This window comes from Psittacula echo (genome assembly GCF_963264785.1).
Source record: "Psittacula echo genome assembly, chromosome: 1".
Taxonomy (NCBI): domain Eukaryota; kingdom Metazoa; phylum Chordata; class Aves; order Psittaciformes; family Psittacidae; genus Psittacula; species Psittacula echo.
The window spans coordinates 96,492,709-96,636,887 of NC_137735.1; the positions used below are offsets into that span (position 1 = coordinate 96,492,709).

Sequence of the window (144,179 nt, forward strand, 5' to 3'; positions counted from 1 at the left end):
GAGTTCTTGCTGCATCCTTGCCAGGAGTGAAGGGCACGCACCTAAAACATCACACTGGGATGGGGATTACTTTTCTGATTTCTTCATGGGTTTCTGCATCATCCAAGGAAAGCTGTTGCAGTTAAAATAGGAGATGCACAGCTTTCTTCGCAAGACTTCCTTTTACTCTGAAATTGAGCTTGTGCATGATTGATTATGTAGAGAGATTTTTGATTTATTATACTATCGTGTTATTTTTACATACAGCATTTAACTCTGTAAAGGTGCTCTTAAAGGATGCCTGTAGCATGGCTTAGTCTTACCTACATTGTATGAGTGGCATGTCCTTGGAAACTATGGCCACTCTTCAGGCCCTTGCTGCATGCATACGCATACACACGCACACGTTACCATGCTGTATCAAAACCCTTTTTTTGATGGCGCCTTCTCTGTTTCCACACTAAGCACAGAGCCTACTCATATTTTCAGACCAGCTAACAGAGGAAAATGTTGAAATGAAGAACAGAGGTTTGCCCAGGACTTGCATGTACGTTGTGTGAAGGAAACAAACATATTCCCAGCCATAGCAGCATCCAATCCAACATGAGTACCAAGTACTATCATGGCATAGGCCTTGCCATTTGGTTTGTGATGGTGTGCTCTTTTCATCTCCAGAGGGAACACAGTCAGAGGACATATGTTGAAACTGCAAACAAATTTATTTTTTTTAAATGACATAACCTTCAATTTAATCCCATGCAAAACACTTTGATGATATCACTCTAAAGAGGACGTATAAAAGGAATAATTGCTGAAAAGTAACGAGCCACATATAATAGCATTTTCACTATGATATTTTAAAAATGAAGAGGATTTGCACAATTGATTCTGGGTTTGGGATTGTCCTAGAAAATCACAGTATTGAAACTGCAGTTGAGGGAGTCTAAAGGCAAGGACAAAGGCAGCTGTCAGCACCACAGTCTGCAAACCCCTGGCTCATTTAGAGCAAAATAATTTAGCCTGGAAAAACATGAAAGCATAGTCCACATTAATTGGTCTGGTGTTTCAAGGACAGACATCAAATTTAAGTCTAAAATGTGATCAACATGCTACAAAGACTAATTAAAAACAAGTATGCGCCTCTCAGAGGTCCATGAATAAGAAACGAATTTAAACAACATATTACACCAGAGAAAAAGGGGAGAAGGAAGAGGAAAGGACACACAAGCACCGAATACACCTGGGCAGACAGAAATAAGGAAACAGGGACTTAATTATTTTTCAGCTAAATAAAGATGATGGGACAAAGAAAAACGTATTAAAAAAACCAAGAATAAAATAAATCAAATCAAATAAAATAAAACGAAATAAAATTAAATTAAATAAACCAAAATAAAATATAAACTAAAATAACATAAAATTAAATCAAATAAAACTAAATTAAATTAAAATCATTATAAAAGTGAGGAGGGTGGGAAACCACAATAAAGGAAAAGGAAAATTCCTCATTTCAAATGATCTGACTAATCCAAGAGAAGAAAACCTCCTCCAGAGGGAATGAGGACTGCAGAAAATAACCACTCCCTTCACGGCTACAAATATCACACAGTTAGGCATGACTACTCCTTAGAGGTACATTAGAAGCAAAAGCTTTTTCCACCCCTAAGCCACAGACAGAAACAAATCTTGGTGGAGCACAGCAGAAGCAATAATGAGAAAAGAGGTGGCAGGGGTATTGGTATGAGGTGTGCTTCTGGAAGGGGGTTGGAATGGCATTGGCACAACCAGAGCAGCTGCCATCACAAGGTTATTATTCCAACACCACTAAATATACTGAGGGTCTGAGCGAATGGGATCCTAAAGCTTGTGTTGATGTTGTGGAGCTTTATGTTGGTTCACCATTGGCAGGAGGTCCCCTCTGGCAGATCACCCCTCTGAAATAAAAGCGGAAGTACAGGAGACATGAGTAAGGAACAACTGGCAAAAATGTAACTAAATTAACTAGCTTATTGCAAACGGGGAAGATGCTAACAAGATGCAGCATCCCAAAGATTGCAAAGAAGTAATCTGATGCAATTGCTGTATCTTTTGTGCTTCTAAGTTGATGTAAGCTGTCTCTGTTTCAACAGGCTGTGCCTGTCTTGGTCTCACATCTAGCATATGTCAAGACCTCACTCCATTCGTTTTCTTCCAGTTCTCCTTTGGGATGGTCATATTTCAGAGCCATAATAACTGTAGCTGAAAGTTAATATGACTTGTCCTTTTCATATTTGCTGTCATCTCATTTGGACATCATTACCTGAAGGATCTTCATTTAATCCTCTGGATTGCTGATAGAAAAGGAAACAACACAGTAAGTGACAAATGTATAACCATTAAACACCATTAAACAGTATGGAAGACTTTCTAAAGCAATTTTCTGATTTCTTATTTCTATTTTTGTATTGTCTGACAGTCTTTTATTTTTTATAAATTAAATCATCTAAGGTGTACATTAATAGTGTACTAAAAAGCCTTTAAAATTCAAGCTCATTAAAAATAATTTGTGTTAGTGAGCTATGTTTTGATATAGGAAAAAAGAACTCTACTTCACTAACTCCATCTTATATCAATAAAACTGTATTGTCTCAGTTCAAAAGAGACCTGTGTGCACACATCCACTGAGATAATTCTTTGCAAGAACGAAATACAGCTGTGTTAATGTAGATTCAACATTGTAACACCATTTATGTCCAGTGATATATATATTCAAACTTTGATTTTCTGCAGCAACTCTATTTGACTTCTTGAAATGGAACATCACTTCCTTGTTGGAAAAGAAAGTCCTTGAATTAAATGCATTTCCATGGTTTTATATTGAGTGCCACTTTGTTCAGAAGTTCTCATGGTTTCTGGCTCACAGACCACCATGTATCCTGTGCTGCTAGTGAGAATTTTGCAGCTGCAGGAAATTAAGAATTCAGAAGAGTGCAAGATGTGACACTGCCTGCCTTGCACTACTTGTGTGGTATCAAAGTTCTCGGGCAAATGCACATACGAGTCTTCTTATCTTGTAATGGCATACATGTCATGCTGGGTATTTTATATCCAACCCTGTTTTCATCTAGCCAGTCTCAATAAAAGTATTAAATATGCCCTTACTCACCAAAAAAGTGTTATTCATAACTTAGATTCGGTGGTGAATAAGGAAACACTTGTAATCGCCTACATTAGTGCTACCAGCACTGACCATCCGCTTCTAAACTAGGCATTTACCTGAATCCACAGCAAGTAATAACTTTCCATCACCACTGCTTTCAGTAACACTTAAATGTGCTATAGAATAGCAATTTCAGCTGTGTGAAAGTGGTGTATGGGAGAGCATTACCAGGCCCTTTACAAGATAATGTCTATTTTTTTGGTTTCTAACGTGCAACAACTAGATATCCTCCTCTTGTTAGTATTATTTGGATAGTGAATATTTTTTCCTCATTCTGTGCAGTATTTTTCTGTTCTCCCCCTTGTATTATCACTTTCACACATTACTTCTAAGAATGACAAAGATTTTAACAATGTTTATAAAGTACTTGCTACTGTCTTGAAGGTAGCTGCCCCTGCTAAGGTATTTAGACTGTAAGACAGGCAAGCATGTAGACCCTGGATTTCTAGGGAGACATACACATGCCTTTAGCAGAGCATGACCTGTTCAGAAAGAGTATATGTCTCCACAAAGGGGGAGGATCTGCCACAGTCAGTAGGTGGATAACAGGTAGGTATCCACCTATCCTATCCCAAAGTAGGTAGATAGGAAGGCAGAGCCCATTTTGCGATGAAGGAGGGCAGGATGGGCCTGTTGAAGCTCCATCTAAAGGCTATGTGCTGACATCTCCCACCTGCTGAAAGAGATGAAGGACAGATTGTGCGCACGACCTTTCATCACAATCTTCTTCCCCTTCAGAGTGGGAGCAGCCACTTCTACTATCTATATCCACATGGTAAGTGTCCTTCTCCTGGCACTCACCCCCTGGCATTCACCCCACCTCCAGTGATGCAAAAAAGCTGGCAATGCAGAAGAGAGCCCATCCTGAAAGGGTGAAGAGTGTGCAATTCCTCCCCAGCAAAGGGAAAGTACAAGGTTTTTAGGAAGATGTCCTCAGGAAGGGGACAAAGGAACCATGACACATGGAATTTAACCATACCTAATATCACCTATATTTCTGTCTCGGACAGGCCAAATGACCTTTGCTATATTCTTTGCTCGGATCAGTTTCAGACACTCAAGGCAGGGTTCACGTGTAGTGATGAGTTCAGCGTTACACAGGTCTCTCTCAGAACTGAAAAAAACCCAATAGTGTCACAATTACAAACAAGGTGTGCTTGCAGAGGGAATTATTTCTCTTGGAATCTAAAGTGGGTTCTTCTCTTATTTTCTCTTCAATCATTGGCCAAGAGAAGTGAGTAAGGGATCTCCAGCCCATGACAAGCAAATACTTGCAGTTCGTACCATGAGCTTGCCAACTGAGGAAGTGGATTTACCTACTCTTTGTGTACTCACAGCACCATAAAGACAGATACTGTGTTTATGAAATGCATATCCAGGAATCATTTCACCACCAAACCACAATCACCTGTATAATTGAGCAGGTGACAACAGGGCACAAGCTTTTGCAATGTCACTGTCAGTCTGCAGAGAAATTTCCCGCAGGCAGGAAACTTCATAAAACTCAGTCTGCATGTGTCAATGGACACAGTTCAAGTTGATCACCCAGCTGTGATGATCTGCATTTCCAACAGCTAAGTAATATGACAGCCCACACAGAAGCAATAGCTCTGCAACTGGCTACTGCCATCCTCAGCACGTGTGAAGACCCCTGCCCATGACTGCCCATAGGAATTGGGCTTACATAGGGTCAAAGACATGGGACTAGCAGAAACCTCTGAGGCTCTGTCAGATAAGTTGAATGCCTGTATTAGAATATAAGATCACATGGACCAAGATCTCTGTAAAAAACAATTGTATTCAGTGGCTTATAAGACTATATTCCTTTCCATGCTATGTAACATTACTTCTCCTTTCTGCGCTTCAAAATTCCCATGCTAGATTAGTCAGAGAACTTTTTCTTCATTAAGCACCCAACACCAAGCCTTCTTTCATTTAATTCCTTCAAAATATTTGATGAGTTCCTACCTCATAATAATTGCATTAGCTTCTGCACATACAATTGCATGCTGGTAAAAATCAACATCTGCCTTCTTGCAAAATAAACTATTCATTGCCCCTTTTGGATATCCACTGTAGCCCACGGCAACCTAGAAAGATACAACATACAAAGAAATAAAAGGTAATGTTGTTCTGGGACCTTTAGTTATTTACAGCCTAATCCAACTCCTAAAAGTTGTTAATAACTTCAGGGAGAGTTCTAATATGATGCTGTTTGGTAAGTTTATGCAGATCTCCATTTCAAAGTGGTTGATTATAGGTCTCAATCATATATTTGTATGAAATGTGAAGTTTCAGAAAATCATGAATTCTTTTTTCCCCCAAAGGAAAAATTGTCTTTGTTTCCAGAAATACATTTTCCTATAAACAGTTCAGACATTTTTAGAAGAAAAGCACAATTTCCTAAACCACATAATCCTTTACTTACAATGTTGTCTTCCTTGAAAATCACCGTCCCCACTCCATTATTATTGTCTGAGAATAAACAGTCAAATAATCACAATTATAAATTCACACAACACTATGATATTACAACAAACCTGCTGATCAAAGAGTATGACATTCTTACTCATGTCTGCTGGGCCAGAGTTTCGTTAATTCTAATGTTTCGTTAATTACTTAACAGAATGCAGTGTAATCAATTAAAGATGGGGGGAGGGGTGTGGCTCAGTAATATTACATCTCCAGGAATATGACTAACAATTGTGTAGAATTTTTCCACACTGAGTAAATTAATGAATTAATTAAGTAATATTAATTTACTTACCGCTTCTGGATGCTAATAAATCACAGAGCTGTAATGCATGAGTGTACTTAGGATTATTCTTTACAGTGGATTCCTTCTCTTCTAAAATTTTTATTTTTTCATCTTTGCAACTTGCAAGAGATTGAAAACAGTCCTTTGCTGTAGTAAGATTTTTTGTGTATTTTTTCAGTTGGTCATCTTTGAGGTGTTCCAAGTTAAATTCTTTTAAAATATCCACACCAATTTTCTCATCAAATATAGATGAAACTGGAACCAAATCATCATTAGAAGATGCTTTTTCATTTGAATTAAGTATTTTCATTTTTCTTTGGTTGGCTATTGTTGGTACGTATACCGCAGCAACAACATTGCTTTCTGTAAAGATGGCGTTAGCATGTTTTACCAGATCATGCTTTGAGTTTGCCATTTTAATTTCAAAATTTGGCCAGTAATATACGTGTGAGACTTGTGCTGAATAAAGAAAACAGATATGCAAGGTTAATATTAAATATGAAATGTACTAGCAGTTGTGTTTTCCACTAACAAACATAAAGTGATCTAGAATATACTTAAGCAAGCTGCAGCTTTTCCTCACATTAGTAAAATAATATTAAAATATTTTTTATTATCACATTATTTTCAGAGTCAAAAGGGAAACTTAATATACAATTGATTACTTTATATTTTTTTCCAGGTGATTAAACTTTAATCTCTACTTATGTTTACCAAATTGTAAAGATTTCCAAAGCAAGGAGATTGTTTTGAAAAGATACAGAGGAAAAAAAAAATACATATCATATATAACATATATTTATGTATATCATCTATGACATATATAACATATATATAAAACATATATTTTGTATCCTTTATTTTTTTTTTCTCATTTAACAAGCTCTGATGGCTCTTTTGTTCATTAATGACTTGCACTATTCCTTCACGATCCATGTGTTAGCAAATACCAACAATTTGTACAAGGACATTATGAATCACATCTTAATGTTCTCTAATAATCACAGCTACCTATTGTATAAGATATTTAGCTACATCAACTTCTGACAGGGACCTGTATGATTCATATAAGAACCAACTGAGGAAAAATGCAGAGAGCAAACCGGAAGCAAATAAAGAGGAAGACAAATGACTGGCGTGACTAGTTTACCAGCCTGTACGTATGACACACGTGCAGTCTTAGTCTAGGAGATATTTCAGTTTTGATACTGACCTTGAACCAGCAATTTTGCACAATAATTGCAAGGTTTCCGAGACATGTAAACTTCACAGCCTTTCAGCGCATTAGGAAACCTTAACAGCACTTTTGTCACAGCATGAGGTGCCCCTGTTGAGCAGCCCAGAGCAGTAATCCTTTTGGGCTTGATTGGTTCACAGATGACAATTCCAGTTTTGTAATGCTGCAGAAATAAATGTACAGGTATATAAATGAAAGTATAACCATCCAGTGAATGACAGTCCACATTATGTGTACTTAAAGATAAAGCAATCAAAGGATCTCACGGAAAAAGAATGGCATTTGTTGCAAATGAGTAGGGATGAAGCAGTCTAGAAAATTCTTGTGGATTTTCGGACAGTTTTGGTGTGTCAACTCAATTGTTGTGTTCTAGATCAACAGGGCAAATACTTTTACTGGAGTCCAGAAAGGGTTAAGAGGTAGACAGACCTTTGGAAAGTCTGTAAGTGTGTGTAACTTCATGAAAAAAGTAGGTGGATGGATATTCCAATAACTGGTCTACTGCAGACTACCAAAACAGGAGAAAGGAGTGACAAGGTGTAGTATCAAACAAATGACAACACTATTCAGAGGATACTCATGGTGGGAACCACCAGACATCTATATAACTTCAAAGCCTCAAACAGCTTTGATTTACCAAAAATCCAGAGTCTAAGCATATAATAGGTTAAAATCCTAACTGCAGGTTTTGTGGCCCACAAGCAACCCACACTGGGGAACAGACATTCCTGAGGAGCCACAGCCAGCTGACAGCCTACGCCAAGGCAGAGCCAGTAGGAAGCATAGAAGAGCAGAGAAAACTAGGAAAAAGTACAGAAGAGCTGCAGACAAACTATCACATACACAGCCCCAACCTCCTGCACCACCCATCACCTCAGTGTCTGAGAGTAACATAAGGTAAAAACAGTCGAGACTAGGAAAGTACGAGTGTAGGTGTTTGGCTCAAGCTGAGAAAAATGTTTACTTTGGTATTTAACTCTTTCTGTTCTCTTTTTTTCTTCAATACCCAATTCAGTAAACAGAAGTTTGTATTTATCGGCAATAAATTGGATTAAGTAAAAATTCTCCAAATTAAGATCACTTTGCTCACAACACCAAGTCAATAATTTTTAAATCAAGATTCTATTTGACAATGTGGCTTTTTTTTAGTCTTGGTAACAATGAATATGCTTGAGTTGAAGTAACTCACAGATTCCTGTGATTCACTTGGTAAATTTTCCATATGTAGCGCTAAAAAGATGCACAGGTCTTCTTTCTTCAGATGAGGAATGGGAGGACCTAGAAAGAAACAGTGGACAGAAAAGCTAATCAAAACAGTCCTGCAGAAAAAATAGGTAATGTCGCACAATTAGTAAATAATTACTGGTAATGAGATAGAAAGGATAATTATTTAGCTCTCTGGTCCTAGGTGGACAGTTAGGGAAAAGGGTTATAATTTCCATGTACGTTGAACTAAAGAACTGTTTCTTAATAATACATCAGAGCTCGATGAGCCAGTTACCCTGTAAAGAGCCTTATCTTTGCATTTTACTCATCAGCACATATATTTATGCCTGCCAGCCCTCTGAGGAAAATGGAAATTATCTTCTTAGGAGCCTCTGCTTGACAGAGTGCAGAGCTATCCTGGATTTCCCTTTTCTCTGTTTTGTTTCTTTGTTTTCGTTCTTTTTTTTTTTTGGGGGGGGGGGGTTGTTATTCTTTTTTAATGCTATCTACTTTTCTGTCATAGGCAATGATTTCTACTGACTTCAAGAGGAAAGAAACAGCATGTGAATATCCAATGTGCAATCTTAGTCTAGGAGATATAGTCTAGGAGATCTAGCCAATCTGGAAAGACCAATTCTATTGCCTTATGTCATACTCTTCTTCAAAATATTTCAACTGTCACAGTTGAAAAACCCCCGCTTTTTATGCTTTTTATTTTTTTTTTTTTTAAGATTTCAATAACGTTTGGTAAGACTGGTAGCAAAATGGATACATGTAATGGATACATGTAATGGATATGTATTACATATCCATGTAATGGATAAAGTAAAATTAAAATTAAGACAAACATGTTGCCAGAGAGATATGTCAGAAGTTTGCACATCAGCTCTCTGTGCTGTGCAATATCTAGCTCACTACTTTCAGGACAATTACGTTTATTCAACTCTGTTTAATTAAATTAAATTAGGGAAACCAAAACCTATGATGATTAGTGAGGAGTTTACTGAATTTATTTCACTTTGCCTTCATCACTCATTCCTTCTGCTCCTTCACTGTCTTCTGAATCACTGGGGACTGGAAGACACAAAAGAAAAAGGTTGGATTTGAAATAGCACATAAAAAGAGATTACATGAAGTTTTGAAGTTTATCAGCCCTTCCTCTTTTATTATCAACACTGACACACTATCCATTGTGAGCTGGACATCTCAGAAGTCACAATTGGTTCAGGACAATATTTGACAGTCAGGCCAGACTCTGATACTTTATTCAGAAACAATCTATATTAAGATGAATGGGAATTGCCCAGATATAAAACAGTTAACTGAATTTCATGTAGAAATAAACACGACTGCCCAGTGGTGGTGGTGACAATGGGATGGGTTGGGTTTTTGTTGTTAGATATCTTTTTAAAGTTTGAATTTCATCTTTCTACCCTCCAAATGCATAATGTTTTCCTCACATACAGAATGGCCAGTACTTACACTGCCTTCTCTTTCCCTTTGCTTTCACACTTAAGACTGCCTCTTCTTGTCTTTGATACTGAGTCTCTGCTTGTTCATTTCTGCCATCCTGTCATCTTCCTGGTTCTTGCTCTTCCCATCAGTTTGATTTCATCCTACTGCAAATACACACTTTTCTCTTCAATTTTAAAATAATCTACCCCTTACTCCTCTTCAATTACATAGTTCTCCCCAGATCACTCGTCCATTGGATCTTCACACTCCATGAAGATGTGGTCAGCAACATTTTTGGAGATTCTATCTTCTAATTTAGTTTTGTTTCAAATTTTTATTTCAAATCTTTCTCCCTTAGTAAGAGCAATGGTGCTTCAGTTTATATATGACTAAGATTTCAAATTTCTACCTCAGTTATAACTTTGTTTTTCCTGAAACCAAGCAAGAAGTATAAAGGATTTTGTGTATTCTCAAAATGTGTGGTGTTCTTAAAAACTTCTGTTACTTTTTACAGGTTGTCTACTCTAAATAAAATTGTAAGTTACTTAAGAAAATTTCAATATTGATAACATTATTCTGTGGTAGGTGACCTGACTCTCCAACTGGCATAAAGCCAGTGGCATGTGGAGAAGAGTCAAGCCCAATACCTCCACAGATTTGGATATATCCATGTAAGGCTGGAAGAAATTCACAGAAAAGGCGTGAAATAAGAAAACTATCATGAAGGATGCCAATTAGTCATTTTGGGGAAAAAAATATGACTTAGCAAAAGAACAGAAACCCAAGAAACTTGCTATGTTATTCCTCTGACTTTTCAACTGTGACCAGTTATGGGGTTTGGCCACTTATAAACCAAAAGGGCGACATTTCTGTATAATTCTGTCTTCTGCATATTCAGAAGTACTGGGGCAGAAATGGAATCTGCAGGGTACAGATACTTATAATGTATAGTTCCAAATGAAGGTTGGAACAAGCAAAACTAATTTAAGAGTAACTCAATTCAATTTACAGTAATTATATGCCATTTATAAACAGATCTGTTGTATTTATTGCATCCTTCAAAAAGGGCTTTAAAGAAAAATACTTAGTAATATACCATACTTCTAAATTTAAACATTCAAGTAATACCAAAAGAAGCCAAATGGAATGGTAAAAAGGAGGAGGAAATTAATCTTAACCATACCTGCCATAAGTTGAGTTTCACACTGTTTCCACTGGAATAAAAAGAAAACAAAGAAACAAACAAGGTATATAAAGCATATGTAAACATTTACTTCATACATTCCACAATTTATCTGCTTATATCTACCATTATATTCGTAATACCTATTAATCAATCTAACATGAAGATTTCTTGGACCACTGGACATACATGGGTCCTTGAATTCGTTCTCCTCTGTTCCATTTCTAATGCTTTTGTTCTCTACAGGGAGATAAAAGTCAACTACATAGCCTATTCTCCTCTAAGCATTTATCCAGTTCATCAGTAGTTTTGTGTGTCCCAGTTCCCTCTTTTCCCAACTCAGACTGCTTTACCTCCATCAGATGTATCTTGAAAGTGAAGCAATATTTTTCTACATTATCTGCTTCCACTTCTGACATGCCTTCTATCTGCTTAACTATTTTTATTTATCTCTTAGTAATACAACCCTGAGTCTAATCTTCAAGATTCAAACCTACCTCACGATAGTCAAAGTTTTTCTTTAAACCATCTAGATGATCCTAAAACAAAAAAGAAAAGCAAACAAATAAACCAGGCACTCACAGAATCACTGATGTTGGAAGCCGCCTCTGGAGGTCTCCTGTCCAGAGACCTCAAGGCAGGGTGAACTACAGCAGATCTGTTGGGGTCATGTCCACTCAGGTTTTGAGTATCTCAGAGGATGGGGGCTCCACAACCTGTCTGGGCAATGTGTTCCAGGGCTCATCACCCTCACAGCAAAAAGGCTTTTTCTTACATTTCAGTGAAATTCCCTGTATTTCATATAGTGCCCAGCCTCCTGTCCAACCGCTGAGAAGGCTCTGGCTCTGTCTTCTTTACTCCTTCTCATCAGGTATACACATGGATAAGATCCCACCTGAACTTTCTTTTCTCCTGCCTGGTCAGTCTCAGCTCTCTCAGCCTCTTCTCATACAAGAAATGGTCTCATTACTTAGTTGTCCTCATGGCCTTTAGCAGGACTTGCGGTCATATGTCCTTATCTTTCTTGTACTGGAAAGGCCAGAACTGGACACAGCATCTCAATCATCACCTCACCTCAGGGAGCTGTCAATCCACCTCAGTGTCCACTTATCTAGTTCATTTTTCACCAGTTTGTCTATTAGGATGCTGTGGGACATGCTGTCGCAATTGTTAAATTCAAGATGAAAACCATCTACTGCTCTATACTCATCCAGTTGGTCATCTCATCACAAAAGGATGTCAGATTAGTCAGGCATATTTTCTGCTTCATAAAACCATGCTAACTACTTACAGTCACCTTATTGACAGGTCCCATGGTCTTGCGCACATTCAACTTGTTTAAATATTCCATAACCAGGTTCTACTCTACTACCTTCATTGTTCCACATCTTCCCACCAGTCTCAGGGACATGGGATTCCCAAGGGCAAATCTTGCCAGCAAAAAACAAGGCAAAGAAGATTTTTAATACCTTGGCCATGGTTGTCTCTATAGGGGTAGAATTTAATCTAGAATATGGGAATTAACTGGATACTTGGACCTGAACCAACACTGACACATTGTCTTTCAGATAGATTTCTCCAAAGGCGTTCACAAATTATTTGATTTAAATTACATCTGATTAAATCCTACTAAGCAATTGTTGGACTTTCCTGAAAGGAATAATACTCGTTTGCAAACCCAGAAAATACTTCTTCCTTCCACTTCAGATTCATCACAAGGGTGATGTCTTGTGATGAATCTGACTATATGCTGTCTAGCACAGACATGTGAACAGTAAAGCTGAACTCATCAGATGCTTCAAATATGTGAATGTGAGACTTACTTAGAAAAAAGAATGTTGCATTTACCCTGAGGGATAAAAAGTGTGTGCAATGCAGGACAGAGGTACTCCTTCATATTGGAGGTCTTAATGAAGAATACCACAGCTCCATTCGGTATCTATGTTCCAAATTCTTCAATCAAGACACATATCAAGGTCTTATCACCATAAGAGTTCAGATACAGCCAGATGCAAAATCAGGGAACATTCCAGAGCTCTGACATAAAGTTTGAACAGGAAGATAGACTTCCCCAGTTCGAGATCTTAAAATATGTAACTTGTCCCTTTCCTGACTTTAGAAGTATCAGAGTGTAAAGGTCTCCAATGCAGAAAGCAAGCCATAAAATTCCAGCTGTATACGAGTATAAAGAATGAAACATTTTGTAGGTGATGACCTGGTATAATTCCTCTCCTATACAGAAGGGTAAGAACTGATGTATTTTTCCTGTAAGTCAACTATTAATAAACTGACCACCCTTTCCTCAAACATGTAATTACACTATGACAATAAATAAATAAAACTACATAAGCATACATCTTCACTTTGTTTGGATGATTCTTTTACACAATGAATTGTCTTGATTTTCATATCCTTCAAAAGGTTCTGACAGTCACGACAGGGAGGTTTGATGCAGTAAAGTATATCGCTCTCTTCTATTTTGGACTTTGATCTGAAAAACATACGTATTTGCAAAATTAATTCATTTTCTGCAAAGCTAAAAATAATCTTTAAATTGGATTAATGGGTGAAGAACAGATGGAAACGACAAAGAGAAAATCCATGATTAGTCACTGACTTACTCACACTGCACACTATTTACATCTATTGTAATAAAGAATGCCTGTGAAGTCATTCATTACTAGATTTGTAACAATAACCTGTACAGGAGAGCATTTGCTTCCGCATGGAGAACAACTTCCGATTTTGCAAGTTCAGTCCTTCGATTTTTTCTCCCTTTAGAGGGCAAGTTTGCATATAATATGCCAATGGGATATCCATTATAGCCTGCCCCAAACTGCCAAAAAAAAAAAAAAAAAGAAATAAATAATAAAAATCTAACAGATCCTTCCAAACATTTTAATCACCTACTAATACAGCTTCAAAATCTAAATATATGTTTTCTATATATTCCTAGGTACATCTAACTTCTAAGTTTTTACAGCTATTTATATAAGATTTTAATCAGATTTAACACTTTGCCACAAGCATCTCACCACCCCATTATGTTATCCCTTTCAACACAGTCAGAATCTAGTTTTGCTTTTGCACAGTGAGGTCATTGCTCTCCATCAATTTCATCACCATCTTTTTGTCTCTCTACCTGTGCAAGAAACTTAGGATCTTCCTTTTTAATGGGCTTTACGGATTATTATTTTTTTTTAAGTTAGATGATAAAATATTATCATTACATAAGCATATTTATTATGGGAGAAAGTGTTCATGAAGGTAATTCATCTCACTTAACTTCTTTACATGTCTACACCTGAACTAGTCAGTCTAGATTCCCTTTGTATTCAATAAAGTCTAACCACGTCTACCTGGCCTATTCCAGCCTCCAGATTAGGATGAATGGCACTCTAGACCTCTACCAGCTATGAAAGGGAGCCAGGGCAAATAAGTCAGAAGTAGGCATCCACACTGCAGATATCTACACTGAGTCAAATAAACTGCACCCTTTTGAGCACAGAATAGAAATTTTACAAGTGTTGGAGAATTCAATGTACTTACAAAATATCCATCCTGACTATAGAGTGTACACCCCACACCTCGGTTTGGATCATCTTTTAGAGCAGAGAAAGATTTTTATGTCACTTAAAAACCTACTTTTTTCATACTTTAAACATATATTTACAGATTAACATGTAGAACCTTAATGCATGGTCATTAAGCAACTGCTTATATGTTGAAAGAATCCCTCCATGCAGACACATTATCCAATTCTAGACAGATAACCTTACACAGTAACACAAGGCATAACTACTATCAAGTACAACAAATGTCAGATTTCAGAAGAACACTACAACTTAAAATCTGACTCAAGGTACACTTATTCTTTGATTAGTAATTGTAAAGTATTAGCTTGATACAAAATCTTAATAACACAATATAAAAGGTTATAAAATTCCATGTATGAGATTCGTTGTAAGTTCACCTAGTTACATTAACAATATACTAAGAATGTTTAAATCTATCAATAAATAATATTCTTTCCCCCCTCCAAAATGAATTAAGTGACAAAACATTATTCTCTATGTTTCCATAACATGTGTTTCCATCTTCTACTCTATATTTAAGCTCAGTATTGCAACAAACATAAACAATAACATCAAACTTTAGTGTAACAAATATTTGAGCAGTTATGTTAGGAAAGCGTGCCAGTTCCTCTGATATCCACATATGTTGTGAAAAACTTACTCTTTGGAGTAGCTGAACGAATCAATGTCAATAATAAAAACCAGATAGACAGTAATTCATTCTTTATATTTAGTTACTATTCTTTATATACTTTCACCATAACTTACCAGATCTTGCTGCTAAAAAATAACAAAGCTGCAATGCATGCCGATGAACATTTTCCTTTGGTTCTTTTTTCTCAAGTTGGGAACATTCCAATAAAAAATCATAGCAACGTAAAGCATTTTCCATCCGTTTGACATACATATCTTTATCTATGTTAAACATGGAATGATATTTTTCAAAGTCTTCAGTTTGATAACTAGACAACTTAAAATTGCTGTTCGGCTGTCCTTTGCATCGTGTTTTTTTTGCAATCATTTTCACAGTTTCAAAGCTTGTCATGGGTAAGAGCACACCGCTACTTATATGACTTCCGAGAAGCGTACAGTCAGCTTGCTGAGAATCTTCTTTAACCACTGAATCATCTCCCTTTTTTTCAGGAGCTATTGGCCAGTAATAGACTGAAGAAACTGAACCTAGAGACAAGCACTGAAAGTCACGCAAGCTGCCATACAGTTGGGTGGGACTTCTAATTCACATGGTTTTTGATTGAAACAGTGGGCCAATTTTCTATTGCATTGCAATTCTGTGTATGCATTAGAGTCCAAAGCCTATCTTGTTACCCACAGGCTTAAACCGCTCCGCTGTAATAGTTCTATATTCAATTCAAATCTGAATTTGAACATAGACAATCAGTACCTTACTTTCATTAACGACCCCCCACAGTTTGCGAGTCCTTTCCCATGGAAGCAGTCTCACTTATTTTTAAGAGACTATCTACATAAAAAAAGGATTACATCACTGCTGGACTGAGCCATGTAGCACGTTTTCCTAGACATGATGTTTAGCGGGGTCACTTATGAACTTTTTACTCAGGTAAAACTGCAGTTAACACAGACAGATTGATTAAGAATGTATTTTATACCTTGAATGAGGAATGTCATACAAGTTGAGCATGGTTTCCTTGACAAATATACAGTGTGGTCACGCAGAGAAAAGGGAAGACACAGAACGATATGTTGTACAGCATGCAGCCCAGGTTTGGAGAAACTCATAGCTACCATTTTGTGAACTTTGTCTGATTCACATATTACAATCCCAGTCTTATTGAACTGAAGGGGAAAAAAAAAAAAAAAAAAAAAATGGCAGCTGATTTTTCACAGCAGATTTTATTTTACAAGCATGCAGATTCAAAACTACTCTCTAGGTTTTGAAACATTGTACTACATTTAACTGCACTTTAGACTTTAGTCCCACCATCATTAGGTGACAACTTCCCTTTATGAAAAGTTAATGTAAATCTAGTATGAATTGATTTTTTATTTGCACTTTTTCTCAAGAAAATTCCATTTAACAGACACATCAAACCAAAACTGGAATCAATCAGGAAGATCAAGCTTTAGATTTCTAAAACACTCTCAGAAGTATTTGTTTCTTTTAGCCAAATTTGTCCAAGCATACACACACACACATATATAAAGGTAGGTTCTTCATAAACCTGTATTAGCTGTGGTAGGAAAAAAGAGAAAAACACATTGGTATTAAAGTTAATAATGTCTCTAGATACACCCCCCCCCCCAAGTCTGGTAGATCCACTACAGAGTATAATTTACTTTGTGCACTATTGTAGCAACAGTGGGCAGTAGAATACCTGTATTACACCGATGTACAAGAGATTTAAAGAGCATGGACACTTATATAATAATCACTACAGAGTAACTTAGATTTTAATCGGAATCCTGGAGGTTATCTAATCCACTTCTTCAATCAAAGCAGGGCCAACTTCAAAATTAGTCCAGATTATTCAGTTCTTAGATAACAGTTTTTGCCTCCTCTGTCACAGAAGCAGTTGGAATAACCTACTCCAGGTAGATTCAGCAGTGCTGAAGTTCAGTAACACGTGCAGGGAGCCTCTCACCACATGAAGGTCTGCTCCACCTGCCCTGACAGATGTCTGCAGAGAACTGAATACCTTGTGATATTTTTCAGAAAATAATAGCAGCTTTGGGATTCACTAACATCTTTCAAGAAGAGTGTGAACATGCATTTCTGTAATTTTCTCAAATAAATAACAGCATTAACCAAAGCAAGAATGAAGAAAATAGAGATATCTGCAGAGATTTATTACTGACCACCTGACCAAAAGGTAAAAGGCTGAAGTGCCTTTTTTTGTTTGTTTATTTTAATCCATAAAGCAATTTTCTGATGCATTTAAGGACCTTTTGATAATGATAGACTGAATTCTGGAGATAGCAGCTAGAAAAGTAATATGTTCAGGACATACCTGCAGCTATGGAAGCATACTGCAGCCTATTTTTATTACAGCAATGAGTGAGAAAGCAGATACTTTACATTTTATTATAACACAGAAGAAATCACCATAAATCTGAAAATGAAAAGTAATTCCAATAAAAATTATGATGATGTTATACATAAGAAAGGATGTTGTAAAAATAGAATTATGATAATGATTTCAGAGAAATATATATCAGCAAATTTAACCAACTTCTAGGAAATCTCTTGGAACAATATTCCATGGACTATGAGAGTCTGACTTAGTAGAAGACAATCAGCAGTAAAAGATCCTGATGTAAGTGAAAAGTCAGTAACACCATGAGACCACTTTGGTTATAACAACAGATCTTTACCAAAAGTAGAATCAGAAAATAAGAAAGGAAGTAAAGGCAATGTGAAGAATAAGGATAAAGGAATAGTATAGCAGATACAGGTAAAAATAGAAAGACTAAATTATTGAAAAAATATAGATGCTTTCACTAGCAAGGGATACAAAAGGCAAAAAGAAAAGGGTATATATATAAAATCACAGGAAGAAAGTCAAAGGAGGCAGTTACATTACACAACAGGAAAGGAGAGCAAATAAGAATACAGAAAAGGTTGCACAGCAAGAAGTTGAAACTAAAACCAAACCAAACAAGATCCTGCTTTGGAAACATAAACTAAACAAGCAAACACGATATAGAAAACATTTGATAGCCACAAGAGTCAGGAGACTATTGTGAACTACAGTTCAACAGACCAGCAACACACAATGTTACTATTGACCTACTTGCACAATAGACATTTAGAAGAATCGCACAACTGTAGTTACTCGAAGCACAAACCCAAAAACCAAAATACAACAAAAATCTAAGAGGAAGACTGAAGCTTCACCTAAGAAGGTTGAGCAATTGCTCCTAGAAAAGTTTGAAGATCAGGTTAGACAAGAATCTGATGTGGGTGGTGTAATTGGACTTAAATCTGCTTCACAGCAAGGAAATGGATTAGATTACTTCAGCCCATTTTTATGATTCCATTGCTTTACATTCAAAGCTGGTTGTTATTATTAGGTCGTCTATCAGATCAACTGCTTATAAATTCAGTAATATTTAAGAAGTAGTTCTTAAAATTTGCAGAAGTGTAGCCATCACTGTTACTGTTACCTGATAATTCGATCCCTGTGTAGTATTTTATTGATAGTTTTATAAACCATTCTCAGATGACCTGGAGTAGGAAAAACTTTCTACATAAGCCAATCAGCATATGGAGTTGAAGATACAATATTTAATATTTTCATATTCACAACTAAAATTAAGCTAGGGTGCATTTTAATTGTGGAAATAAGAAAATTATTAAATGATAAAATGGAGTTTGTTGTTTCTTTTAGAAAAGCACAATGGCTCTTAGAGTGTCTAGGACCAATATGGCTATCACCATCCAAGCCTGATCTGCAAAGTCTGTCACTCTCGTCCTGTGAGGAAAGGGCTAAAAGAGCTCTGCTTAACAAGCTACTGCTACTACAGCTGCGCTTAGCACTGAGAGAGGTTTCTGTTTTCTCTCACCTAACAAATGCTATCCCTAAACTGATCCTTATGTGAATGAGTTCACAGCCTACAGCTCTGCTGAGTCTGAGGAAGACTCACAACAATGGAAAATGTCTGGCACGCAAAAGGCATGCTGGTCTTGCTACGATGTGTGATAGGTTCTATTCTCATAATATAAATGGACAAAGTACTAAAATGTCTTCAGATACAGCCACACAAAGAATTGTACTCCCTGAGTTAGCAACATCTCCAAAGAGGAAACACATTACCACTGCTCATGCTGTCTAGTACCATTCCAGCTATTGACAAGACTGTCAATTAGAACATGAGTCTTCTTTTAGCTGGGTGTTTCACCTGCTTTGTGCCATTCCCAAAAGCAATGGCAGCTCTGGCTAAACGACCGAAACTGGGTGAATCCCCAGGATCATCAGGAACAGAAACTGAACTGGTTCAGTACTCCCAGGAAGGACAGAGGGAGGCCAACAACTGCCTCATAAGACGATTTACTACTTTAAGTCAGAGGTAAACACAAACACTCTTCATAATGTCCCTACATGTAGAAAACTGAACATCATTTATCCCCATCTTCCAAGCAGGAAAAGCAACCACATGACAGTGCCACTTTTCCCTGGCAACCCCCTTCCGTTTCTATGATTCTGTGTTTCTATGATTCTATGATTTCATTATGGTATTCATGAACAATTAGGACATGACAGTATGCTTCAGCAGTATGACACAGGGAAATGAAAAAATTGGTATTAATCAATTCTTAGGAATCCAGTATCTTTATGTAACTTTATCAGCTTTCCATGAAAACTTTAACAGTATGGCTTACTAGCAGTAACTTTCAAAACACAAGACTAGAATGGATAACCTCATCAGATTCACTCCACCATAAAAGTGGCGATCACACAACAGATGTTTATGAATGTTTTGTTTGATGAATGCCATTAGATGTTTTAAAGGCTAATTCTCAGTAAAATAAGCAGCAAAAATACTTCCTAGCAATGATACCCTGTTACATACCTCATCAGATGGGGCATGACACTCTGGAGACTCCTCCATAAGGCGAGCTAGAAACATGCACAAATCTTTCTTTTCTAAGCGTATGCATGGATGACTCTCTGAACAGGTCCAAATAAAGAGGTCGTAATTAGTAGGCAAATTCAAACATGGTCAGGCTACAGAAAAAACCACTGTTGATTACAGCACTTTCAGTAATATAAGGAACGAAGGCAGAGTATTTCAATAAAGAATACAGAATTATTTCTTTTAATGTACTGCACATACAGATTACCTGTCAGAAAATGAAAGTGACACAGACAAAAGCTTGTGGTGGTGCTGCCTAAGGAGCACACCATTTATTGCTAAGGAACACTCTGCTGATTAACAGCCATAAAGCAATACATACCATGACGCAAATAACAAAAAACTAATAAATCCCACAGAAATTAGTACTGAAAGAAGAGCTCTGGGCTGTGATTAAACTCCTGCTGCTGCTCATTCTATGTACAAAGAAGTAGTCAAACTTCAGTTGTGATGTCCTGTTTTTGTATTATTTCTGAAGCTGAAGAGATGTGCCTGTTTCAGTTGGCTGTATCAAGATGATTAACTGGAGCAAAGAGATACAAACCATCCTCCATGTCCTCAGCTCCAGAAGCTCTCATTTTCCAAGGTAAACAAAAAGTCTTCTTTTTAACTTACATTTGAAGCAAAAGCACTGTAGTGAAGAGGATATACATGTATGTGTGTGTATATGAATATGTAAGTTATTTGTCTTTATTCACATTTAAAAACTAATAAACACCCCTCACCCCACATAAAAGCAGACAAAACATAAAGGAAACTCTGTTATCTTGCATTGCCAATCCCCTTTCTTTTTGCCAGCACAATAAATCTTCAGAAAAACAAAAAAAATTCGTACCATCCCTGTGAAGCATACAACTACCAGTCCAATGACAGTATTTCACAGCACCCACACCCATTCTTACAGAACACCACTAGCACAACCATTATTCCCCACTGACGGATACCTCACCATTTCAGGATTTAGCTCACTGATACTTATTGGACTTTTCTGGGGGTTTTTTTGCTTCTTCTGTTATTTTCCACCAAACCCTCATTTTCTTCCATCATGTTTATCCCCAGTGTGGTATAACAGAATGATTCCATACTTCACTTACCTGCACGCTTGTCAGCAGTTAAGTCTTTGATACCAATAACTTTCAAGCGGTGAAACTAGTACTTTTATATCTTCCTTCTCTCCTGTGACTCATAGTCCTCTACACTCTCTGTTTCGTTTTTGACATTGCCTTTGACCCACCCTGTCAATATTTTTATGGCATGAGAATATACAGTTTGCCAATACTTTCCCATGTAATCAATACACAAAGCCGGGCTGTCCAAGATTGGAAGGACTTGTTACAGTAACAAGTGAGTTTCCCTAAACAATATTATTTTCCATTATCAATCATGCTGGTTACACCATTTTAACTACTCATGACTTTCTCCTACCACAGTGCTTTAGGGAAGCATCAAAGCGTACCAAGCATAAAAATTTTTCAGTATCTTTTACTACTGTCACTAAATAGAAGTAGACTCACTGTTTGGGTAAACTGAACCAGGAAGTTGCTCAAAAGGAGGAGTGAACGGTTCTGTAAAACGCTAGCAAAGCAGCACCGCAAACACTGTTTTCCTTGAGCTGGCAGCTCCTGGAAGCGGCAGGTAAGTGGTGCAAGCCCTCTTACGTGCTGCCATGCCAGAAGAGATTTACTTCAACTAAAAGACAACTGGGAAGAACGAGGAAGTTTATGGGCAGGTAAAACACCTTGTGAAGACAGTGAACCCAATTTCCTATTAAATCCCACCAAGACAACATTTTAAACACTCGGGTTTTAAAAGTGTATGAATTCTGGATTTTGTGAGGGCTGAAGCCACGCTGCTACCAATTTAAGTGTTTGGTATCCATTCTGCTGGACTCCTCACTCGAAGCCAAAAGCCTGATTTCCAGCACGTGTTTTAGTCTGAAAACAGCTTAAAATCCCGTTATTTCGGGTTGACGGGTTGAAAAACAAAACATGAAAGAAGAACCAAACCATGCCGTTTCCGTTTACAACTTTAATATCCCGAAGGACAACCACCAGCACCACACAGTACGACACCACCCTCAGCGACGACCCTTAAGGCCTTCCTCTGACCGGCTATTCATCCGCACACCCAAGGGCCCGCCTCCCCGGGGCGGTGCAAGAACCTCTTCCCCTCAAGCAAGCCGGGTCCGGCCCTCCCATCGCCTCCGCTCCGCCCACTCCCAGCGGTCCCGGGGCAAGATGGCGGCGCCCACGGTGCTACGGCAGCGGTGGGGCCGGGCGGTGGGGCTGTGGGGCGGACTGCGCCAGCTCCCGCAGCCGCTCTCGCTCCGTCTCCGGCGGCGAGCCCACCAGCAGCCGCGGCGGGCGCGGGGTCCCGGCGGGCTGCTGGCGGCGCAGTGCGAGCGCGGGCTGTTCCAGGAGGTGTTCCCGGCGCAGAGCGCGGAGGAGCAGCTGCTGGAGCTGTTGCAGCCGGGCCGCCCGCCCCTCACTGCTTACTGCGGCTTCGACCCTACGGCCGACTCGCTGCACGTCGGGCACCTGCTGGCCGTCATGGGGCTGCTCCACTTCCAGCGCGCCGGGCACACCGTCATCGCCTTGGTGGGTGGGGCCACGGCGCGCCTCGGGGACCCCAGCGGCAGGGAGCGGGCGCGGGAGCCGCTGGCGGCGGAGCGGGTGCGTGCACACGCGCGGTCTCTGCGCGCTGGGCTGGAGCGGCTGTTCGAGAACCACCGGGAGCTGTTCTGGGCGGCGGCGGCGGGCGGGAGGTCGCTGGGCCGCGCCGTGCTGCTGGACAACTCCTGCTGGCTCGACCGGGAACCGCTGCTCGACTTCCTCGGCGGCGCCGGCGGTCGGCTCCGCATGGGCACGCTGCTGAGCCGGCAGAGCTGCCAGGCGCGGCTGCGCAGCCCCGACGGTATGAGCCTCGCCGAGTTCCTGTACCCCGCGCTGCAGGCGTACGACTTCCTGCACCTCCACCTGCACCACGGCTGCCGCGTCCAGCTGGGCGGCGCCGACCAGATGGGCAACATCATGTCCGGCTACGAGCTCGTCACCAAGTACGGCGGGGCCGGAGGGGCGGCGGGTGGGCAGCGCACGCGAGGCGCCGGCATCCCTTCTTACCTGAGGAGCGGTGGCGGCAGGGACGGGGCACCGGGAGCCCCAGCTCCGTGCAGGGACAGGGCGTCCGTCAGGTGTGTCACTGCAGGGTGAGGGCATCAGGTGTCCTAGCTCAGAAGCGGGGTCAGGGCATCCAGCAGGTGTCCTAGCTCTGTGCAGAGTCATTTGCATCCTAACTGTGCAGCGATGGCATATCCATCAGGCACCCTAAACTGCACAGCTTCTTGTTGAAAATTCCTACAGCACGAGTAGCACAAGTTGCTGCTCCAGGAGTTGGCATTGCATAAAATGTGGGATATAAGAAGAATAATGAATGGCACATATGGATGTTTTGGCCACGGCTTTAAGACTTCTTCATGAAATGTTAATGATTTTTTAACCAAAAGGATGGGTTCTTTTATTAATTAATCAGAGAACCAAAATGAAGTATCCTAAAGCACGGGACAATATTGAGACAAGTCTGCTTGCAGACACATTCTAGTGCAGTCACGCCAAGATAAAGCAGTAGTGGATTGGTAAAGACAGTTGCATTTCTTCTCAACAAAACCTGATGATGCTGAGCTTTTGCTCATCCACCAAATTTGGTGTAAGTCTCAAAAAAATTGGCAGAAGCACACAAGCAGATCAGTGAGTATGGGTGACAATCAGAGACAATGCTTCTACTTCACAACATGCTGGACTATTACAAGACAGAGAATCAACACAAGAAAAGCCTTACAAGTGTCCCAGCCATGCAGGCAGCCTCAATTAGTGCTTAGAGCAGAAAACGGAAGGTACAGCATATCTTAATTTGCTAGTGCTGTTGTTCATGAAACTACTTAAGTATATAAACTTCTTTGTGACACACAAAAGAATGTGTATTTTTAAATTCAAGGATTTGTTTGTTTATTCTTCCTAAAGCACTTGTCACCATATTCTGGCATCATTTGCCCCTCACACTTCATCTTATTTAACTGTTTTGTATCAAGGATAGAATCTTACAGAATGCTTGTATTTTAGTAATCTTTACCAAGAGGAGATTTTATTTTTGTAACAGTGTTTTTACAACATGCGGTTACTCTTCTCTTTCTCAGGATGACAGGGACAGATGTGTTTGGAATTACTGTACCTCTTATTACCAATACTACTGGAGATAAACTGGGAAAGACTGCCGGCAATGCAGTTTGGCTAAACAGAGATAAGACTTCTCCATTTGAGCTGTACCAGTTTTTTGTCAGACAACAAGATAATATAGTTGAAAAGTAAGTAGGGTTTTTTTGGTCATTGTTCCTAAAAGCTGATCCTAACTGTTCCTTGTAACTGTTTCATTTGGATATGTGAAACACAAGGTCCTTGTAGAAGTAAATGTTAATTGTAACTGTACATTCATTAAATAAACAGGCATGACTGGTTCTTAAGTATATAGGATAGTGGAACCTGTCTCTATATGCTAGCATATGCATCATAAAATGAGAATGTGGATGAACAAGCAAGCACTTTGTTTTGCCAGTGGGGTGACTTTTATCTTACAAGTTATGTTCATTTCAGTCCTGTAACATCACAGTATCTAGTGAAATCTCTCCTGCTGATTAATAAGCAGCTTCAGCTTAATAGGTATTAATTACCACAAGTTTTTACTTAGTACAAGGTATCCAGAAACACTACATTCAAATAGCAAGAAGCTACTTAACAGGTTATAAACAAGCATGTAAAGTTCAGCTTCTAGAACCACATCACATGAAAAAGTGCATATCCCTAATCAAATTTAAATAGTGTCTTAAAGAAAAGCCAATAAATTCATATTTATGATTATATTAGCTCTCTAGATCAGTGATCTCTAGACTTTTTTTTGATCACGTGCCCCTATCAGTAAAATAATTTTGACCATTCACTCTCAGTACATGTATGTTTGTTTATTTATAGCTTACATAAATCTACTGCTGAAGCTGTACTATTTTATTCCAGCACCCTATTGGATCATCTTGCATACCTTCTGGGGTGCTAGCACCCTGGCTTGAAGACCACTGATCTAGATAAAAACACGCCTGGGAGACAGACTGTGGTTGTAGTTAGGTAAAAAGGGGAAAACATACCATTCTGAGCTCACAGCAAGGAGTATACAGGGTAGTGTACAAGGAATTCATGAGGTAGAGGTTTTCAGGGATCAGTTTAAAGACATTGAAAGTACAAAATAAGGGAGAGGAGAAGAACAGCATGGACAGCTAGTAATAGTCAGCATCCTAGGCTACAGTTTAGTAGGATCATAGAATGGTAGAATGGTTTGCATTGGAAAGCATCTTAAGATCATGTACTTTCAGCCCCCCTGCCATGGGCAGGGATGCCTCACCCTAGACTGTGTCACCCAAGGCTCTGTCCAGCCTGGTCTTGAACACTGCCAGGGATAGAGCATTCACCACTTTGGGCAACCTGTTCCAGTGTCTCACCACTCTCACAGCAAAGAACTTCTTCCTTAAACAGGGGAAGTTCAGGTTAGATACAAGTTTAAACCCATTACCCCTTGTCCCATCGCTGCAGTCCCTGATGAAGAGTCCTAGTAGCGTGACTGTGGTAAAAATGTCACGCAGTTTTGCCAGCTTGTGGAGAAACGTTACATCTTTCTCTGTCCATGTACCATAACTCACACAAGCATTAATTAAAAACATTTAGATGGTGGGAAGAGTGCTTGTTACATAAATGACCAGTAGTACTAACATGGTGGAACCCTAAGGCTGTTTGATAGTTTGCATGGAAATTCTAGTGGATCTTTTTAAAAATTGCAGATAAGAACAATTTGCATCATCCTCACTTAATGTTTGACGGTTTCATTGAAGTTAACTGTTCAGCTTTCCCATTTCAGAATGTGGAAGCAAAGGTTTCTGCTTACAATTATAATGGCAAGTGGATTGATCTGTAAAGACGATGAGACTAATACACCAAAACTTTGGCAGAACATCCAACTACTGCTTAAAGCAGTAGAATGTAAAAAGACAAAATTCTGAACTGTCATTACTTAAGGCAGAGCAACTCCAGTGAGTTGTTTCTGAATCCAAGTCAACCACACGTAACTTGTATTCTTACTGCCAAAGAACGTGTAAAAATATTTAAATTGTTAAGAACACAAAAGGGTAGGGAAAATGTGACAAATACCATTTTACCATTTGAGTTTCCTTCACTGATGACTGGCCTCCATGCTGGTGTGCCAGGGACATGGCTGAAAATAAAAAGCCAATACCTTTATTCAGGGCATTACATAAATTTTAGTAAGTTGCTATATGCTCTGTTTTAAATCTGCTTTTAACTTCAGTATCACTGTCAAATCTGTGTCTTCATAAACCTCAAACAGGTTTCACACTGTGACATGTCTCATAACTCAGTTACCTTTCCTAAAGGTTTATTGGCTGGTATTTCTGACTTTGGTTCTGCATCAACAGCACTTTTCAGACTGAAAAGAAGGATATGTGGGTATTTAATGTTACAATATTTCATGGGTTCAGACTCTGTATCAGTAAAGGTACCTTTTTTAATACACGGCATTTCATGGTACTGCAAGCCCATTAAAATGAACTTTGTAGTGAAGAGTATGGTTAGATACACACCTTTAAATTCTTGATTGCCCTAAATAATCTTCCTGCAGAGATACTTGCAATACATCACATACTTCTGTCCCACAGGCTGGGTGTGGTATTTTGCATTAGTGTATTGTGCAACTACTAAGAATATTAATCTAAAGCCTTGTTAGTCGACACACAATTGCAGTAAGTCCTATAAACATTTCAAGAGAAAACCAAGTTGTTGATTGCATTATAAGCTTCATAAAAGCATCTCACACTGTCTTATGTTTGAAGACATAACCTTGGGCAGAATATTAAACTAAACGTGAGCTATGCTGGTAAGCGGAAGCATGTGAGCAAAATCAGAGTTGTTTGAAAAGACAGAACATCTGTAATACAGTTTTCTTAAACTGACTAAGAATCATTTTAGTCTAATTAATTAAGCTTAAATGGCAAAGGCAGGAAATGTTTTAATTATGGCTATATAGACAAAATATTTTTTTTCCCTGCTCACAGATACCTGAAACTCTTCACCTTTATTCCTCTTGAGGAGATTGACCACATTATGGAAATGCATGCTAAAGAACCTGAAAAATGGGGCCCTCAGAAACGACTTGCTGCAGAAGTTACAAAGCTGGTTCATGGTAGAGAAGGGCTAGAATCTGCTAAGAGGTGAAGTTTGATTTGTCAAGCAGTTTTCTTTCAGATTTATTCAATGGTAATTATCCATAGCTTTTCAAGGACTATTTTCATGTAGCTAGTTGTTGCTCAGGTGTTAGAAGAAAAAAATGTAATAATTCTGTAGACTTAAAAATACAGTAACATTATTTAAAAAAATCGCAGAGCAGCAGATTATGACCAAAAAAAAAAAAAAGGGGGTGTACTTTTAGTACCTCTGCTGCTGTGTGGACTCTCAGAACAAGTTGGGGAAAGGAATCTGATGAGCTGAGTAGCTCTATGTGTGAAGATAAGGCTAGCCCTGTATTTTGAGTGATCTTTGTTCTCACAGGTGCACTAAGGCCCTATATCACAGCAGTGTGGAGGCATTGGAAGCTATGTCTGACCTAGAGTTACAGGAACTTTTTAAACAAGCTCCTTCAGCTGAATTGGTGCTTGAACCTGGAATGAATGTTCTTGACCTGTGTCGCAAAGCAAACGCCATTGCAGATGGACCTAGTGGGTAAGTTACCACCCGTGCTCTCTGGCAATACCTCACTTGAGCAGGTTAATAGTGGTATGCTTTCAGCAGTTGAACAAAAGATGAGGACAGCCAAGTCAAGTAGAAACAGGGTAGCAATCTACATACCAGCATTAAAAAGAGGGGAGCAGGTAGCCTTATTCCATTTTGAAGTAAAAGTAGGATAATGCAGCCTCATGTATCTTAGCTGTAAAATCTACACCTGATGAAGGGACAGTCTAAGGTAACAGCCTATTTCCTTATACCTCTCAGTAAGAATGGGAGTCGTAAAGACTAAGGTTAATTTCAGTCACTCTTAACCTGAACTGAAAGTGCAAGATAATTAATACTTAGTTACGGATCAAATGAAAAAGCCCTTAGCTGAACTTTCAGTACTTAACAATAATTTACGATTTGCTTGTTACAGTTGATCTTGCCATTACCAGTTTCCCTGTTTGGATTTTTTTAGGTACCAGAAAATTACACACGGTGGAGTTTCAATAAATGGGATTCGCGTAACTGATCCTGAGACCGTTCTTGTTCTTGGACAGCATATTCTCAAGAATGGAGTATCGTTGCTTAGGATTGGAAAGAAAAATTACTACATTATAAGATGGCTGAAGTTGTGACAACAGAATATCTCCCTAAAATGACAGATCATTTCGACTCTGTTGCTTGAAGATGTTTCTATACTGTGCATTAGTACACAGCTCACAAATTGCCTGATACCATAGCTTCATTTTCAGAATGCATCAACAGAGTTCCAATAAAGGCAGCTAAGTTAAACCACTGAAGATGTTTTTAGATACTCTGCCTTACTCAAAGTACTGTTTGTAAGAGGATAGGCATGAGGTGAAAAGATTAATCTCAAACTCCAAAGATGAAGATGCCCTTCCCCTCCTTTAACAACTGTTTGTGTTGTAGAACAGTGGCTGGAGACTACAGTATAATCCCCAGCAAGATGAGCAAAAGTATATTCTCAAAACCAGTACTTCTTATGGAGGATGTATGCTGCTGTCCGAGTTTGTCTTCACCATAGCAGAGAAATCCACATAAGTGGGTAAGGACAACCAATCTACAAGCAATGTTCTTTTCTGAACAAGTTTGGTTTGCAGGAAGCTGCAAGATATTCACAATAAATGAGCAGACTGATTTAAGACCCCCATTGTGTAATCTCCTTATTGGTTATGTTTGGGGGCACATTGTGTAAAAGCTTTTTAACCCTAATGTGGTAATGCAGAGCAAATTCACTTTTTGAAATGTAAGAGAGTATAAAGCCTTTCAAAATTTAAATCAACCTGATGAATCCCTCTGTGTGTTCTGTGTGCTTAGTGTGACTTTACAACGTGGGTAACACTCATTCTGCTTCTTCAGTCCTGTGAATTACCAGGATGCATCTGTGCTATCTAGAATCTTTGTCGAAGGTATGCCTGGATACTGGTTTGGTGGGCTCTACAGTTGGTTGCAAGATAGTATATTATACTAGAAGATTTGAAGCATGTATATGAAAGCTGTTCAATTTTAGCTGCCTAGGAGTTGTGGGTGAACAGGAGCACAAGGGTATCTGGACTAGGAAACGTGAGGGAAGTGATAGTGCTTTTGCAATTAAAATAAGTCAGACCTTTAGATAGGGCAGCGTGCAAAAGCTGCACTTTTTGGCTCATGAAAGAGCCAAAAGCAATCCTACTGCTTATGGCCTAGTCAACATTTAGAATTGTAGCTTCCTCATTTTCTTGTGAAGACAGCATGAAAGTGAGACTCTACTTCCAAGAGTTCATAGAATAGCAACATCTACACTTCAAGGTAGAATTGCTCCAAAACACCTTGCAACACACTCCCCTGTTTCTGTTACCTGCCACTACAGGTGCTTACACACCTGGAATAAAATAAGAATGGAGTACCATGTCTTGCTAAATTCCCTTCCACTGGTGGGGGTTTGGTATTGGTTTGTTCAGGCAATACAGGTGCCATAATAGTTGGAGCCAGGTCACCTGAGCAACACAGCCCAGATGTAGTTACCCAAGATTATTTGGTAACTACAAGCCCATACTTGAATTGTATAGAACTAGTTAATTGACTGCTAGAATACAGTAATGTAGCCAGCTGGCTTAGAGCGTTTTTATTAAGGGACCCTCCCTGCCCCAGCACAAACCCTCCGTCTGATTTATGAAGTGACTGATGGCTTTGGGTCTTGACCGCAGTGTTGTTTTCAAGGTTTAAGGTAATCCTTGCTCTTGGGCCAAGGAGAATCATTTCCTTGTCCATGAACTCCTAGACAATGCTGTTTTGCAGTCACAAGAGGAGAGGCCTTAATCTTGCACACCTGAATGTCATCACTCAAGAGCTGGTGATGAATAAGTCGTAGTATTTCAGCTGGTTTAAAAAGCACCCCAACCTACAAGAAGAATGGGGAAATTAGAATACAGACATTCTATAGTTGGGTGGGAAGTTTCTGTTGGTTTTTTAGGTAAGGCTTGATTTTGTGTGTTGTCTGTTGGGGTTTTTTTGTTTGTTTTTTTTTTTTACTTGATCAACTTGATGTTGACTTTATTTGCATTGTTACTCAAGATTTCAATAGTAATAAATTATATAGTGGCTTCCTGCTTATATATCAGTTTCTTCAGATTATTAAACTGTAATATGGTAGTACTTTCAGTAGCTGACCACATGGAGTTATTAGTATTAATGTCAGTTTCTAGATCCCACTTACCTGCTTGATAATGAGGTACCTTCTATCTAATCTCTGTTATATAAAGAAAAATGAAAAATAGTTGAGTTATTCCTACCTTAAAAAAAGGTAGCTCATGGAACCAGTTTGTGTTGCTTGTGACTGTGTCTTAAGCTGCAGTAATAATCAGAACTATTCTAGAAAAAACATGGAGGAAAAAAAATCACAACAAAGGGTAGAAGAGGGGAAGGGACAGTTAAGGTCATCCCCTTCATAGAGCAGCCTTGTTCCTTAAATGGCAGAAGCATTATAGTAATACAGAAATATGCACCTGGGAACGAAATATACTGGTACACACCCACATTAGCCTCCAGAGAAATACAAATCAGATTTTACAGCTACTTTCTGCATGCAGGAAATAAATTCCTAGTAAACGTGTTTTGTGTCTGATATCTCTCCTTCCTGCCTTTCTTCTTTCATCTCTAAATGGTGCAGATACATGTATGTCACCAAATTTCAGCTTTTTCTAAAAAGCAATAGTGTCCACTTTGATGAAGCATTAAAAGGATTTTATTTATTTTTACAAATACAAAATAAAAAAGGGAATTAAATTCTTCTCATACAAGATTTTTAACAAGATCCACAAACTCCAAGCAATTTAGCCCGTGCTTCCTCTTGACCAACTTCTAGCAATCCAAACCCTTCCCTGACTTTCCAAAGAAACAGCTTGATACAGCCACTACTCTTTATGACTGTGCAGGGTGATCAGAACAGAACACTTAAGCCAAGAATCAAGGATGACCGAAAAATCTGAGTATTCTTTCTTAGCCTGGTCTCATTTCACGTATACTCCAAAGCAGGCCTGTTCAGGTAATCGGAGACACAGCTTGTTCAAATATAAACCAGTAGTAAGGTATTTAATATGTCTACACATATGTGATTTGGAAGTAGAAGAAGAAAAGTCATTATTTAGGCCAGATACTAAAAATAAAAACCAAACAAAATATTTGTGCAGTACGTGGGGATAACAAAACCTGGAGGACTTGAATTTAACATTCTTGTGGCAGCTAACTATGAAGAGGTAAGCATTGAGAGGGCGTGCAGCAAAGGAGCTATCAGAGCATGAAAGCACCTTCACCAGTTTAAGTGTTAACAGGGCATAAACCCATATCCAGGTGGTCTGTCCTGTTGTAAACTTCGAAGAATCATCCAGCTCTCACCTCAAAGCAGAGTTCTTGGCAACAAGATAAAAAGCACATGCTTTTGAGATCTTTAGTATCTACAGAAAGCACTAGCTAGCAGTTGCTCTCATAGCTGAACAATTTAACTGTAACAAAAAAGCAAAATCCCAACAAAACCAAAGCCCAAAACCTCAAGATAATTCAATTCAGGTTACCAACAGGGGCAAAGCAGGCTGACAAGTTGTTTACCCTGCTTGTATTCCATAAAACAGGGACCTGAGTTTACAACATCCAGTCTGGCATCTTTCAAAGTCAATCCTCCGTAGAGTAAAGGCAAGTTTTATGTAAGTTTTGTTAAGCAAGTCTGAAGCAGCACACAGCCACTCCCTCTTACCCATCTATTCCACTAAGTGAAATTTGAACTGACTACTAAAAACCGCCATGTAATTTATTGTCAAACTCTGTTCATAGAGAGATACTAAATTTTAGTTACAGTAATACCGCACACAGGTCAGGTATTAATGTCAAACATTTACTTATCTAAACTTAGCCACAGTGGCTTTTCTCCCCCATGATTGTGTGTTTCACTGGACAGCAAGTTATTTTAAGTTAGCTAAAATGTGTGCATTGATGACAAAAATATTTCAAGCTTAAACTAAGTAAGGTGGCCTGGCAGACATTTGTAAACCATCAGTCTAATCTGGGATTTTTTCAATTGCTGCCTTCATTAGGGTTGGTTGGTTGTTTTTTTTTTCCCCTGGTTTTCCCATAATTTCTTTAAAAGGTGGCAGTAACAGAAGCATTTTAAGTATTTTCAGTCAATTAGAAGCCTGTCTACACTATTAGTTCTGCAACTATACAAGAACTAACAGTGTAGAATTGCACAGGGCAAATGCAAACATATATAAGGCTGTACAAACATAGCTAGTTATGCCATTAATTTGTAAGACCATGTACATCCTGCCACCTGAACTACAAGTCAGTTCAAAACTTTATTTCTGGGATAATTATTTTTGTGTATTATCTCTTTATTTAATATCAGGATTGTTACAGCATGGATTTTTAAAGACTTGCATTACGGATTTCAAATCAAGTTCATTTCTTGGCACTCAGACATTACCGAATTGATAGTGTCTGTGAAACAAAAAAGTCATAGTGTTTCAAAACAAATTAACACTGGAAGTTTCACATGACATTACAGATCCAGTTACCAGTTACAGGGTGTTTTTAAATAAATGGAATTAATTTGCTTTATGCAGCAGCATTTCAAAACACAACATCCAAGAGACTCTTGACTGAACTTTGGGAGTTAAAGCTTAGGTAGCAGTTCACTTGTGAACGGCTCTACCTTGTTGCAAACATACTTCTTCCATGTCAAAAGTAAAAGGAGGAGAGGCGGCATGTGAATTCCAAACAGAAATGTACTGCTTTTGACAACACTATTAAGAGCTTTTGCTGTTCACCAGAACTGATCTGAAAAGTGGCTTGCACTTCATTACAGCCACATTTTTCTTAAATTTGAGAACGACCATCCCAGGATACAATGCAAGAGGTTTAAATTACTTCCTTTGTATTCATTACTTGTAATGCATACATCATGGCTTTTTAGGCTGTTTAAAAATACAGAATATATTTTTGTGGTCTGCACGGATTGCTCTGGATCATGCATAAAGTATCCAAAAGTTGCATCTGTCAGACTTAAATCCTTTTGCTTATATTGATGCCTAACTGAAGATTACCATCAGAAAAATACATTTTTATACAGACCTTGTAAACTGAGGTCTTAGCAGGGTTTTTTTAAATTTTCAATCTTTAGCAGCTTACAGAAGGAATTCCATTTCTTTTAACTGATGAAATGAGGAAGGAACTAAATATGGTATTAAAAAAATCTCACTATACTGGCCTACTATCATAAAAGCAAGCCATGGGTGTTAACAGCAGCGCCCTATTTTTCATGCAAGTTGTGTTAAAATATCGGCAACACCATAGTAAACATTTCTATTTTATACAAAAGTGAATCTACTTGAAAAGTACATGCAAGTGTGCCGGCTGGATTTTAAATAAATTTTTATTCATAAAAATTAAAAATGTTTACTTTGTAAAGGCTAGTGTGATCAATATTTATCTGTATAAATTATAATCAGAAGAAAATAACTCATCAACTTAATTTCCAACATAAAATTCCCTCATTTTAGGATTGTCCTCAAAAAAGGGGAAAAAAAAGCGCGCTACTTACAGCACAGTAGTATTTCCTCAAAAGTAAATATGATCTCTGTCATAAATACTCCAATACAACAGACTTCTGTCATACTGTCATACATTCCAAAATTTGGAAGAAGTTGTGGGGCTCCCCTTCTCCTTGGCCAACTTAAATCTGTTTTTTAAAGAAACACTTATTATCCTGTTATAGTTTTGAAATTCGCTTTTATTTTTCAACTTTGCCAGAACAAATTTACTATTGGATAGTCCATGGGCTTGGTCCCAGGGGGGAGAAAGGGGAAGGTGTTCTTGTACCAGATTATAATCCCCAACATTCATACACAAGATCCAGCGCACATGAAGTAACTTTGCACCTACATTTTAGTAGGCTGCTGTTGTTCGCAAGCTCCAGGCTAATTCTTCCTACACAATACTCCATTAATGAAGTTCCAAGTTTTGTCTGCAGTTTCAACATTTGAGGAAAAAAAAAAAAATGGGGACACACATACATATTAATACGGTAGACATCTCTACTGTGCTATAAAATTGATACCTCCATCTGTCATAGTGCATGCAATATAGTCATGAAAGAATAACTTGGTGCTTTCTTCTCTTCACAGTATTTAAACTTCTATTGTAAAAGCAGCTTAAAACTATGCCACAAGACTACACCATCCATCTTAACCACAGGCAACCTGTTTAGCAAGTCAGGCACTGGAACTTCAATGTTTTTTCCCCAAGTTCAGATGAGACTGTCACTGAAACAGTAGACTTGGTCTGCTTCAATTTGCTCCAGAAAGCTGGTAAGGAAACATTTAGAGCCATTTATTATGTAGATTAAATACAACTTATCTTGCAAGATACAGCATATTTTTCTGTTTGCAAATCAAACCAGCTGTCTTTACATGAGCAGATTTACACAGTTGCAGTACACAGATGAAGAGTTCATAAATAAAAATTCTACTCCGTATACCATGCCTAGCAATTTTCAAGTCAATATAACCTCCAATGCATATAAATAGTGTGGCTGATACAGTCTTCACCACAGATGTGTCTCACGAATCTCTGCAATGATTTGACTGGCTCGCTGCAGGGCCTGCACAGGAAGACAGAAAAGCCAAAGTTAGTTTTTGTGAAGAGATTTCTCAGAGAGGTAACAGCAGCAGTCTTGGGAGTGTAATCAAATTAAAGCAAATCATTTTCATTATGAAATGAGTGGTACCTGCAACAACACTGATTAACAGCTAACTCTGAAGCCTTCTATCTGTAAAAGATTATGCATTTAAAAAACACTACAAAGCAAAAGATAGTAACAAACTTAGCACAGGTCTCATTAAAAAATTTCCTTAGGTTAGAATTAAAAATTGAGAACTGATCTTCCACTTAGAAAGAACTCGTTGTCATCATTTTGAGCAACTTCTACATACTCGGTGTTCCATTAACACCTCTGTTTTGTCTTAACATTCTGTATTTACAGATAAATCCAGAAGGGTAGACTTTTTCACCACACAGAGGTTTAAAGCTTTAAACCTTTCTCAAGAGAAACTGCATGTATTTTGTATCATGTTCAGCATTCTGATGTATTCATTACAGTCTAGCCTGCTAAACTTTGTGAATTGAAAAAGCTTAGAATACCAACTAATACTAGTATTATTTAAAGTATCACTCCAAGTTGGATAAATCTGGGCTGAGTTTGGTCCTGTGAAGTTCACGGTTTAAAACACTACTAACAGAGAGCTGTCTTCACTCAAATATTGATCTTATATAGCAAAACTTCCTGCAGGTGGTCCTGGGGAAACAGTTCTCAGGATACCCAAATCCCTCAAACACGCACATTCTGACCACAGTGCATGTGAGAGAGAAGCACCTCTTAGCACCTCTTGCTTCTTCAGTGAGCTGAACTGGCAGAAGGACTATTTCCTATGCAGTTCAGTGCAAACCAGCTTATTTCTCATGCAGATGATGCAGAAACTGATACACCACATAAATGAACAATGAAGAAACGAGTTCTGTAACATGGACATGTTACAAATGCACTGTCTTACAGAGGTACACAGGGTCATCAAAAGTGAGTCCCAACATTCCACTGTTCATATTACGGGATGCTGTCTAGATACACCAGCCATTGGCCAGCAGGCTCTGTGTGAAGCACAGACATGAACAGCACTTAAAATACTGTAAGCTTAATCCCCCAAAAGAGAACTGCTGAAAACTATAAAATTAAATAAAAGCAAATTATTAAAACCAAATGTATAATTGATAATAACAGCAGATTAGAGCTTCTGCTTTCTGCCCAAAACATAGTTTAAGTCACCTCTTCTGAAGTACTCAATCTACATGACACTTTCTGGTCATGTATTGCTTTTAATTCTAAGAGAGAAGTAACACAGTGGCATACATTAAGAACAGCAAAGAAAAAAGGAAAGCAAGTCTTCAAATAAATCTCATATTTATGTGGATTCAAATTAATTAAGTATTCCCATAAGTTACCGATCTTTTTAATACCTTTAGCATGTCAGCTGCCTCTTTCCTGCGCTGTGCCATGTCCTCAGATTCCGTCAGAAGGTCATCCAGCAACAAGGATTTATATAGCTGGCCTACCAGCTCACTCTGAAGAGTATCTTTCACGTGGTTCACCAGAAAATGCATCACTGCTTTTGGCACACTACAAGCACAAAAAGATAGTTTCTCCAGAAAGGATTATTCAAAACCAGCTCTGCCCTAGACTGAAGAATGCACAGTGTGAGCAAGTAGCTACACACAACCTTGGCTCAAACTATCTCAGGAATTTACCACCATCATAAATAAAAACTTCTCTCTCAAGTAAACATAGTATCCTGTACAATTTAAGAACTGTTGAATGTCTTCCAAATAGTATAGCTGCATTGTAAAGACCATGGATATATATATTGTGTAAAAAATCAGAATAAATTTACTTTGCTCACTAGAGACGAACCTGAGTCTCCACTGTGCTAGGCATGACAAAAAGCTAAGTATTTCAACCCTAAAATCAGTTTTAACATATGAATGACAAAGGAAAGAGGCAAAGAAGAATTAATGGATTTGATCTTACTTAGCAGATCAACTGGAAACATGATCACTCAAGTTCAAACACTGGGCCACATTATCTCTGATATCTGAGAGCATGACATGACAGCAATTTAAAACTGCAGCTGGAGACTGAGTGTGAAAAACATATTTGTCTAGAATGGACGAAGGCAGCAATAAGCCCTCAGAAAAATACTACAGAATCTGTAGAGCAACACTTTAGCTCTATGTCAGGCTAAGACACCTGAAAGAAGCCACTGTCTCAGCTTTGATTTCCACACCACTAAGCTTCCTTAAAAGAATTCTAAGTATTGCATGTAGCAGAACCTGATTTTCTTCGGGAGTTCAGATATGTGTAGCGGTATTTTTCTGAAGGAGTAGGGGGAAATATTTACATAAATATTGGCAAAAATCAAATCATCATACTAATGCAGTACCAAAATCTCAGGGTATTTAACAAAGGATCAAAAAATGAGTTAGCGCAGCTCAGATGTCTTAGGTTCTGCTGCAACAGTTATTTTTCTCCTTCTTAGGGGCACAAGAAGCCAGGAGGAAGCAGAGACAGGGCACCTGACCCAAACTAGCCAAATGGGTATTCCATACCACAGCACATCATGCCCAATGTATAAATTGGGAGGAGTCACCCGGAAGGGACAGATCACTGCTCGGGTCAGGCTGGGTATCAGTCAGCAGGTGGTGAGCAATTGTGCATCACTTGTGTTTATTATTTTTTTCCTTTCCCTTTTTAGTTTTATATTCTTTCCCCTCACTATTTCCCTTGCCATTATCAGTAGTGGTTGTAATTTTATATTTTAGCTACTGGACTGTTCTTATCTCAACCCTTGGGGTTTACATTCTTTCGATTCTCCTCCCCATTCTGCCTGGAGGAAGAGGAAAAGAGGGTCAGTGAGTGAGCAGCTGCGTGGTTCTGAGTCACTGGCTGGGCTTAAACAACAACATCAGGTTATTTCATCAGGCTGACAGTAACTGACAATAAAGTTGTTCCCCACAGAAAAATAAAACGTGCTAGTTTATACAACCTTGTTGTTGTAATTCTTAGCAGCAGTATTTTGCAAGTAGAGTGGACCTGGAGTTGACATATAACCAGTACTGACTCATTAAGTGTAGTGACCACATCGCTCTTCTCAAGTGTCCATAGCCCCAGATCTATATCAAAGTAATTTTCATGCCCAGATCAAGAGTTTTTGCTCAGAGTGCTGCAGCTGTCACTGTACAATTAACTTGACAAGGATCATGTGTGTCAAAATGAATTCCCTGCCATGCAATACTCAAAATTACATTGAGGAGAATATTAGCTTGCTGGATAGAATAAGACTTCTATAGCCTCACAAATCTGCTCTAAACCTGGTTTACAGATTCCTGTATTTCCCCCCCAGATTTTCCTATTTTTACACACACACACACAGACACACACACACACACAAAGACTTAAGCTAAGTGAAGTTTTCATTCTTCAATGAAGAAGTATGACAATTGTTAAACAAAACTTTAAAAGCATTTTCCATAGTTGCACACAGCAAAAACATTACTTTTACGCTATTTCCATCCTTATGGTTAAGTACTAGGAGGCTTAGCCACAATAGTTCCTATCTGACCTTCACTTTTGAAATACCAGGATGGCAAAGCTAAGTTCTGTCATGGCTACAGAGCACGTAGAGCTTATTCTGTTCTTTTGCTGCAAATCATCCATGTGAATTGCAGTATCCTCCAGAGAAACAGGTATCTGCTAAATAATTAACTAAACCTTTTACTTAATATAACACACAGCAAAACATTTGAGAAAGTAAGTGCTGCTTCAGGCTTAATTCTGAGAATGGTCAAGTCCTACTACTGCTGCCCTTTCTAAAAAAACAAATTCATATTTTTTCTCTGCTTATAGACATAAGAACATGATAAAATAACTAGATTATATACATGACTCTCGAGATATCACAACATTTATATGGCTTAAACATTTCTAGGAAGTTTTGTTTTACCTGTCCTGAATGTTCTTCCTGACAATAAGGAAGTAAGATTTAATAAGTCGTTCAATCACTTCACAATCTCGTTGCTCCCGGGCAGAAAGCTTGCGTGCAACAGGTACAGGCTATATAAAAAGTTAAAAACCTCAGTTTACCAATTCTGTTCATTTGCATAAGTAAATAAAACTCAAACTGTGGTCTAAAATAAGCTCTTTCAGTCTGATAGATGTAACCTGTCTTGCAACAAACCTCTAATTCTTCAGCAATAAAATTAGAGGCATTTCAAAATCCAGGTCTGTGAAACAAAGTCCAGAAGGCACCACTACTATTTTTTAAAAGCTCACTAAAGCAACTAAGCTCTCCAAACACTTAGAAGATCAACATCTATTTTAAACTTAAGTGGTTTTTGTCTTTAATGATTCTTTTCCTCTAACATAAAAATGCCAACTTCAGAAAAAACAGAGCAGGACTTTGAATTGAGACATGACCTGAGATTTGTCCCTGTACAAAGAGCAATTTAGAGAAGTTTACTTGCACAGAAATTTGTGAAAGGAAGCCAGTTATCCCAAATCGTAAGCTGAAACTGGAGTCGGGGGGAAAGATAAAGGATTGGCCAAGGAGGAAAGCAGAGAGACTGCCTGGAGCTCCCTGTCCCTAGAGTGGTAATTATTTACAAAGATATACGTGTTAGTAGCAAAGTTATAAGATCTGGATTTCAGGTGTTTTCTTTCCTGAGGGTGAACTACAAAGAGTAGTCTTTCATGACTCACCACATCTAATAGGTTTACAGCGTGTCCTTTTTGAGGACTAGCAGGTAGGGCTGCAGTTGGCTTGGATTTTTCCTCTGCCGGTGCCTCTTCTGCTTTTGATTTCAGCATTCCTCTCCAGTTGCCTGTTCCAGGCTCCTGAGACGTATCTCCTGCTCCAGAAGCAGCCTGCACAAACAGCACAATGAAGAAACATTGGAGAGTTAGGACTTGGAAACTACAAAGCAATGTCTAATCAAATCTATTATTACTAAGCTATAGATAAGACTCACTAAAAATGAGATTTTCACATGTATATTCACTTAATTCTATTCTTCACATCCTTCACCTTTATTTTCCCTTTGCTGCTTAAAGCTGACACGAAGTACCAGTGAGAAGGCAGCTTTTAAAACTCGTATTCTTTGTAATAATGGTATGAAAAACCTTCACGTAGAGAAGCTCCCCAGCATTTTAAGGGTCTATAAATCAATTCTGAAATATGGAATGGTCTTCCTAAATCTTTCATCTTTTACTCCTTGGAGTAATAGAACCTACACTATCAGGATCATTCTGAAAGTAATTTTTGAAGATTACCACAGTGATTTGGTATTTTATTTAAACTGAAGCTTCTTGCAGGAACAGCTAAAAACAAATAGAAATGTTACGCACATTTATGCTTCTAGGCACTACAGTTACGAACGTATTTGTGCTCCCAGACCTCAACTTCCAGAAGGTTTTTGTTTTGTACCAAACCAAACTAAATTAAAAAAAAAAAAAAAAAAAAAAAATCCCCATCCTCTGGAAGATGAGAGTTTCTGGAATATACCAGGCAAAGAATGACTCACTGATCTCCTGATAAAAGGATGTAACACCCAACTCTTCACTATCAGGAATCACTGGATCAAAGAATCATTAGCAGATGGTATCCACCACAGGATAAATCAGTATTATTACAAAAAAAAAAAAAAAAAGAAAAAAAAGAAAAAGCAAACAAAAAACCAAACCAACCAACCAACCAACCAAAAAACCCACAAAAAAACCAACCCAAAACTTCACAAAGAAAAACAAACAAAAAAAAATTAAAAAAATCTCCAAACACACAAAACAACAACTACTAAAACCCCCAGTTTATTTTGATATGGAATAGTGGTAATTTGTATTCTGCACCTTTCCATAAGCTTCATATATGTTCTATTTACTACTACGCTTTATTGTACATTCAAGGTCATTCAAGGCTCTGAACTACTGCTACTACTACTACTCATGCCTTGTTTCAGAGCATCAACAGCTGCATACTGGGAGGAAATCCTGCTAAACTGTGCCTATCAAAATTTAATTAGAATTGGGCAGCTGTTCAGAGGCAGTGTAAAAAATACACTGTAAGAATTCAAAGCAACCTCTGCTAGTAAGAGGGAACCACTAGAAGAAAAGCTCCATTACACTATTTCTGATTGCGAGACAGCTACTCAAAATGGCAAAATTCCCTATGCCACTCTCATTCAGTATTACTGTGGAGCCTCCTCTGTCTCCAAAGTAGTTTCAGAAACAAAGCTACAGTCTTTTTAGCAAGACAGAGTGGTGAGTACATACTACCTAGTAAAGGACACTTATTGTGGGAAACATAAATTTAACTAAATTTGTCAGCTTCCTGGAACTTAAGTCACAACAGTATCCTCACAGTAGCTCTTGATTTCTTCTTAATGTTTGCAGTATATCAGAACTCCTAAACTAGGACAAAAGTAACAGTTAAAATTTTATTACTCACAGGATTTTGACTTTAACTACTTTGTTCTGGACAGAAATGGCAGCTTTGCGCTAGAAGCTGAATGTGTTTACGCAACAAGGCAGAAAGCCCCAGACCTCTTCGAACTTCTAATACCCAAACTTGTGACTACCCATCTTTTCTGACTCCTAGTGAAAGCAATTAGCAAAAAAATCTTTACAGTAATGACCTGTTATTTTAACATGAGACAGCACATCTAAAGTGTAAAAAACCACTACAAAACACATTTCAGAAACGTAAGTAAACCAGGGACTGCCCAACAACAAAAAGGAGATTCAATTTGAACAAAGCCTATAAAGATCCCCTGCAGGAAGCAGGAAACTCACATTTTTAGCTTATCTTCTGTTCTCCTTCTTTAACTGTCAACACATTAAAAACATGCAGTTTAACAATCATGCTGAACACTTCTGATTACAATACTGTTGCACCAAACAATTCATTGACTACAGTTTGAGGCAAATTATGCCATGTACTTACACCACAATATATTGTAACCAAGAGTTCAAACAGAAAGCAGTGATTTTGCCACCTAATGGCACATCTTTACCTGCCACTGCACATACTAAAATCAGTAATGCCAAGTAGTCGATACTCTGTAGGGCATACTGTATCACTGACAGAGCACTAAATACAAACTGCTGTCCATACTGTATGTGGCGCACAACAGAAATGTGCATGCAGTGCTTATAGGAAAAAAAATTGAGACAGACCTTGCCATCAGCCTCAGCAGAAGCAGCAGTAACAGTCTCCTGGGAAGCAGGTGTCAATGCACCTGGAGCCTTAGTAGACTAAGGGAGGTAAAAAAAATGCAGGAAGGGGAGAAAAGAAAATAAAATTCAACTAACCACCAAATCTACCTAGCAAATTTCATACACTTTTACCTACTAGCATCTTTAAAAATCCGGAAAAGGTAGTTAAGTTGAATTTGAAAGCAAAACATTAATACAAGCAGAAAAAAGAAAACCTAGTGAAAGAAAAGCATCTCCAAGACAAAAGAGTTATGAGACTTCTGATTTACCTAGCCTTCAATTTCAACTCCTACACTGATGATATAAATATGAAGTCCATACAAAGAAAGATAAAAGAGCACTGAAAACAATCTCTAGGTAGCTACCTTGAATTCCTAGTTTATCCATCAGCTGGCTTCTGCTGATTAAAGGCAGTAATACTAGATTTATCCTGTGACTTTGCCTCACTTTTTAAGCTAACAAATTTAATAAACCAGTTTCTGTCAGCTGTAGTAACTCCTTTTACAAGCTGTAAGGATCTTAAAGTATATTCTGTGTATTTAGATTCTAAACATGTCACATAATATTAAATACCTGTCTAAAATTCCAGCTGATTGTCAGACCATTCAGGTCTACAGCTAAGCAATCTTTTCCATGACACTTGGTTCTTCCACCCACATACTTACTTGTCAATGAAATAACCCCAAAACCTGGTAAAACTAAGCAAGCTCCGGATATAAAATAAATGACTTGTTTATGATGATCAACTGAAAATGCCATCTCCACCATCTTCTTCTAAAGCAAGCAAGACTGCAATAAATTGCAGTTTTAAGAGCAACTTAAAAAAACCCCAACAAACCAACCACCAAGTCACTATGTGGCACACTGAATATTGTAAATAATTTATCTTTTGAAATCAGTGTTTTGGCCATAAATATAAGCATGCAAGCTCTCACTCCCTCTTTAACATCTGCTGGCATCTTAAACCTTACCTCAGACGACATTCAAGCAAGTGTAATATCAATGCAAATTTAGATGCAAGTCTTCAGAAATCCTAGATTTAAAACCTGCCCAAAACTGCATCTTTGGAAGAAGAAAAAATAACATCCCACTTCTACCTTATGAAACGGAAAGAAGAAAGGCAATACCTGGAAACCTGCCAAGACTGCTACCAGGGCAGCGTATCAAAGTTTCCAATACTTCGACTGGATCAAAGGGGAATCCATTAAAATCTAAATTAATAAATAAACCCAACATCTACTTACCTTGTCTCGTGGCACGGCAGAAGGCAATTCCCGGGCTAATCTGTTACGCCTTTGTTCCTTTAAAAACAATCCAGCAAGACCTCAATTATGCATTGCTCTGTATCAACACATACACAAGATTCATATTTTACAGATGACTTACATTTTAGAGACAACACTAGTAATTTCATCTCATCCAGTGTCATGTAGTCATACTATGATCTTATGAAAAACTCTGTTATTTGGATAAAAATCCTCTGATTGCCTGGTCAAAATTAAATTCTTAATATAAAAATTCTTGCAAAAGTTTTTGCAACATGCCGCTGCAAGAGTGGAACATGCAACAGTGTGCGCTCGCAGCCCAGAAAGCCAACTGTATCCTGAGCTGCATCAAGAGGAGCGTGACCAGCAGGTCAAAGAAGGTGATCCTGCCCCTCTGCTCTGCTCTCATGAGACCTCACTTAGAGTATTGTGTGCAGTTCTGGTGTCCTCAACATAAGGACATGGAACTGTTGGAACAAGTCCAGAGGAGGGCCACGAGGATGATCGGGGACTGGAGCACCTCCCGTATGAAGATAGGCTGAGAAAGTTGGGGCTGTTCAGCCTGGAGAAGAGAAGGCTGCGTGGAGACCTCAGAGCAGCCTTCCAGTATCTGAAGGGGGCCTACAAGGATGCTGGGGATGGACTATTCATGAGGGACTGTAGTGATAGGACAAGGGGTAATGGATTCAAACTTAAACAGGGGAAGTTTAGACTGGATATAAGGGGGAAGTTCTTTACTGTAAGGGTGGTGAGGCACTGGAATGGGTTGCCCAAGGAAGTTGTGAATGCTCCATCCCTGGTGGTGTTTAAGGCCAGGTTGGATGAGGCCTTGAGTGACATGGTTTAGTGTGAGATGTCCCTGCCCATGGCAGGGGGGTTGGAACTAGATGATCTTAAGGTCCTTTCCAACCCTAACTATTCTATGATTCTATGCTCAGTAATCAAGACTAGAGCCTTTAAAAAACAAGATCAAAGCTACACAGTTTGGCTCACTATAGACCCTTCAGCCCTCATTAAGATTTAAATCTCCACAGTATTTTAAAAGGATATTATTCTGTGGTCATCAGGGTTAACTATGATTAACCCAAAAGGAAGAAGGAGAAGGCAGAATTCACTTTATGGCAAAACAGAATGTGACGCAATCAGGACAAAGATCTGATTTTTCTTGAAATTAAGAATTAACTGCCCACTGAATAAGATGCTTTATGTGCTTTGTTTCTTCAAAAATTTCTATGTCCAGTTCAGGAAAATGTTAGGAAGGAAGCAGTTTAAATAACACATGATAATGCAATAATCTCATATGGTCCAACTTCACAATGTCCTGATTTTTGAACTCATGGCAGTTTGCATACATGTTGTTTCTGAATTCAATTCAAGAACAGTCTATCAAAGCTAATTCAATTTCATACCCAGTCAATACAAAATTTACGTATAGAAAAAAGTTAAATGTTAAAACTAAAGAGCAGAAATGATAACATAAGCATTTAAAAAAAGGAACACTACTATGAAAGAACGCGTTGGGTAAACGGGGGAACTGTAAAGCATTAGTGAGCTCTTAGCCAGATCAAGTACTGCAAGAAAGAATTGAGCAGATCAGTTGCAGAACAACTGCTTCTCTAGGATGATAACAGCAACAAGTATTCTCAAAACTGAGCATAGAAAAAAAGAAATAGCGCTAAACTTGTAAACAGCTTATGGGAGATTAATGGAGAGAATTGTCTTAGGGAGACTGAAGCGTGTCAAGACAGATTCAAGAACCTGAATAGAGGAAAAAATATTTGCAGTATCATTTCACAAATGAGAGGAACATTATAACTATTAATGCATTCTGTCAGAAACAAAATGCACTTATTTCAACATTAAAGAGTATTTCACAGCTGTCTATTTAAGGTTTCTCTTCCCAAAATTTCATTTAATAGCCAATACGCAATTAAAGTGCCCATCTTGTTTTCCAGACAGAAATACAGACAGAATTCTTTTCAGTGAAATATCAACCACTGTTATTGAATGTAATACGTAACAGAAATCTAACAAATCAAAAGGTCACAAGAGTATACACCATATTTGTAATACATCACATTTTTATACTTAAAAATGTAGAACCATGTTTCACTGAAATAAATTGAGGCATTTGTTCTTTTACCAATTATTTAGGCCCTCACTTAAAGGAGTCTAAAGACTTCTTAAAAGAACGTATTTTCTTACCTCTATGTTGTTATTCATTAACCCACAGGCATCAGCAAAGTCTGGATGTTTGGTATTGATATAGGCTAACTCAATGGCCACTAGATTATGAACCTGCAATGCAATGTGATTCAGAAGAAAGAGTTCAAAAATTCTGTGAGTAAATCTAATGCTAGTGAAGAGCAATGACCTACAATCTTAGAAAGTGTAGTTAAACTGTCTGTAGCAAAAGACCTTTCTTGCTGCCCCAAAGACATTAAAATTCTGATACAAAAGGCAAGAAAGGAATTCATTCATTTATCACAATGCATTCAGACCTTCAGCTGTTTTGGATGTTACATCAGTTTAACTTGTTTGCTTCGTCAAGCTAACCTCTCTCCAGCAATAAACAGAACAATTTATAGCAATTTAATAAGCTTTATAGTAATGAAGTGAGCTAACTATTCAACCTTCAGCCACAAGCCACATAACATTTGACCCAGTGAAAGATGGCTCAGTATAGTGGATAATGAGCATAGAAAAAATTTTCTGCTTTTCACATCAAACACAGACAATAACTGAAACACTTTGCTTCATCCCCAACAAGCAGCCTAAAGCAGACTTCTATATTAAAACATTTATTTAAACTCAGAAGTTGAAGCTTTAGTTTTCACTAGCTAAAAGGCATTATAAGGAGAAAAAAAAAAAAAAAATCAATGTTTTGTGTTGATTTATCTCCTAAGCACACAGAGTAAGGACTATATTTTTCATCATTGCATCCTGAACTCTATAGTAAATGTGTAGCTTCTGTTACAAGGGAGGGAAATACACCTACATCATAAAGACTAGGAGATGTTAAATCCAAGTTTTAATAGCATTCTTCTTGGCAAATTGAAACATAGCGGACAATAAAATGAAGAGGCTTCCCTCCATCCCTTAGTTTTTTTATGTATCTAACTTTAAATATAGAGGAAATTTCAAACCATGTAGATACTAAATACCTAGCTATTCAACAAATATAAGTTTTCTTTAATGATCTGGGCTCCTGACATTACAGAGCAAACAGAAGCATGAAGAAAGATTCCAGAAAACACACACTTTTTCCAGCAAAGTTATAGTAGATGGCAAATTACCATTTCATTTGTGACAGGGAGCCTTCTACGCAGAAGACAGGTCACTACTTCAACTATGGCATCGTGCAACTTAGGAAACCTCAGTAATTCCTAAAAAAAAACCAAAAACTTAGCGATGAAACTTCCAGAATTTTTTAGGGAAGTGGGGAGAAAAAAAGCCCAATACGTACAACATAATTCTATCCACGTATTTTTACCTGTGTACTGTAATTACTACAATGCTGGATAATCCTCTGCATTTCTTCATGAACTAGCTCCACACACCGCAAGCTAGGTTCTTCTAAACGTTTGATTTGCCTTTTTACCAGCAATTCAAATGAGACTTCAGGAACAAACAAGGCAGGACGGGGACCCTAGTTCATAAGGAGGGAAAAAGCTGTGAAACCCTGTATTAAACTAAAATGTATTTCTAAGTAGTAATAACTGACGAAGCCCAGAATAAATCACATCACGGTGCTTGCACCCAAAAGAACAATCAAAAAAGGTCTTAAATGTAAAATACGTTACAAGAATAATTAAATATAAAACCTATAAGACAATTAAATAATGATTAGCCAGCATCCTTATAGAATCTTCAAGCTTTCTACCAGCTAATGTCATCCTAGCCTTAAAACTATGATGATTCTTTCCACATTCACGGATCCAGGTTTAAATGAACTTATTAATCATAAAGGCAAAGACATCCTCTTCCTAAGTTTGACAGTCCTGGGCATATAATTCTTACTGCAAAATAGCTGGGTTTTCTGTTAAGTATAATCATAATACTGTGTCAATGATTTACAGTGTTTGGGATAATTTAATTTATGACCATACAGACCAATGCTTACCTATAGGTAAAACATTTTTTACCTGAAATTTCCTTTTTTTTTTTTTTATTTAATGAGCTTTAGAAACACAAAGATATGTCACGTAAAAAAAGACATTTATCATGTTACTAAATGCTGGTTTACATTTTACATTTACAGAAAGATAAAAGCATGCACACAGATCACTGCTGCAGAGTACTAAACGTACTCTAAATTTAGAGTAATTACTGACCATGCAGAAACCTGTCTGTCCACACCTAAAAGGACACAGTACAAAAGCAGGAGTGTCTGACATCCTAAGTCAAGGTTTAAGGTGTGAACATTCTATATACTACAGAATTTAAAAGTGGACTTACTCTGTTAATTCTTAGCAACATCAATTCCCATATTCACAAGACATCAAATCTGTCACATAAACACTCAACCATTGAAGAGCTGTGTCCTTACATAGAATTAAAAGATCTGAACTTGTCCTAGCCCATACATCTCAACCTGAATCTTCATAATTAACAGAATTATTTAATGCAAAATAATTGAGGCAGTCTTCTATCACCATTTCTGTAACATATAATAGCTTCAGTATCAGGTTGCCAAAGCTGGCCATGAGCTTTCAGCCTGTAAGAGTAAGCATTTGCCTTAAACTTATTGCACATAGGATAATGGCTGCAAATTTGGATATGGTAATTTTTCCACTTAAAATCATAGAATCATAGAATAGTTAGGGTTGGAAAGGACCTTAAGATCATCTAATTCCAACCCCCCTGCCACGGGCAGGGACACCTCACACTAAACCATGCCACCCAAGGCTTCGTCCGACCTGGCCTTGAACACCACCAGGGATAGAGCATTCACAACTTCCCTGGGCAACGCATTCCAGTGCCTCACCACCCTTACAATAAAGAATTTCTTCCTTACATCCAATCTAAATTTCCCCTGTTTAAGTTTTAACCTGTTACCCCTTGTCCTGTCACTACAGTCCTTGATGAACCGTCCATCCCCAGCATCCCTATCGCCCCCCTTCAGATACTGGAAGGCTGCTATGAGGTCTCCGCGCAGCCTTCTCCTCATTCAGCTGAGATCATTAATTCATAGGACTGAAGAAGCATGAACTTGTTGAAACCTTATCTTCAAAGCCAAGGTACAGCAACAACACTTAGAAATACAGAACACTCACAGTGGCATTTCTAATGGCAGTCAGAATATCAATTGTGTTAAGGCCACCCAGTGGGTCAACAGATTCTAAAGTTCTTCCAAAAGTCTCATGAAAAATGTAACAGATTCTTGCTCCACCACATCTGAAATAATAAAATAACAACTTAAGTAGCAAACAAGAAAAAAAGTTCTCATTGCAAACAGTTTGGAATCAAACTTTTTTGAGTATGTTATGCTTTAGTATAGTAATATTGCCAATGAAAGCCATCAACAGCCACTGCATCCATCTAATTGCTCAGTCAATATTCCAGAAAACCACTTAGTACTTACAGCTCTGAAGTCTCTATGTATTTTGCTGTTCCTTCAATAGTGTTACAATATTCTGTGGCAAATTTGGTAATAAGCTGCAATAAAGTGGCACTTTTGTCTTCAACAGGTTCCCCATAGCTGTTTAGTAGAGACTGGTACTGAGCAGCTAAAACATTGATTCTGGTTTTCAGTTCTGGCAAGCAATCTCTGATATGATGCATCAGCAGCCTAAAAATGGAAAACAGTCCCTCATTAAAAGGGAGGAAAAATTTCAGCTTTATAATCTCCATTAAAACAGAGAAAAGGCAGAATATAATCACCAAAGGAAAACATTTACTTCAGAAAATTACAGTAAATTCAGAAATCAAGTTTTCCTTAACGTATCACTGTACAGTACCAAAAGAGAAAGGAAACGTATTTCTAACATGCCAATATATTAGAGTATCTTTGAAAGCACATTTATTTTACTTTATGTAATACATAATACCTGTTCAGTGTTCTAGCAAGATACTTGGTTCCATTTCGATTGGCTAGGGAAGGATACTTCTTTTGAAGAAAACCATACTCATCACGAATGGAATCAGCTACACTCTTCTTATTGTTAATATCCAACTGACTCCTTAAGTTAAAAGGGAGAGTTACACACTAGTTAATAGATGCAAAGTAAAAATAATTTACACTTCTGCTTGTCTAAGCAGGACATCTAATAACTGCTTTTTGCTCTCCACACATAACTCACCTTCCTGAGATAACAAAGAGGTTTTATTTATTGTTCCATGCAGCACAGTCGACAAATCAGTATGGGTAGCAGCTGTATATAGACTAAGCAAGGCTTTTATTAAAACTGCATGAGATTCAACCTAGCTAATGCAAAAAAATTTAGTGAACAGTATGATAGCTATACATATAGTGGGCTGCATCAAAAGAAACGTGACCAGCAGGTCAAAGGAAGTGATCCTACCCCTCTACTCTGCTCTCATGAGAAGCTGGGGCTGTTCAGCTTGCAGGAGAGAAGGCTGTGTGGAGACCCCATATCTGAAGGGGTCCTACAAGGATGCTGGAGAGGGACTCTTCATTAGGGACTGCCGTGATAGGACAAGGGGGAATGGCTTTAAACTTAAAACAGGAGAAGTTCAGGTTAGATATAAAGAAGAAGTTCTTTACTGTGAGGGTGGTGAAACACTGAACAGTTTGCCTAAAGAAGCGGTAAGTGCTCCATCCCTAGCAGTGTTCAAGGCCAGGTTGGACGGAGTCTTGGGTGACATGGTTTAATGTGAGGTGTCCCTGCCCATGGCAGGGGAGATGGAACTAGATGATCTTAAGGTCCTTCCCAACCCTAACTATTCTATGATTTTTATGCAGTTAGCACTAATATACACAAGATCTGTAGTGGATCACTGGCTAATGTGAACAGCAGATCACAAGGATCCCTCAAGCTAAAAAAACAAGAGTGGAAAGAAGCGGTGACACTACAGTTCTTTTAGAAGCAGCATCCCTACTCCTTTCTAAATTAGCTGCTGGTTGAACAGAATACAGACAGACAGGATTTTGATAAGTGGGCAACAAACTTCTTGCTTGCCTGTTCTTAAGTGTATTTCAATATCAAGTCCTTTTATTCTTAAAATCATATTCATGGTTAAAAAAGGCTGAAAGCATCACTTCATATTAACACGATCTAAAAAATAACATCAATGTGCCAGACCAACCTGTTCACTACTCCAATGATACCAAGTTTGACAGGAATCACCCTTCCCATGAGTACATCCATAGCATCAGTGCCAGCATCCATGAGATCCAACTTTGTAATGACAGCAAGGGTTCTTCGACCTACAAAAAGGAAAACACCGTTGTTTTTCTTGATCAGGGTAGCTAAAATTCATCATTCAAAAAGTTCTTTTGCTGCATAAAGTTTAATACTGCAAACCAGCAGAGACTGGTTTGAACATGTGGCATTTGTCTCTGGAGCCCCTTATTAACAGGTGTATAAGAAAGTATTTATCCGGTACTACTCCCCTCACACACCTGGTAAAGAAAAAGGTTTAGGCACCATGCAGTTTGAAATTACAGTCATTACTGACTACAACATTTTTGCATACTACATGAGGTTAGAGGTGTTACAAAGAATTTGTGGAGAAGACTAAGGCAAGCAGGGGAGTCACGTGTGAGTGGACTGAACATATTTCTAGCATTGTACGTAGGACCAGACATAATGGCAATCTGTTTGGAACTGTATTTGAAATACAGCTACTCACTGGAGAAGCTGCCAAAGGAGAAAACAGGCTCACTTCCAGCACAGTGCATCATATACATAGGCTCAAAGCTCCAAGAGACCGAACGGGAATCTCCAAGAGATCAAATCTCCAGGAGACCGAATGGATTCTATTCCTTGGAATCCATTCAGTGAAGAAGCTTTAGGGGATTTAATTTTGCTAATGAAACATATTTTATTGAATATGTGACTAAATGTTTTCTGAATTAAAACTAAGCTTCATATTGGACACTATGGAGGAAAATGTGACCTGAATACACTAAACAGGTAAATATTGCACATCTAGATGGAGGTTAACATGGACAGAGGATTTGTCTGGGACCTTGATATTTCCTAGGCTTTTGGGTCTGAAAAAAATATGGCAAGAACTTTTTCTTTAAAATATAACACACTTTTAGGGTGTAAAAATAAACCGTTACCTTAAGAAAATCAGTAGGCTCTTGGGTCCTGAAACTTTCAGATATTCTGAATACAAGTCAGAAAGTCTACCTACTTTAGTAGTTCAGGTTCTCACTACATACCATTATTCCAACAGAACCTGCAACATGAGCTGCCACTCCAGACCTTTACAGTTTAGAATTTTGGGAAGTGATCCAGAAGTCACAGCTGATCATTTTTACAGGGGTAAATTAATTCTTAGTAAAAGTCACTAGACTAACAGCTAGAAAGTAAAGTACTAGTTGCGGGATGGCAGATTCTCTCTACTAAAAAAAAAAACCTTGGACTCTAAAGCATGAATTCATCCTAACAGACCACTGTAAACTACTAAAACAAAAAATAACCAACCAACCAACCAAAATATCTCAAACCTCCCAACATTCTGTAATGCCATTTTGCTGCTCTGGAAACAGAAGTGGCTCCTATGACTACTAAAATAGTTATCTGGCCTGTGACTACTAAAATAGTTGTTTGTAAGCCAGAAATCCATTCGATATTAATTCACAGTGTTCTCCAAGTTGCAGAGAATTCAGAACGAAGTCCCTAGGCAAACAAAATAATTGCATTTTCTAGGAAAGTTAATGACATTTGTTCTGCTTACTACTTTTTGCTCAAACAACTTCAGTTTTAGGACTTAATTGAAAAAAGAAGTTGAATTACAGGATCCAGTTTTTCTTACTACTTACCATCTGGATCTACCTCCCGTGCAATTTTAAGTGCTTCTGAAGTGGCCATGTCTGTGTTAGCAGCTGTGACTGCCAGAATAATTGAATTTGGGTTGCTGATGAATTGAAGGATTAGCTCTCGTATTTGAAGTTCAATATCCTTAGGCTGATCACCAACAGGTACCTAGATGAGAAAAAAAACCAAACAAACCAACCCAAAACCAATGCAGAACTGTTCAAAATTGTGTATTTATGCTGTGAGAGACCACTCATTGAAAATTCATATCCTGTACCATGAGTTTTCTAGCCCTTCCCTTCCCCCTTCACAAACAAACACAAAAGAAAAGAAAGATCTTGAAAGGTATACAAATCAAAACCGCCCTTAAAGAAATAAAAATAAATTCAAATTATTTGATACTGTTGTTAAGAATTTATTAACTAACTTATTATTTAGAACCACCAAGAACCACCTGCACAACTGGCAGAGTAGGGTGTATACGTGCACATGCAAGGCAAGAAGTCATCTTGTCATCTTCATGCCACACAAGATTACTTAGTCTAAAACCTGAATAAACATGACCTGAACATTTCTTCTAGTTATCCTTACTTTACACAACTTCTTACGCAAATATACATAGCAAGTTATGGAAAAGCAATAGGGAAAACATTTTCAAACTTGTCAGCTACCCATCTATATCTGCAGGTGCAACTTTGAAACTTCCAATGCTACCTCTTCTACTAAAACAACATGCAGTTTGCACAATGCTCCCACTCCCTCAACTGTATATAGGAAGAGGAAGAACTTAAGCAAATCTACCTTTTACAACAGCAAAGAGCACCAGAAACCCAAATCTTACACTAGAAGATGGTGACATCTCAAATTTATATAACCAACTACTTAACCGGAGGAAAACTTCAATAATATAAAATAATGCCAAAGTACGAACATAGAATAGAATCATAGAATAGTTAGGGCTGGAAAGGACCTTAAGATCATCTAATTCCAACACCCCTGCCACGGGCAGGGACACCTCACACTAAACCATGCCACCCAAGGCCTCATCCAACCTGGCCTTGAACACTGCCAAGGATGGAGCATTCACAACCTCCCTGGGCAACCCATTCCAGTGCCTCACCACCCTCACAGTAAAGAATTTCTTCCTTATATTTGACCTAAACTTCCCCTGTTTAAGTTTTAACCCGTTATCCCTTGTCCTGTCACTACAGTCCCTAATGAATAGTCCCTCCCCAGCATCCTTGTAGGCCCCCTTCAGATACTGGAAGGCTGCTATGAGGTCTCCATGCAGCCTTCTCTTCTCTAGGCTGAACAGCCCCAACTTTCTCAGCCTATCTTCAGACGGGAGGTGCTCCAGTCCCCTGATCATCCTCATGGCCCTCCTCTGGACTTGTTCCAACAGTTCCAAGTCCTTCTTATGTTGAGGACACCAGAACTGCACACAATACTCCAAGTGAGGTCTCAAAAGAGCAGAGTAGAGGGGCAGGATCACCTCCTTCGACCTGCTGGTCACGCTCCTCTTGATGCAGCTCAGGATACGGTTGGCTTTCTGGGTTGCGAGCGCACACTGAAGCCGGCTCATGTTCATTTTCTCATTGGCCAACACCCCCCAAGTCCTTCTGTGCAGGGCTGCTCTGAATCTCTTCTCTGCCCAACCTGTAGCTGTGCCTGGGATTGCTCCAACTCAGGTGTAGGACCTTGCACTTGGCATGGTTAAACTTCATAAGGTTGGCATCAGCCCACCTCACAATCATGTCAAGGTCCCTCTGGATGGCATCCCTTCCCTCCGGCGTATCAACCGAACCACACAGCTTGGTGTCATCAGCAGACTTGCTGAGGGTGCGCTCAATCCCACTGTCCATGTCACCGACAAAGATGTTGAACAAGACCAGTCCCAACACCGATCCCTGAGGGACACCACTCGTTACCAGTCTCCACCCAGACATTGAGCCATTGACCACAACTCTTTGCATGCGGCCATCCAGCCAGTTCTTTATCCACCGAGTGGTCCACCCATCAAATTGATGTCTCTCCAATTTAGAGACAAGGATGTCGTGTGGGACAGTGTCAAACGCTTTGCACAAGTCCAGGTAGATGACGTCAACTGCTCTGCCCCTGTCCATCTCTCAAAGAGTGTCCATACACTCTTTGTTTCAAAATACACTGTTCACAGTGAATCAAAAGAGAAGCATTCTGCATCTTACCTTTGTCATTCCAGGTAAATCCACAAGAGTCAGATTTACAACATTAGATGAAAAAATCTTAAGATGAATGGGTTCAGGACTGATCCCCTAGAAATATAGTAAGTAAAATTTGATCACTGTACTGGATTATGTAAATGCACCATTCAGAAAGCCCAAAACTGTTGTTTCATAGTAGAATTCTTCCATCATACACATTACAACTATATGGTGAGGAAAAAGACAGCTACATCTGCACAATTCCTTCATCTCTGGAAGCAGCCCTATTTTCCTCCTCACTATAATGCATAAATGCTTATCACATTTTCAGTGATTATACAGATATGCAAGAATAGAATACTCAATTTTCTAATTACATATAAAGCCATGTATGTGGAAAATGAAAGAAAGTTTAACTCAAAGCTTCGTTTTTGCACTATTTTTAAGGAAGCTCTGAAAGTAAAGCAACAGCAATTCTTTGCATTTTCTTTTAGTTGAAGTCATTTACCTCTCAAACCCAGTGGAAAAAAAAAAATCTCAAGCACCAATACTGTGGCCTTCATTAGAATAGTTCAATGATTTTCACTTCCAGCTGCCAAAACTGTTGAATAAAGGTTTAAGCAGCAAGAGAATCTATGGCAAGACAACGACAGACAGTGCAACATTTACCTTATTATTTCCTGAAATCCTCTCTGTTTCATTTTCTATTTCCTGACGAATTTCATCAAAATCTGTATAGATCTGAAGTATGGAAGAAAAAGATTTTTTAAGAATCAAAGACAGCATCCACTTACCCAATTGCAAAATAATGCTCCTTTCTCCAAGAGACACTCTGTAACTCAGTACACAAGAGGTGAGAAAAAATGACTATTAGACCCTAAACTAATGCTAACAGCACTACAGTGCTAATAATTACAGAATTTGTAATCTTGGTATTTAATCTGTTGATTAATACTGTGAGATGCAGTTAATAAGCCACTGATGTCAGACAATGTATAAAATAGTGTTCACTTAAAGAGAATTTCAAACACTTAATTCCACATCAAATCTAGTTGCAATCCTCTGAAGTTAATGAACAACATAGAGATAAGAAGAGGTTCAGGATACAAGAGCAGGAAGAACAAGGGCAGTTTCATTTCAAATTTTTTCCACTCTTGCCAAAACTATTCTCCTTGCACCAAACCAAAATGTGTTATCGTAGATCTACCCTTGCACAGGTTCCTTCTGCATTCCTCTCTAGATTTCCTTCAATTACTAGTACTCTCTAGAAGGTAAGGAAACCATTTGAAAGTAATAAACAAATCCATCTGCCAACAAAAAGACGAATTTCTTGGAATAAAGATTTAAGCTTTGACTCTTACTAAAGTCCTAGGTCATCTCATCTGTTTCTCCCCCCTGATGCTCATTAGGCTCTTCTTTCCCTGTAATAGCTTTCTGATAAATCTCTGAAGTAGCCAATTCTTCAAAAGACTGAAATGACTTGTGATTATATACTTCCTTGTCTTTACAACGTCCTTTCTACATTTGTCAACACAAAAAAAAGAAAAAAACCTAACAAAATAGCACAAAAAGGATTAAGATAAATAACTTGGCAGAATCAACGACCCTCACTACAGACAACCATTAATAAACTTTCCATCTTGAATTTAAAAGTATGTTTTCAGAAGTCTTCTACTCATAAAAAGCAAAACAGAAAACCTTCAATATTCTGGCACATAGTATAACAGGCAAAAGAACCTCCTTTTTGGGAAAGTAAAGGGAAAAGGTATGTAATTAAGCATATATATGATAGCATATTTATGACACCGCTACTCCATCATCGGAGTAAACGTACCTTATTTTTGGTGTGAAGAAATTTACCCCACTCTGCAGCATCTATCTCTGAAAACAAGAATTGATACATGAGGAAGAGGAAGTAGATCTTTCAATTTCATTTTTCCAAGACCCTGTTTGTTGAAAACTACAATATGATTTTTTTTCCCCAAGCAGCAAATGAAAAATTAGCCTGCTTTTTACATTTAGATGTTAAATAGCTCATACATTTATGATTCTGCTTATTACTGTATGATTCTGCTGTATGATTGCATACATTTATGATTCTCTTTATGTAAACATTGCATCTCATTACTCTTCAATTTGCCTCTCTTGCACAAGTCCATCTTCCCAATTGTGACTGAGCCAGTCATAAGCTATCCTACCATTTTTCAGAAATGGTCTAGTCCATTAAATATCAGCTCACAACAGAAAACAAAAGAATTATTAGCAGTAGTTAAAAAACCTGAAATAAACACTAGCTTTTAGCATCTCTTCCTTTACCATGCAAGGGAGATCAAATTACAGCTGAAAGAAAAAGTTAGAAACACCTGTAGAATGAAAACCAAGCAAACAGAAAATACGTAAGAACTCTGCATAGCAATGTAGTCTTAGGAGAACATGTCTCTTCCCAAATCTGTCAAGGACCAAAATCTTAACTCTTGCCAGTCACCACTGATGTCCAGAATGACTTGGGGCTATTCAAGAGAAGTCCCAGAAACAGCAAAGTTTCGCCAGTTCCTGCTTGGTAGCACAGGCAGCAGTCTGAGTCACAACGTGAGATACTGACGCTTTCACAATTAGGTTTCCAAATAGTAGTGATAAATTCCATTTAAAATTTTCAGTTTGTGGTTATTTCTCTTCTGTTCCCCAATACAGCAATCTGCTCTAGAAGAATAACCTACAAGAAATGTGGCCATTTGGCAAACACACAGTTTACCTACAATCAAGTAATCTTGCAATGCATTTTTCCACTCAAGTTGAATTTCAAGATGCTGATCAATAGATTTTTTTTTTAAGGATTTGGGAATTAAAAGTGCAGGAAATTCTATGAAGCAGCAACGGCACAGAAGAAAAGCAAAAATCATCTCATTCTAATGCAACGTCAGAAAACTAAAAATCAACCAGATCACAAGACTCAGCAAAATAATCAATCAACGCAGTAGCCAAAGTGTAAACGTAAAAGTGTAAACAACAATAAAGTGCCATGAAATGTACGTGATTAGTGTATATAAGCATGCACTTTATGCATAGGGAGAAAAAGCAAGTGGATAAAGGCAACCTTTAGAAAGGTGTCTTGGATTTTTCCATGTAGCAGGGTCTGCAGTTAAAGAGAAACAGCATTGAATGATGTTTAAAAATTTTAATCAGATTTAATATAGCATTTTATTAACTTACAGTACCAGACTGTATTACAAAGATCACAAATGCATGCAGACAGATGTGCATGCTACTCTACTATTGATGAGAATGTGTAGCATATTAACAATATGCACAGAAATAAGATCTTAACTAAAACACTGATAAATTATGCATATTATTCAGATATTCTATACAACAAAGCTTACTTGATGATAACGTTATTATTGCTGTTAATCTAATTCCAACAGCTCACAATATTTTTATCAGAGCACAAGAAACAGTACCATTAGTTTCTGCAAAGCTGAACTTCTTTCGTGAAGTATGTTTCTCATCATTTACTCATGGCAAGAACAATAAAAATGTTTCCTTATTCTTTCTTGTCACTGGAAGTAACAGTACTGTACAGGAAAGAAACCTAAGGTTTTGCATTGATCTTTCTAATGCTCAGCTAAAAAAGCCAAATATTATGGCAGTTCTGAGACAGATTTGAGAAGAGACAACATTAGCTATCACCCTTCTCAACTTCTAATTTTCTTAAATTATTTATGGAAATCCCAGTACCAAAAAAAAATTCCAAACTTTTTATTGAAAGGTTCATGGGTTTACAACTCTTTTTATGTTATGGCAGTACAGAACCATGGAAGCGCAAGAATCAAAACAAATGGGTGAAGACATTTTTGGCACGTGCCTGTATGGCACAAAATGCAAGTAACACAGCAACAATCAGTTCATCAGTTTGGAAAACCTAGGGCTTCTGGGTAGTTACTTTAATATCCTGTTCAGGTCAGTAAGTTAAAAGTTTATCATCAATGGAGAATTGCTGATTTAGATGGACTGAGTCCATTAAGGAAAAAAAATTTAAAAAACATACTACTTTTATCCTTTCTGTTCTACAGGCACCTGAGCTATGAAGAAACCATTGTCAGGAATCAGCTTTTGCTTGTCTTTGTTGGCAAACAGGCAAAATTATATACCAGCCTCCAAAGTAAGTGCAAAATGAAAGGGCTCATTAATTCCAGGTTATTAAACAAGTTTATTTATAGTTCAGAGAAAATAAAGCAAAATGCACATACGGGAATAAACTACAGTATCTTCAAGATGGCATTGCTCATCCTCTTTTAAAAATTAAATATAATAAAGACAGGCATAAAGCCAGGAAGAAAGAGATACAGAAAAATATTGTCACCATTACATTTGAAAGATAAGGACCAAGCACTCTGCTGTTATGTCCCTCAGAGGGAGATGTATCCTCCAACAACACACTGGTTTAGTCTTAAATTACTGCCCTAGAGGGCAGGGGGGTCCAAGACTGTTGGATAATATTCAGTGATCACCTACTACAAGCTCAGGAGTGTTGCATCCCAACTAGAAGGAAATGCAGCAGGAAGGCAAGGAGACCTCCTTGGATGGATAAGGAGCTGCTGAGGAAACTTAAGAGGGAAAAAAGGGGCTTATACATGGTGGAAGCAAGGACAGGTGGCCTGGGAAGAATACAGGGATGTTGTCCAGGAAGCTAGGGACCAGGTTAAAGGAAGTATGGAGGAAAGCTAAGGCCCAGTTAGAATTAAACTTGGCTAGGGATGTGAAAGATAGCAGGAAGGGATTCTATAGGTACATTGTGAACAAAAGACAGACTAGGGACACAATGTGGGCCCTCTCTGGAAGCTATCAGGAGAACTGGCTACCCTGGATTTGGAGAAGGCTGAGGTTCTTAATGACTTCTTTCCCTCAGTCTTCACTGGCAAATGCTCTGACCACACCACCCAAGTCTTGGAAGGCAGACGCAGGGACTGTGAGAATGAAGACCCTAGGCCCACTGTAGGAGAGGATCTGGTTTGAGACCATCTTAAAAACCTAAACGTACACAAGTGCATGGGACCTGATGAAATCCATCCGCGGGTCCTGAAGGAGCTGGCAAATGAAGCTGCTAAGCCACTGTCCATCATATTTGAAAAATCATGGCAGTCAGGTGAAGTTCCCAACAACTGGAAAAAGGGAAATAAACCCCCATTTTCAAGAAGGGGAAAATGGATGACCCGGGGAATTACAGACCAGTCAGTCTCACCTCTGTGCCTGGCAAAATCTTGGAGCAGATTCTCCTGGAAGGCATGCTAAGGCACATGAAAAACAAGGAGGTGCTTGGTGACAGCCAGCATGGCTTCACTAAGGGGAAATCCTGCCTGACCAATTTGGTGGCCTTCTATGATGGAGCTACGAAACTGATGGACAGGGGCAGAGCAGTTGACGTCATCTATCTGGATTTGTGCAAAGCGTTCGACACTGTCCCACACGACATCCTTGTCTCTAAATTGGAGAGACATCAATTTGATGGGTGGACCACTCGGTGGATAAAGAACTGGCTGGATGGCCGCATGCAAAGAGTTGTGGTCAATGGCTCGATGTCCAGCTGGAGACCAGTAACGAGTGGTGTCCCTCAGGGATATTTGAAAAAAATTACCCACTAGCTTGAATTTAATGCAAAAGAGTTCTTAGGAAAGGAGAAAGGATTTGCATTACTCCAACTGCAAGAACGCACAAGGCAAGGAGAAAATATTTTAAATAAGCTACAATGAAAAACCCAATGTTCTGGTTTACACGTAGAACTTTTTTTTTTTTAATCACTGGAGTTTCACTGGTATTATCAATCTTCCCCATATTATGTTACTTTCTTTAAGGTAAAACTTCAGTTGAATTAATCACCTGTTACATTCAAGAGTCAATGCCAGATAAAAGTGTACAGAAATGACATTTTGGTCATTAAAATTAAGTATTACAGATTATAAGAAGCTATTAAAACAGTGGCTGTTCAAAACAAACAGATACTGCCTTTCAAAAAACCATCTCCTGAATAAAGCAACAGTCCCTTTGCCTTTCTGGCTTTTTATATCTCTGAGTGAGACCTAAAAACTTTATAGAAGCAAGGAATGGTTCAGGTTGGAAGGGATCTTAAAGATCATCTAGGTCCAACCCCCCTGCCATGTGTAGGAACACCTTCCACTAGACCAGGTTGCTCAAGGCCATGTGCAACCTGGCCTTCAACACTGCCAGGGATGGGGCAGACACACCTTCTTTGGGCAACCTGTCCCAGATTATGTAGTTTTCTCAAGACTGCCTTCCACCAAATTCTTACTCCTATAGCTTCTATACTGAAATGCACCTTTAAGAAGCTCAAATACTGTACAATGCTAACTAACTTTAGTTACCTATGTACCTCTTCTCCCTAAACCAGTGGAAATGTTCTTCATACACAATGGGAGCACAAAGAAGCTGTTCAGAGTCATAAAGGATATCTTGCAGAATGAGAATGAGAACTTTCCAAATACTAAAAAGAACAAAATCAACAAAGCATGAAGAATCTTAGCTGCTTTCCTAGCATTCTAGTTCCCACATCTTCACAGCTCTTGGACACAACAGATTACCATCTAAACTATTTTCCCCCTACCCCATCTCCCCCAGCACCTTGTCTCTTCCTAGCTCTCTCTAAACAGACACACACACACACACACAAAATTACTCAACTTGTGAAAAAAACACGCACATCTTCCAATCCCTTCTGTATGTTGCACCATTTTTTCTATCCTTGATGCTAACTAGATGGCAAGCTCTTGAGTGAAAGCTCTTCTGCTGTGCTTCTATAAAGCTAAGTACAATGAAGCTCTCATTGTTTGGGAGCTAGGCACAAGAGACTCCTATGTGAAGTAGAGAGCAAAAAGCTGACAAAGCAGTGCTGATTTATCAAGCAACAGATCTCTGTTAGTTATTCCTGTGTTCTGTATCAATTTTATCTGTTCAGTTTTGAACAATGTTTAGCTTCCCATCTTGGGACAAAAAAAAAAAAAAAAAAGAACCTATAAACATTTAACTAATGAACCATTCATATGTTCCCTCCTCTTTTCCATTTCCTAACAAATGGAGAAGCTACCACAATAGGTCTTAGCTACAATACCAATTTAATAATTCATGAGACCAGACACTTCTCTTCCAATCTGATAAAACAACACCATACTGTGGTAACACCACAAACATACCATATGTGCTGAATTACTAGAGACTAACAATAAACAGCAAAAGCATGAGAACATTTCCTTCATACCATACCACATACATCTCAGTCTGAACTATCATATTAGAAAAACACAGCACTTCATAGTTAATAGAAATATTTTCTATCCTGATTTTTTGCAGTGACCACTGCAAAAGGGTATCACACAGCTCATCAGTGACTTTAAAGACCACATCTGCTGTTCCTCAATGTTGCATGTTAGAAAATCGTAAGTTAATTCAGATGTCTGGCTGCAATTCTTGCTCAAGTGTTGCATTAAAAACCAGGAGGCTTTCTGGAAGCAAACACTCAGAGGTAAAATTTAAGCTTGTAACAACCACAGACTAGTACTATTTTTACATGGACATATTCATACCTAATACCAGTACATACCTACAGCAAGTATTACAATGGAAAAAGGTGACAAATTACAAAACAGAAATTACAAAATAGAGGCAGTTGCAGAAGAACTATCTGTGGGTACAGAGAGTTCATTGCCAGCACATTCAAAACAGTGGCCAAGACTAGATACTCTCTAGTCCAATATGCAATTTGTAAAGAAGAAAACCCTCATGCAGAGAGAAACTTTTTCTGCAAGACCATGGATTTCCCTCCAAGAAATCCTAAACGCATTCAACCCTACCTCAACATGCACCTCACAACACAATTATGATCTGTAGCAGTATAGTGACTTATTACAATCAATTACAGTCAGAAAGCATAGCCCAAATAAGGGGTTGCCATCTTTTTTCTTTCCAAGCTACCTGATCCTATCTCAGATCTGTACATATGCTAAACCAGATCAGTGACAAAACCATTTAGACTGTGATTTATTTGGATTTTGGAGGCAAAAGAGAGACATTCCAAATGCAACTGGTAGGTCACAAAGGTTTGTCTGTTCTTAGTAAACAAGCCCTCATCTCTCTCAAAGGAACATCAAGAAGTTGTAACATGCACATATTAGAAACTGATTTTTCCCCCCCCAAAAAAAAGATCTAAATGGGCCTCAAATACTAGGTTAAATTATTTTATTAATTTATTATGCAATAATATTGTCCCAATTTTAGATTTAAAATCTGAAACACCAGATCAAATGCAAACCACAAGAGAAAGGCTCTGCCTTGGCTCAAGATGTTTTAATTATGAAACTATCTTTTATACCTGTGAAGTCACAGAACAAAATCAAGTTTTACCCAACAACTCAGAATCAAAGCATTCTGAAAAGTACTGGAAACTGTACACTGCACAATACAAGTAATGTAAATCCACATTTAAAGAGATCAAATGTGTCATTTCTAAAAGGTTGCCCAGAGACTTTTTGAATTCACCACCCTTGGATGCTTTCAAGACCCAACTGGATAAAGCCCCAAGCAATCTCACCCTGAGTTCAGAGTTAGCCCTTTTTTGAGCAGGAGGTTGGACTAGAGACCTCCTGAGATAATTTCCAACCTGAGTTTTCCTACAGTTTTTCACAATACAGCACACCCTGGACTAGACACTAGAAGTTTTTAATTGTTATAAACCCAAATTGTGTTCTCTGTTGCAAGAATGGGAACTGGAGCTTTAAACTGCACAATATTAGTAACTGTTCTTCAGAAACCAAAGGCTATAAATATTAGTGCCAGAATGAAGACCTGAGGCTCACTGTAGGGGAGGATCGGGTTTGAGATCATCTTAAGAACCTGAATGTGCACAAGTCCATGGGATCTGATGAAATCCATTCGTGGGTCCTGAAGGAGCTGGCAAATTAGGTTGCTAAGCCACTGTCCATCATATTTTAAAAACCATGGCAGTCAGGTGAAGTCCACAATGACTGGAAAATGGGAAACATAATGCCCATTTTCAAGAAGGGGAAAATGGAAGACTCTGGAAACTACAGACCAGTCAATCTCACTTCTCTGCCTGACAGGATCATGGAGAAGATTCTCCTGGGACTCATGCTAGATACATGAAGAACAGTAAGGTGGTTGCTGACAGCCAGCATGGCTTCTCTAAGGGCAAATCGTGCTTTACCAGTTTGGTGGTCTTCTATGGTGGGGCTACAGAACACTAGGATAGGGGCAAAGCAGTTAACATTGCCTACCTGGACTTGTACAAAGTATTTGACACTGTTCCACGTAACATCCTTGTCCCTAAACTGGAGAGTAATAAATTTGATGGATGGACCACCAGATGGATAGTGAACTGGCTACATGGCAGCACACAGAGTTGCTGTCAACAGTTCAGTGTCCAGCTGGAGACCAGTAACAAGTGGTCTTAGGTGTTGGGACAGAGCCTGCTCAATATCTTTGTTGGCAACACGGACATTGGGATGCTGATGGCACTAAGATATATGGTTCAGTTGATACGCTGGAGGGAAGAGATGGGATGAAGAGGGACTGTGACATGCTTGAGAGGTGGGCCAGTGCCAACCTCATGAAGTTCAACAATGCAAAGGACAAGGTCCTCCACCTGGGTCGGAGCAATCCCAGGCACAGCTACAGGTTGGGAGGAGAAGAGATTTAGAGCAGCCCTGCAGGGTATTGGCTGATGAGAAAATGAACATGAGCCAGTAGTGTGCGCTCACAGCCCAGAAAGCCAACTGCATCCTGGGCTGCATCAAGAGGAGCGTGACCAGCAGGTCGAAGAAGGTGATCCTGCCCCTCTGCTCTGCTCTACTGAGACCCCACTTGGAGTACTGTGTACAGTTCTGGTGTCCTCAACATAAGAAGGACATGGAGCTGCTGGAACAAGTCCAGAGGAGGGCCACGAGGATGATCGGGGGCTGAAGCACCTTCCATAAGCAGACAGACTGAGAAAATTGGGGTTGTTCAGCCTGGAGAAGAGAAGCTACATCAAAACCTCACAGCAGCCTTTCACTATATGAAGGGGGCCTACAAGGATGCTGGAGGAGGGACTCTTAATTAGCGACTGTAGCGACAGGACAAGAGGTAAAGGGTTAAAACTTAAACAGGGGAAGTTCAGGTTAGATATAAGGAACTTCCATACTGTGAAGGTGGTGAGGTATTAGAACAAGGTTGCCCAAAGAAGTCGTAAATGCTCCATCATTGGCAGTGTCCAAAACCAGGACAGAGCCTTGGGTGACACGGTCTAGTGTAAGGTGTCCCTGCCCATGGCAGGGGGGTTGGAACTAAATGATCTTAAGGTCCTTTCCAATCCTAACTATTCTATCATTCTATGGTTACATTAAAAGAAATACTGTAAAGAACTACTGATACCTTAACTTACTATCGCTAAAAATACATTTAAAAAAATTTGAATACAATGAGAATAATTATAGCCCCAAGTTTACCACACCATCAAAAGCCTGTGCTCTTTTTACTACCTACACGAAAAAGCTAAGATTTATAATCACAAGGTGGCTATGACTCCGCTGCTCTTTCATAACATCAAGTGCACTAGTTTGTATAGAACGAGTATTTACACTCCCAAGGGACAAGTGAGATTACTTTCTTGATCTGCGAGAGATAAATTTCAAATAAACAGCTTCAGAACATTTTGTGTGTAGTTCTTCATGTGCCTGGAATCTCTCAGCACAGCTCAGTAAGGTAGCATTTATACACTACAGAAAATGCCCACTGAAATTTGTTTGCTTCTACTACGTTTGTTTTCCTTTCTTCTTCTTCCACTTCTGTTCAGAAATTACCTAATTCCTAACTTCCTTTTAAGAAGTCACATGCTCATCTTCTCAAGGAAAAACCTTATTTATACAGCAAAAGAGGAGGGGAAGAAAAACATATACAAGAAAATCATGTTCTCTACAGTCTAGACAATCATAATCATAATCATAACTGAAATGCTTTCTTCAGTATGCTTTTCTCAAGTGTTTCCTAAGAATAAGAAAACTTAAAACAGTAAAGATACTTTGAATATCCAGATTTTGACTTCTAAATGACATTTCTAAATGGACAGAACAGATGTGACATGAGCCATTTTTTTCAACTGATTTTTCAGTCAAACATACAAGAAAGATTCAAAGTCTCTTTCCTACAAGGCAAAACACACTCTTGGATCACACTTACCACTTTCATCTCCAGCTGTTTTCCGACCATCCTCTGGGGAAACATGCACCAGCTGCAGAATAAGGGGTCTCCGGGTGACAACTCCAGTACCTCGTGGGAGCAGATCCCTCCCCACAAGACTTTCCAACACAGAACTCTTTCCACTGCTCTGAAAATTGGAATACAGCTACATGATTTTCTTAAACATCAAAATGCTATAATATTTTAGTTTTAGCTTGCTTTCATCACCCCTGCAAACAGCGGTCCACAGTCCTCTGCTATACAGTGCCTGAAGAAGTGTCTGACAGACTTGCTGCATATAACAGCAGTATCACACTGCATACGCACTGAAGGACAAAAGTCAGCTACAAACCAGTAACCGTCTAAACAGGACTGGGATACTTAAAAAGCCATGGGACACTTAGAAGCCATGTAGACACATGTATTTTCTATCTCTTAAGACTAAATTAAACATATAATAGGCTTCAGAAAAAAGTAATATCCTATTGAACATTTTCTACCCCAAATATTAATCTCTACAGACACGCTTCTGGAAAAGAAAAACTTTTTTTTCTTACTAATGCTCAGAAAGAAATTCTATGTCTTCTACTACGTCACTTTCTAACATCTTGCAGTAACACTTCACTCTGCAGACTAAGAAATTTAACTTTCTGTTAGTATTAGCATAGACTGGCCATATTAATACTAAACAGGAGCTTTATACAAAGAGATATTAACTATGTACACTTGAGTACATTAAGCTATTACAATCTTACATTCCTTTCAGTTTGCTTTTTTTTAGTATAATGTATTAAATCAGCTTCATAAATGCAGTGTTTGATATGCTAAATATATAAACATTGTTTTATACTGTCTCTCCAACTTTGCGTACATAGAAGTATTTACAACTGAATTGACTGCAAACATCTGTCTACATAATAAGAAACTGTAAGAAGTTACGAAATACTTAAAAGCTGTGAAATTACAAATACGCTTTGAGAGTCTCACATTTAAAATGTTCTTCTGTAGAATTTATGTATAAAATGCAGAATTGGACTATATGGTCCAATAAGCAGCTGTGAACATATAGGTTTTAAATGTGATTCAAGACTACTACCATGACAAAACTAACCATAAGCAAACAACAGACCCAGATATGTCAACCTAATACTTTGAAAGTCTGACCAATTAGATTTTGTCTTAACAGAACTGTATTAATTTTTTACAGTTTCCTTCAGCTGGACAGTCAGCATAGGCATGCCATGAGAAAACTTGCTCTGACAATCATTGCCGTCAGCTCGGAAATGTTTCTATAATAATGCTGCTACCAAACAATTCTCTTAGAAACCCCAACGGAACAAAACACCCCAACAGATGCTTCTGACAGCTCAAATGTGCATTACTGCTCTACAACCTCAATTCAGCTTTCCAGTTCTGAAAGAACAGATTCGAGTTTTCAAGTAAATCATAAAATGTGTGACGTAGCATACCATAAAATAAAAGCAGTATTAAATATCTGTTAAATATCATACATTTAATGACATCATAGGTGACTTTTCTAAATATGAAAAATAGATCAGCAGAAATGAAGCAACACAGCACTATCAAACAGCACATATCTAACAGTGTCATAAGACAAAACGGGAACATGAGAAGATCAGAACATATTAAAATAGGACTTAAATGCAGAAGCACAAAACAAATACTAAAATACAATGTCAAACCCCTAGAAAGCCTGAACAATAGCAAATGAAAATCTTCTTTTCTTCTAACACTTCATTGTGTAAATATGCTTTATGGCACAGAATGCCATTTGTCCCAAGAGGTGACTAACAAACCAATGCAGATTGTATATATTTTTCAAAGTAAATCTAGGTAAAATCTGACAGCAGTGAGATCAACTATTTAGAGTAAGCAAGGAGGACAGGGTCACAGGAAACAGAAATACAGCCTTATCAAGATTTTTTGCTTCAAAAGACTCTGTTAGAGAGTAATTAATAATTTTCTTATTCACCTGATCTTCTCCAATGAACTTTGGCCACCTTCCAAGCAAGGAGCTTATGACAGGATATAGGGCACTGAAATCTTACCTAAAAGTTACCGAAGAACAATCTGGCCAAAGCACAAACTAGCTCTGGAATACTCCCTGCAAGAACTCCCATTGTAGCAAACTTCTCAAGAATTACTAATATTACAGAATGTGAAAAAACATTTATTTCAGAGTGACAAACAACAAATTATTTCTTAAACTTCGTAATTTGAAACACATGGAATGCCTATTCAAAAACATAAGACATGATAAGAGTTCATCAGCTGCACTGGGAGATAAAAAAAAAAAAAATCCACCAGGGCTTCACTTATTAGAAGTATTTTTAACATCTCTTGAGCCAGATTTCTTACTCATGGGTAGAACAAACAGTCTCAAAGGGCTGGAAGTGAGATTTAGAGGAAGGGGCTTCTCCTGAGCATATAATTCAAGTAAAGAAGGGTTAGTATTAAATAGCTGAAGTCCTCACCAAAAACTTCAACAAGACAGGAAACCAAATTCCATGGCACAAGGTGCTGCACAATACTGCTCATTGTTTCATCCTTCCAAAAGAGTAGTATTGAAGGAAGCTGAGATGGGTACACACCAAACTATGTATAGAACTAAAACACTATGTCTTACACCATTCTCACGGTTACGTTTGGATGTAGAAGGAACGATATGGATCCTTTGCAAATATGAAGTCATGCATTAGATAAGACACTACAGAACTCCACACATCAGGAAATTTGTTTCAAATTGCATTACGTTCCCTATTAAAGCAATCTGTTCTTGGAACATAATACACTATCTAATGACGCACTCCTTAACCTGGGCCCCATATACATCCATTAGCAAGAATTGTCTGGGAAGTGGTAAGGAAAGCAATAAACACGAAGCTTATCTTTTTTCTGCCAGTAGGAAGAAGTGAAGTATATGGGTCTGTTCAGAACACAAATTCAGTTCAGGGAGTCGTTCATGCAGCAAAGTTAGACAGAGACTAGTACTGATGACTAGAGGTACCACAGAATTTTTAGGAACAAGTCTGCAGCAGCATCATACTTGTTTTGTCATCTTTTGTCATGGGAATGGCTCATCACGATTTTACCCATGGACTGAAATCCATAAACTCTTTCCACAACTGGTGCAGAAAAGCATTAACAAATTCTAACTTCTCATGGTAGGTCAGTCAGATTTTCCTCTGGACCCTAATACTTGACCCTTATTTGAAATATCTAAAAGCTATAATATTCAAATGAACTTTATGAGATTGCTCAGAAGAAAAGGGCAAATACAGGAACATCTGTCTTTGTCTGTTGATTCTTTAACCATTGTATCAAACTTCCACTGTCGAGTATTTAACACTCTGCTCTGTTGACCATGCTCAGTCTCACAGATAATTACCTGAGTTTGATGAAGGGTAAAATCATTTTTCCCAGAAGTACTAAGACGGTAAGAAATGAGGCACACAAAGGCGTAGATGTTTTATTTCAAGACACTCTGACACATATATGATGTAAATCTCATCAGCTTTCGCAATGCATCCTTAAGTTATATTTTCATCATTGCCAACACCATCTTCAGGTTAATCTAAAATAATCAAGGATGACAGGCAGAACAACACAGACACAACTGTGCAGTTACTCTCTCAAATTAAAAAGCTGAACTCAGAACTGTGATCCACTCCAAAAAGCCAGCACCTCTACTGTTCAACAGTCCCAATGATCTTGCTTCTGCTCCCCTATCCTTCATTTCTTCTTTACTTGTTCCAGCATATTTCAACCTTGTGCACTTATTGGGTATCAAAAGGCATATGTTCCCATCCATTAAGCTATTCCTTATGAGAAAATTTGTTTTGCAACTTGCTGTACTGCTAACTACATTTTTCAGGAATTCAGTGGCAATGCGTAACAGAAGCAGACACAGCACATGACTTTATAATTGTCCAGCTTCATTAACAGCAAGATATGTTACTTTTAAAACACTTCAGAGTTGTTGACAAGCCAAATGGAAGGGAGTTTGTATTGAAAATTTAAGTAACACTATGAAGAACCATTCCCATTTGTCCCAAACATTTACTTAATTGGATTTCTTACTCTTTCTCCAAGTTTTCATTAGCATTCCTAATTTTAGAAGACCTGCACCCCATACCCAACAGCATGCAAAGACACCTTCTTCATATTCAAGAGAACCCTGACCCAATCCGCTTCCACTATCGATAGTTACCTTCTACTTTGAGCCCCATCTGTAAGTACAAAGGCCTAGAAGACCCTACTGGTGAAGATCAAAGCAAAAAAAAGCACCATGTGCCTCAGCCTTGTCCGTATTCACTGTCATTAAATCAGCCATCACAGTCAACAGCAAGCCCGTATTTTCCTCATTACTCTTTTCCTCTTGAACTTCCAGCACCACATCCGCAGTTATTCTTGTTGCCTTTGATGTCCCTTACCAGTTTCAACTCTGGTGGAACGTTAGCCTTAATACCATCTTTGCATATGCAGCCCATGTTTTTATATCCTTGAGCAGCTTGTCCTCACTTCTATCTCCTGCATGAGTCTCCTGTGTTGGTGCTCAGTCATGAGTTCCCTTCACAATGCTCTCCTTACATGATTACTCATTTTCCTGAGCATCTGTATGGACTACTGTTTTGTGCTTCAATAAGATTATCCTTAAAGGCATGTCAGATCTCTTGAGATTCACTGTCCCATAACTCATTGGATCCCACTACTTAGCTCAGTAAATAAGCCAAAGTCTGCTCTTATTCTTAAGAAGTTCATGCAGCAAGAAGGCATAAACAGAAGACTCACCCGGATTCTTACTGATGCACAAGAATCATGAGATTTTTTACAGTCCTTTTCTCAGATTGTTGATTGGTGCATATTTCAAGTATTATCAAAATTATAACGGGCTTATATTGGCTGCAACAAATTCCAAGTCATCTTAAAACAATTTGCTGACTTCCCTCTGTCTATCTTTAGACTTCTTAACCATTTTGTTGAGCCAATGTAAAATAAATCATCTGCGGAAAAAAACCTTCATAAAGAAATCTGTCCAATAAACTACTGGTGAACGTCCAGTGAGAAAACTGGTTAAAAAGGGTGTAAACTTTGTTTCTTACTTTTGGTAGGACAAACTGATAATTATTTTATTATCTGATCCAATACGAAAACTGAAAAGAACTCCTACAACACAATATAGATGTACTCAGGAGAGCGCAAGAAAATAAAGAGGCAGTGGTATCAGTATTCCCTATGTCTTTTTCAGTGGCACAATAACAAACCTTTAAGAATGACAGTAAGGAATTGTGAAGTAGGAGAAATTTCTCAGTGAGACATAGTAATTCCTGAAAAATTCTCTTAAAAAAAGCAATGCATCTACTTTGACAACCAAAGCAGAATGGTTGCAATTTTGCAGTTTCTGTCATACAAGAATTGTAAAAGCCCTGCTGGCTAGATCATGCTCTTAGCAATACATACATACACAGTTTACTAAATTTTAATTCTTTTATTGGAAAATATAAGTTAATGCATTTTTGCTGAGATCTCCTCAGAAATATTAGCCAGATAGGTGCTTTGAAAAGAAGTTCTCTGGAGTAGCTATCCTGGAACAATTCAGCATGCTATAACTAAAGAGCAGCAAATTTTATGGTTTTTCTCTTTCCAGGTTTTGCAAACATGAATTATTGTGAAATAAAAAGTTAGCCCACATGCAATTCCAGAGCAGTTCCACAAGGGAACTGCTTTGGTTGGAACAGCGATTGTGGAAAAATTTTCCTATGTGAACTATGTAAACCATGCTAGGCTGGTTCTAAACAGCCAACAAATCTAAAAATGTATTTACTAATCAGAAGAGAATTTTGAAGTTATATGCAGGCAAAATGAATTATTGTAATACATTCTTTGAAACAAAATTATGCTTCTAAAAAGATGCAGAAGAGCTAACAGGCAGATTCCAACTTGAGAAAGCAGTGAAACCAGCGTAACGTACTGCCAGCTTTCGCAAAATACATTTTCTCCATGAAAGACCTCGACTGGATCAGAAGATGCTCTTGCATGCCATTCCCCATTCACTGGACTAGAGAGCTTCCCTGAAAGAGTGAGGAAGAAATTTGAAGCCACAGGAACTCCCTCCACAAAAGACAGCTTACGTACAAGCAGTAAGGAAAGCCGTAATTTGCATAGCTCAGTCAAACTTCTTCAGGAATCCTTTATTTACACCGTATCTAAATGCAGATACATGCCAAACAACAGCAAATAGATAAAAGATTGGCAGATTAATTCTTTCCCAAAGCATCAAATCCTGAAGTCCTCCAATAATTCACTTAAGAAAAAAATACCTCATGTAATTAGAAACAACAAGTATAGAAATTCCCTGTATTAGATCATAGAACTGTGATATCTGAAGATACACATTTCAAAGCAGTGTAGACTGACCTCATACAGTATTGCTTATACTGCTATTTTCACCACTTTTTCAGTAAAATTATTCCAAACAAAGCCAAACTGTATCTTTAAATTAAAAAAAAAATCACAAACAACAGAGATTAAAAAAAAAAAAAAGTCAACTTTCTGACTGCTATATGAGCAAATTTGTTCAAAGAACCACTACAAGCCATCTTCTGTCCAGATGCTGAAACACATTTGCCAGGGCAGTCTGCCTGAATACTCTTCCCCTTCGTTTTCCTGAAAACATGTCTCCTTTGCATTGTCCTCCATGGACAAGATATAAGATCAATCTGTTCTAATTAAAATACAGGTTTTCCAGGAAAAACAACTGCCAATCATAAGAATAGGACCCTGGCAGGAAGCATACAAAATGGGGGGGGAGGGGGGGGGAACAGGCAGTAGAGATGGAAACTCCCCAGTTCTTCTACAGCTCTCCATTCTTCCAAAATAACTGGGCATTTGCAAACAAAATCAGTATCTTGATTTAAATGCCAACCACAGAAGCCTTCAGGGCCCAGACAGTACATTTGTCAGAAACTGAGAGAGAAAAGAAACAACACAATGCCAAATGTTGTTCATACTATACAACTTTAGCAGCAAAATTTATATTACATCTGGTAAATGCAAACAGCTAATAAATGTCAGACTCACTTTGCTGCTTGTCTGAAACACACACCAGAACAGCCAGGGCACAATTCAACAGGAGCAAGGGATGGTAAAATGGAAAACAGTTGCGCCCAAAACCAGATATAGTGAATGTCAGATATCAAAACAAATGAAAAAACAGACCAGGAAGTTAAAAACCATTTAGGCGAAAAAACAAGCTGTATTCAGCCAGCACAGCCAGCAGTGAAGCTATAATCTAGTTACATCCCCTTTTACAAATGTAGATACAAATGTCATAGGGAGGAAGACATTTCTGAGTTGAGCTTGGCACAGGGTTTTCCTGTTGCTTGGTACAAGCTGGAGTTTCCTTCACTTAAAACTGGCTTTTTGCCACCACAACGTAGGATACATTGAATTAACTGAATAAGATGAAGTGGCTTAAATTCCAGTTCCCTTGACATTCCCTGGCAGGGAAAGGCCACAGAAGCTCTGTAGAGAACCTGAAGACCACAATACTAAACTCTCTCAAACTGGATGCTTTGATACAGCATCCACCGGATTCTTTTCCTCATGCCAGAAGCTAGGACCATATATTAGGCTGCCATAGCTGTCAACTTCTTGACATGCATATTACCATCTTAACTGTTTAGCCTAACAGAATATACAGTTATACATATTCAAATGCTCAGGCTATCTGTTAGATCAAGAAACCTTCCTCTTTGGCAATAAAGACTGGTTGTTGAAACATCAAACATGATAAACCAAACAGCAAAAAAAGAAATAAATGTAATGCTCATCTGTGAGCAAATCACAGAGGCTAACAACAGCTCTTTTGGATGGAAACATCCAACAGAACAGTCTACGTTAAATACTATGAACTACACCTCCCGATTTAAATTCCCAAAATAGCATTATCTGAAGACTGAGCAAAAGTCTATATAAACATTAACCTGAAAGGTCATTTGAAAATCTCATTTTGACTTTCATTAGTTGCTATATCAATTTCACCTGATGTCTCTACTAGAATCAACACTTTCAAGTGCAGATAAAGCCCCCAACTTGTTTTTATAATGTCAGCATTGGAAGAACCTTACTACAACACTGACACTAAAGTTTATATATAAGTAGGTCTATGACTTAAAAACCCAAAACAGATTCAAGAATTAATGACCTGAAAAAGATAAAGGCAATTCATTTTTACACATCTCTAGGCAGACAGATATTTTGCTGGGTTTTTTTTTTATTTATTCTAAAATTCATGCCCACTTTCATAGGGTAGGGATTTAATTTTTGTAATAGTATCTATGTGCCCTTAACGTACAAAAGGCCATGCTAATCAAACTTTTTTTTCTTCACCTTGCTTCCTTTTATCATAGTTTTAATGTGTTTGGTTGAGGCATTTCAATACCACCTTGCTATTCCTCACAAGCACAGATCATAAAGCATTTGTATAAAACATCAGAAAGTGGGGTATTACAGCATTATTGAACAAATATTGCTTATATAGTATTCCTCTGGGTTCTAAAAATGGAAGTAAAATACTGAATGAGGCAGAGGAAGGTAGGTGAAGGGGGAGAGGCAGTGAAACAACAAAACACCTAACTGGGAATGGCAAAAAAAAGCCCTCTGAAATACTGTTGAAAAGCTGGGAGTCTGAGGGTGCTCTCTTAGTTCTATTAGCAGCAAAGTCTTCAATTTCTTAATAGACTCTGTACTAGGATACAGAAATAACTTACATGGTATTTATGTGGAGAACAAGAAGGAATTCTCATATGACTGAGTCATAGGAATACCACCAGAAGTGTGAGGCCACTTTGATTGCTCAGAATACAAAGACAGTAGGAAATGAACCCTGAAATAACAGAGGAGGGGCAAAGAGGACATGGGAAACAGAAAACATTCAAAGCTAAATGAAGGATTATAGGCAGTTTCTAGTTCTACATACTCTAGAATAGAATTGACTTGATGCACAGAAGTAGAAATAAATGAGAACTGGAGAAAGACACAAGCACAAACCAATAAAAGGGTAGAAAAGAGACACAGAAGACAGGTGAGAAAAATAAACAGCAAAGCTATTTTAAAAAGCATTTTCCTTCTCCTTGCTGAATATGTAAAAAAGGTCATTTAAGAAAAGCAACAGACAAACTGGAAGGGAAATAAAAAACACAAAACCAAATATAAATCAATTAACAGAGGGATACAGAAATCTTAAATGGCAGCATTTGTTTCCTACAGAGAAAAATGGAAGTGCAAAATTCAAAATTATTTGTGTAGATTATTTAAAGAAGAAAAAGTAAAGACTACATATGCCAGTAGGCTACAGACAAAACAACTGTGTGAACAAACTTAAAGACCATATAACACTTAGCCAAAAATACCTCCAAGAAACAAGTGTTTCAAGGCATAATCCAAAAAACCATGGAAGCAAACTACCAGCAGCAAAACCATCAGCTCCAAGGCCATATGTGAGACCTCTCAAAAAATCTGGTCTACAATAAACTACCTTCAAATGAACAAAATAATAACATTTTATTTATTTTAAGACTGCATAAAATAACCATCTACAGGACTACCATGTCAGTAAAGACACTTATTTCTTCCAACAACCCTAACTAAAAACAAACCAAAAAACATTCACAAGATACAGCTTGCTAGACATATTGCTATATATCTTCCTGGAGTCTATAAAGGACTTTGTTTTGGCATGCTAAGAAATACCATACTAATTCAAGGCAGTTTATGAATATACTGTATACAGCACTGAATACATCTTAATACTTATGGGTACGACTATTGAAGTGAAAGGTGTGCCAATACTGTCTTAACTTCTCGTATTACGTACAGTAGATGCTGAGAGTTAACTAGTACAAAGTTGTTTAAAAGGATGACTGTTTTTTTTACAAAAATACCACTTCAATGTATTTCATAAAGTGAAACAAAAATGTTTTCCCAAATGTCACATCTGTGCCTTGCACTTTCTGTTGCAAACTTAAACCAGCTTGCTTGTATGATTTTTAATGTAAAGGAGATTAAATGTCTTTCTAAAGTGATCAACTCCTGTTAGCAAGTACCTAAAAGAGCTTACCAGTGCAAAGTCTCTCATACCAATGCAAGTATTTTAGATCTATTTTATAAAGTGGCTGGTATAAAGTGAATTACTTTATCTGATTTATACTGATAAAACAGAATGACAGCTGGTTGCCTCACAACCAGTCTGACACTATAGCTGGCTTTTAGCAAACCTACTCTATTCTTCAGCAATGTGCAAGCTTTAAATGCACAGCTCATGTGGTTTAAGTCATATAATGAGATCCCTGAGTGGAGAGTAGCTGGCACTACTTAGGTAGGCATGCTACTGTCAAGTAACATTACACATTCAAAAAACACTGTTAATTTCACAGAAACAAAAAGAGAGATCCATTAACTTTAGTTAATCACAACTAAGTTTTAGTTGTGTTTAACTTTTTCGTTTCGATTCACTTATGACTGCAGCAGTTCTGGTCACACATGTTCTGCTGCCAAAAGCCTTGCTAAAGACTGGCATCCCACTGGCATAGATCTAAAAGGGTCTGAGCTATCTTCGAGCCCAGCAGCAGCACTATCGCGCTAAGCAGGACACACGGTAAATGTTACAGCCAACAAAGGCTGGCTTTGCCTCTCACCTTCATTCCCTACCAGCAGCTAGGTCAGAGAGGTCCAAACTGCAGTAGAACTCCCAGAAAGGAAAAACGATCCACGCCTGCAAGATGCCGTTCCGCTCCCACATCCCTTTTATCCAACCCTCACTTCACGGCGGCTGTCAGCGAAGGGAAGCCACCGACTAGCGACGGCGGTCATGCTGTAGCCCAGGCCCAGCAGCGGGCCCATCCAGTGCAAGGAGCAAATGCGGGGCCACGGGAGAGGCGGGGGGCAGGCCCTCCCGGCAGCCGTCAAAGCTCCTCGGCCGTTCAAACCTCTACGGAGAAGTGCGACGGGGAGGGAGGGCAGTGGAAAAGGTTACAATTACAGATGGTCACCCGTTACAAATGGTGAAGACGCAGAGCAGCTCGGCGAGCGAATGGGAGGGAGAAGAAGGAGAGGTGCGGGCAGCCTTAGGCGTCCCGCCCGCCCTCGGCTGCCCGCGTCCCCCCATGCCCTTGGCGGGGGCAACCTCGGGTCAGCAACACCGGAGGCGCGATAGACGCCTCAACTTTGCCCTCAGAGCGACGAAGGCCCCTGCTGCCCGCTCCCGCTCCCCCACCCCGGCCTGGCCTGCCCCGCCTTGCCTCACCTGCGTGCCCACCACCACGATCTGCGGCAACTGGATGATGTCGGCCCCCACTGTGTTGAACACATCCTGCAGCTTGTTAATGACGGGGATCAGCGCCTCCATAGCGGCGGGGGAGGGCAAGGGTCGCGAGAGGCGTCGGCGATGAATGGGCGCGCCGGGCAAACGGTTCCCGTCAGCCGCCCCCTCCGCCTACCGCCATTGGCGCTGGCCCCCGCGCACGGCACGGCCCCCAGCAACCTCTGCGCGCCCGCCAGGCGCAGCACCGCCTTTGCCAGGCATCACGGGAGTTGTAGTGCGGGATGAGGGTGCGCGCGGGCGCCCTCTGGGGCGGCGGCCGTCAACTGTCAACGTGAACCGGCTCCACCGCACTGGGAAGAGCGGATCCGTAGCTAGCGCCCGCGGGATGAAGGCGTTCGAAGCTCAGGCAGCGTAGTCGCTGTGGTCTTGTATTACAAGCCATTCCCAGGGTTTATTCTGTCCGTCGGTACGGATAGATAAAGCTGATCATCTCCAGAGATCACCAGTAATGGCGTAGCCTGTGGGTTGAGGCGCCGCAGGCAGCCCATGATCATCGCCCTTCGGCGTAGCTGCCTGAGGTAGTGTTCAGCAAGCAGCATGAAGTAGCCACATTTATTCGAGGCGCTATGTTTCGAAAACACTTGAGAAGCAGGAAAGAACAAAACGTGTGCCCTCCCTGCCCTTGCCACTACTTCACCAGATGCGGCGGTGTCGGCGTGGCTGCCTGAATTTGGCAAGGAAAGGTGCTGAATGGCAAATTGCTAGACCTCGTCAGCAACTGGTGTCACAAAGCAAAATAACTAACTAAATAAATAAATAAACAAACAAACTTTTTAAACGGCGCTATTTATTCTGTTTGCTTTTTGGTGGGCTGCGTTATACAGAAAGATAGACGAAACCTCTCTCATAGGAGAATGACTCGTGATGAGAGTTTGTAGCAAGAAGCTGTTTGATATTTAAATGTCCTTCCCTTGAGTTCATTTTCTCGAAGACAAATTATGAGTATGCTAGCCCTGAATTGAATTCTGGCTTTGTCCTTTCCTGTAAGCCAGCAGAGTGCAAATGTTTCCAAAAGTTTCAAGTTCTAGATGGCATTAGAATTTATAGTCTTTATATTATTTATATTATATTATTTATATTATTTATATTCTTGTTCTATACAAATTAGTTCTTGCCAATCTTCATGTCTTGAAACCATCAAATGTTGGTGAAAAGAACATACAAAAGAAATGCATTCTTATCTCTATTTCTTTATTACAAAGTTTCTCATTCTTACCCAGGAAATATCAGACTGCTTGTCAGAGGACAAATGTTTTGTGATAAAAGCATAAAGATGGCTAAGCAAATTGAAACATTCAAAAATTAGGGTATTCATCACAGAGAGAAACAGTTAATGCATGTAAAACTTTGTGAAGAAGGTCCTGAATGATGAGTTGGTGAGGGGTTATTGTCATTGCCACGCAGGCACACTTAGCCAGTGGTTTTACCCATTAGCTTTCATTGTGCTGCAGCCAATTGCTCTCAGAGTTCATTAATACCAAGACGCCATTTGGCATCTGCCTCTCCAGCTTCAGGGACAATAGTGAATGTTGCCCGCATTGTACACCTAACACAGAAAATACCCTTTCTAAAGGGTTTGCCATTCTTTGTGTAGCATGGAGCCTCATCTCCTTCACTGAGTCCCTAGAAGGAAAAGAAAGAATTCCATTTGCACAGGAATAGAAACTGCGGACAGCCAAAGGAGGTAGATAACACCAGCTTATTTCTCTGTGCAAATCTCTCCTACCGCTTTCATTTTGCCGTATGACCTTATGGACACCACTGTGAAATGGAGCAAGTGCAACCTGGTTTATATTTTAATTTAGACTGGAAGTGGGACATCTCAGAAAGAATGTAGAGCTGGAAAAGTGTCAGAGAAGGACAACAAAGATGATGAAAGGTGTGCTTCAATACTAAAACCAACTAAGTAACTAGGAGTCGTCACTCCTAGCAAAAGAAATGCTGGGGGCTAGGGAGGATTAGACATCTGTGTAATCATTAGCAGCCTGGAGTGGGAAGAAAAGTCTCAGTTTTGTTTACTCTCCCTTCCCATAGAAGTATTTTGGAAGCATCTAATGAAACTAGGAGCCAGGACAGAACAAAACAAAGACAGTAGCCCCTCATGGGTGGGTTGGTGACCTGTTTAGCTCCTTGCCAAAGGATGTTGTAGACGGTAGAAGTTTAAATTGATTCAGACAGTATTTGAACAAGTTTAAGGAAGATAAATGTACTGCATGTAAATAAATAGCTATGCAGGAATCAGATCTAGCTCTGGATGCTTATGAGCTGACAGTAGTTGGAAAGTGTCGTGCAGAACCATTGTGTGTGCTTGCACTTTAGTCTGTCCCATTATGTCTGTTCTTAGAATTTGATCAGTATAATACTTCAGGAAGCACACAAAGAAAATATCAGTTGCTGAACCAAGTGGAGATAACGTAGCCTACACCGCAGAGATGTGGAAAGGCCTATTTAGAGCTGGATACCCAAAGGGAGATGCAAACTGCAGGTGGAAGAAGAGAATCAATGAAGGAAAACAAGAAGAAGGTACTGAAGAAGATATGAGGCTAAGAAACAGCAGAATGCAAAGCTTAATACATTTTACATTTCTGGCTGAAAAAATGAGAGATGAAAATCCCTCTGTTATGAAGTGTCGTGTCCTGCACCAGCTTAAAAACTCCAGCACTTACCTCAGCCCACTTGGGGACTGTGACAAAGTAATAAATGTTTTAACAAGCAGTGGTCATCTGTAGCTTTAACTATAACTTTCATGGCTGACTTACATTGTACCGAGCATGGAACTCAAAGATCTGATAAAAGGCAGTAGTCATCACACTGGTTATTTACTAAAAGTTAATTGACAGGAAACAGGAACTGCCGCACTGAATCTGACCTGATATCAATCTACCTCAAAATTTCATGTCTAAGACTGTCCAACATCAGCCCTCTGGGGAAAATATAAAAATGCAGTAATAAGATTATCTGATTCTGAAACTGTGTATTAAATATTTTTGATATTGCTGTATGATCTGATGTAGACAGTTTAATATTTCTTGTGGTTTATGCTACTGGAGACTAGATTGCTTTATTTACCATATAATAGGTTTTTTGCCCATCATGCTACATTCTTGACTCCAATTACATCCTGTGACAGTAAATTTCATGATCTAATTATGCATACTGCAAAAAATCAATTTGGTGTGAGTTTTAAATTTGTCATCTTCTAATTTCACTGGAAGTTTCCTATGTTAGAAAGTCAAGAGAATAAAATTTCCAGTCTTTCTTTTCCATTATATGAATTACTTTCTAGTTTTGCATCATCATCTGCTTCCATGTTTGCTCAGACAGCCAGAGTCTCTTTATATTGACATACTGACAGCAGTGGAGAAGTCATTTACCATTTAACTAATTTATGCCAGACAAGATGGCCACAAAATAGCACCTCAATAAAGCATATTTCCTTGCCATTGTATTTGTCTAGAGAAATAAATATTTGATTACCATACTGAAATATACCAAGTATGTAACACAGCATTTGCCCTGTATGACTATATGTAGTCACACTGTTTGTTACTACACATTTAGCAAAACAGTTCTGTAAATTGTTCCTTGGTAATGTCACCTTCTGGAACCATGCAATACAATGACTATATGGGTCTGGCAGAGTTTTTGGTGTTTTTGTATTTGTATTCTCCAGAGCAACCTCATCACAGATGTAACACTTTCTTGTAGCACTCATACCAGACATTTGCACAGTGAACAACATTAGAAGCTGAGATAAGTTTATGAAATCCATTGACAGAATGACCCTTTGTTTGGATGTTCTACACAGATTTTCAAATCTGACAGATTCCAATCCTTGCTTGTTTTTTGGGTTTTTGGGGTTTTTTTTCTCTTTTTTTTTCTTTTTTTTTTTTTTTTTTCTTTTCCCAGAAGGAACAGGAATCAGGAGTTTCAAATCCACAGTCCAAGGATTCTGCAGTTGGCAAAGTGAGCTTTCCTACTCACTTCATCTGGCTGTAAGAAGGTCACAGTGCTGACAGGAATCCCCAGTTACTTGTTACCTGTGCCCAGCCCAGTTTCTGACGAAACAAAATAATCCTGCGGCAGGGATGCAAATTTGCTTGACAGTACAACAAACTAAACAACTGAGAGTTCCTTTTATTCTCTCACTCTGTCCATAGGGAAGCTAGGCATCTAAACTCATTGAATATATGGAGTGTCACACAACTTCTTATAAAACATGCTTGCAGAACTGAAAGTAGATTTCAAGCTAAGGAAAGGACAGAGCACAGGGGGTGAGAGCCACAAGCAAACACAGCAGTCACACAGTTCATCAGTCAGCAACAGAGCCTGAATACTCTGAGGTTTGAAAGTCATCAGTGTTTCTGACAAAACCAATAGAGGTAAAAGCTTTGGCTGGAGGTTAAATAACCTTTGCATCATTCTGAACTGCTGTACAACAGTGCTCCTTCACCCCTGCAACCGGGATGGCCAGACTTCTTGGAATAACAAACAGCTGCTTCAGTGAATGATTTTCACCACTCCAGTGGTTTGCAGTCCAACTTTGAGGTGAAGACCTTTTACATTAAAAGACCAAGGTTTTGGGAATAAAGGCAATAATTTCTTGTCTGCTATCAAGATAGTAAGTTTTTATTGGAAAACAAAATGCATAATTGATTAGCCGTTAGCTGATGTACTGTAAATAGAAAAGGAAGAAAACTTTACCCCAACCAAAACTTGCAGGCATTCAAGGAGGAATTGAGCTTGTATCTTCTACTTCTAGTATTTTAAATACTAGGTCTAATATTTTAAATTGGGCTCTCTCTTGTGGTCTTTTAAAGATAAAATCATATGCCGAGAGGAGCATTTTTTCTTTTCATAATACATGTTTTCTTATGCATGCTGCTTTTTGTATTATATTTGGCACAATTTTAAGTTTAAATTGGAAATCATCAAGCACATGTGATTTACAACATCACAGCCTGTATATGAGATTAATGGATACCTCAAGCGTGTCTTAAGCTTTTTAGTTCAAGTCAAGGTTGCAGTTCTGGAGTGCACACTTGATATCTTACCTGCTATGCTTTGCAGGTAAGAGTTCTCTTGGAGTGCACAGATGCAAGTCTTTTCATGTGAAACAGAACTGCAAGAACATGCACTTCAGCCACTAAAGATCATTCAGTTAATAGGACCACCCTAGTGCTAGTCAGAAAAAGAATTTCAAAATTTGACATAGATAAGAAAGGTCTTTTGTAAATGCTGTGTCCCAAAGCCTTGACATAAGAGGTTTGGATTCTGGTTTGCAAGCTAAAAAATATGCGAGTAAGGCATGACAGGTAAAGCAAGTATTTCTACATGGCTAGGTAATAGGTCTAAACAGAATTATGGTTGAAATCTTATCTTCTTCCATTGTGGAATCCTACATTAAATTTCACGCTGTGGGAAGCAATTTGGTAGCAATAGGAGTCCAAAAACCATCTCTCCCTGAAGCAAGGATTCTGACCTAGAGTTTGGAAAAACTAGGTGGGTATATTTTGTTAAAACATGTTCAAAAGAGAGTACAAACATCCAGCCTTGCTTTAGAACATAAACTCACAAAGTCAGAAATGCAAGTTCACTGTCCAGCGGACCTAAGAGAGCATTCATTTCCATATGTTCCCCAAGCAAGACTACTATGGGCGCCTGGCTCCAAGACAGGAGAGTAGGAAAGGGCAGAAGAGAACATGAGGCCAGGAGAGGCCAAAGAAAGAGAGGGTAGTCCCAGATTCTGCTCCCAAGACAAATTCTGTTTCTTGAACCATGGGCTATTTTAATATTACAAATGTATAAACCAAATTTAGAAACCTCTGTAATCTTCACGTTAAGTAGGGTGGTATTCAGTGAAATCAATGTGAAGAAGTTTTGGGACCTAGAAATCTATCTACAGCCAAGTCTTACTCTGCATTCTTAGTAAAAGGCTGTGTTCCATAGGGAGATGCTTTCTGACAGCAAACAAAAATAGATTGGGATTTGGTGGCTGAAATTCTTAATGAATTCTCTTGATAAGATTCTGATGGTTAGAAGCTGCAATACAAGGAAATATAATAGTTTAAGATAGACAGCAGGTAGGACATCCTGCGCATGACACCACAGCATTATGTTTTTGAGAAACAGGAACTAGCAACACAGACATGGGGTAGACCTCGAGCAAATAAGCTCAGTGGGGTGTATCCTGATTTACCAAATGAACCAGGTCTGATGAGGCTTAACATTGTCATGGCTTCCTAGCACACAGGGCCAGGGAGACAGAGAGCGAGTGACTCCAAGACAAAGCAGTCACAATCACAAGGATCCCTCTGCTTTTTCATTTGACACACCAAACGACCCTCCAGGGTGATTTCTTTAAAGAAAACAAGCTCCAAGTATTATGTTTACCAAGGGCCAGTGGCTGTTTCTCTGAGGTCAGGAAACTCATACAGTTGCAAGAACAATTCTGTGGTAATGAGGCAGTATTAGTCATCCTCTTTAGGGAGAGCCAGAGGAGGCAACGCCTATCACTTTACTTACCAGCCCTGTACTTGATGGACTCTTGGACAAGTTGCTACCAAGCAGAAATATCAGTGCTTATTAAAGCTGCTGATATAAAAGAATTAAGTAGGAGCTGCAATTATGGATTTCCTGTAATTTGAATTTTATAGTTGTGATTTCTTATTAAAGTACAGTTTAGGGTAAAGTCTGTTACTTTTGTCTCCATGTAGAGGGCACTGCATTGTGTTTAATGAGAAAAATAAAGGTTTTGGAAAGAGTTAATCACAGGGGAAAAAAGAATCATAAAATAAACAGAAAACAAATGTGTAAATGGAGAGGGAATTAATATTTTCTGTGGTTCATCTGTACTTATTTCAAATCCTGATTTGTTTACTGTGTTTGCAAAGAGAAATGAAACTAGAAACTATAACAAAATCCTTGTATGCAACTCCTTCCACAGAGGAAATAACAAGTAATGCAGTAAATTTGCCTCTTTATATTATGGGAGATATCTTTTCTGCAACATTGTGCCCACCTGCAGATTAATACCAAGAATAAATCAGATACAAAATGAGTTTATTATGTACAGATGATGGAAATTGGAGGTAAATGCAGATGGTTCTGTCTGTTAAAGGACACTTAGAAAAGGAGTAGCTGCAGTTTAAGTGGCACTTCCATTAACTAAATGTATGCTTAGCTAGTAAATGAATTTAAAGAATCAAAGGTGCCTACGCTTAGGATGAAGATCCAGCTAACTACCTGATCATTTTTGTTTTGCAGCACCACTTTAATTCAGTGCACGAGAGATTACGCTGAGCAGCTGCTCAATGTTGGTTTCAACCTTTTGTTCAGAGCAGTACTTGAGTAATAGCAAGCAAGACGTAGGGCTACGCTGACCATGTTCCCTTTCTACATCTTTTTATGGAGGTGGCAGTGCAGAAGCCCATAAAGTGCTCTCATAATGTCCTGGTTACAGGAGAGAACATTATCATTCCCATTGCAGAAATCTGGATTTAAACTGTGAAGGATTGCTGAGATCACTTTATCTTCCCAACCTAAGATGTCATAGCATTATATACAGTCCTTTATATACTCAGAATGTATCTTCCACCAACTTAGCAGGACTTGCGTGTAGGCAGCACTTCAGCAAATTAGATACCAGTGTTCCAAAGCAGATGGGTGCCTACAGTCACACACATAATTGGAAATGTAGTTTAAAGATTTCATTAGTAAAATAAAGAGTAGGTGGACAAAAAAGTCAACCAGCAATACTTATTTAATGATGCTTTTATTTTACAGGATACAAATTTCTTTTTAAGTACTCAACAGGAATTAAAGTGCTTAATTTTTACAATTCTCCACCCATCTTATGACCAAATATACATATATTACAGAAAATATCTACAATATCTGCAAAGTTTTTACATTCATATATTTCTTGACCATAAAAATGACCACTTAACATTTGCACAACTTACAACGGCATTTATATTTCACCTTTTTAATACTCTTCACTTTATTGCAAAAGCAGAACAAATATACACCTCTTCCAAATATTAGGGGTTTTCTTTTAAAAAGTGTTTTCACAATTCAAATCAGAAATGTTTCCATAATGAAGGGGAATTAATGTGTAGACTGTAATTCTGATGTCAAACATTACAGCTGATCCACTAAAATTAACATATTAATCTACCTTGAGGGCTGCAAAATAGAAAACATGCCAATAGAAAAAAACAAACCAATACTTCTATTGCAAACTGTTCCCTATATGCAACAAATTTGGCTTCTTTCTTAAAAATACTAGGGCACACATACATGGAAAAATGCTTTGACATAGCTCCCCCTTTCCTGAATGTTTCCACCAAGAATATTTAATGCACCTACAAGGATGAACTATAAACAAAAAAGGTTGGTGTTACGCCATGGCTGAAAATATTTTATTCAAGGAAATCTGCTTCAAGATTTTAGAAGAGGAAAACCACACTCTACGTTCATTTATGCTAGGGCAGAGGAAGGAGTGAAAGCAAAATGCCATAAAGTCTAAGAAGAAATTTAATCACAAGGCTTTAAAGGAGGCAGATTGAGTGCCTTGCTGAATTTAGAGTGTTTGGGATTTTGTTGTTGTTGGGTTTCTGGGTGGATATTTTTGTTTTGTTTTTTTAAATTATGCCAAAATAGTAAACATGCCACAAAAGTAGATCTACTTTTGTTGATATTTTTCTTCTGAAAAGCATACTCAACACAGTCAATATACAATATACATTATATTTTGAATGCAGCACAGTGTGGTTTGTGATTGTAAAATACTGCTTGAAAACAGGTCATCTGAATAATAGTCTCAAATATATAAATACACATATACACATATACACACACATACATGTGTATATAGACACACATATACAATCATTAAGTTAATGTTATGTTGTGTTAAGGGAACAGGATTTTAGGAAACAATCTGACTGGCAGATTAAAAATCCTACCCAAGGAGATTACTTCATTACAGACCCACAGGGCAGAACCAGCTAGGTTAGTTCCTCATACCAACAGGGCCACAGACTGGAGAAAAAAAAAGTAACTCCATATATTTAACTTCAGATTTCAAACAACAGTACTCCACAGACTAAGAATGCCCATTTCACCATTACATTTATGTTAAGGATAGTCAATTCTACCACAAAATCATTTCTCTTCTCCAATCATTTATTTTTGATATATACTTCCAGTTGTTTACATTCACCCATACATCAATTATCTCCAACTGAAACCCATTTGAAGTTCAACCGAGCACCGTGATTCCAGATGAGACACAGTAAGTCAGCAGCTCTCAAACTGGTGAAATCTTGGTTTTCCACAAGTGTACCTATATAATGATTTTAAATCACTGAAGGTATAATAGCTCCAGCAGGTCTGTGCTAGTTTACACCAGCTGAAGAGATTTATGGAGAAAGCTCCTTTTTGTCGCTTCAAATTATTTCTACATGGAATGTCTATTTCTTTCCTGAAAGCCTTCCCCTCAGTATAAAGAACCACTACTCTCTGTTCATTAATTTTAACTTGAAATGAATAGCTGACCAGTTTTATACTAGCTGTGGTGATGTAGGTTTTAAAAAAACCCCTCAACAGACAAGAAAACAACAAACTCCAAAGAACCTGTCAAGGGTTTCCATACCTTTACCACTTATTTTTATATGTTTTTTTTTTTTTTTTTTTCCTCCTAACTCTACTTGCAACTCTTTGGAGCATACTTCTATAACCTCCTAAAATTACTTAGGTGGTAATGTATTGATTCAACATTTAATCAGTGCCTTGGCTTCATCCACTATTCAAAAACTGAATAAAAATCTCTTTTCTACGAAACGGATTTAGAATCTTTGAGGAGATTTATAAAGCACTTTGAGATGGTTCTGCATAAAAAGATGCCACTATATATTATATGCACGTAAAGTGGTTTAATATTCTACTCCAAATAAAAGACAATGTTTTATATTCCCGTATCTATTTTGCATATTAAAATTAAAATACATGTTAGAATAAACTACTCAGTGCAAAGAGATTTGAAAGGACTAGATGCTATGGATTTTACAGCAGCTCTTCAACCAAGCAGTGTACCTGATACCTGTAAACAATTTTTAGAGGATCTGGAAAAATGGTCATGCCATGCAGATGTCATAATATACTATTTTTTCATGTTAGGGGAAAAATATTAAGTACTTTTGAAAACTACATTAACATCTTCCAAACATATTAATGATAAAATGAAGCCATTGTTCAAGTTGAACACAGATAAACCCACACAAAATAATTTTTTATCTGCTTTAAATTGCACAAATGTCTGATCACTTTTAAAGCGAGAAACAATCTCTTGAACGTAAGAATCACAAAGCTTGAATAATTCAGAAGAGCCATTCACATACATTCGTGTATTATGAATGAATGCTCAGTTATAGTTTATTTCTTACACACACAGCTTTATGTTAATAAATTCAATGCATTAAAAAAAAAATAAAATTAACAGCTGAAGTGGTAACAGCCTATACCTTGCTAGAATGATGGTTTTAATTTGCTCTGGTCATGATGCTTAAACCACAGCAGTTGCTACTTTGAATTCGTTCCTCTGAGGTCATAATTTACAATTCAAAGTTAAAGTTTTGGATGCTGTAGGAGGGCTTGTCTGTGGACAATGGAGTAAAACAATTAGAGTGGTTAAATCTAGAAGCAACATCTTCATCTTCTGATCCCCTTTAATACTGTGGGTACATACTTTCCCTACAAAATACACGCAGAACCATACATATAAGTGCCAAGACATTCTGAATCAGAAGAGAACAATTCTGACCAAGCAACTGATTATATGATCATGAAATAGGTTTCACTAGGGTAAATAAAATATCTCATGCTATCTAAACTTAACAGGCCGAGAGCAAACATGAGGCTAACATCCAAATAAGTAACTCCCAAAGCTATGTTCATTTCAAATTGTTTATGCCCAAATGCAGGGCTTTGTCTGCGAGATGCTGAAACCATTCAAGCAGCTTCAGCTACTCAGTACCACTATAAAAAATAAGGCAGCCCAGAAATTGCTGCTTCTAATCATTTAGCTGGAATAGGTCTTCCTACTTGGCTCAGATTTAAATTTACAGGAGTTTAGAAAACAGAATGTAATATGTAACACCAACTTGGCTGGGAGTGTTGATCTGCTCCGTAGAGGGATCTGGACAGGCTGGATCAAGGGGCTGTGGCCAATTGCATGTGGTTCGACAAGACAAAAGTCCTACATTTGGGCCACAACAGCCTCATGCAATGCTACAGGCTGGGGGAAGAGTGGCTGGAAAGCTGCTCAATGGAAAAGGACTTGGGTGTGCTGATTAATGGAGCTGAACATGAGCAGCTTTGTGCCCAGACAGCTAAGAAGGCCAACAGCATCCTGGCCTGTATCAGCAATAGCATAGCCAGCAGGGCCAGCGATGTGATTGTCCCCCTGTACTAGACTGCTTGCTGAGTCTTGCACAGCGGAGGTGTGCATGACTCAGCACCTCATGTCCTGCACAGTATTTGAGGTGCTGAGACCACACCTCAAATACTGTGTTCAGTTTTGGGCCCCTCACACCAAGACAGACACTGAGATGCTGAATCATGTCCAAAGAAGGGCAACAAAGCTGGTGAAGGATCTAGAGCACAAGTCTCATGAGGAGCAGCTAAGCGAATGGCAGTTGGCTAGTCTGGAGAAAAGGAAAGACCTTATTGCTCTCTACAACTACCTGAAAGGAGGGTGTAGCGAGATGGATGTTGGTCTTTTTTCCAAGGTAACAAGCAGTAAGCAAATAGCCTCAAGTTGTGCCAGGGGAGGTTTAGATTGTATATTAGGAAAAATTTCTTCACCAAAAGGGTTGTCAAGCACTGGAACAGGTTGCCTAGGGAAGTAATTGATGTTAAAGGTATTTTCCAACCTAAATGATTCTATGATTACAGTGATACCATCATATTATTTTCAGTACAGCTCAGTCCATCTTATCTAGAGACTCCTTTAATGCAACTTCTCCCCTTACACTCAACAACTTGAACATGAGAAACAAAGGTTTTGTACACTGGGATGTGGCAAGATGACTCTACAGATCTCACAATTGCACTTGAGACTCTTAGAAAATACTCAGTCTCAGGAGATGACCATTGAAAGCAAGCTAGCCACAAAAAGCTGTTCTTGCTTACTGAATGTTTCCCCTTCCCTTGCCAAGATATACACAAGATAACACATACTAGATAGGGAGACCTTGGTGAAGATTTGATTGTACTCACCAATGTGAATCAAAACGGGCTCGAGCTGCCTGTAACTAAACACAAGTACGACTGACAGAAGTAACTTAAAGAGAATTACAGAAGAGCTTGCACATCAGATAAAAGTCATACTAGGGTTACATGCAGAATAATCTGGGCACATGGAGTACCCAAGGAAAAGTCCAGAACTGATAGGCACAAAGTCAGTTGTAGAGTTACTCTACAATGCTGTGTCCTGATAATTACTAAAACTAGTGTGAAACTTTGAAGTCTAAAGGCAGATTTGTGCAGGTGAGAGCAAAATCCAGACCACTAGCATTAAACTGCATGACATTCTTCTTACCAAAGAATGATAGACACCATTGTATGCTTGACACTAAAAACAGAGGTTACTTTAACAATCCCTTGTTAAATGCTAAATGAGTCGGGTTTGTTGTCTTGTTTTTTCTTTTCCTACTGTGTGACACAAGGAGTAACTTTGGAATTCTCACTATAAAGAAGCAACAATTTAAATCTGCCCTCATGTTAACTAACAAAACTGAACTTGAAACTTAGCTCTTCAGCTTGACATGATTTAAAATACAGATTGCAGTTATATCAAGAAGTAAAACTCTTGAATGTTCTTATGACAAATTAATTATAGAAGCTACATATCTTTTTTCCTTTCAGGGGTCAGAAAAAATAGCAATGATTTTAATTGTCTACTCGATAGTCAATCACTACCTCCAAATTTGCCATATTTAATTCAAGGATGTTACAGTAAAAAATTTAGGGAGGTCATTTACCTGTATTTATAAAAACCCTAATAAGAATGAAAGTTCATAAGGGACCTAACACTGTAAGGACAACAAGTCCTTATTCCCATAAGTGGAATGCAAATAATGTTAGTTAAATTGAGATTTGAGATTGTTAACTTGATAGTTAACTTGAGGTTTGCTGACTCAGACTTCATACTAAATTTGTATAAAGCAGGTTCTACTTTACAACAATAATTCTTGAAGATTGTTGTCATAAATATTACAGTATCTAATCTGCAAAAATTAAAAGGCTTAAGTTGAAAATGTTCTTTTGTTTCAAAAACCATAATAGCCAAAACTCATGTTCCCAGAAGGTTACTAGAATCTGTTGCTCTTCTCAAACCACATACTGCATTTGAGTAATGAACTACTGCACTCTTAAAAGAAAACAGTGATAGGACACTGAAAAAAAAGCAACTACTCTTTTAAACACAACTGGAACGTATTTGTCCATTGCATGCCACTTACATTACTGCTATTTTTTTGATGCATAAAAATATCAAGATCATTAAGTGTCAGCTATTAAAACAAATCACTGAAAAGTATTTGTTAATTTAGAACTGTGTTTAATTTCAAATAGAAAACATGCTTTTTTAAATAAATTATTCACTAACAGGAACCCAGTATCATGAAATCAAAGCAATGATCAAGAATTGAACATTTTTAATACTGTACATATATTATATATTGTTTTCTCATATTTTAGGTATTCATTTCTAATTTGAAAAATCAATAGATTGTTTCCTTGATAAATTGAAACTTTAAAAGCCAATATACCCGTGAAAGCAATTTGCATTACTTTAATTAAAAGAGACAAGTGAATACAACATATGTACAGATCTGTGGAATTCAATCTATAAACTACATACATTAAACCAAACTGTCCCTGCATATTTAACTACACATCTATTTTGGCAATGTGGAGGTATATCTTTTATCCTGTTGCAAGTCCTAACGTGTAAGTAGGAAGCTTCAGTATTTGCATTCTTAATGAAAGTAGCAAACATTAAACCAAGAGCAACCGGATTTTAAAAATAAAAAAAACAAAGTAAAAAAAAAAAAAAAAAGGTTGTATCATGACAAACAAGAAGTTAGTATTTTTAATAGCATTCACATTTTTTAAAAAAGTCTCTGAAATGGACCTGTACATCATCTTTATTGACAGAACATAAATATAAGGAAAAGATCCCTAAAAAGACCAGACTTTTTCCCAAACGTAAAGTGCTAAGATGTGTACAGTTGTAAGATTTCTTGATTGAGCAAAGAACAGTTAACACAAAGGTTAACCGCAAATTCAATTGAAATCTTTCAAAAATACATGTGTTCTTGAGCTTCAGCATTCACAAGTTTTAGAAGATTCAGGCTGCTCTTCTAAATTCACTTGCAGTTCATTTTGACATTCTGATGTCTCACCTTTTACAGCTAAATTGATAACTTTCAGCCATTTCTGTTTTAGTTCCTCATTGTCCGCAGCAAAGCTGTGCACAGACTTAGACTGGGTCAGTTTGAAGCTGTGTGGGAGGTCAGCACTTCTTGGAGCATCATCAACTGTATAGCCCAGAAGGGGAATTGTAGCCAGAGCTTTAACATCCTAAGAAGAAGAAATTCTTGATTAAGAACAGACAACTAATTTGCCCGCTAACTATCATTCACTATACAGGTTGATGAAAACAATAGGGTCTTTCCTCCGTTCCTGAGCTATCACACTTCTCTTCCTCAGATGGCAGTGACAATTACTAAAATCTTTTCCATTTTATCTGCACATACCTGTGGAGCACCATACATGTACAGCACAAGAGCTTCCTGCTTAGGTATAACACACCATGCTTTCTGCCAGGGCTTTGATTTTTCCATGTACTGAAGAAAGCTGCATATAACACTATTTCCAGAAACTTCTGCAGATTCAATCTAGGAGAGAGTACAAAGCATAAAAAGGAAAATAAACTTCCCTGTAATACAGACTAAAAACATAGAAAACAGAAAAGGAGAAATTCATCACCATTCATATCCAACCTTGGATAGAATTTGCAAAAAAAAAAAACTTGAGCAACTACCCTAGTAAGGTCATGAAGGACTGGGTTTATGGAAAATATTTGTATATTACATACTTACAATCACAACATGTACTCCCTTAACATGTGTTCCTTTTTTCATTGGTAATTTTGGATTATACACTTCTAGATCACTCTGAATTTAATTCTGCCTCCACAGATAGCCTTTCTCTGTATCTTAGTATCTACAACATCTGATTTCTAAATAACATCATGTCAGGCATTTAAGTGCTAACAACTGTCCAATATGACAACTACACTATTTTGGCATTCAAAATATTATGGCAGGATCAGATGCAAATATATTTTTAAGAATAGCATAAGAATGCAAGCACATAGCAAAAAGATTAGGTGGATTGCTTAAAAACTGAGACAAAATGACTTGCTATTTGGGTTAATGTCGTCGTGCATGGAGGGAACACATGCACAATCAATATGATTGATAGAAGTGATCCGTTTATTGTGCTCAAATAATGGGTATATATAGTGTCAAACTGCCATGTACACACAGCTTCCCGTAGTGACTGGTTGGCATATACAGCATTGGGTACATTCCAGGTGCACTTTCGGTGCTTTCCCCTGCTCATATACACATCCTCTTCTCAAGGCCTCTGCTCCTAGTTCACAGACAATTTTTAGCTACAAGGTAGGCCAGCTGGTCTTCTATCTCTATTGGTTAACTTCCAGGGTTTTTACACTGTCAGCAACTGTACACAACTGGTGTTTTTTCTCACTTTCACAGAATCTGTGCTTAATTAAGCTCAGACATGGGAACATGACCTTTGCTTGCTAACCATGTCTCCACAGGTTAAATAGTGATCCTGAGAAAGAACACAAAACGATCATTTGTTAAAGTTCCCTTGAATACATTTTTTTCTCTCCTAGTAGTGGTGCTGTCTGGCTGCTGCAACATGGTACTAACCGATCTGCTGTCATGAGATCCAGCAAGCAGAAGGACATTTCTAGGAGACTCTATAGCTCCTTAGCTACCTTAAAAAAGGCATCATGCCAAGAAAGAGCAGACTTTTGACTATAAGGTAAGCTAGTGGAGTTTTGCAGTCCTTACTCTTTCTCATTTAGAAGAGTGTAGCCAAACCAACATGGATTAAGACCTGTATATGGAATCACAACCTGTGTCTTATTTTTGTCTTCTTTTTCTGTTGTTATTTAGCTCAAGGGTCAATCCCTCTCTACTACATCTCAAGATAAGTATGTCTTAACAAAATCAGGATGATCTTTCCCTAATGTAAGTCAGGTGTTTTGAGAGGGCCTGTAAAGGGGGATTTAAGAAATGTGCAATTGGTTAATTGCAATTGTAAGGTGCCTATTTCCCCCGTAGTTATAAAAGAAACATAGCTCTTTATTGTCTGATTGAGACCTTGAATTTTTAGATGTCCAAAGGTGAGAGCGATTTGATGACTTAAAGGTACATTGCGTACACTAATCAAAACAGTATTTTACAACTCCAACTCAGAATAGCAAAATTCTTCCTTATTCCTCTCTCCTCCCTCCTCAGCTCTTTCAGTTTGGGTATATGTTCTCAAAAATCATTGTAGTAGCAGTGGATTTTATTGCTATGACAGCTTAAGTGAAGAAGAAGAAAAACTGAAGATTTGTAAGGAAAGGTAATGTTTTATCACATCTACTGATGTAACTGGAAAGAAGTAAACAAGTTCTAAGGTTCATCATTCCCCTTAAAAAAATAAAAATAAAAGTAAGAAACAATGCAGTATTGTAAAAGATTAATAGCGAAAACCAAAATCCATTGGACAGGTTGAATTTGGTCCACTTACCTTTTATTTCTCAAACAGAAAATAGCCCTGCAAGAATGCTACCAGTTTTCACTTACTGATGAATTGAAACTGCATGTATGCACATATATGATTTTTAAATGACATACCTCCAGGATCCCTTTCTTCTTCTTTTCTTCACTGTCTGTACAACCAATTATAACATGATAGCAGTCTTTACAGACTTTGTTCAATTTATTGCCATCATATTCAAGATGTGCCTTGTAATCAGAACATTTCCAGCAAACCACCTTAGAAACAAAAAAGATAACTTACACATAAAAATCATGAAAACATAATTGGATTAAAAACTAGTATTATTTTCTCTACTTAGTAATATATTGTTTCATTCCACAGAACAAGAGAGATAATGCCTTTATGACGTCATTACAAATTCAATTGAAAACAATGATTTTCCAAATTTGTGCCACTGCTGCTTAACTAGAAGCATTTTTTATTATTTACCTGATGAAACTTCGTACTTTCCATAAATTCACATTAGGCTTTCAGCCCTATCTGTAGGTTAAAGTTAGAAATAGAATCCAGCACAAGCCATGCTACTGAAAGAAAATCCTCCAGCTTCTTGGAAGAAAATCCTTTCCAGTTTGTTGAGATGCCAACCTGGAAAGCTACATTTACCTTTTTTTTTTATCGACATAGCCTGAGAAATGTACAAGTGAGACACACATTATTGATGAAAAAAAATAATAAAATAATAGATATTTTTTTAACCTGCTATTAAATTTTCAGTTTATAATCTGTTCATAAGTACACAGAATAAGCCAATATCACAATGATTTTTCTTCTCACTGTACATTTATATGCATAAAACTGCAACCCATGAAATATCTGGAAGAACATTTCATTAGCAATGTTTTTCCACAAAATTGTTCTTTCAGATGAAAAAGATGCCCTGCATAAAAAATTTGAGTGAAGTTATTTCAAGAAAGAACGGTAGACAAATGGACTTGGACCACTCAAGCACCTGAACAAAATTTTATTGTGGACTAGGGTTTTGCAGTACTGATCTGTAACACTACCTTCAACTAATATCTCTAGAGACTACTACTGAGGTATTCCCAATTAGTCACTGCTGGAAAAACACAACTGACCCAAAGTAATTCACATGGAAAAAAAAAAAAAAAGTTTTAAAATTAAAGTGCGTAAAATGTGATAGAACTACAAGAGAGGGAAATTAGTTAGGAATCTGAACAAGAGGGTGAATAAAAAGGAAAGGTGTGATCTTAAGATTAACAGATGAGTTTTAAGACAATGATCTAGGGGAAAAAAAACCAAAACAACCCCAAAACAAAAACCACAAAACAAGATTACAAGGGTAGAATCAATAAAAAAATTTACATAAAAATGCAGCACTGTGAGTGGAATAATCCTTCATGCCACATAAAAGTATTATAAAGAAATGCAAGATAACCTATAAGAGAAGACTTAAACCTGGGCCTGCACTACCATCTGCTGGAGAAAGGCATTGCTGCTGGATGGCAAGAACAGAAAGCATGGGGTGTTTGCTTTTTGTTAACTTCTGAAAAATCTCAAGTCATACTACTAATTCATGGTTGCTTTAAAGCAACATACATTACCATAGCATCATACACAGAAAACAGCAGCAATACTCTCTCCCCATCCTAAGCTCTCTGCTTCCCTGATGCTTCACACATGTTCACGCAGTTACATGCTGAACCCAGCTGGGAACAGCTCCCAGTTGGCCCCGTGGGAAACTGCAGGGCTACATGATCTTCTTGTGAACAGGAAAGAGAAAGCAGCAAAATGGGAAGAGGAGGCAGTCAGTTCTGCCCAGTATACTGCTGCCTTATTCAGTTTAATATGGTCTTGAAACTGTTGAGATCAGTGGAAGCCACTCAGAAATAACAGTATAGTAGGTCCGGGGGCTTGGAACATTTTACAAACACATGCATCTTCCGCTGCTCCAAATTACTTCCAAATTTACAATGCTAACTAAAGCAGACAGAGGACTCCTTTGTGGTATGCTACACACAGCTTCTCTCCTTTCAGCCACAAGCACAGCAACAAACTCTGCAGAATAACAAGCAGGCACCAGAAGTCAAGTAGGTGCTTAAACTCATTCCCAAGCCTGCTCATGAGCTACAGCAGCTGGGATTTTGCACTTACATGTCCACATGCTCGGCAGTGGTGCCTTCTCCTTGTCAGTGCATTAAAGGGCTCCTTGCATTTCATGCACATGGTTACTTCATTGTCTCGTATCCATCTTGGTGCTCTCTTCCCAAGCTCAGCATTCTGAATGGGGCCAGGGGAAGGGTGGGAGAATAAAAAAGCCAGTGTAAAAAGTTGTGCAGTACTTTAAATAGAGAAAATTATTATTCTCTTCCTCTGGAAGGGAAATGTCGAAACAGAGCTCAAGATGCATTTTGAAATATATACAAGAAATAACAAAGAAAATCATTATGCCTCACTGAAAGGATGCTCTGTTACATGTTACAAATAAAAGAAAAAAAACCAACAACAACAACAAAAAAAGAGGATTGTTTATAAGATTTGGCATTATGAAGAAAAACAATTACCAACAAGATGACTACTTCATAATTCCTCTGCTACAAGAGTGAAAAGCTTGCAAACAAAGTTTCTACTTATGTTTTCCCAGTTATTGAAGAACAAAATGGTTACTAAGAAGGTTACAAAGGAATAACAGCAACTTACAGATACCTCCACAGGCATGTCTTCATATTCTTTAGCAATAGCATTTCTGAAAGTTTCATTCCTCTGCTGAAAAGCTTCTATTGTATTCTGAAGTGCCTGACGAAACAGTGGAGAAATCCCTCAAACATATTACATTTAAAACAGATTCTCTGCATTCTTATTAATTAGCAGAGGGAAGCTACAGCTAGAAAATATGAATATTACTTCTTTGATTGCTTCATTGAAAAAAATTTTTAGAAAATATAGAATGCAGATAAATTTACCTTTATCCATTCTTCCTTATCTTGTTCAGAACTAAAAGAAATATTTGAAACATTAGTCCAAAACTAGTTCAGGAAACATTTTCTTACTATCAAAAACTTCTTGCAAAAGCTTCTGAAGTAATTCTCAGGAATTTAAATTTAAACAATATTAACTGTCCATCTTGAAACAAAACAGAAAATAAAAGCATGATTTTAGGCTTTTACAAGTTTGCAAGCACTAAGCAGTGAATTCAAGTTGGTAGCCTAGGCTATTTTCAAAACACTGATACTAAGATGAAGCCTCTTTCTCTAAATCTATTAGTCCACTCTTTTTCATGCATATATTTAATTCTCCAAAAGCTAGATAAAAAGACTGCTTACCTGGCCTGCAACTCCAGTGTTCGCTCTTTTCCAGACACTTGAAAAGTGTGTGGATATTCTTCATTATGAGTTTCTATAATCTTCATACCATCTATGCCAACTCTGGTTCGAACTGAGAATTTTGATCCTACCAGGCTGAATTTGGGGACGCAGTACAGCAACATGTTGTTAAACTGGGGAAAAAGAAATAAATGCATGGGTTTGCATTATTGCAGTGTTTTGCAAAAACACTGATAAAGCCACATTTTCTACTGACAGCAGGATGATATTAGAAAGCTAGACTTTGTGGGTTGACAAAGTAGGTTCTTTGACACTCAACTGATATACAAGAAAGCCAAAGTTCTAATGCAAGACAATTTCTTTTTCTTACTTGTTTAGAAATAAGATTAAAAGACACCTTCAGTGGATGAATGGTGGTTTATGCAGAGCAATCTTCATAGCATTTATTATCAACTATTCTCAGACTGGATATTTTATAGCACTGTACAGCTTTTGTTAGAAAACCGCATTCTCATGCCCCAGTTCTGCAACACCTACTTTAAACTGAAAAATAAGAACTGTTTTCTTCAGTGTGTATGTTTATATTTACCCTAATACCCTAATTCAGGTATTAGGGTATTATTACCTCATAGGTGATACCAACGTGGTATCACCTATTTGAGCCAGGAATGGAACCCAGTGGGTCCCATCTTCCACTTTAGAGAATTAGGTACCAAAATCATTTGGATTTGTAGAAATTGGAACTAATATTATTTTAGGAAATTATAGGTCTTTTCTCCAAGACAGAAGAACATTTCTTAAGAGTTTTTATTCACTGAAACCCTCAATATCACGGAAAAAAAAAAAAAAAAATGAGCAAGACAAAGTATATTCCTTTATTAAAGATTAGAACTTTAATTAATATATAAAGGTCTAAAGTCCCAGCCTAGAAGCACAGTCATTAAATCAGATCGATAGCGTTTCATTTTTCTCACAGTTTTTCCCCTCACATTTTTCTCAAAATTAATTATTAAAAACAGAAACTCACTTTGGTTAAACCCTAGTTCACAGAAATCCTGTCTAGCCTACTGCTTAATCTGTATCATAGATACAGCACATTTGAACTTGTCACCTCTCATACGCAGTGCACATTGTTTCAATCAGCTGTCCAGCCCCATATGAGGTCTTACTATTCAATGGTTTCTCCTTTTGTTAGAAGCACAGGTAAGCAGTTGTGCCTCAACAACCCATTACTAGTCTTTATTAACCAGAATTGCAATGCCAGAGGTTTATAAGCAAAAATGTATTAGCAGTTTTTAATGCTAATACATTAAAAACTGTATTAGCATATAGTTGAACTATGCAATTTTTAAAACAATGAACTATATCAAAACTTTTGCAAGGGAGTTGTAAGGCGGCATGGCTGTAGTTTTTTAATTCCAAGACATGACACGCACACCTCACAAGAGGATAACCTGACATGATAACAAGCTCCCACAGAACCGTAAGACTTGACTGGGACCTCAACGCACAATCTTATCAGGACTAGAACATTAAACTTTTACATTCAGTTTCATGAGAACGTCAAAGTTCTTGCACTCTAGGACCTGCATTTATGATCAGCAGCCACTTTAGGTAAAAATGAGCTGCTGGACACTGGTTCCATTTATTTAAAACCATGCATTCCATTCTAGCCACTCCAAGCCTTTCTGTAAGCAGTGTAAGTTTTATTCATGCTCTAATATCACTAGTGGAAAGGCACTGACACCAGCTAGAGAGGATTTCTTTCTCTCTTTGGTAGTTCTTTTGCATTTAGAAAGATATACAGCCACTCCTGCAAACACAGGCCACCATACTTACTAGGAAAAGATACCGTTCTTGAGCAGATGTATTGCGAGCAGCGAGTTTAAGGATCTGTCCTTCTTTTATCAGTTCATTTGAAGGGTTCACAATGTCTTCCTCTTCTCCCAGCATCTCGTATATCTCTAACAACTTCTTTAGATTCTCCTTTACAGGGAAAATACATTTATAAAACTAATTAAAAACACAGATCTTTAAGCATATTTAAATAAAATTATGGGAGCTTGTGTAAGCCTGGAGAATGTTAGCTTTGAAAAACATATATATACCTGTTACGTATAGTCAGAAATACAGCTGATTAAATTAGTTGATGCAGTAACAAGTACTTTTAGGAATGTTACCTCCTTGGTAATTCTAAAAATGTAGTTATACATGCAGCCTGTATTATCTCTTCTCCAAAGTACCTTACATACTTAATCAAGTGCCTATCATGCCAGCCTAATATTGTAGAGAAGCAGTAACTACTCTTTACAAATATTGTCCTTCCACTGACAATCACAGATGAAATAAGGTTAAACGTCCAGCATGGTATCACCTATTTGAGCAAGTAGAGGAACCCAGCATGTCCCACCTTCCACTTTAGAGAATTAGGTGCAATGCTAGATTTTGTCTATCCTTCCTTGGAGCTGTATAAATACATTAAGTAGGAGCAATCTCTTGGACCCAGGGAACCCTTTTTCGGGTAGATGTGCATTTCACACTCCTAGCTTCACCAAATACTCAAACATGATATATTAAAAAGGGACTAGGAAAACAAGGATAATTTACCATTTTTCTTATTGCACTATTTGAGTGACTTGCTGCAGTGGATATGATTTCCAGGGATTCTAGACAGAAGAAAAAGAAAAAAGTAAAACCCAAAAAGCTGCACTTTCACATATTACATCTGAGAATAAAGAAAAAAAAGAATAAGAAGAAAAAAAAGAAGGATAGGTCTACAAAACCATTTGCCATTTTTATGTAAATTTTACACATTGTAAGAAATTTCTTAATTTATCAATAAAAAATAACCAAGGTAAAGTGGAAAGCATCAGAAAGTCAACTACCAAATAGAAACTATAATCTGGAAAGATCAGAAGAGAATTATTGCAGATTACTTTAGAGCTGCAGCACTTAGAATCATGTTTTTTATGACACGACCACCCATGGTTCTCTCCCATCTTTTCACAAAGTAGTCCAGAATATCAAACTGTGGGTTTTCAGTTGAAACAGCTCACTAAGAATGAAGTATTTAAAAAAAAAAAAAAATTATCTGGCCAGTAATTTTGAACAATCATGGAAACATCTTGAACTGTTCCTGTGTAAATACAGGGAGGTATAAATTTAAAAATGGGCTGTAATTTTTCCTACACGAAAAAATACAATAATGAGTGTAACTCCGTTTTTTTACAGACACACATTCCAAATGCGCATAAAGCAAACCAAAATGCCAACAAAAGCAAAAAAAAAAACAAACAAAACACACCACCAAAGAAAAACCACCACAACCCCTGATCATCCGCAAAGAAAACAAATCCTGTGCGCTAATCCAAACCTAAAGCAAAACTTATGCACTCCAGGAGGAGAACAGTAAAGGCTTTGGAACTTTTAAATTAACTTCATCCACTATTCAAACTTTTTTTTTTCCCCCCAAAGAATCCTACAATCCTGCATCTTCTCTTAAGAAAATTTGGCATTCTTTTCAGAGGGACTTTGCCTCTTCACTCCGTTTTTCCCGATAACATCTCTAACTTACAGTATCCTCTTACTAATATCTTATTTCAGCTCTTTTAATGGCTAGAAGATATTTACTTTCAGCATCTTTCCAGTCTAGAGAATCCTGAGGCAATTTCCTTAGGTAGTCCTTTAGAAGCATCTCGTAGCGTGGAATGCGTTGTACTGGTTCTAGCATGTGATGTTGCAATGTCAAATTTCCACACACTTTTTCCTTCTAAAAAATTGTAAACATATTTCAATGTAGCAGGCAAAAATGTTATTACGATATAGTAAAATAAAAGTTATGATTGATGAAACACAAATAACGTATTTTGAAATGTGCATGATAGACCTTCTGAAAGAAAACAGAACTACTTTACCAAACCAAATAATTAGAAATACTTTCCTAGAAATAATTGTGAAAACTTTCCTAAGTATCCAAAAGATCTCCTAAACTCCAGGGTGTTTTAAATTAGGCTTTTAATGACTCAGACAAGAGAATTACTACTGAATTAATAAGAACAGTTCATGACCACCTATTAGAAAATGTCACTTAAATGGACTCTGAAGGTGTATTTTACCTGTCTGAGGAAAAGCTTTCTCTGAGCTTCACTTATAAAGTAAACCCCCTCAGCAGTGTTTTAAGATGCATATTAATTTATGCAATTAAAATATTTCATTCAAATGCACATCGTCTTCCCTGGCTTTGAATCATGAGACCCCATTGAGCAATAAAATTAGATAAACCTTATCCCAGCCTTAGCCGCTCAGCCTGCCCTGACACACATACCTGCCAATTCACAGAGAAACCTACAGGGAGCACTAGAGGGTATAAAAAGCATTGCTGAACTGGTAAGCTTTCTTTACCTTTTGTGCCTCAGCATTGGGGATTAGGTACTTATTTCCAAAGCATAAAGCTCTGTGTTAACAGCACTGGTGAGAACCAGCACAGTACTTACAGATTCAGTGTGAGGATCTATAATTGCACTGATAGGTCACTTGATACTAATTTTTGTTGTAGATACCAAAACTAAATACTGTTTTAAGATAAATAATACAAAATAGTATTTTTCCAGTCTTCTTGTGTTTCAAACTGTTTACTTTGGTCTTCTATTTTGCAGTTGAAAGTCTGGATTTGTGGGGGTATACGTGCACATATGAAGGGAGAAGGTGAAGAAGCAGAATGCAGTATGAAGCGGACAAAACGAACAATCCTTAATTCTAAGGAATTTAGTATTTTATTTTCTCTTTAATCCTTTTCTCACCCTATATAAACTATATATTTTTATATATGCTTGTATTACTTGGAAATCTACATTATCCTCCCCATTACCTGAATGTCTTGAATAATGAATTTGAATTGAGGTGACCGTTCAGTCCATGTTTTCACCAATTCCATGGCATTATCAAAATTCTTCACATACTCTCCATACATCTTGAGGAAAGGAGCTAACTTTTGCAGAATGTCTCCAATTCTGGGGGTGGTAGTCCTGCAAAGTAAGAGGGTGGAATCTCAGAGCAAACAGGAAAGAAAAACATCACACAAGGTTATATAGAGAATTATATAACCTTTAATAGAGAATCCTTCAAGTGTTTAATAGAGAATCTTTCTGTTTGGGATTGCCTGCTATAGGGTTCCAACATAACCATTAAAACTGACCAGAATTAACATAGAAAGAGTGTTTGTACCCTCTTTGATGATGTATAAGCATTATAGGTCATGTAGAGCACTAAAGAAATAAAAGCTACCTATAATGAAAAACTTGAAAGGTTTTGTTTGCAAAACATGGCCTAATTTATTTTATTTGCAGTTCCTTAAAGCTTCATTATCTTGTTTTGACCATACTTAACCCTCCAAGCATCTAACCTGTGGTTTTGTTTGAGGACTAAATCCATACTGTACAGCTTCCCTTCGTCTTATATAAATACATGAACTGACAACTTTCAAAATTCATTATCTAACAAGAACTATGAAGTAGAAAGAATCCCTTGGATTCCAGGGTTTTTTTGTGAGAATTACAGAATCAGTAGGGTTGGAAGGGATCTCTGAAGATCATCTAGTCCTACTGATAGCATCTTCAAATAAAACAGAATAGCAAAGAAACTGGCGGAGAGGCACAGAGAAGCGGCACTCCTGATGCACACAAAGAAAGCAGAACAGCATGCAGGCATCTCTGAGAACTACAATAAGAAGCAAATTTCCCATTTCATTTTCAAAAACAGACTCAGAATCTCAGTATCTCTGGATTTCTGAAAGTCTGCAAGCAATGCTGTGGTAGTGGTCTAAAGTGAAGCAACCTACTGCAATTTCTTCATCAGTCTGCTTCAACACACAACTCCAAAAGAAAAGCTCTGCAGAAGAGAGAAGTTATTCATATAGTGAATGCCAAGTGAATATTGCCAGGACTGGCAAAACCTGGCCCGGATTCAGCTGCCTCTTGGAGGGGGAAAGGGAGTAAAGGAGATGGAGGCTCAGAAGGTACCTGTGCAAGACCTGGCAGAGGTCTGAGCTACTGCTGGGCCTCGTAACTAGAGAGGGGGGCAAGACATAGTGGGAAGCTGGCCTCTGAAATCACCTCTGAAGGGTGAGTGTTCTCTCCACCCTTAATTGGTTTGATGTATTTGTTCAACCACTCTATATGCAAGCGGACACATACATTTTCAAAGACAAGCTAACAATTTAAACCAAAAGCCCACTCCTTTGATTCACTAAATGTTATTTTCCTAGGTTATAATTTTATTGCAATGTAGCAGCCTAATTTTTAACCAAAAATAAATGACAAATCATGCCAATTCCAACAGAACTGAAGGAAATATGAATACATTTCTAAAGGTCACCAAAAAACCAAAACAAACCCACTGACATTAATGTTTTCTGATAAATTTTACAGATAATTATAACATTTTACAATTAAAAAAACCTTAAAGCAAAAAGTCTTTTTATCCAAAGAAACTGGCACAAAAAAAAATAATACTTCTACTTAAATGTTTCACAACTATTACTAGACAGACATTAAAAGCAAATGTTAGAACTTTTATAAACCAAGAAGTATGAACAGTTTAGTTTGCTATGTCTGCTCCTTGGAACCTGTGGCTGCTCATTTACACAGAGCACTGCCATTTCACCATCAATAAAGGTTCAAAAATTCCTAACCGCTTTCATGCAAGACTCTTATATGTCCAAAGACTCTGAAGCTGTAAAAACACAAATTCATCATCGTTTCAGGTAAGAAAGACAAGGTCCACATCACAGAAAGAGCTCTGGAAGAACAGGGAGGACGAGGGAAGTCACAGCAAGCAGAACCTTCTGAGGACCACATCCTCCGTTGATGAACTTACAAATATAGACAACTAGTTCATCCCATATTCAAACACTACACACCATGAGCCAAAATATTAAATTCTACTAAGTGCCATCAGGTTTGGACAATTACTGTTGGATACAAAGATCAGAAAGAGAGCTATCATCATGGACGCAAATTAGCACCGCACTGCTACTGACAACGAAGATATCATCATTACATGGGTCAAGAACAGGACTTTATATTGTAATGTAGGTACAGAAATACAAAGTGTTTCTGTGTTACCAGACCACAGTGGTATTCACCTTTACATTCCAAAACTCAAACATGAAATAGCTGACTTACTAATGATTTGTAACATCTCATTTCAAACCATGGCTGCAAGAAAACTAAGGAAACGTCTGTAAAGATGACTATGGAACAACTGCTTCCTCTTCCAATATACAAGCTAACAGGCATCTAACAAAATTGGAACTTGCAGTTTCAAAGCAAAACAAATCATATAAGTAGGTCTAGTTTGTAATTGCTGCAGATTCCAAAACTTTGTGTTGAAAGCGTGAAATAATTTCTTCACACCCCCACCCTGAGGCTATCACTCTGTGTTCTTATATTCCTCCCCAGATACCTGCTCTCGGTCATCCTCTGGTACACAAGACAGAGTTAGATAGGTACTTTGTTTGATGTGGGATCACTGCTATACTCTGTTATGCTTTTTTCATGGGAAATATGTTACAACAAGGCTGCTTCCAGTGTTCTCAAGCCGTATGTTGTAAAAGATATTTGGCTCCAGCTGTTGCTCAACTCATTAAAAATGCAACTACCAGACAATCTTATTTCTACCCAAAAAGCTTAGATTCACACTTCCGTTTCTTCTAAGAAAGAAGAATTTGCTTCTGATCTACTTTCCCAGTCACAGACCCATATGTTTTTAATTTAAATTTTCAAAACAACTCAGGGAAAGTGTAATAAATTTTTATTCAACTATTTTTAATGGAAGCTAAAGAATAATAAAACTACCAATACAACATGCTTAAGTATGTTCTATGTCTAATTAGGGGAGCTGCTGAGGAAAGCGTACTATCTGGCAGAGCTGTTGTGCCAGACAGCTCATAGACTGGTGATGCAGAGGGAAAGTTATCTTTCCTTCAAATTTTTCTTTCAGCAATGATCAGAAATAATTCTCTTCAACTGTACCCTTTCTTCTAATTTCTCCCAGAAGCACAATGTTTTATGGACATTTAAACAGGCTGTCTCAAGTACCTCACAGAGGTTGTTTCCAAGCTATGTGGAAAGATAGCATCTGTATGACGCAATTTATTAGTTTTGCACCAATAGTCGTGAAAGCACATCTGCAAAAGCACTTTTCAACTCTTGAAACACAGTATTACACACACAGTATTAGTCAGCAATTTAGAATTTTGCATATACTTAAGATAGTGCAACCCATCTTCTGTGCTCTACAAAGTATCTAGAGCAAAACTTTAAGAACACATCACAAATTTCATTTCAAATATATACAGCACTCAGATAATGTAGCATAAGCTGACTTTTAAATGTCATTACAATAAGTTAAACTCCACTTCTCGTGAATATGCACTCTATTTTAATCTCAGTATTCATCTTCCCTAACAGATTTTTTTTCAGTTGATTAGAAGAAAAGGGTGGGGTTACCTTACATGGTCATTTTGCAAGGAACATAAGTTAAGGTGTCAGCCTTCCCGTGTTTCAAGATGCTTACATTATTTACTTTTTTGCACTATCAGCTATGCAGGGCTATCATGTGTTTGTGGATGGTAACTATTCTATTTTCAAGAATAATGATTTTAAATGGGAAATCATCTTACGGAGTCAGGAGGCACACAGCCATAGTCTAAAGCACCACTGTGTGGTTTAAGAGTTTTGTATATGACGCTAATACGCTATTTCTCAATTTTTAAGTGCGATTTTTGACAATTAAGGAGTTATATGAAAGTGCAACTGCAAAATATATATGAACAAACACTTGAATTCCTCACAATAAACCCCATATAACATGGAATACAGGACCCAAACAGGTGTTGAGGAGCAACAACTGGATGAAGCAATATTTGTAGGTTTTTTGGGGTTGGTTGGTTGGTTGTTTCATGAGGTGACCCCTTTCCCAAAAAAGGTAGGGAAGCAGCAGTGGTTTGGGACTTTTTTTTTTTTTTTTGCACAGTTACATAGAGACCAAAAGTATGTAGCTATATTTTAGTATGTCCAGAATCACATATACCAAAGATAAAAATATTACAGTATCTTTAAATGATCATTGCAGAGTATATTTACACTTTGACTATCCTTGCTTGCTCCAAATAGAAGTCAAGAAAAGCTAGGGGGGAAATGGCCCCAAACTATACCTGACATGGATTTTTATTCCAAATAGGAAACCAAAACACAGAAAAATAAGAATGTATCTCTTATCCTTATTGCAGAAAGTGGTAATGACAAAGGTTACTGTGCTACAAGTGTAGCACAAAAAAAATGTTATTTATCTCAATTTTGTATTCTGTGCAGTGAATTCACCAGGTAGCACATAATTTCAGTCTGAACCCCTAATTCATCAAGGTGTTTCATGAGTAATCTCACTGGCTTCAGTGAGCTACATGTCCTTTATTTGGAGCAAATGATGCAAGTCCTCTACTGAGTCAGATCATAATGAAGAGTGGAAGAGCAGATGTTCTCCTACCCACAGTACTTCCTGGGCTTGGAGCTCTTAACTATGAAGGTACCTTCCCTATCTCAATCCTCTGACAGAGTTTCTACAGACACAGTTTTAGTAGTATATTAACCTGTAAATTGCCTCTTACCATTCTTGCATTCTTTTCTCGAGTTCTGGAAGTAAGAATTTACTGTGGAAGGCGTTTATGGATGAAATGTTAGAAAAGATTTTGTTAATCACTTCAGCTGGAAATGAACCTCTGTTGGCTTCCTCGAGGAGTCTGGAATAGAATACCTGCAATACAAAAAGAGAGCCTCAAACATATCAGCCTACTATCTTTAATCAATGGAAGATCACTTTTTCACCCCTTTTATTCCAACTGAAACAAGATTAATATTTCAATAATACAGACAGGTAACGACAAACTCATTTATTGTCTTTCCCTCACCAGAAGTAAAAGCTTCTCCCCTTACACCACACCTTTTTTTTTGTGAGCCAGGAAAACTCTGCAGGCAGAGCAGACATAAGGGAAGCCAAACTGAAGTAGTGCCATTCTGGATCGACTCCAGGCATCCTGTCTGTTTTGACAGCTAGATCATCTCAGCTTTCCCAGTTTTCTAGTTGTATTTTCCACCCTTGCTTTCTTTTCAGTTAGCATGATCTCTGATCACCATTAGCACAGCCACTCTCCTTATGCTGTATCCCCTCATCCTTTTGAAATCAAAGTAACTGCAAACTATGAGCAGTCTTCAGACATCATTTAAAGCATCAAAGGGGTCATTGTTCCGATTGGACTCTACTATAGTCTCTTTTTAAAAGAGATATTCTTTCCCATCAGTGGGATCTACCTGACTAGATGCAGCTACAAAATGTTTAGAGACATGTGCAGCTGTTAACATGCACATAAAACAGCGTTTATGGGGAGCTCTGGTCCTTCTACCTCCCTTTCCCATGCTTGAATAGACTGCATCTCCCTAGAGACAGCTTCAGGAGTTTGGGTAAAGGCTAGGGAAAGAAGAAAAGAGTCTGAAGACAGGAACTTTGATCATCCCAATTGAGACAGCAGAAATATCTTAAAAGGAAAATATCCATATGCTTTTACATATCTTTTAAAGCGTGCTTGCCATGCTACACCTCCAACAGGACAGTTAGTTAATTTTGACAAGTTACTTTGAAGACCATGAAGATTACATAACTTTTTAAGCAAGTTTAGAAATCTAACAGTCATTTCAAGGTCTCCTGGTTTCCTTTTATTAGCAGCAGTTGAACAGTTTCAGAACTCTGCCCAGTTAATATTTGGAAAACAGGCATAGGAGTGATGCACTTATGATCACTCCAAGGAAAATAACTGTACATTACCCCTCAGAAAAAACTATGCATTAAGTAAACATTTTCCTCTTTATTTTTAAACTTCCCTAAATCAGAGCACTTTTTTCTGCAGTACTTTGTCTTTTAAAACACACAATGTATCCACTCTAGTGTGGATCTGCTAGGTAAATCCACTTTCATGAGGACATCATCCCCAAGCAGTCTGAACAATTGTTGTATCAGTTGAGACTTTTTACTTTCCATCAATCATTTTTACAAGACTTACGTGTTATACCTGAGAAATTTAAGCCGCAATGTCTGAGAGAAATATCATGGAGTAAGACAACGCAAAGCTACAGGCATCCAGGTAAAACTGATGTGTTATGTGAAGAAGTAAACAAGACTTTAAAAGGAAAATACTCAAAACCTACAAACCTCCTCATTTAAGAAATATCAATTTGATTCTGCAGAGCAAAACAATTCAACCCTCGCCCTGCAGGAATTTCCTTGCAGAGTAATTTCTGTTCACTTCAATCAATGTTCAATCAATGAGATTTAGTCTAAATGCATAGTGGGAAAATATAGTGGGAACATAGTTTAGAATGGGCATCTTCTCAGGTTCTTGGGCACTAAAGAAAAACTCCGATTAGGTGGCTTAAGTTTGAAAGATTTAGTAACTTTTTAGTGGGTGCGTGATTTCAGTATCACAAAATGATACCCTTCTCCATTTCACCAGAAGCCAAGAAATGGTCATCCATCCTCTGTTGGAAGGGCTATAGGTATGCTCTACCATTGCTTACAGTGACATGTATACACACAGATCATACTGCATTCATATCCACAAAATGCTTTTAAGAACACTACATTTTTAAAAGAGAAACATAGGCAAAGTTATGTGGCAGGAGCAAATGACTGACTGAAAAAGCCAGCAAAACGTGAAAAACATGCCACCTTTTATGTAATTTAAATACAGACTTACATGTAGCCATTCAAGTGAATTCAAGGCAAGATAATAAACACACATTGAAGAAAAACATACCCCATCTAGGAGGTCAAGTCGACTGACGTAGGCTTTTTCTGTTTGCAGAAGTTCACTGGCAATTTTATGACGTTTTTGCTCATCTGTCTCCTGGAGGAAAGTAAGAAGAGCTCTTAGAATACTGGAGGAAATGTAATTTATTATTTAAAAAAATTGAAAAGACATACGGTTACCTTACAGTCCAAAGAGCAACTGAAATCCAAGTTTCACATTTAGTAATAGACACCCCACTTTGAAAAAAAATACAAACTTTTCAGCAGTTTAATCAATAAATACAGAAGTCAGAGACAGGTAAAAATCAGTCAAAGAGCAGAGCAAAATTCAAAGCCTAAAACTTTTCATATTTCCCTGTTTTTACAGGGATCTTTGCCAAAGCACCACTCAGCAGATCAGCTCACATCCTAGTAATTGAGTACCACTGACCTTTCAGAGCTGGAAGAACTGATTTGCTGAGTAAGAGGGAACAGATGGGATCAGTCGGCGTTCGCCCCCACCCCCATTTCAAAAGTTATTCGAACTGCATGTTCTTTGCATGACAGAATTATTGAAAAATACCATGCAAAATGTTTTGTGTTCATCAATACACTCATTGCTGATTAATTGTTGACTGCAATTAGAGGGATCCTTCACTCTGTCTTTATGGAAGTCACTTCATCTTAGGGAAAGTTTTCACTTTAAAGTCTTTCATTCCACTAAATACGTTTTTGATTCTTCTGTTAAATGGAAACTTAAAATGTTCATTCAAATTTCAATATTAAACTAAACATGTTTGAATATAAAATTTTGAGTTGCTGTGAGAAGTTACTTCAAAAAACCCCTATGAAAGCACAGCCTTCTACAATATTAAAACATTACAGAAATGTCTCAGGCTCACGAGTGTCAAATTCAACAAAACAACACTTCCATTACAAGATTTTTTCTTCCAGATTCAGAAGTGTTCACATCTAACAACATCTGAGTCCTTTCCTAAGTAAACAGCAGTCTTAGCACAGCGCTTATGGGAAAGTGGCAACTTACTAGACAAACCATGGAAAGACTTCATTAAAAAAATAAAGAGGAGAGTTTGAGAGAATCATTTCTGATTTCAAACTGCACACTGCTTTCCACAAGAGTATGATAAACATTTGCAAGTACATTTATAAGCGTGGTTTGCAGAATACTGAAAACTAAAGTACAGTCTTTTCATTTAAGGACTTTGGTGGGGGTTTTTTTCCCCTTTTTCAGTATTCAGTAAGTATTTCAAATCTGAACACATTTCAATTCTAATCTTCAGTATTAACAGTCACACTGCTACATGCCAAGCCTCCTCCCTAAATACAGGCTTTCAACAGTAACTTCAAAGCTGTTCATTAAATCTGTTTAAATCAGCACAGCAACCACAGTAATGTACAGAACAGCATTTTAAGTGCTGTCAAGAGACATTGCAGGGAGCTGGAGAATTAGCTATTAATGGCTACAGCACGCCGTTTAGTGCAGCCATTTACAAGGGATCTCATATGTGGACTAGAGGCACAAAACCATGGGGGCTACTGGTTCCTTGGCTCCCTGAAGCACTGCTATAGAATCAATCTGCAGTTTTCAGAAGATCACTTGAACTAATTAAGAGGGAGAAAAATCACACATAACAGACTCAAAGCTATCACATAAAATGAGCAATTAGAAAAAAAACATTTTTAATCCTCACTCCTAACTCAGAAAAATCCCTTTTACTCTCCCAGTACACTCTGACCCCATCTTTCCCATCCCTCTCAGTATCAACATTTTGCATCTTCCTAACTCTTGAACTGCAGCTTGCTCTGTACATCAACTGCACTGACACAAGAACCTTCTATGTGGGCAAAAAATACACACCATGAATGGGGTGTCTTTTAATCACAGTCTCATGTTCTTATTCAAGCATAAGATCACCCACTTACAGAGTTAGATCAGTGCAAAAATAACACAAAGCTGTATTGCCACTTCTATTTTAGGGAAGTCCTCAGTTTCCCACTCCACCATCTCAAGATTTGCCCACACGTTACATGAGCTTCCAGCTGGGTTTTCTGCTACTAGCCCCAACCTCCTCTCTAGTCGTTCACCCAACTTCAGTGTCTCTAGTATCCTATCTACAGAAAAGCACCTGGTGTCCACAGGGTCAGTCCAGCTTGAAAATAACACATCCCAGGCTATTTTGCTAGTAGTGGCATTCATCTCCTGCGGAGCTTTTCTTGATGGAAGTGGCAGCTGCTTGTCCTGAGCACATGGGGTGAACCGGGACCAGATGGATGAGTGGACACACAGGTCCTGGAGCGCCATGCTACACAGTACAGCATATTTGGTGGAAAAACCCACCAACTGCTCAAAACGAGTGCTGCAGCTGGTATACACGCGCATGTGTGTATATAGAATATGTATATATACATATGATTTTTTTCCTGCTTTCACAGAATTCATCTGCAGCCATCCCAGCTCTGCTGCAGCATACACCACGCTATGCTGCACCTTTACCCACAACTGCCCACCCAGCCCTCCTTGAAGCAGGCATGCAGAAGCAAGCTATGAGCTCAGGACAGGCAGACTCCAAGAAGAGGGTCAACTTTTGCAGATCTGAATTTGGCTGTTCCAAGCAGAAGCAGCAACTCTTACAACATAATTTGGAGGTAAATCCTTAATTATATTTGTGACAGTGAGAATGACAGAGCCATTCGTTATCACAGCTGTTCAACAAAACAGCCTTGAAAAACCTTGTAGAGATAATGGAGGAACATTCTTAAAGAAAAAAAATATTTAAAAAACATGGAAAACATGAAGTTAGTATTCAGCTTTTGAGAACTTCAATGCTTCCCTAAAAAACAACTGTGTCAAATCTAATAATTAATAGTAAAAGGGAATTTTAATACTCAAGTTACAAGTTAAGCTTTATTTTCACAGGATATAACCATAAATCCACACTTCTCTTCACAAGCAGGGTAATCGAAATGAAAGCTATGGAAACATTTTTTTCTGGAAAGTTTTCTATTTCCCTCCTACTATTTCTTTATACTTTTAGTATATTGGTATATTGGTTACCTTGCTTCTAACAAAAAACAGTGAGACAAAAATTTACTGCAAGGTATACTTGGACACATCCTCTATCACTTCATCAAAACTTGTCCATGATTTCAGGGAACATTTCAAACTTCCATGACAATCTGTATCACATGGCAACCCAATGTATAAGCCAAAGAGGAATGGCTATTGTGCTACTTACAAAATGCTCAGATTAGAGGTATATGATTTTAACTGTGGATCAAAATATCAGAAATGAGATAGCAGTAGGTACATCAGGCAGGACTCCAAACTTGTACCTCTATATGGATGCTTACAATAAGTATTTCACCTGGGCCTAGTTATGTATTCTGTATGAAATTGCATGTCCTTAGAATCATTAAATTTCCATGGATGCTCCAGAAATTCCAGCAAGTAATTTTTACTTAAATTGTTCTTGAACTCTAAAATGAAGAAGTAATACGAAAAATGCTGCTGAGAGTATGAACTGTTTGTACCTGTGTTCATATTTCCAAACATTGTTTTTTCCATTGTCCTAAAGTTGCAAAAATTATGCTAACGTAAAGCATCCTTTACATAAACCTCCGTTCCAATATAGCCATAACTTATCGTTCAAACTTTGGTAGGAGCTGTCTCCTACCAAGAAAACAATACCTACTGACATGACAGTGATGTTATATACGATTCAATCCTACTTAGGTGTAGCCCTTGCCCCAAGGGCTTTGCGCTAATATGTTAAGCAACAGAGTGAGAGACGTAGAGTATGAACAAATATCATTCAATCTGTGCTGTGCTTGTTTGTTTGTAATGCTGAGTTTGGTCCAAAGTAACATAGTGAGTTTTTCTTTTCTAAAACCATTAATGTCCTGAATGACGTTCATGTTCACAGCTGCTTCATGACTCAAACAAAAGTTTTCTTCCCTAAGTATTAGGAATATAAATGTAAATTTCCAGGATAACTTAAGATTTCCTTTAATCTCTCAAGTCCTCGTTTCTGAAATCAAGGAAATCACTATATTTTGCAAGACCTGCAGTGCAAATCCTGAATGATACCATCACCTTCTGGCATATTAACTCTATACAACAGCCCATTGCACAAATGATGGGTGAGTTTCTTGCACAGCAACCAAGAAAAACAGTAAAGATCCTGGTATCCCTAAAGAAGCAGCTCTTCTCAAGAGGATTTATGTGTTTATATTGAGTGCTAAAGACACACAGCTTTGTTCAGAATTTACTGTTGCTAAAGATGACCATAAAATTGTAGAACCAGTAGGAATCTGGAAAAACCTCTCAAGTGTTGCAACAGTAAAATGTTTATTGGCAGGAGACCAACTTTGCAATAAAGTTTCAACCTATTTAAATCAGAACTTGACCTTACCTTTAGAAATATACCACATCCATCAGGTTTTGCATCTGAAATATCAGAGCCCACAACATTGCCATTGAAAGAAAACATCGAGCAAGGACTTCACGAAAGATGTGCAATGGATTCTCCTCCATGTGTGGCATGCCTGCAGTCTATATCCCCATTTCCTACCAGTCTCACAACAAACACAGAAGCATTGGTCTGCTTGTCTTCAGCTAGCTCTAGCAGCAGATTTCTCACAAGATGCTACTCAGGAAGTTAACTGGCTGGGATGTTCTCATACCAGTCAGCCTCCGCATTTTCAGCAGACCAAATTTTATGACAGAAGGCGCTTCTGCTGTGAGGCAGGAAACTTTTTACTTCTAATTGTCTTTTTGCTTGTGACACTGGTGGTTTGTGACTTTCAAATTAATTCAGTAAATAAGAGAAATAAAGCATGTCCTGGTCATTTGGGGAAAATGTTTCAGAACATTGCCAAATTTAAGTAATTTTGTCTCAACTTTTCCAGAGCATGCTATAATCTGACTTTAGTCAGATCTACAGTGATAAGAGAGTGGGGGGAAATAGTTGCAAGAGCAACACTATTTCAAAATAAGCTTCCTCTTCCAAGTCTAAAAAGTACTTTTTGCTCTGGTTTTGCACCATTCCCCAATTTAATTCACCACTGCCAGCAGTGGACTTAGTTTATTCCTCCTGTATGTGTATGTGTTTACAAAGATATAGCACCACTTTTCCTCTTCTCTGAATTCGGAAATATGGCATGCAAGAGACAAGATGCTTCGCATTAGTATCAAAATATATATATATGTAAGATGCGTAATTTAAAGTTTGTCTATGACTCACATGCATCTGCTTCTATTGCTTTTACTTAACTGTACCAACACATACTTAATTAAACAGGTCAGAAGAGTGCTCTTAGTCTGTGCAGAGCAACTTCAGCTGGACTGCACCCCAGTTTTAGGATTCTTTTACTTTAGAAAAAGTGGGTGCTTAGCAAAATCACAGACTGTCTAATGCTTCTACTTCTATGTTCCTGCTTGGATGCACAAACAGCTTAAAGCTTTAGCAAACTTTTCCTGTTCCTCTTTACCTTCCTCCTATTACAGACAGCATGACAGCAGATACTTAGACTTCCAGAGGGCTGATTTCAAATTATAGGCTGCATTAATTCAAACTAAATCAGTGCTCCATTTTGTAAATCATATCCCTTAGATCAGTCTGTGGTAGTCCCACTTCTTCATCTCACTAGATTAAAGGGGATGTCCTTGTATCACAAGTAAGTTTGTATCTCAGGAAATACTGCTGTGACTCAGTTCAGTTTTACAGATTCAGCTCTCCACCAATACTGACTTAAGTGTCTTCCTGCATGGGTTTGGATTGTTTGGGTTTTTTACCCTTTAAGCACCAGCAAACAATACGTCTAGTAGCAGTCACACCTCACAATTTTACTCTTGGTCAGTATAGGACAGATCACATGTGCTGATCCCAGCAGCTCAAAGACAGATTTTGAAGAGATTGTTGCCATTAGCATTTGCTCAGTTCCTTCCTGCACTTTACAACAGGACTGCCTCCCATTTCTGCTTTTTCCTGAAAATACTGCCAATCCCTTACTGCGTGACTTGGATTCAAGCTTAACATCATTGCCCACAGAGCATTCAGCATGCCTTTTAGGCACAGAGAGGGGAAACAGGCATTACCAAACAGGAGATAGAAACATGAGAGGTATGGCAGGTTAAAAGTGCCTTGGACTTGTCTTGGACTTGGACCAGTCTTATTTTTAGGTGGGAATCATAACATTCATTCATTACTGGCAAAAGCAACCCCTCAAACAAACAAGAAAACTCACACAACCCATCATCTTCTTGTCAATTCCTAGGATTCTTTACCCTATAATATGTGAGAATTTGAGGTCTACCTTTCCCACACATAGAAATTATCCTCAAATTGTAGGTATGTGACCCCTAGCTAACCAAACTCAAGGGCTTGGAGAGGTCAGTAGTTAACTGATGCAGGTTACTGACAAGCAGAGATGAGCTTTATCAGCACTCAGCTATCTGGCTCTCAGGTGAAGAGGAAGCCAAAAGGGTCCAGCTCAGTACTCCCTTCCTGTCATGCCTTACACAGGGCACAGATGGACCAGAACTGTTAATGGTGTTCACCAGCCACCAATGTTTCAGTATGAGAAGACAAACTGCTTAATCAAACTTTCAGAAGTGGAAATATGCACATTTTTTCAGCAATTAATTTCCCAAGACAGATTTTCTTCCACCCACTTATTTCCCTTAATTATTTAAAGCCTTCCTTACAAGTAAGCTCAAATTCATCATGATCTATGTTCTCCTTACTAACAAGGCATATCATTATTATATTCTGAACCTTGTGTCTCTCTGATACTGAGCACGCTGCCACTGCCTTTTCAGCTTCTACTTGGCAACTACCCTAGGTTAAGAATTCACACAGTAGTTCTGCCTAAGCCCTCTCACTGTAGTTTACTACACATGGAATTTTGGTTTATAGGCACCATTAAAATGTCCCTTGTAGTCTGGCACAGCTGAAGCATAGTGATAAACATGTACACCTGTTTCAGTTGGACCTTTTTTTAAAAACCTCAGATAACTAATGGGGAAGGCAAATAAAGTTTTTATTTCCTGTCTTTTTTTTTCAGAGGAAAAATAACCAAAAGATTTTGCTCTTGGAAGCTTATTTTTTGTAAATAAAAACCTAGAGAAAATACACACAGTGGTAATACAGCAAGAACAAAAGATTTTTTTTTCTTGTTACCTTTGTTTCTACAGGTTGATCTTGCTTACTGGTTTCCTCAATTGGTTCTTCTTTCATGTTTGTATTAATTTCTAGAGTTTCATTTTCAGATGGGAGCAGTGCGTCACTGCTTGGAGTCCTGTAGCAGCTGTTCAACATCTGTCCTTCACAGGCAGTTAGACTTTGCAGTGACTCTCTGGAAGTACTTTCTCTTTCCCCATTTATCAAGCTGCTGTTGATGGCATTATCTGGAACCGGGGTGGTCACAGCAGAGCCATGATCTGGTATCCTCCTGTCGTCATCTTCTATCTGGTCTTGTGCTACTACTCCATTGGCTGTGTGTATTTCCGCAACCTGAGTTTTGTCAGTATTACCATTTCCCTGTTTTTGTAGTGGGTGCTTTTGTTTTTGTAGTGGGAGTTTTGGCTGAGGTGCTGGTGTTAACCCATATCTTCCTTGAGATTTAGAAATGTGGAGAACAGAGGAATCTTTCTTCAAATCACTAGGATTTAACGAGCTAAAAACACCAAATAAAACATAGATGAGAGAAAAGCTAAACATGGCGCTATAGAAAATCTTTTATATGGGGACTATGAAAGTTGCACCATATAATGACATCCTCCCAAACCCTTTTTTCTGTGTTAATATTACAAAGTTCAGGCTATCAAGACTGAAACTGCATTATTCCATTAACACACACACACACACACACACACACACACAAACATGCATTTCTTACTGGAAATTCAGAGCGCCATCCATATCAATTCACTATCAATCCTCATATGTCTTGAATCTCCTTTGTAAAATGGAAGGCAGTAAGATCAGCTTCATGTGACAGACAAGTCAACTGAGGCACTGAGACATGAAGCTAAGTGTCCCAGAAGATTATTGGCAGAAATGTAGGAAGACTCACAGTCTCTCAAGTCTCAGTCCAATGCTTAAATTAACAAGCAGCCTGTTCCCTAATTACCCTTTAATTACACAAAATGCATGAAAAACATCCAAGAACATTTAGTATCCCTTTCCTTAGTTCAGCATTCAGGAAGAGCTCTGAATTCTTATCCCATTTCTTCCACCAGTTTTCTTATTTAGCAGTGTCCTTTCAAATTACTGCATGTTTCCTGGCTTTTTTTTTTTTACTTCCATATTTTACCTCTGCTTTAAACGTATTTTATCCCTTGTTCATACCTTTAGCCATCTCTTTCTTCATTTATTTTTGAGATTTTGAATTTTAGGCCAGTGTAAGTGGTAGCCTACTCTGTAAAAGTGCCTGCCTTCAGCATAATTAAAAAAAAAAAAAAAAAAATCATTGGAATCAAACCAGAACCTATACATTTTTGCGTTAAGTACGTTTAACAAGCCATATTCAACTTGCAAAACAATAGCATGACTGACCTCTAACATACTGTTCTAGTACGGACCGCTAATCTTTGAAAAGATGAAGACTACTTATAAACTCTATGTTTACTCCTTACAGGACAGTTATGACAAATATTATAAACCATATTCTGCATACCCATATTCAGAGTTCAAAAAATATCTTACACCAGGTTCATCTGCTTCTGTCATATAAGAAAAAAAATTAGATCAGTTTCCCTTTAGTTATGTAAAGATCATGCCTCTTAAAAAAAATAAGCTTAACTCCAAGACTGAAAAGTGTAAATTAATTCTACTGCCTGCACACAGCAAAGAGGTTTAATTAACTTTCTGCCATACATACATGTTTATGGGCTACACAGACTAAGTTATTGCAATTGACAATCAGTTTGCTGTTCATGAACATGCTATCTAGTCATTTGAGGACCAATTATTTAAAGTGAAGTTCACCTTCACGGAAGACACATTTTGTGAGCTGAGCTCATTTAAAAAACAGGAATTGCTTCCACAGCCACAGCAGGATATTCCAGAACTCAGCATGCTAATTATGGAAGTTTCTCATAAGCAGAGATCACACAGTTGAGGAGAATTGCATCATTGGACACATATGATTGGATGTACTTAATGGATGATGTTAGCCAAAAAGCAATTCAGCTTCCCGTAGTCCCTAAAACAAAACGTCCCTACTTGTAAAAGTCTACAAATAAGGAAGTCTTCCCTGCTTTCTTTATCACTTCCCTTAATTGTGCCATACCAAAGAAGTTCCTGTACAATGCAGCAAGCACGTCAGGAGGAAGAAATGTAGTGCTCACTGGTTCTAAATTCTAAGGATTCTACAGTGTTAAAAAACTTGTGTGAAGCTTTGGAGGAAAACTAGGAAACAAAGTGGTAACAGGACTAGAGACCTGTGCTAGTATTCACAAGACCTCAAGTGCTGCAGTAATTTCTTTTTCCCATATCTGAGCAGCTGACATGACAGAGTGCAATTAAGTCCCTGATTAATGACAGAAGTTTCTTCTAGATGAAGCTCTGAAATTATTTCTATTCCACTAGACAAATGTATTTTTGCAACGCTCAGTTTCTTCTGTATAAAGGACTAAATTTCCCCCATCTTGGGGGGCAGGGGGGAGAGTGGAATTCTTTCAATGAAAGTCTTAATACTCTGGTTCTTTAGAAGGACATGCTCTGTTACACATCATTCATTCATTCCCATAGGGGTCATCCCGTCAGAACATCAGCATCCTGAAGAAACACAAGAAAGCCAAGTCCAAAACCTGCAAGGCTCAACTGTCACTGAACTGTTTCTTGAGCTGTTCCTCTGTCATGGGCTTTCTGGAAAGTCGCTCTCTTTATACAGAGCGGATATATTAGAAACTTCAGTTGCTTTTAAAGCTTGTCACATACAGCTAATTAAAGACACACAAGTAACACTACTTTGTGAAAGCTGAGTTCCCTGTGGCTCATGTTTCCCAAAGCTTCAAATGTTTCCTGTAAGAGGCAGAATCAAAATTCAAGAACACCAAGCTAATCCACCAAAATCACCAAGTACTACAAAGCAGTTTAGAAAATGTATGCCATATCAGTGCGAATAACTTGTACAGTTCACCCTCTTCACATGAATGATCTGAAGAGGTTGAGACAGTATAAAAGAAAACATCCGGTTTTCAGGTTTTGCTATTTACTTCTAAAAGTAAATATTTTTTTCTGCAAGAGCAAAACAATTTAAGATTAGCTCCAATGTTTCATTCTAAAACCAGCAGTTATTTCAAATTGCTGACGCTTTTCCGGATGTTTTAAAATAATGCCCCAAGTTAGTTCATATGGGGTTTTTTGTTTTTGTTGCTTGGTTTTTGGTGGGTTTTGTTTGGATTGGTTTTGGGGAGGGGTTGGTTTGTTTGGACTGGTTTTCGGTTTGGGACTTTTTTTAAGAAAAATTAAGACTAGAATACTATCAGCTTATGAAAAAGCACACCTTGCACAGGCCAAATATACAACTGGCTTACATCATTTCAAAATACATGCAGTTTTGCCATCAACTCCTCTGGCAGGGGTACGTTTGAGCACTATCACAGTACCAATGCTCTTCCTCGCAGGTTTAAGTTCCAATAATGTGCACACAACAGAGTAACAAACCAATTCAAATTCTATCACATACCTGCCTCCCTCAAAACGGTTGATGAGATCTGATACTTTACTGGACTTTTCCTTTGTGACACCAGAAACAGTGGCAGTCGTCTCTTCCTCCATTCTCGGTTTCTGATTTGATAAAGCTTTATGTCTAGGGGTTTGGTATGTAACAGGTGACACCTTCTGCAGATGAATTGGCTTTGGAGGCACTGCAAACAACAACAACAATCAATAACTCATGAACCGTGTCTTTGAACTTTCAGAACACATAGGAGGTTTCTACATAGGAACATACAACAGTAATGGAGAAAAGACGGCCTTGGCTTTATTTAACCTTAGAGTTGCTTTATGAATACAGGGACTTCATATAGGGTTTTCATGCTCTGTCTGGTATCAGGCATCATCTTATATTTCTTGGATAAAAGATGAACCATATGTTACTTTAACAAGCTAGAAAATGCAGGGGAATTTGTGTGTTTAGTGTTTTTTATAGTGTACTGCAGCAAACCCACATATGGCCTCCATAAATGCAGGTTTTATCATAAAAACCAATTAAGCATAATCAAAGGATCTAGTTGTGCTGTGGAGCTCAAGAGAGAGATTTAAATTGCTGCCTCAAAACTCTTGTGCTTTCATTCTCCATCTTCTCCCTCATGACCTCATTAATAATAGTCAGTGGAAAAGGTACTTGCCTTTGACTTTGAGCTTTCTTTACTCAATGAACTTTTGTCTCCTTATACTCCTGAAAACCTGCCCCCCTTGAAAAATATGTTTTATTCTCTTGTTTTTAGCTCATCCCTACCATAAGTCCTTCTAATTAGACTTTTAATGATCAGCCGCTGTTTAATACAGCAGTGACTACAGCATGAAAGACAAGGTGACACATAAAGCAACTGGAATCACAAGTGCTGGGAATCTATACCTTTTACCTTTTTAAGCAACTCTGCAGCATCACTGGGCAGCAAGAGCACTTCACAGACTGGGCCTGAATGTGTTACATTATCAGAGCAGTGCACCTCTGGCTCCACCAAAAAGAGAAACTTAATGGAAAGCTCCTTAATTTCAAAGTATACAACTCCATTCATTCCCACACAAACTCCCAAAACATGTTGTGGGGAGAAGTGAAAGCATTTGATCTGAAATTGAAAAGAAAGACTATATCTGCCCTTTAATAAAAGACAGGCATAAATTGGCAGGAGTCAGGGCTTGGCCACCTCTCCACAGGTACCACAGTCCAGTGTGCCACATGCTCTGTCCCTCCAGTAACTACACAGACCTGCCAGGGAGCAAACATGAAGGGAAAGAGGACAGGAATCAGCATTTGGAATCACTCTTGTGCAACTCGTGTGGTAAAAAAGTAAATACTAATACAGGATACACAATAAATGGATGTGAAAGTCACCCATATTCCTCATATTGCTGGCTTTAGTTTAGCTTACTGACCTTACCCTGAAAAACCTGTGCTCCACAGAAATTAGCTTAAAATACCATCAACTGATATTTGAAAGTGCTCTTCAAAAACTTCTTGCAAATATACTATCACAGACTGTGATAAACTTGAAGAAACACATGATTAAAGATGACTTTCCATCTCTAGCTTGCATTAATTTATAGGAGGCAATATTTATCTGTGCTTTCAATAACCTAATTGCACATAAGTAGGACTGTAGTGATTGCTGTGGTATGAAAAGTACCATATGGGGCTCTGTCAAGAAATGAACGTACTACAAAAAGCTTTAGACTTCAACCATATCAACTACAATGCTGATACATGAAACTATCAGAGGGAGAAGGAAGAGAACTACTGTAGATCAGATGTTTTTACTATGTATATCTTTGGTTCTTTTAAGATTGATCTTATATTTAACACAAGCAAAAAAGCAAGTTTGAGGAAGGATGCAGTGCAGAAAGGATGACTTAAAAGAATGCAATTTTCAAATAGTTACACCACATGAAACAAGCAGAATATTTAACTGTATAACTGCTTGAGCTTCTGTAGTAACTAAAGCCCCTTCTGAGAAGCCTCATACATTTGCTCAGCTGCGGCTGCGGTGCAGTGGAGCAGCTTTCGCTGTATTTCCTCTTCTCAGGGAGTTCAGAGAAAGTCTGGCAGAATTAGGCCAACGAGCATCAGATAATTGTCCAAGTGCTGAATAGCTTGCTATGCCGACAAAGAAGATAGGACAGCTGAAAAAAGCAACGCAAGTGGGCTGGGGAAAAGCAGGACACATAATTGAGCATGGGCACTGCCATTCCCTCAGGGAGGAGATGGAAGGGGAAGCTGGGTGGATTTACTGACCAGCACTACACTAGCTTGTAGAAACACTTCTTGCTCTTGCAATAGATTTTGTACAGCCTGCGGTCCTGTGAATTCTCTTATTTAATGGACTCATACATCTCTTCAATTCTTTTGTACATCTCATAAAATGTTAATATCCTTACAAGGATATATTAAGACTACTAAACTGGAGGGAATTAATGTCTACTGATAAAGCAGAAGGAATTAGTTGGAAGCTATTTTTATACTGGATCCACTGGGACAAAAATCAAATTCTAGGACATTCTGTGGAGGTGTTGTAAATTTTGCATCTATTACTGAAAACCCCCCAGTTTAGCAGCATTACAGAAGGGCAAACACAAGGAACCTCTGATCAACTTGCACAATCCCAGTATATTCAAAATCCCTGTAATATCTTCAGAGGAGAAACACAAACCATATAGCAACACTAATTAATGCAAGATATTTTCTTCTTTATTCTCTATGACACCCAACAGTCAACATTTCCCCTAATCAGCTGCTGCTGTAGCTACTATAAGCTTTAGAAATAGAGCAATGGAAAAAGGACAGTCACAAGATCAATGGAAATAAAAGAATCAGTAGTTAAAAAACAAAAAAACCCCAAAACCAACAACCAAACCTTCCTGTAAGGTCAACCTTGTTAACAGGGATTATGGAAAATAAATTCTATTAATTCTCTCCCCAGTGTACTTCTGTAGTGCTTCGTTTTAATCAGATTATTTTTCAATGTGCACACAGCAAAGATCTTACAGAAAGAAAAAAAAAAAAAGATTAAAAAAAATGACTGGCCCATTGTAATACCCTGCACAATAGATAGCTCTGTTCAAGTCTATAAATATTCTTGTCTCTATACTGTAGAATTCTGAGCTCATTAGGAGATATGAACTGCATAGTCTGCCTAAAGAAAATTCCTCAGTATCTTCAGGTAACTGCTACTGTATAGTGCTAGTCAAAATACTTACTCAGGATTTAAGCTGTGATGAGTAATTGTGCACTCAACTTTGTACATGTACATAAGGAAATGGGAAGTACAAATGGCTCAAAAGGTGAAACTCCCTTTGCTGACACCAAAGCATATTAGCAAAGATCATTTATCTCTCCTCCTAAAAAGCATGTTCAGTCTCCCTGTACACATTTAACTCCTGCTGGTTACAAATGCTGATGCACTTTGATTCAATGAAAATATACAGTTACAAGTTCCTGTGGTAAGCAGCTACAACTCTACTGGCTGAATCATGCTTCAGCACCTCCTTGCATGCTTCATCACCTTCAGGAAGATCAAACAAGCACAGCTGGATAGATAGCAAAGATTTACATTCACAAGAACAGTACAAAGTGACCTCACAGAAAGAGAGAAAAAGTTATCTCCTCTTTAGGGTGTAAATTTCCATACTGGTTTTTTCCACATCAGAACAAGTATCTTCCAATAACATAGTAAGAAAGACCAATAATGATCAGATGTGCTTTGTTATCACAGTATCACAGTATGTTAGAGATTGGAAGGGACCTCAAAAGATCATCTAGTCCAATCCCCCTGCCAGAGCAGGAACACCTAGATAAGGTTACATAGGAATGTGTCCAGGCGGGTTTTGAATGTCTCCAGAGAAGGAGACTCCACAACCTCCCTGGGCAGCCTGTTCCAGTGTTCCGTCACCCTCACTGAGAAGAAGTTTCTTCTCAAGTTTAAGTGGAACCTCTTGTGTTCCAGTTTGTACCCATTACCCCTTGTCCTATCATTGTTTGCCACTGAGAAGAGCCTGGCTCCATCCTCGTGACACTCCCCCTTTATATATTTATATACACTAATAAGGTCACCCCTCAGTCTCCTCTTCTCCAAACTATAGAGACCCAGCTCCCTCAGCCTTTCCTCATAAGGGAGATGCTCCACTCCCTTAATCATCTTAGTTGCCCTGCGCTGGACTCTCTCCAGCAGGTCCCTGTCCTTCTTGAACTGAGGGGCCCAGAACTGGACACAATATTCCAGATGCGGTCTCACCAGGGCAGAGTAGAGGGGAAGGAGGACCTCTCTCCACCTACTGACCACCCCCCTTCTAATACACCCCAGGATGCCATTGGCCTTCTTGGCCACAAGGGCACAGTGTTGGCTCATGGTCATCCTGCCATCCACTAGGACCCCCAGGTCCCTCTCCCCTACACTGCTCTCTAACAGGTCGTTCCCCAACCTATACTGGAACCTGGGGTTGTTCCTGCCCAGATGCAGGACTCTACACTTTCCCTTGTTATATTTCACCAAGTTATTCCCTGCCCAACTCTCCAGCCTGTCCAGGTCTCGCTGGATGGCAGCACAGCCTTCTGGCGTGTCAGCCACTTCTCCCAGCTTAGTGTCATCAGCAAACTTGCTGACAGTACACTCAATTCCCTCATCTAAATCATTGATGAATATATTAAATAATACTGGTCCCAGTACTGACCCTTGAGGCACTCCACTAGATACAGGCCTCCAACTGGACTCCGCCCCATAGACCACAACTCTCTGGCTTCTCTCCTTCAGCCAGTTTGCAGTCCACCTCACCACCTGATCATCCAGACCACACTTCCTCAGTTTAGCTATGAGGATGCTGTGGGAGACTGTGTCAAATGCTTTGCTGAAGTCAAGGTAGACCACATCCACCGCTCTGCCATCATCCATCCACAATGTTATTTCCTCATAAAAGGCTATGAGGTTGGTCAAGCACGACTTCCCCTTGGTAAAGCCATGTTGACTGCCCCTCATAACCCTCTTATCCTTGATATGCCTTAAGATGGCATCAAGGATAAGGTGTTCCATCACTTTCCCAGGGATGGAGGTGAGGCTGACCGGTCTATAGTTACCCGGGTCCTCCTTCTTGCCCTTTTTGAAGACTGGAGTGACATTTGCTTTCCTCCAGTCCTCAGGCACCTCTCCCATTTCCCAAGACTTGGTAAAGATGATGGAGAGTGGTCTAGCAATGACTTCCGCCAGTTCCCTCAGCACCCGCGGGTGCATCCCATCTGGACCCATGGATTTATGGATGTCCAGATTGCTCAACTGGTCCCTAACCCATTCCTCATCGACTAAGGCAAACTGCTCCACTGACCTGACTTCATCTGAGGTCTCAGGAGTACAGGGCTCTTCAGGACTGCCTCCGGCAGAGTAGACAGAGACAAAGAAGGCATCCAGTAACTCTGCCATCTCTGTATCTTCTGTCACCAGGGCACCCATCCCGTTCATCAGTGGGCCTACATTGCCTTTGGTGTTAGTATTATCTGTCATGTATTTGAAAAAGCTCTGCTGTCCTTGACCCCTCTCGCCAGATTTAATTCTAAGGAGGCCTTAGCCATCCTAGCTGCCTTCCTACATCCTCTAGCAGCAGCCTTATATTCCTCCCAAGTGGCCAGCCCCTCCTTCCATGACCTGTAAACTCTCCTCTTCCACTTGAGCATACCCAGCAGTTCCTTATTTAGCCACACAGGTCTCCTGGCCCTCTTCCTTGACTTCCTACGTGTCGGGATGCTCTGATCTTGAGCTCGGAATAAGCAATCCTTGAATGCCGACCAACTATCTTGGGCCCCTATACCTTCAAGCAGCCTTGCCGACGGGATTTCCCCTAGCAATTGCTTGAAAAGGCCAGAGTTTGCCCTCTTCTTTCATTTATCTTCTCCTGACAGATATAATTTGGGATTTAGCAGTTTTGTGGTTAAAACAGAAATTGTTACAGGTTTCTTAAAGTACCACTGAAATTGGAGAAATCTAGCCGGAAATAGCTCTGGGTTTTAGTTCAATTTCACCTTTAATTGTAGAAATTTCATTTGCCAACAAAGTACAGTCTACATCCCAGACCTTTAAAAGGCCTTTCAGCTTTTCTGGACCCAGGCAACTGAATACCTTGAAGACCACAGGCTGTATTATAATTGAGAAAGGAGGACAGGATTGATGTTACACAGTAAGTAGCTACAAATGACTGCTGAAGCCTGTATGTTGAATGCTTTATGTCCATACAATTTTACAGTAGCACAAACCAGGCCATCTTTTGGAGTAGAAAATTATTTCCAACCCAAACAAAAAAGTTTCTTCAGCCTCAGCAGAAGACTCACAAGTACTCCTAAGCACTCATTAGGAAAATTTAAATGAGCAACTGATGCACAGTCTTGAACTGACAAGACACTTCGCTGCTTTGAAGAAGTGTTCACATTTCAACATATTTTCCATCCTACAATAAAACTGCCTAGTACAGACAACAGTTTCAGTGCCCAGTATTTAGTAATTGGGCATCATCTAAAACTCAAGTAAGAGGTTGAAAGAGCAGTGAATAGAAGAAATTCAAAAAAAAATTAGTCAATTTGAGATGTCACTCTACATGCATTCTGCTATGGCTAGATTAAGATTGCTGCCCATGTATTTGCAGTTAAGGGCAAATTCAAAAGTACCTAACAATTTCCTTCATCTTTGACAGCTGGTACAAACTGCAATTGCTTTTCTCCCAGGTCCTGGTATCTTTGCTTAGCAACCTTATTGACCTTCAGTCAGCTTCAGGATTTGTCCTAAATTTACATGTACCAAACTGTATTCAACACATAAACCTGACACATGAATTGCTATATTACTGGCGGAAGGAATTATAGTGGAACAAATACTGCTTTTTCACTGTGTATCACACAGCTAGCTATTTTGCTTCTTGAAATGCCGGGGGAAAACCAAGAAAATTAACAATCTTATATTGGATTCTGTGCAGAAAGTTATTCACTTGATCTAGCTACCCTGAGTGACCCTGTTTCCAAATATTAAAACTACTTCTCAGAGACCGAGTACAGACAACAGGTTCAGAGTCCAGGGTTCACTTCAAGTGCAAGATTTTGGACATTTTTCCCCAATATTAAAGCTCTATTTTCTCTATAAAAGCTGAATTTACTAAAAATAGCTGTAACCCCACTTGTAACACATCTCCAAACTATCTTTATATTTCTCATTTTAATTATATACATTCTGGTAGGTTAGATGAAGGTCATTTTGCAATTAGTTCAACAACCAAATATACTGGCATTATAATTCAGGTCGGTCATCTTGTTTCCTCTCACTATGAAAGGACACTTAGTTATTTGCATGACTAGAACAACCAGTAGGAAAAACACTTTCTGCTACTATAAACCAAAAATGTTTCTGTACCAGCACATGAAAAGCTCTTAAACCAATTAGGTAGAACAATTTAGTTTGCTTGGATTGTTTGGACTCCTAAATGCCTATCTCATTCATTCTGTTTTGATTTGCTTCAACTAAATAAAAAGGCCAAAAATATATACTATATAACTTCAATATGATGCACATATTTAACAGAAATAAATGGAGAAACACATAGGCCCATCAACAAAGTAGACACAAAATACTATTTACAACAGTATTATTGAATATAATCTACACAGCTGCATTTCTTAGACTACAACATTGGCAATGTGGCATTTTATAGCAAGCAATTCTGACAAACACAGAAGTCATGGCTAGGAAAGCACAACAGCTGTGTAACTACTTGAATGAATAGGGTTCAATAATATCCAACTCCTAATTCATCTAACAGCTAATATTTGTAATAAGTGGGCTGTCTTTGTTTTTGAAAGGCTTCAAATCTTTTTATTGGGTGCCCATTTCTGTTTATCCATTAACAGATTCCCAAAATATTTTTCTTAGGAAGCATACATGCTCTCTTGTTAAATTAGCTGCAGAGAACACATTTCAGAGACCTAGAAACTGGTGCAGAAAGACTACTCTGATAAGCAACGTTTACATATGACTGATAAAAACAGTTTTGTAAGCAATACTGGCAAAAGTTCCATAAAAACAATGAAAAACCTACAGCTTTATTTTGCTAAGTAAACAAAACTTTCTTGACACCCCAACAAATTTCTTTCCCACTTAACTCTAAAACGAACTGATTGCAAGATTATTCAAGATACATTTCCCCAGTAAGTGATACAGATTGTTAAATCCATTACATAATAACTCCACATGATTCCAGCTTCTATACATGATTTAAATGTAACCTAGTTTTCTGTAAGTAATTGTAGTTTCTGTCATATCAGTCACATCCAGTTCACTGAGCAGGATCATAGTCTTGCTCTTTTTTTTAACTTTTGAGAAGAATGAAATTCCTATTGCATGTCATACCTAAAAAACATCAGTCCAGACTTGCTTTCAATACATGGTTTCCAAAACATGCTGACTTCGGTGTGATCAACCTCAGCAGAATCATCAATATTACTGAGAAGACCACATGAAAAATGGTTTTAGATTTAGATATCTGAAGTCAACATGTAGGTGGACCTATTCATCTTCTAAAAGTGAAGATGCTATTTACGGACAGAAAGAAGGGAAATCTACTTCCGCTTTGCAGATATTATTGGTCAGCTTTTACAGCACAGAGTTCTCATCTTTTCACATACTCCCAACAGAAGGGCCCTTCTCAAGCTCCAGTAGAACCCCAAAGGCCCTGAATATCTTTCCCACCACAACCAGCAGCCTGCCAAACACTCACAATCAAAAATAGTACCAAAACCTTCCAGCTCACATACAGTAATCCTTTCGAAAGATAAGCTCTGGCAATAGCTTAGTACAAGCAAGGGGCTTGCACGCATTCTCCCATCTCTACCTACAAGACCTATGTGTTTGTAACACATTAGTAAGTTCAACCTTCCGAGAACCTTTTTCACCAAAATGTTATCAGAAATTACAGATTTATAAAGCATTTATTGAACATTCGTATTTCACTAGCAAGCTTTTACCCCACTATTCTCTTTCTGACAAATACAGTTCTTTCAAGGCACTCTATTTCTCTTAAAGTCTGAGATGAAGAACAACTTCCCTAACAAAAATATTTGAAGCTCCTTACCTTGTGGCTTTGGATTTGAAGCTGAACGTGGGTATTGCTTGACTGGCACACTTCCATTTATTCCCTGAGGCGCTTCATTGTGCACATTCTGCTCAACTGGCCTGGTTGTGCCACCCGCTGTACAAGGTCTAGACAATATTAAAGACTTTGGACAGATGCTGCTGCCTGAAAAACAAATATATAGAAAAACCCTAAGAGTTAGAAACAGCATTAAATATAAGGTAGAATGACTATAAACCCATTTATTAAGTGCTAACATTTTTTCTACAGAGAAAATCAGAATACTCATCTTCCCTTTAAGAGCATCTCATTCTAAAAATATGCTTTGCCTTTTGCTTTGCCACTGAAATTTATGATCTTGTTTAAAACTGGAAGAGCTGGATATAAAAGCAGACTTCCTCCATGACTAACCTAAGCTCCTCTATAGAAAGATCGCAATATCTAATGGACTTTTCCCTATTTAAATTGGCAATTTGCTTCCTCAACAAAGCTATAGAAAAATGAGCAGTTCTGTTCAGTAATTCTATTCCTGTAGTAAGTGTTCACAAAATACTATACATTCAAAAAGTTTATTACAGAAGGTAGCATCCAAAAAGTTAGCTAAATGTATGACAACCTTTTTTGTACGAAAAGGCTCCTATTGTAAGTGTTAAACAGGAAAAAAAAGGAGCAAAGCATAAAACCAGCCAACTCTGCTATTTCATTTCTTCCTAACAGAATAGAATTCAATATGCTGCTATTGGTAAAAAAGCTGGAGAAAAAGATAAACCAAAACATACTCAAAAACATAAACCAAAAAATATTTAAACAATGAAAACTGCAATAAAAGCACTTAATAGAATATGATTACACAAGTCTAAACCATGAACTTTCGTTCTGGGGTGTGAAAGCAATTGGTTCTGTAAACACAATAAAAGCCCTGAAAAAATAATACGAAGGACCTTAAGATCGCACTTAGGTCAATATTTATTGATCTCTGAATCAAAACAACCCACAGCTTATTTTTGTGGGGAGAAGCAAGGAAAAGGAGGAAACCCCATTTATAATTTATTGCAGTGTTATCACAATTATTTTCATTTTTAACCAAATGATTTAGGGTAGAGCTTGGATAATTCAGTTTATTGTTATTATTTACCATCATTTTACCTTTGCTTGCTTGTACTAGGAGAAATGCAAGCATGAGTGAGGTTTGCTTTGCATGTTTCCAAAAAAAAACCAAATCCAAAACCCACTCAACCATTTCATAAGGTGATCCTCTGATATCTTCTGGACAACAACTGGCCTGCAGAATCTAGACCCTCTGATCTAATCCATCTCTTTCCCACAGCAAAATCCATCATATCAAGCCATTCCTAGCAACAGCCAACCCTGCTCTTAAAACAGCAGCGGAAAGAGATGCCGTAGTTATTGCTCATTGCTGCTTAAAGATTCAACGTTTTGTGTATTCTAGCAATGTTTTCAAGTACTTTTTTTTTTTTCTCTGTTTCTTAAAAGCTTATTTTTCCTTTTAAACATTGAAATAGACCTGCACCAAGAAGCTGGTCCCAGAACGATGTGAATAATCTAACGAGGCCCACCACATATAGAGGATTCTTAGACAGTTGTGATCCTCGGCAGGAATTCCTCAGCTCTGTTTCCTTGGGTATCACTCCATATACAAAAAGTTGTATTGTACTATAGCAGCGGAAGCTCCGTACCACACCATTCCTCAATGCCTAAAAAGCTGCCTTAAGCCTTCCTTGTCTCTGTCAAAGAGATGGAGGTCCGAATAGGAACATATTTTACACACACAACTTCATCAAGGCACTTATTCCTGTTTAAAGTAATCACTCATGGTCAATTTAAGCCAAGGCAGATTCAGAACTGCTGCTGAGAACAGGCAGCTCTGTGGTTTGCTGCTCCTCCTCCCTCCCCATCACCATCTGCTCCAGCTTCTGCTTCTGAATAGTCCTTCCCCTATGTCAGCACCCGCGTTTGTTCAACCACACAGTCAGACAAGCAGCAGAAATTATGCAGTTGAAAGCTAGAGTATATTTTAGATTGGTTTGTCCTCATGGCTGCCCCAACACTACTGTTGACACAAGGGGACAAGACACCTCCTCTCAGCAGCAGCCTTTACTTAGATTGGCAACCCCAGTCCCTCAAGCAGATGGGATTCAGATTTGAATTGTACTTGGTTTACACATGCACGAGCACAACTTTAATACAAAGTGGAGCAAAACCAGGAACAGCTGAAAAGAGACCTTTAATGCAAAAACATTAGGCTGCCTTAAGCATTAATTTGTTGTCAGCATCACATACTTTCTGCTAGATTGGTTAATATTAGTTAATATTCAGTGGGCAAAAGCCATTTTGTAAAGCTTGTCCATTGTAAAACAAAACAGTGACACAGTCAATAGAAAAGACTGCTACTCTGTAGTGGGCTCTTTTGCAACTGCTTATGGAATGTAAAAGCTCAGAGATGTGTTCTGACCCAAGGTGTGCTCTGGCTTCACATATGGAACAATTCAGCACAGGGTGGGTGTAGGGAAACAGAATGTCTTCAAATTCATTAGTGTTTTACAAGCCATTACACAAAATATTCAGCCTGTCTGGAAGCTGTATTTGCTGGAGATGGACATGGAAGTGGTAAATGCTCCATCCCTGACAGTGTTCAAGGCCAGGCTGGACAGAGCCTTGAGCAACATGGTCTAGTGTAAGGCATCCCTGATCATGGCAGAGGGGTTGGAACTAGATGATCTTAAGGTCCTTTCCAACCCAAACCATTATTATATGATTCTATGCTACAGACATTTAACCTGTATTTCAAACTAGTAATTCTGTTAATCATGTCACATCCTCAAGCCACGTGTTTTGAAGAGTAATGCAGCCAGCTATATTGAACAGCTTGCTTTATATATAAAGGTTGGATGGAAAAATATAATGGAAATCTAGCCACAACATACTTCCATACAAAACTGAGTAGGCAAAATCTCTGGATAAAAAGCATCCTTTAACATTCATGTAAATATCAGCCCTGGTTTCTAGCCAGTGAAAGATAATACCTTCTTGATGATGTAGACAAAATTATGGCAGAAATACAGGAATTCTCACCACTGCCTTCTATCAAGTGTGCATGTGTATTATAACAAAAGCCCAAAGCATGTAGCTTTCAGCACATTACAAAAATACCAAACACTTGCTCCACAATGCAGCAGGTATTTCAGTAGGGCTGCTCAATTCCATCCATTTAAGTAAGCAGTAACTTAGTCGACCTTTTAGAAATATAGCCGGTGCCCTGTAAGTACAACTTAAAATCCCTTTAGGTATGCAAAAGGTCAGATATGCTGCAAAAACCCTTTTACTGGGCATGCCATTGTGATTATTTCTGACCTGATTAAAGAAATACTTGTGGTTTTCTGCTATTCCTATGCATAAGAACCGAGAAATTTTACTTGAAATTAGAAATGCAATGCACAACAAAATACTAGCCACCAGTTACTGTGTTTGCTAGTACACGATTAATACCACCTCTTACAATCTCGGATGATTAAATACACTGAAGAGGAAAGAAAAGTGTGGAAATATTGAAGAAAATTTAAAACTGGGGGCAGCTAGAATGTAAGTGATGAAGAGGAGGTAATAAATAACTAACAGAAAAGAGAAATAAACACTGTACATTTGATAAGCACTTAATTATTTTGCTTATCATCTGCAGGGAAATGAGCAGCTAGAATGCTTGCAAACATGCTTGCATCTGCAAGAAAGTTTGAAGCTAGGTGATGTATTATCTATTTTTTCAGAGCATTCTAATTAGAAATAACTTGGAGCTATGAACATTTAGATAAACATAATCAGCCACCTTGAAATGCCAGTAACATTGAAATGCTTATTTATATTCACAAAAGGTTAAACTACTGTTTTAGTGCTGGATAGGTCCTTGTCCTGGGTTCAGCAGTAGCAGTCATTTTTTCTTCTTCTTAGTAGCTGGTTCAGCGCTGTGTTTTTGACTTTTGGCCTGGGAACAGCACTGATAAACCCAATGTTTTTAGTTGCTGGTCAGAATGTTTACTCTGACCAAGGACTTTCTGAGCCTCATGCTCTGCCAGGGAGGAGGGGAAGCCGGGAGGAAGCAGAGACAGGACACCTGACCCAAAGTAGCCAAAGAGGTATTCTATACCACAGCACGTCATGCCCAGGATGTAACTGAGCATTACCTGGAAGGGCTGGCTCACTGTGGGGTTGGACTAGGTGTCGGTCGGTGCTCAGCCGGGCTAGGTATCGGTCAGCGGGTGGCATTGTATTCTCTTCCCTTGTTATTTCCTTTATCATTATTATTATTATTGGTGGCAGCAGTAGCGATTTGTGTTATATCTTAGTTACTAAACTGTCTCAACTCGTGGGAGTTACATTCTTTTGATTCTCCTTCCCATTCCTCCGGGACTAGCGGGAGGGAAAGAGGGCGGGGAGTGAAAGAGAGACTGAGTGGCTAACTTGATGACAGGGTTTAAACCACGACAGTCCTCCATCAGCAGTTCCATAACCTTCAGAAAGACAATCTCAACACCATTAGGTCTTTCGTTATATTCATTTTCAGTCCTGAAAGGAAGAACAAGGCAACCCAGACACAGGTAACCCTCATAAACACGGAGCTGTCCAGGCACCTGGCTGTAGTGAGTGCCAGAGCCTGTCGGTGATGGTTCAATGGTGGATATGTAAGATGTCAGCAGGTTGAGAATTTGCTCTGCATGGTGGCAGACCTACAGGAAGAGGTGGAACGGCTGAGGAGCATAAGAGAATCGGAGGAGGAGAGTGACTGGTGGATCTGCTCTCTACAATCCCTGAGAGAAGCAAGCCACCTACCCAAAACTAAAGAACTTCAGGATCCCCTACCTTCCTGCCTTCGAGCAAATGGAAGGGACTTGGGAAACAAGAGAGGTTGGAAACAGGTTACACCTCAGAATAAACGGCATATTACCCCTCAGCTCATGTCACCTTCCCAAGTACCCCTCTATGACAGATTTGAGGCCCTGGTACTTCAGAATCAGGAAACTGAGGAAGATGATGATAAGGGATCATCCAGCCCAGCACAGGCAAACTGGGGTGCCAGTAGGATCTGTGCTTCAGTGCCAATCACTTCTGAAGCAGCTCGAACCCCTTCAATGTCCCCGTGGAAAGATGCCACTCTGGGCTCCTGTCCCAGAGCACCCCAATGGGGCTGGACCCATGGGTAAGGGCCTTTACTAGAAAACTCTCTCATCTGGTACAGCCCTATGACTATTATGCTTTATTAGTCTTCCAGGTGGCCAAGGCAGAAACACCTTCAAGAAGCCTGAGGGGGGTCAAGAAGGACTTCAGGGCCTTGAGGTGACTGGTTCAGGGTTCAGGAACCCAAGCAGTGTTCTCGTCCCTCCTGCCAGTCCAATCATAGACAATGGTTACATCAGAAAAATATCACTAACTAATTCCTGGCTCCATGACTAGTGTCAGTGTCAGAATTCTTGGGGGTTTCGACCATGGGTCAGTTTACATGGCACCAGGCCTGCTGGTGGCAGATGATGTATGCCTGTCCCAGAGGGGGAAAAGGTGTGCTCTTCACTGAGTTCGAAAATGTCTAGATGGGCAAGCCCAAAGAGTGGTGGTAAATGGCATCGCATCTAGTTGACGACTGGTCACTGATGGCATCTCTCAGGGCTCGGTGTTAGGGCCAGTGTTGTTTAATATCTTCACTGATGATCTGGATGAGAGTATCGAGTGCACTCTCAGTAAATTTGTGGATGACACCAAGTTGGGTGGGAGTGTTGATCTACTGAAGGATAGGAAGGCTCTGCAGAGGGATCTGGACAGGCTGGATCGATGGGCTGTGGCCATGAGGTTCAACAAGGCAAAGTGCTGGGTGCTGCACTTGGGCCACAACAGCCCCATGCAATGCTCCAGGCTTGAGGAAGAATGACTGGAAAGCTGCTCGGTGGAACAAGACCTGGCTGTACTGACTGACAGAGCTAAACGCGAGCCAGCTTGTGTCCAGGCAGCCAAGAAGGCCAACGGCATTCTGGCCTGTATCAGCAATAACATAGCCAGTAGGGCCAGGGCAGTGATCATCCCCCTGTACTGAGCACTGGTGAGGCTGCACCTCGAATCCTGTGTTCAGCTCTGGGCCTCTCACTACAAGAGAGACATTGAGGAGCTGGAGCAGGTCCAGAGAAGGGTAATGGAGCTGGTGAAGAATCTAGAGCGCAAGTCTGATGAGGAATGGTTGAGGGAACTGAAGGTGTTTGGTCTGGAGAAGAGAAGGCTCAGGGAGGAGGGCCTTATCACTATAACCACCTGAAAGAAGGATGGAGAGAGGAGGTGGCTGATCTCTTGTCCCAAATGGCTTCAAGCTGTGCCACAGGAGGTTTAGATTTGGTATTAGGAACAATTTTTTCACAGAGAGGGCGCTCAGGCAATGGCCGCGGCTGCCGTGCCGTGAGGGGCGGGCAGCGGGCGAGATGGGCCGGAGCTGGGCCTAGCGGCAGCGGGCAGGCGGCCGCGGCCATGAGCGGAGCTGCGGGCTGCCAGGGGGGCGGTGGCGGAGGAGACGACGACCGGGGGCCCCGCTGGAGGAGGCCGTGGAAGCTCCTGGCCCTTGGCCTGCTCTCCGCCTCCTCCGTTCTGGCGGCGGCCCCGGGTGCCGGGGCCATGAGCAAGGAGGAGAAGCGCCAGTTGTATACTGTCCTGGGTTCAGCAGTAGCAGTCAGTTTTTCTCCTTTTTAGTAGCTGTTGCAGCACTGTGTTTTTGACTTTCAGCCTCGGAACAAAGCTGATAACAACTGATGTTTAGACTGACCAAAGACTTTGTGAGTCTCATGCTCTGCCAGGGAGGAGGAGGGGCCGGGAGGAAGCAGGGACAGGACGCCTGACCCAAACTAGCCAAAGAGGTATTCCATACCACAGCACGTCATGCCCGGGGATGTAACTGGGAGCTACCCGGAAGGGCACGTCCTCTTTTCGGTCGGGCTCTTTTCTGGCGAGCGGTATCATATTTTCTTCCCTTGTTATTTCTCTTATCATTATTATTATTGGTGGCAGCAGTAGTGATTTGTGTTATACCTGAGTTACTGGACTGTTCTTATCTCAACCCGTGGGAGTTACATTCTTTCGATTCTCCTCCCCATCCCTCTGGGGAGTGGGGGGGGGAAGTAGACTGCGTGGTTCTAATTTACAGCCGGGGCTTAAACCACGACACCAGGGCAGTGATGGCATCACCGTCCCTCGAAGTGTTCAAAAACCGTGTAGATGAGCCCCTCAGTGACATGGTTTAGTGGTGGACTTGGCAGTCCTGGGTTAATGGTTGGACTTGCTGATCTTAAAGGTATTTTACAACCAAGTTAATTCTATGATTCTATGATTCCTAGAATTACCAAACAAATAGCTTTTTTTTTTATTTTTCTTATTTTCATTTTTCCTTTCATTTTCTCACTTTCATAACATTTATTGCATGGAGAAAATAAATTAAGTAAGTATGGTAGGTCCAAATTGTAGACAGCAAAAAGTGTATTGCTCTTTTAGTTCAATGATCCCTATGAATCCCTAGTATTGCTCTTTTAGTTCAATGATCCCTATGAATGCACTCACAACATCTGATGGTGAAGTTGAACAGATGAAACAATATTGAACTTAAAACTGGCAGGCCAAACACTTGCTATGCAATACGTGCCAAGAAATAGAAAATACTCAGCTACTTGGTAGATATGAAACCTTAACACTGTAACACAGAACAGAGGTCTGGTATGCATATTTGTGGTCCAAATTGTGGTATGTACAACACTGAGTATGTCAACCACTTGCAACAGTACACAGAGCAGTAATACAGAAAGAGAACTGAAACAAACTTCAGCTAGTTTAACCATGCACAATACACAAAAAATATTCTAAAAGGAGAAACAACTTTGCTTCTGAAATCATTTAATTTCTAATAAACTAAGGTGGGTTATGCAGAGTGTTGGTGAAAAGAAACAATTCCAAGTCAATATGTAACCGTATCTGCTGCGTTTAAGATGAGACATTACTGCACTGGCTTGGTTTGCGGGTATTCACAGGAATCAAGCATTCAAAGTTGCCTTTCTTATGTTGTGTCATTTTACAGTTGTTCTGGTTGATAGAAACCATGCATCTTTCCCTTAGTAACTTTCATTTTTAGACTGAAATACAGCTTATAGTAACTGCTTCTAAAGAGCTACAGTTTGCCAAGGTCTGGATAGCACCACATTTAAATTAGTTACGTGCTTCAAGATTATGAAGCCTAAGCTTTAAGAGGAAGCAATGAAATATTAACAAAGTAAGATTTATCAATAATCTCCTGATCTCTGTCTCAGTAGAGTGTGTATCATGCAAAGTAAAGAAGTGAATGGTGAATTTCACATTCAGTACAAATCTCCTGCCAATACTGTCTACAGCAGGCAGACTCAGTGTGCTTTAGTCCGTTGCCCTGTCTGGCTGCAATCTTCGTTTTTTTAACTCTGATCTAATAGCTATTTCCATGCAAACAGATCTGCACACCTGCTGTAAGTCTTACTAAAATGAGTAAATCAGTAATTAATGGGATTATCTTTCAACATTTGTCTAAATTTTGGAGTACCATGACATGCCCTGCTGGTGCTGTTCCAGCACAATAAAAAGCACCATACACAACTTCACATGGCTTGTTTCCCAGACTGAGCCCCAAAACCTATTTCCTTAGAAGTAATTATGTTTTCTCCAAGCAACATGCACTGATTACAGTATGTTCCTCATCAGAGAGGGTGCATTCTGAAGTCAGGAATATGGAGACACACATGAGGAAAGGAAAGGCAAAGCACGTTAAAATAACCACCTTTAACATGTGGACTCTTCAAAATCAGTTATTTTGATACAAGTCCAAGTGGCATAAACTACAAATGTTAACTAGTTGTGCAAAATAAAACATAAAAAGAATCAGTGGGCAGCTTTTTAAAACTGTATTAAAAAGGCACAGGTTTGATGCTTCTGACAGCAAGCCTCCCCTACAGTCACCATCATCTACACCTTTGCCTAGTGGGCCAGCCACTGCTTTCATACTGTCATCGACAGGCCAGCAGTGCCGCTAATCTCCCAGTTTTCAGAGGTGGTGAAATTGATGCTGCGACACCTCAGTGTTAGGGCAGCTGACAGGCTGATGATGGCCAGAGGGGTGGAATTAGAAAGCACTGCTTACCATGCAGGTGGTGGAGGCTGCAAGTCATGGAAAAAATACATGACAACTTTACTCCTGGCCATTGCTGCTGTGGCTGTCAACTCGTACCTCTTCTCCCATTTTAGGGAGGGGAGGCAGAAAGCCTGTGTGCTTGCTACTGACTAAGCAGCTGCTTCAGCTGGCAGGACCCCCAGTAACCTGTCGTTACTGATCCTCAGGCACAGGGCAGCAGGGCTGCTGGTGGGAGCAAGCAGAAGTACCCAGCGCACTAGCTGAAGCACAGCAGTGTCTCCCTTGACTGGAAAACACTGATTTTGAATAGGCTGCCAATGCACAGCTTGCGGTTTGAAAGTAGTAGCTTATGACTGACGCTCCCTGCCAAAAACACAGCATCTTTTACACTAAGGTTCTTATGAGTCACCTATGCTCTTACATACTGGGCCAATGGCTTTGCCGATGATGGTCATTCATCGGCTAGTCAATGAATAATGGAGTTTCTTATGGGAGCAGAACCAAGCAACATTCAAGGCATATCTCCAGAAAGGCATATGATTGAAGGGAAAGCTCTGAGTACCAGGAGTTCTGTTTACAGGAACCAAGCACCGCTTTTTCACAGACTTAGTTCCTGTATTACAAAACATTCCCTCAAACCTTTATTTTCACTTTGGCCTTTGAACATGTATTATCAAGCCCAAAGTTGAAACAGAAAATACACAATAGTGTCCTTTTACTTTTACAGACTTTTCATGGCTTGTTTTTCATAAAATAATGTCAATATCTCTTTCAGTGTGGACAATATTTTCTCCTTTTTATTAAGTCTATATACAAGACTTAAGGGTGACCACAGTTCCTGACCCTACAAGTCATGTACCATGAGCTTCATGTAGTTAAGAGCCCCAAAGTTAACGCCGAAAAAAAAAAAACAAACAACCAACCCACAAAACCTAAAAATACTGAGAAAGAAAAAGGGTACGGTAAGTAGCAGCAGCTTCATCAAACCAGGATAAGGCAGTGTAAATTAATCCCGTAACCAAATCAGCTACCCTGATGTTGCCATTTAATTTCTACACTGGTAACTTCAAGTAATTCCTCCTTTCATTTGCTATAACACATGAAGGTAGCTTTCAGCTCAGGAACTGCTTCTCAAATGGCTGTATTTCACAAAGTCACAGGACTGTCCTGACTATGTATGTCAACCTCTTCACCTGATATGATCAGCAGAACATTGGTGAGCCCTGTACCCAAGGATCACTTCCTCTCCTCCACACCTCATAAGCTATTTACAGCTTCCTACGCACTTGATGAATGAAGGGGTTGAGTAAGGTTTGTGTAGGTTTCCTGAGCTCCTTCTGCATTAATAGCCATTTTGATTATGAACCTAGCACAAGAAAAAAAATGAACAGGATGTACCCTCCATCAAGTTCTCCCCCAGCTATTTTTTCCTTTTAGTTTTCTGTGTAGACCTGTGTGAGGTGAGCCTGTCAGCTATTCTACTTAACACTATGTTAAGTTTTTTCACTGAGTTTTTAACTGACACCAGTATATTTTGCACAGATGGTAATCATCATTTTCTAAATGTCCTGAGCTCCTATTTACTAAATAAGGCTCCCAATTTCTATAAGCAGATTCACTGATCACAGAAGAACCACTTGTTTGAGTAAGGGTTGTGGCTCTGAGCCCTATGTGTTTCCCTTGCTTTAGTTGTCAAGTCTTAAGATGATGATTTGTTTTCTTCCTGTTATCATGTGTAAGATAAACAGCATGACACCATGCTGGGCAGCACAGTCTAACTTCATATTAAGGAGCACACCTGCACTACAGGGATTACATGAATGAAAAATGCAGCTGACCTCCTCTTCCATACTTGGTAAGCCATTATGAAATATAACAATGTGGTTAAATTTTTAGACAAATACTAACAGATTTAAAAAACATTATAAATTTGTTCTAACTGCAAATGTCACCATTTTGCTCAGAATACACTGCTCAGAAGACTAACAAGTTAGTCATTGACATTTTCATCTTCTACTCTGCCCAGTTATCTTGCATTTATTTCACATTCACCTCAACACCTATTGTAGAAAACATCCATATGCTTTGAGACATGAAATCAGCTACTTCTGTTGATAAAAGTACAAAGAAAAAGAATCTTTAGAAACAGGATGCTAAAAAAAACCCAACCAAACAAACCCTCCCCTAAAAAAAACAAAACCCCAAAAAAACCCAAACCCAAACCAGCTCCCCTCCTCTCTAGACACAAGACGGAGGGAGTGGAAAGGGGAGGAAATCTAATTACAGAAGGTTGAAACTGTAACAGACCTATTATTTCAGAAGATCTGAGCAGAAATTGTATAAATATAAATTTCTAGAATGCTTTCAGTGTGTAAAATATAAATACATAATTCAATATATCCAAAATGCAGAACAGCCAAAAATCCAAACAGAAGCCAAATCTTCAACACCAGCCAATAAAACTACTGCTGATAGATGGAAATCGTTTCTCACATCCAATTGCTGAGGCAGTCTCTGTGTCCAGCCAGCATCTGACAACCCAAAGCCCACCCAGCAGCCAGCTGTCGTGGGCACGTGTTATTCCACTCATGCCCCCCCTCCTCCTCCTGGCTGCTGCAGCCTGGGAAAGTTAAGCTATCAGAAATGTAACCCTGCCAAAGAAATAAAGCAGCCAGTTTTATACATTTGTTCACCTTAGATGCACTAGAGTTCGATGAAAACTTATTCATGAGGAAAGGAAGACAAAACTCCCCTTCCAGAAGCAAGTAGCCATTAGATAACATTAACTCTGATGAAACACTTCAGTGGGGTTGGAGCAAACAGTAAGTGTGTTCGGGGAATTAAAATCAGAAAACTATTCTTTAAAAAAGCGTGGCTTGAAATTTGAAGTAATATGCTCTAATTAAAGAACAGGCTGCAGGGTGTTAACTGCAGAATAGCATCACAACAGGCTACTGGGCACTACGCCATGTTATGTGAAAGATTGCAAGGAGCTATAAAATTATGAACTTGAACAAAGTGTGAGTTGAGAGAAACATGCAGCTGCCTGCCCCTTACAACACTGAGCACTCCAGCTGCTCAGTAGCAAATGCCTGTGGTCCCCGCCAAGCCAGGGGCAGGCAGCCCGCTGTCAGGCTCCCCAAGCACTTCAATCTCCCTGCCAAGCAATTAACAACCATCATCTACCAAACACAGAAAAACAAGCAGCTCTCTGGGAATGCTCACTGCACCAAGACAGAAATATAAAGAACCCAAAGCTGGACACTTTGCAAGAATTCAAGTGCTTCCTGCTTTTGACCTGGTTGGGGATAAAAAAAAGAAAAAAGGAAAAAGAATAGCCACAAAGAGCCTGATTTAAGTGCATTTAAGGCCTTTCTGTGAAATCGTTCAACAAACCTTCTTGTCCAGTCCTGTTAAAGTCTACCAGCTTTTATATCTTGTCCATAAGACACAAGAAAGATATCACCATTTCACACTAACTCATCAGTTCATTATCATCCTTATGGAAGGAAGGCAAATACAAGTTGTCTGGAATCCAAATGGGGAAAAATCTAAGCCCTAAATTGTCAGAGATGACCACATTTCAGGAAGAAAAAAAACTTTGTAATAGCTTAAGGTTTGTGCAATGCATCTGACGGATGTGCAACGTTTCACTTCACAGACATTTTGAAAATGAAAACATTTGAAGGCCCCAGGACAGGAAAAAAAAAAGGCTGCTGAAACCCAAACCACAGCTACCCCAGAGTGAGACAGCCACACACCAAGAGGAGAAAGTTTTGTCCCCTCCATGGAGTTCTGTTCTGTGTGAGTGAGCTTAACTGGCATGTGGATGAGACCAAAAGTCTGGGAAAGTCCTACTAAGGGACTGGGCAACCTTTTGGCAGCAAATGCCCACTGGATCACTCAAGCAGTTCAGAGAACTGCAGCCCAACAAAATGTTGGTGGCTTCTATGCAGTATTTACTGTTTTCCTTACAGCTTCAGTTTTTGGCGTCAGAAGAAAGAGAATAAAAATATTCATTAAAAGAGGCGGATGCCTTGCATGTTGGGAAGAAAGTTTTCCAAAACAGCAAATAAAATCTATTAAATTACTCCTAAAACATAATATTTGTTTAAGGCTAAACATTTCATTTCTTTTATAATACAATGTTTGGAAATATTCCAGTCCCTCTCTACCTTACATGACTGAACCCAGCTGTTACCTCCCCTTTTTTTTTCCTTTCTTTCTATTTTTCTTTCTTTCTTTGTTAAATGTCAGGTCATGATTGTAAGGGATTTTTCACAAGCAACCAAGCACCCTCACAGAGTGTTTAATATTTTATGGCAAGCTAAAGGAAATATTGTGTTTCCTAACTACCTATCCTCCTCAAGGTCATTGCTTGTCAAACTGTAAGGGAACACAAAAGCACTAAATTTCTGAACTCTTAGTGTTCAAAGAATTTCATCCTTTTGTTTTGTAATAACTATAAACCCAGGGCAGTGGAGGAGAGATGGGGAAGAAGAGCATTCTGTAACTGTTTTGAATTTTTAGTAAAGACTCAACAAATTCACTAGCTTTGTAAGCATTGATGTAAACCATTAGACTGTTTGTTTATATAGCACCTACCATGTAAAAGACTTCATATAAGTCTTGGCGTGTTGCAGTCACAAAACAAAGCCTAGTCATAGTACTAATGAAAACACTTACGTCTCTGTTGGGTCACAGTATCATTAAACCTCTCACAATGACATTGCTTGAAATAATTTTTTCCAGTGATGCTTTCCACCTGCAGGGAATATTACTACCAAAAAAAAAAATAAAATAAAAAATAAAAATCTAGAGTTCCAGTCTTTAAAAAACATCAAAGCTCTTTTCTATATGTTTTCCATATTTGTTACGGACCTTCAGTACTTTGGAAAACTGCTCTGCTCAGACACCTGGACACACTCTCAATCACACATTGTGATCGCAGTGATTAAAATGCCATGAGAATTTATACCTTCCTATAGGCACCATCCCTTCAGAAGTACTATTCCCCTCTCACCTAGTCCCCAGCAGTCTGCACTGGAAGGATTTCCTTCTGTTTCAGACTCATGGCAGCCAGTGATTCACTAAGCAACTCTCTGATTCTCTCAGGTACTATTTAGGAGTGTCCAGCGACATTTGTCCACTCCATTTTAAATCAACACAGACTGGAACTACTTTTCTGGAACTAACTGTCACCTTTTCTAAGCCTGTCTGTACATCCATAGGTCTCCTAAAGTCTCCCAAAACGTTCTGAGAAGGTGACATTAGGAGATATCTATATGCTATTTCACAGACTGGTATTTCTGCAAACTGAAATGATGCAAAGCAAGCCAAAGGGCAAGAGGGAAGATGAGTTATAATACCGAAAATAATACCACATTGAGCTTCCTGAAAATTCATAAGAGTTTGTTGTTACATTTACAGGAAAACAATATGCATTACAGGTACTAGAAACCAGCTCTTAAGAGCTAGATCAGTGAAAAAGCTTCCCACATCCACATGTAGATTTGGAATACAGCAAAATGATACATAAAGAGTGGGAAGAAAAGCAAAATCCCCATCCTTCTGGTTGATTATCAAAAGCTAGGGGGAAGGGCAATTTCAAACTTGATCATAAAAAAGAGAAGAAGCCAAAAGAACTATTTTAAAACAAGTATCTTTTGTACCCAAGA

The 144,179-nt window shown here is 38.7% G+C and overlaps 4 protein-coding genes across 5 annotated transcripts; 1 reads left to right on the forward strand and 3 right to left on the reverse strand.

The window, feature by feature from the left end:
• Positions 1–11,490: 11,490 nt before the first annotated feature.
• On the reverse strand, positions 11,491–20,759 carry LOC308216961 (cytidine and dCMP deaminase domain-containing protein 1-like; the record flags this gene model as incomplete). The annotated part of the gene is made up of 8 exons (XM_080609663.1): positions 11,491–11,556; positions 13,373–13,508; positions 13,717–13,853; positions 14,567–14,619; positions 15,361–15,771; positions 16,221–16,407; positions 20,143–20,240; positions 20,750–20,759. 8 exons carry the CDS (start codon positions 20,757–20,759, stop codon positions 11,491–11,493), a joined length of 1,098 nt encoding a protein of 365 aa, XP_080465789.1.
• Positions 20,760–22,293: 1,534 nt separating this feature from the next.
• Positions 22,294–29,265, forward strand: YARS2 (tyrosyl-tRNA synthetase 2). The gene is made up of 5 exons (XM_080635507.1): positions 22,294–23,260; positions 24,395–24,562; positions 27,368–27,523; positions 27,861–28,031; positions 28,498–29,265. The coding sequence occupies exons 1-5, from the start codon at positions 22,443–22,445 to the stop codon at positions 28,655–28,657; spliced, it is 1,473 nt and encodes a 490-aa protein (XP_080491633.1). The 5' UTR covers positions 22,294–22,442; the 3' UTR covers positions 28,658–29,265.
• Positions 29,266–31,303: 2,038 nt separating this feature from the next.
• On the reverse strand, positions 31,304–77,543 carry DNM1L (dynamin 1 like). Of its 2 annotated transcripts, XM_080635992.1 has the most exons (19): positions 77,345–77,543; positions 66,019–66,166; positions 56,615–56,661; positions 55,450–55,521; positions 54,805–54,891; positions 52,606–52,768; positions 50,919–51,039; positions 49,700–49,831; positions 49,234–49,440; positions 48,926–49,046; positions 47,143–47,298; positions 46,946–47,035; positions 45,855–45,947; positions 43,629–43,685; positions 42,346–42,423; positions 39,877–40,041; positions 39,122–39,231; positions 36,582–36,741; positions 31,304–35,172 (listed from the first exon to the last, which is right to left on the reverse strand). In XM_080635992.1, the coding sequence occupies exons 1-19, from the start codon at positions 77,444–77,446 to the stop codon at positions 35,116–35,118; spliced, it is 2,166 nt and encodes a 721-aa protein (XP_080492118.1). In that variant the 5' UTR covers positions 77,447–77,543; the 3' UTR covers positions 31,304–35,115. The 2 variants fall into 2 exon arrangements, with proteins under 2 accessions (XP_080492118.1, XP_080492117.1); XM_080635991.1 differs by lacking the exon at positions 42,346–42,423.
• Positions 77,544–91,773: 14,230 nt separating this feature from the next.
• FGD4 (FYVE, RhoGEF and PH domain containing 4) lies at positions 91,774–120,296 on the reverse strand. The gene is made up of 15 exons (XM_080612526.1): positions 120,190–120,296; positions 116,676–117,171; positions 109,502–109,591; positions 107,303–107,448; positions 102,506–102,662; positions 101,269–101,407; positions 100,246–100,304; positions 99,478–99,624; positions 97,639–97,811; positions 97,279–97,309; positions 97,016–97,111; positions 96,470–96,595; positions 94,432–94,572; positions 92,248–92,388; positions 91,774–92,071 (listed from the first exon to the last, which is right to left on the reverse strand). Exons 1-15 carry the CDS (start codon positions 120,279–120,281, stop codon positions 91,814–91,816), a joined length of 2,292 nt encoding a protein of 763 aa, XP_080468652.1. The 5' UTR covers positions 120,282–120,296; the 3' UTR covers positions 91,774–91,813.
• Positions 120,297–144,179: the final 23,883 nt, after the last annotated feature.

Bases quoted from the DNA above. Each gene is read 5' to 3' on its own strand.
- YARS2 (XM_080635507.1), top strand. From the start codon at position 22,443: ATGGCGGCGCCCACGGTGCTACGGCAGCGGTGGGGCCGGGCGGTGGGG. The intron at 23,261-24,394 runs GTACGGCGGGGC...TCTCTTTCTCAG, and splicing joins GGCTACGAGCTCGTCACCAA to GATGACAGGGACAGATGTGT. The intron at 24,563-27,367 runs GTAAGTAGGGTT...CCCTGCTCACAG, and splicing joins CAAGATAATATAGTTGAAAA to ATACCTGAAACTCTTCACCT.
- DNM1L (XM_080635992.1), bottom strand. From the start codon at position 77,446: ATGGAGGCGCTGATCCCCGTCATTAACAAGCTGCAGGATGTGTTCAAC. The intron at 52,769-54,804 runs GTAAGATGCAGA...TTTCTCATCTAG, and splicing joins ATTTACCTGGAATGACAAAG to GTACCTGTTGGTGATCAGCC. The intron at 49,441-49,699 runs GTATTATGTATT...TTCCATTTTTAG, and splicing joins CTTGCTAGAACACTGAACAG to GCTGCTGATGCATCATATCA.
- FGD4 (XM_080612526.1), bottom strand. From the start codon at position 120,281: ATGGAGGAAGAGACGACTGCCACTGTTTCTGGTGTCACAAAGGAAAAG. The intron at 97,812-99,477 runs GTAAGTATGGTG...CTTTTTCCCCAG, and splicing joins AAGAACGGTATCTTTTCCTA to TTTAACAACATGTTGCTGTA. The intron at 92,389-94,431 runs GTATGTCATTTA...ACTCTCTCCTAG, and splicing joins AGAAGAAAGGGATCCTGGAG to ATTGAATCTGCAGAAGTTTC.